The sequence below is a fragment of the Pseudophryne corroboree genome, chromosome 6 (assembly GCF_028390025.1).
Source record: "Pseudophryne corroboree isolate aPseCor3 chromosome 6, aPseCor3.hap2, whole genome shotgun sequence".
Lineage (NCBI taxonomy): Eukaryota > Metazoa > Chordata > Amphibia > Anura > Myobatrachidae > Pseudophryne > Pseudophryne corroboree.
In genome coordinates, this window is record NC_086449.1 from 176,023,728 (window position 1) to 176,167,906 (window position 144,179).

At 46.0% G+C, this 144,179-nt stretch overlaps 1 long non-coding RNA gene and 2 pseudogenes across 2 annotated transcripts; 2 read left to right on the forward strand and 1 right to left on the reverse strand.

Moving 5' to 3' along the window:
* Window positions 1–21,658: 21,658 nt before the first annotated feature.
* Window positions 21,659–82,420, reverse strand: LOC134935106 (uncharacterized). 2 transcript variants are annotated; one of them, XR_010179904.1, is made up of 3 exons: window positions 82,138–82,420; window positions 23,628–23,844; window positions 21,659–21,775 (listed from the first exon to the last, which is right to left on the reverse strand). It is a non-coding gene; the product is annotated as an uncharacterized LOC134935106 (long non-coding RNA). The 2 variants fall into 2 exon arrangements; XR_010179903.1 differs by lacking the exon at window positions 21,659–21,775 and having other exon boundaries at window positions 23,517–23,844.
* A 48,255-nt stretch (window positions 82,421–130,675) lies between these two features.
* Window positions 130,676–130,794, forward strand: LOC134937783 (5S ribosomal RNA; annotated as a pseudogene).
* A 108-nt stretch (window positions 130,795–130,902) lies between these two features.
* LOC134937775 (5S ribosomal RNA) lies at window positions 130,903–131,020 on the forward strand (annotated as a pseudogene).
* Window positions 131,021–144,179: the final 13,159 nt, after the last annotated feature.

Below are 144,179 nucleotides of genomic sequence, written 5' to 3' on the forward strand. Positions count from 1 at the left end.
CCACCGCGTGCCGAAGACTGGAGCGCCATCAAACACAACTTAATCTACCCTGCCATCACCTGAAGCAAGAGGTGGTAACGAGGTGAAATTCAACACTATATGCTTCAGAGGATGGAGGAGTAGTAAAAGGCCATTCAAACCTATACATCCACCTACAATATAGGCAAAGGAGGGGGAATGCACCTGACTCAGGCGCAATGGGGAATGATTTCCGTCTTGTGCAAGTTCTCCAACCCTTCGAACTTGCCACACGTGAAGTCAGTTCAGACACTGCCAGCTTGAGTCAGGTCATTCCCCTCATCAGGATTTTGCAGAAGCAGCTGGGGATTTTGAAGGAGGAGCTAAGATGGAGCGATTCCGCAAAGTATGTGGGACTTGTGGCTGGAGCCCTTCATTCGCTTTGCCAGGATTCAAGGGTGGTCAATCTGTTGAAATCAGAGCACTACTTTTTGGCAACCGTGTTCGATCCTAGGTTTAAAGCCTACGTTGTATCCCTCTTTCGGGCAGACACAAGTCTGCAGAGGTTCAAAGACCTGCTAGTGAGAAAATTGTCAACTCAAGTGGGAACGTGACCCGTCAACACCTCCTCCTTCATTTTCTCCCGCAACTGGGGCTGCGAGCAAAAGTATAAAATTTCCTAGCCCACCTGCTGGCGGTGATGCAGGGCAGTCAGAAGCGAGTGATGACATCTGGTCCAGACTGAAGGACCTGCCAACGATTACTGACATGTCTACTGTCACTGCATATGATTCTGTCACCATTGAAGGATTGATGGACTATTATATGAGTGACAGCATCCAAGTACGCATGTCAGACAGTCCGTATGTATCAGTCCAGTGGTGGTGTCTTGTGCTGACATAAGTCCATTGGTGGTGTCCTGTGCTGTATATTATTAACTCCAAAATAAATACATTACTTATATTATTATACAAATAATTTTTACAGGATTTGCCCTGTGTGGTGTAGGGGTGTGCTCGCCTGTGCTGCATGTTATTATAATAGCTCCAAATAAAGGGTTATTATTATCCAAATTAATTTTACAGGCTTTGCCGTGTGTGTGGTTTAGGGGTACACTCTCCTGTGCCACCAATATTGTGGATGTATTACATGTGGGCAAATTCCAGCATGTCCCATGTTGCTTATGCCGCACACTTGTGTCGCTTAGCTCAGTTATTGCACCTCTTTGTCTTCTTTGCATGGTGTGCTGTTTGGGGCCTAGTTTTTCTAAGTAACATCCTGTCTGCCACTGCAGTGCCACTCCTAGATGGGTCAAGTGCTTGTGCTGCACACCTGTGTCGCTTAGCTTAACCATCCAGCTACCTCATTGCACCTCTTTTTCTACTTTACATCATGTGCTGTTTGGAGCCTATTTTGTTAAATCTGCCATCCTGTCTGCCACTGCAGTGCCAATCGTAGATGGCCAGGTGTTTGTGCCGCACACTTGTGTTGCTTAGCTAAATTATACAGCCACTTTGGTGCAACCTTTTGGCCTAAAAACAATATTGTGAGGTGTGAGGTGTTCAGAATAGACTGGAAATGAGTGGAAATGAATGTTATTGAGGTTAGTAATACCGTAGGATCAAAATTACCCCCAAATTCTGTGATTTTAGCTGTTTTTATGTTTTTTTCAAAAATCATCCAGATCCAAAAACAAAACACGAAAGGGTGGTTTTAGCAAAACCAATCCAGATCCAAAATACGAGCATGGAATCATAACCAAAACCAAAACACAAAACACAAAAAGTGCCCGCCGCACATCTCTAGTTCAGAGATATCACAATTCCCCAAGTAGAGTCCAAGTGTGTCCGCAGTTGCAATGTCTAGGTCTCACCTTCCCAAGACTGTGCTTCCCCACTGCCGTTTAAGTCCAGGGGTGCTGTTGCCTGTTTGCTGTGCTGTGTAATTCTCCAAGGGTACTGCCTATGCTGTATAGGTCCAGGGATGCTGCAGTATAATTCCAGGGGTGCTGCTATACTTGAACCTAGGTTGTAAGTAAAGCCTAGAGCAGAATATGAAACAAGCTTCAACATCACAAACAAATTTGTGAAAACATAGCTGCAAAGGTGGAAATGGAAATTGCAATTTTTACGAAGTGTTTTCCAATGAGACCACATTTGTGGCCAAAGTCAGTCAGACTCAGAAAAGACAGAATCATAATCCAGTGCAAATGCCAGAGAGGTAAACAAGAGATTTTCTGCCAGAACATTAGAGAGAGGTTCTACTCAATTATTTCATGTTAAGGACTCACTCAAATGAATGGCTCCAATTAGTCAACTTTAATTTTGATTTATTATTAATGTTCCACAGTTTGGAATTCTTTATTTACAAGATGCGCATTTGTTGTGCAGGATTCTTTTTCTAAGGGATGTGTAAGGTTATCGCAAGACTTCACTGTTTTGGAAGAACAGAGTGTCAGTGATCTTGCATTGCATCAGCTTTCCATTACACTGCAGCACTAGATGGGTCAGGAGCTCCTGTGAGGCACAAACAGTTACTGAATAAGACCCAGTATGGAGTCTCATGGTGGCTTACAGCCAGGAAGATGTCTGGCTTGCCAGGCTGAGGCATGCTGTGGGCACAGAGGTTAGCATTGCTTCCTCCCACAGTCCTACTTATACTATGAAATTATTTTCAACAATAGAGTGGTAAACTCCACTAGGCAGGGGCTGAATAACAAAAAATTCACTGCACAGTCCAGCTTAGTACTGTACCAAACCCACCCGAACTCAATGCTGCTGTGGGGGCTCAGGAGGTGCTGCTAAAACATCTAAGGGGATGATTTATTTAAAAATAAAATATGAATAAAATAAAGAAGACACACAGGTATGCTCACATGCGTGTAACTTGGACACACAGGTATGCTCACATGCATGTAACTGGGAGCTGTGAAAATTGAAAATAAGGCATCTGCCACAAAATATGTAAATAAAAATGCAATAAAAAAATGGAAAAAAAACCCCACAAGATTTTCACAAAACAAGTCTCCAGACTCTGTGCTGGGGAAAAAGGGTGGTCATTCTGAGTTGTTCGCTCGTTGCCGTTTTTCGCAACGCAGCGATTAGATGGAAAATGCGCATGCGCATGGTACGCAGCACGCATGCGCTTAGTAATTTAACACAAAACTTTGGAGATTTACACAAGCTCGAGCGACGTTTTTTCAACGCTCGAGTGATCATAGTGTGGTTGACAGGAAGTGGGTGTTTCTGGGCAGCAACTTGGCGTTTTCAGGGAGTGTGCTAAAAAATGCAGGCGTGTCAGGAAAACATGCAGGAGTGGCTGGAGTAACGGGGGAGTGGCTGGATAAACGCAGGGCTTGTTTGTGACGTCAAACCAGGAACTAAAGAGACCGAGGTAATCGCAATCTAGTAGTAGGTCTATAGTTACTCAGAAATTGCAAGGAATTATTTAGTAGCAGTTCTGCTAACCTTTCGTTTGCTATTCTGCTAAGCTAAGATACACTCCCAGAGGGCGGTGGCCTAGCGTTTGCAATGCTGCTAAAAGCAGCAAGCGAGCGAACAACTCGGAATGAGGGCCAATATCCAATCTTGATCCTGTGGCATACACCAGTTTATTTGCATCCCAGCATTAAATCCGAGATTATCGTAATCTCTGAAAATGGAGAAGGTGGTACAAATTCTGAGGCTTTGGCCCCTAGTTTTTCAGTTTGTCCAGTTATGTGGTAAATATATATTTGTTTGGTTGAAGATCTTTCCGTTCCACACCAATATAGGAGTGGAGGTGAAAGCCTGTGTGTTGTTCCTAATTGCATGTGCCTATATAATTCTTAATCACTTTCTTGACACTGTCCTCATCTTTTTGCCTCTTCTCATAATGTGAAAAGTCATCAAAGAAGGAGATGGTATGTTTTTAGCTAGCTATGATTCGGAGAAGTTGGCAAGTTTCTTCCAGGGGGACCACCTGTTGCTGAAATGATGGGTTTATTAAACTGTGCATGTCCTGTTTAAACAACATAAGGGTGGGTTCCATGTTGCACCTCTTTTTTTTTCTTTGCATTATGTGCTCTTTGTGGTCTATTTTTTAAAACTAGTATCCTGTCTGACACTGCAGTGCCAGTCCTAGATGGGCCAGGTGTTTGTGACACCCACTTGTATCACTTAGCTTAGTCATACAGCTTCAGATGTGTCCACATACATCTTTGCTATATCCCCCCATGTATGGCACTGTTTTGCATACTTTAGACTCAGAGATTTTGCCATGCTTAGCCGTATTTTGCATGTTGTGTCAAATTGAGCAAAATAGCAAAAATGTAAGTGGACACATCTGTACCTCAGTACAGCTTTATGGCTTAAAAACAATATTGTGATGTGTTCAAAATAGACTGGAAATTACTGTTATTAAGGTTAATAATACCGTGGGATCAAAATTACCCCCAAATTCTGTGATTTTAGCTGTTGTTATATTTTTTATTTAAAAAAAACATCCAGATCCAAAACATGAACGGCGATCCAGATCCAAAACCAAGACACAAAACTTGAAAAGTGTCCACCACACATCTCTAATATATATATGTACTGTGTGTGTATATATATATATATATATATATATATATATATATATATATATATATGTGTGTGTATATATATATATATATATGTGTGTGTGTATACACACTGCTCAAAAAAATAAAGGGAACACTAAAATAACACATCCTAGATCTGAATGAATGAAATATTCTTATTAAATACTTTGTTCTTTACATAGTTGAATGTGCTGACAACAAAATCACACAAAAATGATCAATGGAAATCAAATTTATTAACCCATGGAGGTCTGGATTTGGAGTCACACTCAAAATTAAAGTGGAAAAACACACTACAGGCTGATACAACTTTGATGTAATGTCCTTAAAACAAGTCTAAATGAGGCTCAGTAGTGTGTGTGGCCTCCACGTGCCTGGATGACCTCCATGCCTGGGCATGCTCCTGATGAGGTGGCGGATGGTCTCCTCAGGGATCTCCTCCCAGACCTGGACTAAAGCATCCGCCAACTCCTGGACAGTCTGTGGTGCAAGTCTGTGGTTGGTGGATAGAGCGAGACATGATGACCCAGATATGCTCAATTGGATTCAGGTCTGGGGAACGGGCGGGCCAGTCCATAGCATCAATGCCATCGTCTTGCAGGAACTGCTGACACACTCCAGCCACATCAGGTCTAGCATTGTCTTGCATTAGGAGGAACCCAGGGCCAACCGCACCAGCACATGGTCTCACAAGGGTCTGAGGATCTCATCTCGGTACCTAATGACAGTCAGGCTACCTCTGGCAAGCACATGGAGGGCTGTGTGGCCCCCCAAAGAAATGCCACCCTACACCATTACTGACCCACTGCCAAACCAGTCATGCTGGACGATGTTGCAGGCAGCAGAACGTTCTCCTTGGCTTCTCCAGACTCTGTCATGTCTGTCACATGTGCTCAGTGAGAACCTGCTTTCATCTGTGAAGAGCACAGGGCGCCAGTGGCGAATTTGCCAATCTTGGTGTTCTCTGGCAAATGCCAAACGTCCTGCACGGTGTTGGGCTGTAATCTCATCCCCCACCTGTGGACGTCGAGCCCTCATACCACCCTCATGGAGTCTGTTTCTGATCGTTTGAGTAGACACATGCACATTTGTGGCTTGCTGGAGGTCATTTTGCAGGGCTCTAGCAGTGCTCCTCCTGTTCCTCCTTGCACAAAGGCGGAGGTAGCGGTCCTGCTGCTGGGTTGTTGCCCTCCTACGGCCTCCTCCACGTCTCCTGATGTACTGGCCTGTCTCCTGGTAGCGCCTCCATGCTCTGGACACTATGCTGACAGACACAGCAAGCCTACTTGCCACAGCTCGCATTGATGTGCCATCCTGGATGAGCTGCACTACCTAAGCCACTTGTGTGGGTTGTAGACTCCGTCTCATGCTACCACTAGAGTGAAAGCACCGCCTGCTTTCAAAAGTGACCAAAACATCAGCCAGAAAGCATAGGAGCTGAGAAGTGGTCTGTGGTCACCACCTGCAGAACAACTCCTTTATTGGGGATGTCTTGCTAATTGCCTATAATTTCCACCTGTTGTCTATTCCATTTGCACAACAGCATGTGAAATTGATTGTCAATTAGCGCTGCTTTCAAAGTGGACAGTTTGATTTCACAGAAGTGTGATTGACTTGGAGTTACATTGTGTTGTTTAAGTGTTTCCTTTATTTTTTTGAGCAGTGTATATATATATATATATATATATATATATATATCCATCTATCTATATAAAATTGCACAGAAGAAACACACATATACTTTTAAGGGTTTTCAAGGGTTCTGGTCATGTTGAATAAGTGTGGATTCTATCCCACATGTGCAATAAATGGAGTATTGGTGAAACTGAAAAGTTCAAATTCTTACTACTTATCCCAATACAATGACTCATATCTTTATGTTGTGGGGCTTTAAACTCCTGATAGGAATTTGGAAACAGCGGTTTAATAGTTTACAAGGGCATATTTATGTGTATTATGCCTTATTTGTACCTAAATCAAGAAAGGACTAATTCAGACCTGACCTGCCTAATTCAGACCTGCTCGCTGCAATGGCAGCAATTGCAGCCTGAAGACCGCACTTCGCGTGTGCACACAGTGATATGTGAAAGCATCTAACTGGTGCGTCCGCCTCTGCCTGATTGACATGCAGACGCAGTTGTAGGGCGGGAGGAAGGCATGCCGGCGGCATTCGAATGGTGTTGGGGGGAGGGGTGCAGTCCGGACAATGCAGGCATGTCTGGACTGTTGATTGGGCGGGTCGCGGTGGCTGCGTGACGTCACATGGAGCTGCTGCGACTAAAAACATGGCGGGTAGCTGTCTACCTCTGCAGCTAGGCTGCGGAGGCAGGGAGCTACTTGCCAGGTGCAAAAGGATCACGCTGTGAGATGCATTCGCATCTCTGCGGGGGGAGGGGGGAGAGCTCGACATGCGGGGCGTACTAGCCCTGTGCTGGGCGTCCCCCCGCATGTCAGAGATTGTGATCATATGTGTGCTATTTTTAGCACATCTACGATCAGCTCTGAATCACCCTCTTAGCTGGAAATATTACGTTTCAAGACTTGAAGCCTTTATAAAGCCCTAGTGTATACCAAGGTTTGTAAAAACAATGTTTGGATGTTCATTTCTTTTTTGGTGCTTAAAAAGTCATGTTTTGTTGGGCTTTTCATCAATGTTATAATTGTCCATCATGATTGTGCCTTCTCCAGTCCATTACCTTTAGCCCAGTTCCTTATCACTTATTATCACTTATTTTCTCAGGACTAAACAGCTTGGCTGGTGATGGACTTGTCTCTGATAACTACACCAGAGAAATGGTTCTGTGACAATGTTTGTGGTGTGGGTGCTTAGTACAATATATCACCCTGCCACTGGGTACCTCTGAAGCCCGCTGCTTCCTTTTCACCCCCACCCATGGGATAAATGGTTGCCACTGAGGGTGTGGCACGGAGGCGGGGAGGCCCTACCTGTCAGTCTCCAAGCACCAACAGCAGAGCAGTGCAGTGCCAGGTATTTAGGGGGCAGGGCCTAATGTCGTGAAGCCCGCCCCCATCAGAGACCTCTGCTGTAGCAGTTAAAGTATCTCCTGCTTGGCACTCCCTCTCTCTCTCTCTCCCCTCACTCTCTCCATGACACTGTCTCTCTCCTTGGCACTGTCTTTCTCCCTCCCTTTCTTCCTCCCTTGCACTATCTCTCACTCTCTACCCCAACAGTCTCTCTTCCTGATACTGTCTCTCTCTCTCTCTCTCTCTCTCTCTCTCTGACACTGTCTCTCTCCCTGACAATCTCTTTCTCTCCCTCTCTCTCTGCCACTGTCTCTCCCTCTCTCTCTCCCTGACACTGTCTCTCCCTCTCTCTGACACTGTCTATCTCTGTCCCTGACACTTTCTCTCTCCCTTTCTCTCTGGCACTGTCTCCCCCCCCCCTCTCTCATGCTCTGACACTGTCTCTCTCTCTGGAACTTTCTCACTCCCTCCCTCTCTTCCTCCCTGATATGGTCTCTCTCTCCCTCTCTCTAACACTATCTCTCTGGCATTTTATCTTTCTCTCTCCATCTCCCCCTGTCGCTGTCTATATACCCATCTCTCTCTCTTTCCTGAAACAGTCTCTCTGTCCATCCATGATACTGTCTCTCTCCCTGGAACTGTCTCTTTGTCCTTCCCTCTCTCTCCCTGATACTGTCTTTCTGCCTGGTAATGTCTCTCCCTCCCTCCCCCTCTCTCTCCCTCGCACTGTCTCACCCTCCCTGATGGTGTGTCTCTCTCTCCCTGACTCTCTTTCTCACTCGTTCTCTCTTTCCCTGACACTCTCATTTTCTCTTGCTCCCCTATCTTTTGCTCCCCCTTCCTCCCTGACACTCTCTCTGCCTCTGACACGCTCTATCTACCTCCCTGATGCCTTCTATCTCTCATCCCCTCTCATCCCCTTTTCTCTCTTTCTCCATGACACCCTCTCTCTTGCTCCTTTCTCTCCTTCTCTTATTCCCTCTATTTTCATGAAACACACTCTCTCTCTCTCCCTGACCTCTCTTTCTCTCTCTTTCTTGCTCCTCTCTCTCTCTTTCTATCTCTCTGTCCCTGACACACTAATTCTCTCTGTCCCACTCCCCTCACCAGAGCCGGCCCTAGGCATAGGCAAACTAGGCAATTGCCTAGGGCATCTGCTATGCCTAGGGGCACAAGCAGCTTCTGCTGATTAAAATGATATGTGGCATGCCTATATTCTGTGTAGCATTTCATATGAAGATACAGCCACAGTTGCACACAGTATATAGACATGCCGCATATAATTTTAATCAGCAGAAGCTTCTTGTGCATCCTAGCCACATAGCAATGCAAATAAGATGCATTTTCATAAAAAAATAGGCACCCGACGTTAGCAGAGCTGCCAGTTGACTCACGCCAGGAACTATATGTGTCATTATGTGTACAAGGACATTAATAATGTGTAACATATGTGTAAGGGGCACTATGTGTGTCATTATGTGTAAAAGAGCACTAATAATGTGCGGCATATGTGTTAAGGAAATTATGTGTATAAGGGCATTAATAAGGGTTGGCATAATGTGTAAGGTGCATTATGTTTATAAGGACATTAATAATGTGTGTCATATGTGTAAGGGGCATTACTGTGTGGTATTATGTGTCTAAATGCATTACCAATGTGTGGCATTATGTGTATAAGGTGCTCTACTGTGTGGCGTAACGTATAGAAAGGGCACTACTGGGTGGTCTAATGTGAATAAAGAGCAATATGGTGTGGTGTAATGTGAATAAGGAGCAATATGGTGTTGTGTAATGAGAATAAAGAGCAATATGGTATGGTGTAATGTGAATAAGGAGCAATTCAGTATTATGTTATGTGAATGAGGGACACTACTGTGAGGAGTAACGTATATAAGGTAAAGTGATACTATACTATGTTATGTGAATAAGGGACACTATCGCATGATAAATTGTGAATAAAGTTGCACTACTGTGAGGCATAATTTGAATTGGGGGTACTATTGTGTGGCCATGCCCCTTGCCAGCAAAAACACATACCTTTTTGGGCTGTGCTCCGAATGTGCACACTGTTCTTATTTAAATTACAGGGGGTAAGAAAAAAAAAAGGACTGCTATGGGTGGGGGGTGATGGTGCTGGAAAAGGGGTGCAGGGTCAGAGGCGGAACTAGCGGTGGTGCTAGGGGGCACCAGCCAAAATCTTGCCTAGGGCATCATATTGGTTAGGGCCAGCTCTGCCCCTCACTATCTTTCTCCTGCTCCCCTAAGGGGCCCTGTAGTGACAATGGCAGAAAGAATGGGGTGTTTGGCAGAGGGTACCCTTTCAAGATTTTGCTATGGGTACTTCAAAGTTCTAGTTACGCCCCTCATCGATGGGTGCTTAGCACAATGCATTATTTCAATTATCTTCCAACAGTGATCCATATGGCGTGATCCAGAATAATTGCCCACTCAATAACAGGTTCATTTTCCCAAGCAAATCTTGAGGGTCTCATACAGTTTTATACTATAATAAAAATAATGTAAAAACATTTATTTTCTGCCACATAAAATGCCTTTATTCTCATGTACTGTCTTTCTTTCACTAAAACAATAACTAATTTACAATATGCTGCAACCATGTTATAATATGTAATGTACCTGTAGGCTAACACTTTCTTTTGTACTGGAGGTACAGAACTGAACTGAAACCTACACAAACACTCTCACATGTCAGCGGTTTTCAAGACACACAAAACAAGGTGGCTTAGCAAACATAGCTGTATTATGTATAACACCCAGGGTAGTAATTCAGTATTCAGTAGTAATTCAATAATGCAGACCTGTGTCAATACAATCATCTTGAATTAGGAAATGAAATGGATTTTTTGGGGATGCAATGATATAACATAAAGATCAAAGGATAGGCTGTTTTTAGTTGTGTCAGTTATTACATACTGGAGCACATACAGCACACAGGCATAGGGGTTTGCGGTTTTTAATAATTGTTTCATAATTTTTTTTTGGCATTTCCCCACACTGACCTGTCATTCTACTCCACCTCACTATACTTTATAGCAGTGCTTTCCACAAGGGAGGCAGTCAATTGACCACTGGACGGGATCTCGGCGGTAAATATACTGACGCCGGAATTCCGACACCATCTACAATCAGGGCCGGTTCTTAGGTGCTGTGCGACCCGGGCGACAATAGGGGGCGTGGCTTCGTACAGGGGGCGTGGTCATATACGCCCCCTGTACAGACTGAAATGATGTGCGGTGCGCGATGACATCATCGCGCACCGCACAGTAAAGGACCTCTCCACGAAGGGAAACTAGACGCGTACGCGTCTAGCTTCCCTTCACAGCGGCAGCGGGGGGCAGCGGGCAGCGGGGGGCACAGCAGCAGCGGATCTTGCCCTGGTGCGGCGCCCTCCGGATGGCGCCCTGTGCCCTCCGGAAGGCGGCGCCCCGGGCAAAAGTCCTGCTTGCCCGTGGCAAGATCCGCTACTGTCTACAATACAAGCAGATGGAGTCCCGAATGCCGACTGGTTTTCCCACTTGGTTGGTGGTCCAAATGACCACCCGTGGAGGAATAGAACCCAGTGGTGAGCAAAGGTCGCCACCGGGTCTGCAGCGTGGCGAGCGCAGTGCGGTCAGAGCAGTGAGCCAACGAGGCGACACGCTGTGCCAGATGCATGGTGAGCGCAGCAAGCCCATAAGGGGACACGCTGCGCTCGCTGCCGGGATTCCAACGTCAGACTCCTGACCGCCGGGATCTTATACTGATCCCCTCCACAATAATTGTAGAAGGAGGAACTTGGGGCTTGTGTAAATGCAATTAGTGATTAGTGTGTTATTTCTCACATTGCATTTTTGTTCTACTTTACACATGCATAAAAATTTCTTACACATACAAGCTCCTGTGGCAGCTGCATTGTGCACTTACAACTTGTGCTTAGAGAGGTGGAATGGGGGTGGAGAGACTGGAAGCAAAAGTACAGTAAGGGGGGTGTTCATGCAAAATGTCTCCCATGCTGATCAAACGAGGGCACCTTTATTAATATTAATAGCTATTTATTTATTAATAGCATTGTCCACAGATACAGGGCCGGATTAACAATGGGGTGGTTGGAGCTGCAGCTCCAGGCCCTCCCATGAAAATAGGCCCACAGCCTCCCCTGCAGTGATGTCTAGCTAGTGTTGACAGGTGAAAACAAATCCTGTCACAAGAAGCTGAAGACAGACTCGTCACTAACAGCCCAGCTCACATCCCGGTCCGCTCCGTTCCCGCCTCCCCTCCTCACCACGCGATCAGCAACAGAAAGCCCATCCGCCCACAAAACATCCTGAAGCTCCGCCCCCAGCCACCCGAACCTTCACCCACAGCCGCCCTAAGCTCTGCCCCCAGCTGCCCGAAGCTCCGCCCGCAGCCGCTGAAGCTCGCCCTCAGCCACCCAAAGCTCCACCCCCTCCCTCGCTGCACCGAACTGCCACGAACAGCAGTGACTGCGGACACTGGCCCTCATTCCGAGTTGATTGCTCGCTAGCTGCTTTTAGCAGCAATGCAAACGCTAGGCCGCCGCCCTCATGGAGTGTATCTTAGCTTAGCAGAAGTGCGAACGAAAGATTATCAGAACTGCTCGAAAATCTTTTCCTGCAGTTTCTGAGTAGCTACTACTACTGAGTAACCCTACTCCTAGATTGCGATCACCTCAGTCCGTTTTGTTCCTGCTTTGACGTCACAAACACGCCCTGCGTTCGGCCAGCCACTCCCCTGTTTCCCCAGCCACTCCTGCGTTTTAGCCAGACACGCCTGCGTTTTTTAGCACACTCCCGGAAAATGGTCAGTTTCCGCCCAGAAACACCCACTTCCTGTCAATCACACACCGATCAGCAGAGCGACTGAAAAGCGTTGCACGCCCTTGTGTAAAATTGCTTAGTTTTGAGTGAATTTACTTGGCGCGTGAGCCCTGCAGCCCATACGCATGCGCAGAATTGCCGGTTTTAGCCTGATCGCTATGCTGTGAAAAACAGCAGCGAGCGATCAACTTGGAATGAGGGCCACTATACCACCCCCCTCTCCTCTGGCTATAACTCCCGCCTTCTGCACAGAGCTAGGACCGCAGAAGATGCGAGGGGAGAGGATCTGCAGGCTCAGTGGTCTCACAACCGCAGTGATGTGATGAGGCTGCCAGAAGACAGCAGCCCTGAAGTCAGTCACACCTTCGCTCTGCTGTGTTGGCTCCACCTTGTAAAAGGGACCTCTGCTTCCTCACCCACTGCGGATCCCACTCAGACTAGGTGAGTGTGCATATACAGTAGCTTACACTTTTTCTTTATCCCACCACTTACACCCCCCACTCCAGTTTGTGTGTTTTGTGCCCATTCCTCTATGTTCTACTTCATCCAGTGCTGCTCTCACCCCCTCCTCTCTATTCCCTATACCTCCCTCCTCTCTCTATTCCCTATCCCTCCCCCTATCTCTCTATTCCCTATACCTTCCCCCTCCTCTCACTCTCTCTAATCCCTATACCTCTCCCCCCTCTCTCTATTCCCTATCCCTCCCCCTATCTCTCTATTCCCTATACCTCCCCCTTCTCTCACTCTCTCTATTCCCTATAGCTGCCCCCTCCTCTCCCTCTCTCTATTCCCTATACCTCCCCCCTCCTCTCACTCTCTCTATTCCCTATACCTCCCCCCTCTCTCTATTCCCTATCCCTTCCCCTATCTCTCTTTTCCCTATCCCTCCCCCTATCTCTCTCGTCCCTATCCCTTCCCCTCTCTTGTCCCTATCCCTCCCCCCTTCTCTCGCTCTCCCTCTCTATGCCCTATTCCTCCCCCCTCCTCTTGCTCTCTCCAGTGCCGTAACTAGGTGTATGCAGAAGGGGCATTGCCCACAGCGTACACCTAGTTAGAGCGCATATTCCCCCTGCGCTCCCACTGTCCGTCCCTGTCTACTGCGCTCCCGAGGCCCACCCCCTCTCTTGGCCCCTGTGTACTGTGCTCATACAGCCCCTCCTCCATCAGCCCCCATGTACAGCGCTCCCGCGCCCGCCCCCTCTCTTGGCCCCTGTGTACTGTGCTCATACGGCCACTCCTCCATCAGCCCCCATGTACAGCACTCCCGCGGCCCGCCCACTCTCTTGGCCTGCAGTGCAGTGTACAGAGGGAGCGGTGGGTCAGGAGCCAGCAGCAGCACTGCCACAGGAAGGAGAAATCATGTAAGTGGCTGCCCACACACTACACTACATTACACTACACTACACTACATTACACTAAAGTACACTACACTACATTACACTAAACTAAAGTACACTCCATTACATTACACTACAGTACACTACACTACAGTACACTACACTAAAGTACACTACACTAAGGTACACTACATTACAGCCTAAGGGTAGGGGGCTGTAAGGTGCTCTGCCTGCCGTAATGAGTAAAAGGGGGCTCCACATGCCATAATGTGTAAAAAGGGGACACTGTCTGCCGTAATGTGTAAAAAGGGGACGCTGTCTGCCATAATGTGTAATAAGAGGACACTGTCTGCCGTAATGTGTAAAAAAGGGACGCTGTCTGCCGTAATGTGTAAAAAGGGGACGCTGTCTGCCGTAATGTGAAAAAAGGGGGACGCTGTCTGCCGTAATGTGTAATAAGGGGACGCTGTCTGCCGTAATGTGTAAAAAGGGGGACGCTGTCTGCCGTAATGTGTAAAAAGGGGGACGCTGTCTGCCGTAATGTGTAAAATGGGGGACGCTGTCTGCCGTAATGTGTAAAAAGGGGGACGCTGTCTGCCGTAATGTGTAAAAAGGGGGGACGCTGTCTGCAGTAATGTGTAAAAAGGGGGATGCTGTCTGCCGTAATGTGCAAAAAGGGGGACGCTGTCTGCCGTAATGTGTAAAAAGGGGACGCTGTCTGCAGTAATGTGTAAAAAGGGGCTCTACCTGGTGTAGTGGCGCTACTGTGCGGCGTAATTTGAATATGTACCGTAATATGAATTGGTATTATTTTGTGGCCACACCCATTCTCCATGAAGCCACGCCTCTATATTTTTCATGTGCGCCTGTGGCGCACACTGCCCCTGTTTTACATAAAAGGGGGCGCCGATGCCGTTTCTTGCACACAGCACCAAAATGTCTAGTTACGGCACTGGTTCTCTCTATTGCCCACCCCTCCTCTCTCTCTCTCTTTTCCCTATCCCTCCCCCTCCCCTCACTCTCTCTATTCCCTATACATCTCCCCTCTTTCTATTCCCTATCCCTCCCCCTCTTTCTCTATTCCCTTTTCCTCCCCCCTCCTCTTGCTCTATTGCCTATCCCCCACTCCTCTCTCTCTCTCTCTTTTCTCTATCCCTCCCCCTTCTCTCATTCTCTATCCCTCCCCCTCCTCTTGTGCTCTCTCTCTAGTCCCTATCCCTCCCCACTCCTCTCACTCACTCTCTCTATTCCCTATCCCTCCCCCCACCTGTCGCTCTCTCTCTATTCCCTATCCCTCCTCTTATGTATGTGTATGTGTAAATATTGAACTACTTGGTGTATTATGTGTTTAAAAAATAATAATACTATACTGTATACAATGGACACTATTGTGCAGTGTAATGTGAATTAGTGCTATTCTGTAGCCATGCCCTTCCCCACAAAGTCACAGCCCTTTATTTTTGGTGGGATATCCCTGTTCAAATACATCACTCTTGAGCGGTGCCATAAATTCCAATAACTACTGATTATAGATGGATACCATAGAAAAACTTACATGCTGCATGATTTTTTTTTAATTCCAGAAGCCATGGTGTGTGGCTGTGATGTCTTCTGTATTTTATGGTGGTAGTTGGAGTTGTCTATTTTATATTGGTTTACAATGTTCTTTGTATTGTGTGGTGGTCAATTGGATGCTTGGTATATAACATGACAGGCACTATGGTGTTCTCTGTTTTATCAACGGCCACTGATGTTCTCTGTATAATATAAATGTCACTGTAGTGCTCTCTGTATTATCTAGCAGTCACTGTAAAGCACTCTGTATTATATGGCATTCACTTCAGTGCTCTCTGTATTATATGGCTGCCAGTGCAATGCTATCTGTATTATATGGTGGTCACTGTAATGATCTCTGCATTAATAATTTAATTTACTGTAATGGCTAGGTATGCAGGATGAACACTAATAGAAATATGGAGAAACCGTGACACAGGCCATACCCCCCAATATAGACCACGCCCCCACATCACTAGTCATACCACCACAGCGCATATCATGCCTGCAGCGGCACACACTAGGCCTTCACTGATTTTCAGCTCCAGGCCCATGTGGACCTTAATCTGGCACTGCACAGATAGACAGGCTCTATTATGCATGAATTGTGTACTGTGATATTTTTCTACTATCAATGTGATGTTATATCTGCTGTCATATATTACTGTTCTCCCTTTGAGGTATATTTATTAAAGTGCAGGTTTATAGAAGTGGAGCTGTTGCCCATAGCAACCAATCAGATTCTAACAATTATCTTCTAGAAGATGCTAGATAAATGGTAAATATAATCTGACAGAGTAGGTGCACATGCTACTCTTGCTGAACTGCATGCATTATGCAATAGGACCAGAACTGTGAGCTGAGAAAATGTAGCCTTCTTCCCGGGCACATTTGGTGCTTGTTATTTCATCCGTCTTGACCTCTCCCTTATTATATACCAACCACACCCTACAGCAGAATTAACGGAGATTGTTGTGCTTTCAGCTCTATTTACAGACTATATACTCAGACTACTTAGAATTTTTAGGGGGTAACTGCGCACTGAGTATGGCATGTCACGTTGGACAGGCTGCTGCACTTTTAAGGTGATCAACAACTAGTGATATCAGGAGCGGTTTTAGGCGTGGGCAAGACGGGTGAGTGACCGGGGCGCTGCAGCCACAGTTACCCAGCAGGCGCCCGCCACCCACCCGCACCCTGCATCCCACCTGCAGCAGGTGCCGTGGGCTCCCGATGCAGCTTACACCTTCCCCTCAGCAGTGGCTGGAGCTCACTCCTGAGCTCCGGCTTCCGGCTCAGGCAATGTGCGGCTGTGGGGCGCTATGGGAGAGACGTCATGATGTCTCTCCCATAGATCCGAGGAGCAGCCGGCCAGACACAGGTCCAGAAGCAATCCAGAAGCAGGATCAAGGCTGGTGAGTAGTGTGTGTGTGTGTGTGTGTGTGTGTGTGTGTGTGTGTGTGTGTGTAAGCTGCACTACTATTGTGCATCTCCTCTGGGGGCATCTCTACAGGGGGTGTCTCTACTGGGGGCATAACTACAGGGGGCATATCTACTGGGGACATAACTACAAGGGGCATAACTACAGGGGGCATGTCTACTGGGAGGATAACAACTGGGGGCATTACTACTGGGGCAATACTACACAGGGGCATTCCCACTGGGGGCATTAGTACTGGGGGCACTACCAATGAGGGCATTGTATGCCGGGCACTTAATAAGTGCAATGTGTATAAGGGACTACCTGTCACAGTGTGTATAAGGGGCTACCTTTTGCAGTGTGTATTAGGGTCTACCTGGAGCAATGTGTATAATGGTCTACCTGTTGCAATGTGTGTAAGGGGCTACCTGGCATAACGTGTATAAGGGTGTCTGCTCTACTGTGGTGTAATGTGTGTAAGGGGCTCTAACATGGTATAAGGGGTTCTACTGTGTGGTGTAATGTGACTGACGGACACTACTGTGCAGTGTAATGTGAATTTGTATTATCCTGTGGCCCCTTCCTTATGAAGCCATGCCCCTATTTTTTGTTGCACACCTTTTGCGCGCACTAACCCTGTTTTGTCTGGCAATGGGGGGAAACTTTCACCCTGGGCGCCACAAGGTCTAGAACTGGCCCTGAGTGGTATGGTATGTACTCAGCACCTCTTTTGTCACAATCCTGACTGAATTACTTATGTTCTGTGACTTATCTCAGCATATTCTGCAAACATGCATCTGTTTCACATACCTGTACTAACTGCAGTCTTTATTACTTACTGATTAGCACCTGAGTAGGAATTCCTATGTGTGAGTAATTGCCAAGATACAGTGTTCAGCAACTGGGCTCTCTGTTCATCACACCCAGCTGGACATGCTGTTCCTGCATAGCTTTCTCAGCATAATGTCTATAAATTCTAAGTGTGTCTATTCATATTGTCTGCTTCCTAGTGTTCCTACAAGCCCTCACTCCACATCAGAGCCTAAGCCTGGAGTACTGCTGTGACAAGTCCTGATCACCAGACTGCAGCACAGCCAATCATGTGACTGTCTGAGCTTCCCTGCACCACCTGATTCCATTCTGCCTATCCCAGTTAACCCAGGGGTTTATCTTCCAGCCTCTGGCTCTCAGAAATTGTCAGTGCTATGGTTATCTAACCCAGTGTTGGATGTCTTTGCATTCTGTGGTTCTTTCTGCTTCCTTTCTCCAGGTATTCCAGCTCCTGTGACCTTACTCCACTTTAAGAGATTTGTACCATTTTCTATCCTGCGGTGCTACCTGACTCCAGCGGTGTCCCAACATTGTTTCCTGTTGTCATTGGTGTTCCAACATCGACTCCAGTTATCAGCTCTGTCCCAACATCATCTCCAATTGTCATTGGTGTTCCAACATTGACTCCAGTTACCATCGGTGTCCTAACATGGACCTCTGTTACCATTGGTGCCCGAACATCGACTCCAGTTACCATTGGTGTCCTAACATCGATCTCTGCTACCATCAGTGTGTTACCATTGAGCTTTCACCATCTGTGCCAGTTTCTCTCAGCATCCTCAGCAGTCCATCCAGCTCTCAGCCAACCTCGGTGCGCCACTGACTCCCACTTCCAGTGTCTCATCTCCTGGTCAGTATTGGTTCATCTCTTCAATACAGTGGTTAGCTGTTTTGCATCTGTGGACTATACCATCATTGTGTCTTCCAAGTCTGCAACTTATTGATGCCATACCACGCCTAACAGTTTACTTCATTACCACATATCTGAGGAACTTTACTGCATTAAGTACACTGTGATTATTACCTGCTGAGAACTGTGACATATATCATCTGCTGTTGTGATTACCTGAACTGTGTGTACAATAAAAGAGCTTAAACTTTTACTCCTCTGTCATTCTGGTCACGCCTTTGGGCGTCTGTGCTGAAGTACCTTGCGTGTCCAAGAGTCTCATACTACCTCCAAGGTTTATCTACACATCTGCTCCTATGCCTGAGGCTTCCCCAGGTCAGCCTCAACCTTCAGGCATGACACTCTTAATCTGAGGTTATGTCAGATGTTAATGTATAAGATATGCTTTGCAAATATAATAACAACTGCAGTGTGGTATAGTAGAGACAAGGGTGGTCATTCCGAGTTGTTCGCTCTGTAATTTTCTTCGCATCGCAGCGATTTTCCGCTAACTGCGCATGCGCAATGTTTGCACTGCGACTGCACCAAGTAAATTTGCTATGCAGTTAGGTATTTTACTCACGGCATTACGAGGTTTTTTCTTCGTTCTGGAGATCGGAGTGTGATTGACAGGAAGTGGGTGTTTCTGGGCGGAAACTGGCCGTTTTATGGGAGTGTGTGAAAAAACGCTACCGTTTCTGGGAAAAACGCGGGAGTGGCTGGAGAAACTGAGGAGTGTCTGGGCGAACGCTGGGTGTGTTTGTGACGTCAAACCAGGAACGCCAAGCACTGAACTGATCGCACTGGAAGAGTAAGTCTCGAGCTACTCAGAAACTGCAAAGAAATTTCTATTCGCAAATTTGAGAACCTTTCGTTCGTAATTTTGATAAGCTAAGATTCACTCCCAGTAGGCGGCGGCTTAGCTGCTAAAAGCAGCTTGCGAGCGAACAACTCGGAATGAGGGCCATTGGACAGTGGAGTGATTAATACAAAAAAAGATACCTTTACTGCAATGTAAAAGGTGCCAATAATAATATGGTACAATAGTGTATGTACTAGAGGAAATCAGTATGTATTACCGTCGATCAGGATGCTGGCTGTCAGTTTACAGGCAGCAGCATCCCAGCCATTAATATGCTGGCAGCAGGAAGAGTGCAGAGAGTCCCCTTGCAAGCTTGCTGCGCTCGCCATGCTGCGGGCTCGGTGGTTCGCTGCGCTTGCCACAGGTTCTATTCCCACTTTATGGGTGTCGTGGACACCCACAAGTGGGAATAGCCCCTGTTAGCTGGGATTCTGACTGGAGGCATTGTTAGCAGTTGGGATTCCGGCATCGGTATCATGGCTGCCAGGATCCTGACTGCTGGCAATATAACTGCATCCCTACTACAGCTATCACATCTGTACTGCTGGTACAATAATGATTGACAGTTTCTGACGCTTAAAGTCCATTAAATCAAAATGCAACGTATACAACTAAAATGTAATCCTTCCATGTGCTTACACGTATGCTAAGGATAGGAGAAAAGAAAAGTTTCAGACTGGGTGACCTGCTAGTCTGTGTGCGAGCTTCCGTGCACTGGGTTGCAGCTGATAACAAATTGTAATACCATCAGGGTGTTTCCCCGGGGGTAGAGGTGCGTATCAGGTTAGCGGTCAGTGGGTGGGGGTCTCCGGACAGATCGCTTGCCTTTTGGAGTAGGCAGGGCTGCCAAGAGAAATCCTGGGCCCCGGTACAACAACTTCCTCGGCCCCCTGCCCCTCCTGGAGGGGGTGTGACCACAGCATGCTGGGGGCATGGCCACACCCCTTTGGGGGCATGTCTAGCACATGAGAAGCACCCACTCACAGGAGTAGGGCATGCCTCCCAGCAGCTGGGACAAAAGTATTAACTACTAGGATGGCAGAACAGCCTCATAAAAGCTGCATTGTTATCTGAATGTATTTTGATGTTATAATGAAGCAGACAAAAATGAAAGTGCCGCAACTTTATTTGATACATTTCTTATGTAAATAACATAAAACTACCACCAGGGAGGGTTAGGGTTAGACTGCAGGAGGGTGGGGGGGGGGGTGTGGTTAGGGTCAGACTGCGGCTAGGGAGAGTTATGGTTGGGCGGTAAGGTTAAAATACAGGTGTCAGGATTCTGCATGTCATGATGCCGCTGTCATTATTCTGATCACTGCCATCCCAAGTGCCGGGATCCTGATATCATCCCATCTATATACAGTAGCTATACCTATATACACATATACCTATCTCTCTTTACCTATGTGTATGCATATATATTTATTTATATTGAAATATCTATAGAGATGTATACATATAGATATGTGTGTGTGTGTGTGTGTGTGTGTGTGTGTGTGTGTGTGTGTGTGTATAATATCTCTCTACTTTATATATAGAGAGATACTGTGGATAGAAATATTTCACACATAACATTGCCACCTGCAATACACACTGTCCCCATGTGTCCACACTTTCATGTCTGATACAAGCTATACACAGCTCCAACGTTCTTTCCTCTAGGAGAGGAAGTAAAATGTTTATTTGATGGAAGCTTGTGGATTGTCCACTATGGGAGGCTTAGGAGTGACACCAGTATATGCTGCTAATTTATTTAACGTTTTGCACATTTCTGGAATCTTACACATATATGGAGACCTTAGCAGTGGTGCATAGCTGGGAGTCACAGCCAGGTGACACAGATGTACACACTGTGGGCCCGACCCGCCACTTAGCTGCCCACCTGCGGAATTTTAATAAAGAAAAAAATGGCTGCTGGTGTACTCTGTCCAGGGGCCCCCTGGCATGCCCGGGCTCAGGTAATCTGTACCTCTTTCGGCGCCACTGGGAGTAGGTGCCCTGTGGTCATTCTTGAGACAGACGTTCCTTCTTGAACGCCAGCCTCCTTGGGGAGCAGATGCTGCCTGGGGAGGGGATGTTCACTGCAATGGATCTACGGACTCATACCCCCTCCAGACTCAGATTATTGTGTCACTGAAACTTTCCACCTCTGCTGATTGGCCTATTTCCATTCCATGAATTCGATTTGCATAAAACTGCTCTGCAGCTTACAGTATACTCATCTCTAGCACTGTACATTCCATAAGATACAGAAGAAAAATCTACATGAAATTAATAGAACATTTTGTGAGAAACAAAGAGAGGCTACTTGTTTAAGTGCACTCAAAGCCTCTGATTTTAAAATAATAACCTTTATTTACTGTATATGATTAATATGATGTTGATATCCGCAAATGACAGTAAAAAATAAAATATTCATGACTACTTATCAATTATGTTTAGGTTTCCTTCTATTTTCTTCTGTTTCATTTAATCCTGGCTTATTCTTATTCTAATTTTCCTTTGTCCATAATTCCCTTTTAAGGGAAAAAAAACAAAAAAAAGATGGTGAGAGAAAAAGAGTGTTCGAAAGTATGTATTATAAAAGCACGTGAAATAAGTGATTTAAAAGAAAGGCTAGATCATGCATGTCCAAACTGCGGCCCTCCAGCTGTTGTGAAACTACATATCCCAGCATGCCCTGACACAGTTTTGCTGTCAGAGAATGCTAAAGCTGTGTCATGGCATGCTGGGATGTGTAGTTTCTCAACAGCTGGAGGGCCGCAGTTTGGACATGCCTGGGCTAGATGTACCACTAATGTACTATTTCATTGTTTTGTTCAAATAAATATTCCTGTGTGTGTGATAATATCTTTGTTGGTTTTCTAATTAAAGCTACTTCACTACTTAGTTGACACATTCAATTGCTACATATATTGAAAAAACAAATTCCTTGCTGAGAATGTATTAGGATGTTACACCCTATTACAATGTCTGGATCAGATTTCTACTACAAGTTTTGCAAGTTTAGTAGGGTGTAACATTCTGGACATTAGTGCGCAAATAAACTATTCAAAGTATATTATAAATGGGTAGTATAGCATTAATTACAGCCAATATGCTCTATGAAGAATAACAGTTCAGAAAATGAAGATAGGCTTGAAGATGGTGATGTGTGATTGGATAGGAGCTGGATAATAGTTCATGGGGCTAGCTTCCATCCAATCATTTGCTGCCTTCTTTGGAAGAGAACACCCTTTCATTTCCATAATTTTCCAGGAGTCACAGGCAGGGACTGGCTGGGCAGGGGGGCAGAGTGTCAGCTGCCCCCCTGGGCCAGTGTAATTTAAGTGTTCCAGGGACACCTGACTGCAGATTCCCTGTGAAAAGCTGGGCCACTTGCTTGAGTCGGGAGGCACTCAATATCCCGGCTGTTGGGATCCCGGCGCTCTGCATTCCAGCGCGGGATCCAGGCTGCCAGGATACCGACAACTTTTCTCCCTCTTGGGGTGTCCACGACACCCCTGGAAGGAGACTAAACAGCGTGGCACGTATATCGCGCCACAGTGCCTGCATGTGTGGTGAGCAAAGTGAGCCCACAAGGGGCTCTTTTGCGCACTCCCGGCTGACAGCATTCCGGCGGTCGGAATCCTGGCATCAGTATGCTGGGCACCGGGATCCCGAGCGCGGGTATATCGTAGTACACCCGCTTGAGTCTGCCCCCGGGCTGAAAGTTGCCAGCCAACCCCTGGTCACAGGCAGCCCTTTAAATATAGAGCTCAGCTGTTTATCTGAGGGTGTAACATAACCCCCACTGACTCCTTTCCAAACTAAAGCTACAGGGAAGGAGGCCATCTCTACTCTTAGTGTGCTAGAATGCTTTCTCGGTCTCTTTCTTCCCTCTTATTAGCACAGCATGACACTGGCTTAGATATAGTGGACAAGGTTGTTAGTGACATTCGGTTAAACTAGAAGTTTTTTAAGTGGTTTCACCACCTTAAGATAAATATATTGCCTTGTACATGTCATCACGCAATTTATACTACATAAATAGCTTTTTCAACCAGGTATCACTCTGTGTTTTAGCCATGTTTTTTATATTCACTGAAAGTTGTTTATTTGGGTGGCCCTGGGATGTGATATACCTCCTATCTGAATTGTATACAATTACAGCACATCCAGAGAATAGCTTTATATCATAACCAAAGATGTAAGATATACAAAATATAACAGCTCTGTCTAGAGATATAAAACATGAGAGAAAATTACAGAAGGAGGTTAAAAAGAAAAACAATGTATTTAGCAAAAAGTGCAGGAGTATATGTGCAAGTTAATACATGAAAGTCATTTAATGATGGAAAATCACTTTAACTCATGAGGACAGGTCACCTTTATATACAGAGTGCACTCCCAATTCAAGCCTGTGGTGGAGTCGTCACTATACTGCAGGAAAAGCATCTATTTCTTGTTGACTAATTTCTTTGAACGGCTGTGATTTACTTTGTGTTCCTCGTATAATTAAATGATAAATCTTCCTGGGGAATGAAACTCAATCCCGAATATGTCAGGTCTGTGGAAAACTGTACAAAGCATAAGACACATTTCCCTGCGAGAAAAAGAAAAAAGGAAGAGTCTTGTGAGGAGTTTATTAGAGTGTCACAGACCCAGCATTTACCAACACAAAGCCAATCAATAAATAAGCAAATAAATGCTTCATAATACACAATCCATCAACACCTTTCTTCTATGTGGGCTTTCCTTCGAACATAAGCAGAAAAAAAAAACCATCCTCGAGGACAGGGTATTTTAAGTGACAGGCAAGAATGATGGCTTAGACTGAATCCTATGTTCACAGAGCACAGTTATCTCCCGTTTATCATGCTCTAGTCATCTAGTAAAATATATTTATCCAAACAGTTTATCATCCTGTTTATATAGGCAACTGACAATGAGCAGAGGAACTTGCAGACTGAGGTGAATCAATTAAATTTTTTGGTGAATAAGCAAAGAACTATAAGCAACATTGAAGTATACATGCTGTCTAATGCCCCTTTAGGCTAGGCAGTAGTGTGCCCATAACTGGTTTTGTAAGAGTGAACCCATAACTGATTTTATGAGGGACAGTGCAGTTTTCATGCAGGATTGGAAAATTAGTGTAAGTGGAATGACAGAACAAAGGTGATTGAAAGTATGAATTTGATATCGCCCTATAAGAAACATATGTAATAGACTATTAGATAGCCCATACAGTAGGTCAGTATCATATCTATAATGGGTGCAGGGGTGCAGTGCATATTGGTCACTGGGTCCAGGGGGAACCCACATCCTGAATCTGTTTCTTCATTAATCACCTCTCCAGAGTCCCAAGTTGGCAGATACAGCACTGTGTAAATCATGGCAGCCATTTTCCCGGCATTTGCACATGTGCAGTAGAAACCTGTTTCCGTGACATGACATTATCACTGTATACCTCGACAAGCTGGCAATGAATTCCAGCTGCTGTTGTGCCCTTGAGACACAGAAATCTGATCACACAACGGACCTAAATGTTTGAACATGTTTCCACCAGCCCCTGCCATCTTACACCTGATGTTGGGACAATATGACTGCTATGAAGCTGTGAGAGGAAGCAGTGGCTTACATGATCTGGCTTGGTGGGAAATTAGAACAAAATAGAGAACATTCCATACGTGAGAGGTCTTGTTTCCTTACTTATTGAACCACCCTCTGAAAAGGTAGTAATCATGGATTCAATCAATACATTTAAAAATGGATTAGATAAATTCCTAGCGGAAAAAAATATCCAGGGATACAGCATTTAATTAATATAAAAATTATAATACAGGTTGAACTCGATGTACATTTGTCTTTTTTCAACCTCAACGACTCTGACCTAAGGAAGCCATTATATGGACTCTGTAGAGCTAACAAAAGCCTAGTAAATAGTAAAAACAATTATTCCGTTGTTCACACAACGGCAAAGTTGTACTGGAAGGTTTAAATGGAGTCAATATACAACTATCAATTACGATAGGAAGTTATTGTGATGACCCCAGTCCCTGAAAGTTGATACTGTACATATGAGTTTGGGATCACTAAAAACAGGACTGAGGGCCTCTCATATATTGATCTGTAAAGAAAGAGGACAAGTTCTTATATGTGGCCAGGTGACAATGTGACTTTGCAGTCACTGGGACAAAAAAAACAACAACTGGATATAAACCCCTCAGAGCCCACCTGTGGCATGTGTGTCAGGGATAATAGGAAGCCTGTCGTGTACTTCCAAACCTTTGTTAGACTAATCTTATCCCATTGTTATATTATGGAGCCATCAACAGATGTTCTCATGCCTTAAACACACAGGGGAGCTCTTAGCCCTATTCAATGGTCACTCACTGACCCCTTCTTTAAAGGACCCAATCCTTACCAGGAGTTTTATACATTTACACCCAGGTGGCATCAACAAAGGGATACGTAATACAAAGAGGAGAATTGGGAGAGCTGGGAACTTAGAACTGCCCTGCCCTAAAACTGCAGCTGCCAGTGGATTGAGGATACATTGCTCAGTAACAGTAAAGTAATTGAATGTGGCATTAAAACTTGGAATGGCATTTCATCTATACTCACTGCTGCACCCTGTAATCACAGCCACTCCATTGGTAGTCATTCACAGTTGTCTGAGATGACCGTCACGTGAGCGTGTACCATGCAAAACCTTTGAGAGCCACAAGGTAAACTTGGAGCTCTGGTTCTCCTGCATTGGAGAAGCAAACTTTCTCTCCAAGCAATACCTTGCTCAGCAGTATCTCACCAGTAAACTTTTCCCTGCTATGGCGGGTAATCAAGAATATACACTGCTTCTGGGCAATAGGCGGGAGTCAGGACTGATATGGGGAGAATGGCACTTGTTCATGAATATGGTATTTACATTTAGTATATGGTTAAATGTTATATACAGATGGAGCCACGCACATCTAGGCTTCTCTGCTGCGCCTAGGTGCACCAAGGTTTATTAGCATAAGACTTGCATCTATTGTTCTCAGAGAGAACATTACAGCAGGGTATTAAGTAGTGATGAGCGGGTTCGGTTCGTCGTAATCCGAACCCCCCCGAACTTCACCCTTTTTACATGGTTCCGAGGCAGAGTCGAATGTTCCCGCCTTGCTCGGTTAACCCGACCGCGCCCGAACGTCATCATCCCGCTGTCGGATTCTTGCAAGATTCGGATTCTATATAAAGCCGCGCGTCGCCACCATTTTTCACTCGTGCATTGGAAATGATAGTGAGAGGACGTGGCTGGCGTCCTCTCACTTTGTTTCAGGGGGGCTGCAGTGGAAATATCTTTATTCTGGGGACCAGCAGTATTATAGGAGGAGTACAGTGCAGAGTTTTGCTGACCAGTGACCACCAGTATACGTTGTCTGCCTGAAAAACGCTCCATATCTGTGCTCAGTGTGCTGCATATATCTGTGCTCACACTGCTTTATTGTGGGGACTGGGGACCAGCAGTATTATATAGGAGGAGTAGAGTGCAGAGTTTTGCTGACCAGTGACCACCAGTATACGTTGTCTGCCTGAAAAACGCTCCATATCTGTGCTCAGTGTGCTGCATATATCTGTGCTCACACTGCTTTATTGTGGGGACTGGGGACCAGCAGTATTATATAGGAGGAGTACAGTGCAGAGTTTTGCTGACCAGTGACCACCAGTATACGTTGTCTGCCAGAAAAACGATCCATATCTGTTCTCAGTGTGCTGCATATATCTGTGCTCACACTGCTTTATTGTGGGGACTGGAGACCAGCAGTATTATATAGGAGGAGTACAGTGCAGAGTTTTGCTGACCAGTGACCACCAGTATTATACGTTGTCTGCCTGAAAAACGCTCCATATCTGTGCTCAGTGTGCTGCATATATCTGTGCTCACACTGCTTTATTGTGGGGACTGGGGACCAGCAGTATTATATAGGAGGAGTACAGTGCAGAGTTTTGCTGACCAGTGACCAGCTGTATTATACGTTGTCTGCCTGAAAAACGCTCCATATATGTGCTCAGTGTGCTGCATATATCTGTGCTCACACTGCTTTATTGTGGGGACTTGGGACCAGCAGTATTATATAGGAGGAGTACAGTGCAGAGTTTTGTTGACCAGTGACCACCAGTATTATACGTTGTCTGCCTGAAAAACGCTCCATATCTGTGCTCAGTGTGCTGCATATATCTGTGCTCACACTGCTTTATTGTGGGGACTGGGGACCAGCAATATTATATAGGAGGAGTACAGTGCAGAGTTTTGCTGACCAGTGACCACCAGTATTATACGTTGATCTATTACTGGCATATAATACCACACATTAAAAAATGGAGAACAAAAATGTGGAGGGTAAAATAGGGAAAGATCAAGATCCACTTCCACCTCGTGCTGAAGCTGCTGCCACTAGTCATGGCCGAGACGATGAAATGCCATCAACGTCGTCTGCCAAGGCCTATGCCCAATGTCATAGTAGAGAGCATGTAAAATAAAATAAAAATAAAGCTCAGTAAAATGACCCAAAAATCTAAATCAAAATCGTCTGAGGAGAAGCGTAAACTTTCCAATGTGCCATTTACGACACGGAGTGGCAAGGAACGGCTGAGGCCCTGGCCTATGTTCAAGGCTAGTGGTTCAGCTTCACCTGAGGATGGAAGCACTCATCTTCCTGCTAGAAAACTTAAAAGAGTTAAGATGGCAAAAGCACAGCAAAGAACTGCGTTCTTCTAAATCACAAATCCCCAAGGAGAGTCCAATTGTGTCGGTTGCGATGCCTGACCTTCCCAACACTGGACGGGAAGAGGTTGCGCCTTCCACCATTTTCACGCCCCATGCAAGTGCTGGAAGGAGCACCCGCAGTCCAGTTCCTGATAGTCAAATTGAAGATGTCACTGTTGAAGTACACCAGGATGAGGATATGGGTGTTGCTGGTGCAGGGGAGGAAATTGACAAGGAGGATTCTGATGGTGAGGTGGTTTGTTTAAGTCAGGCACCCGGGGAGACACCTGTTGTCCGTGGGACGAATATGGCCATTGGCATTTCAACAGAAATGCGGACAACTGGTGTCAAGCCGTGTGTTGCCTTTGTCAAGCTGTAATAAGTAGGGGTAAGGACGTTAACCACCTAGGAACATCCTCCCTTATACGTCACCTGGACCGCATTCATCAGAAGTCAGTGACAAGTTCAAAACTTTGGATGACAGCGGAAGCAGTCCACTGACCACTAAATCCCTTCCTCTTGTAACCAAGCTCCTGCAAACCACACCACCAACTTCCTCAGTGTCAATATCCTCCTTAGACAGGAAAGCCAATAGTCCTGCAGGCCATGTCACTGTCAAGTCTGACGAGTCCTCTCCTGCCTGGGATTCCTCCGATGCATCCTTGAGTGTAACGCCTACTGCTGCTGGCGCTGCTGTTGTTGCTGCTGGGAGTCAATCGTCATCTCAGAGGGGAAGTCGGAAGACCACTTGTACTACTTCCAGTAAGCAATTGACTGTCCAACAGTCCTTTGCGAGGAAGATGAAATATCACAGCAGTCATCCTGCTGCAAAGCGGATAACTCAGGCCTTGGCAGCCTGGGTGGTGAGAAACGTGTTTCCGGTATCCACCTTTAATTCACAGGCAACTAGAGACTTGATTGAGGTACTGTGTCCCCGGTACCAAATACCATCTAGGTTCCATTTCTCTAGGCAGGCGATACCGAAAATGTACACAGACGTCAGAAAAAGAGTCACCAGTGTCCTAAAAAAATGCAATTGTACCCAATGTCCACTTAACCATGGACATGTGGACAAGTGGAGCAGGGCAGACTCAGGATTATATGACTGAGACAGCCCACTGGGTAGATGTATTGCCTCCCGCAGCAAGAACAGCAGCGGCGGCACCAGTAGCAGCATCTCACAAACGGCAACTCATTCCTAGGCAGGCTACGCTTTGTATCACCGCTTTCCATAAGAGGCACACATCTGACAACCTCTTACGGAAACTGAGGAACATCATCGCAGAATGGCTTACCCCAATTGGACTCTCCTGGGGATTTGTGACATCGGACAACGCCACCAATATTGTGCGTGCATTACATCTGGGCAAATTCCAGCACGTCCCATGTTTTGCACATACATTGAATTTGGTGGTGCAGAATTATTTAAAAAACGACAGGGGCGTGCAAGAGATGCTGTCGGTGGCCCGAAGAATTGCGGGCTACTTTCGGCATTCAGCCACCGCATGCCGAAGACTGGAGCACCAGCAAACAGTCCTGAACCTGCCATGCCATCATCTGAAGCAAGAGGTGGTAACGAGGTGGAATTCAACCCTCTATATGCTTCAGAGTATGGAGGAGCAGCAAAAGGCCATTCAAGCCTATACATCTGCCTACGATATAGGCAAAGGAGGGGGAATGCACCTGACTCAAGCGCAGTGGAGAATGATTTCAACGTTGTGCAAGGTTCTGCAACCCTTTGAACTTGCCACACGTGAAGTCAGTTCAGACACTGCCAGCCTGAGTCAGGTCATTCCCGTCATCAGGCTTTTGCAGAAGAAGCTGGAGAGATTGAAGGAGAAGCTAAAACAGAGCGATTCCGCTAGGCGTGTGGGACTTGTGGATGAAGCCCTTAATTCGCTTAACCAGGATTCACGGGTGGTCCATCTGTTGAAATCAGAGCACTACATTTTGGCCACCGTGCTCGATCCTAGATTTAAAACCTACGTTGTATCTCTCTTTCCGGCAGACACAAGTCTGCAGAGTAAAAAATAGTTACCACCCTGATTCTCAGGTGCTTTCAAAGTCTCTAAATCTTTAGATATATTTCAACCTTTTAAGACACAAAGAGATACTAACATAGCATAGTACTGTTGTAACAATGAATTTGTTTAATATGGGGAGAGAGATCCAGACTCGTACCAGAAATGGTGGTCTACCGTGGTAGACAAATGCGCATTGGGTCAGAAGCGGATCACCATCCGTGCTTGCTGGAGTTCTCATATATATATCTCTCTTCCTTATTTCATCAACCGTAATGACATGTAAATGAAAAGCATTTGTTATATGAGAAAACAGCCAGGCGTCCCCAGGAGTTGTCATACACAGCAAAGTGAGAGCTCTACTTGTCCCCTGCTACCTCCACCAGGTACGAGTCTGGATCTCTCTCCCCATATTAAAGATTTAGAGACTTTGAAAGCGCCTGAGAATCAGGGTGGTAACTATTTTTTACATTGTTCATTTTAAAGTGGAGGTGACACTTTCTCTACCACCTATTTTCCTGGGCTGCTTTGTTGTGGCGCACAGTTTGTGATCTATTTCTTTTACTTCAGACAAGTCTGCAGAGGTTCAAAGACCTGCTGGTGAGAAAATTGTCAAGTCAAGCGGAACGTGACCCGTCAACAGCTCCACCTTCACATTCTCCCGCAACTGGGGGTGCGAGGAAAAGGCTAAGAATTCCGAGCCCACCCGCTGGCGGTGATGCAGGGCAGTCTGGAGTGAGTGCTGACATCTGGTCCGGACTGAAGGACCTGCCAACGATTACTGACATGTCGTCTACTGTCACTGCATATGATTCTGTCACCATTGAAAGAATGGTGGAGGATTATATGAGTGACCGCATCCAAGTAGGCACGTCAGACAGTCCGTATGTATACTGGTAGGAAAAAGAGCCAATTTGGAGGCACTTGCAGGAAAACTGGCTTTATTTTACCTAAGTTGCCTCCCCCTCCAGTGTGTACTCCGAAAGAGTGTTTAGTGCAGCCGCTCACCTTGTCAGCAATCGGCGTACGAGGTTACTTCCAGAAAATGTGGAGAAGATGATGTTCATCAAAATGAATTATAATCAATTCCTCCGTGGATACATTCACCAGCAGCAATTGCCTCCAGAAAGTACACAGGAACCTGAGATGGTGGATTCCAGTGGGGACGGATTAATAATCTGTGAGGAGGGGGATGTACACAGTGAAAGGGGTGAGGAATCGGACGATGAGGAGGAGGTGGACATCTTGCCTCTGTAGAGCCAGTTTGTGCAAGGAGAGATTGATTGCTTCTTTTTTGGTGGGGGCCCAAACCAACCAGTCATTTCAGTCACAGTCGTGTGGCAGACCCCGTCGCTGAAATTATGGGTTCGTTAAAGTGTGCATGTCCTGTTTATACAACATTAGGGTAGGTGGGAGGGTAGGTGGGAGGGCCCAAGGACAATTCCATCTTGCACCTCTTTTTTCTTTCATTTTTCTTTGCATCATGTGCTGTTTGGGGACAATTTTTTTGAAGTGCCATCCTGCCTGACACTGCAGTGCCACTCCTAGATGGGCCAGGTGTTTGTGTCGGCCACTTGGGTCGCTTAGCTTAGCCATCCAGCTACCTCATTGCGCCTCTTTTTTTCTTTGCATCATGTGCTGTTTGGGGACTATTTTTTTTAAATCTGCCATCCTGTCTGACACTGCAGTGCCACTCCTAGATGGGCCAGGTGTTTGTGTCGGCCACTTGGGTCGCTTAGGTTAGTCACACAGCTACCTCATTGCACCTCTTTTTTTCTTTGCATCATGTGCTGTTTGGGGACTATTTTTTTGAAGTGCCATCCTGCCTGACACTGCAGTGCCACTCCTAGATGGGCCAGGTGTTTGTGTCGGCCACTTGTGATGCTTAGCTTAGCCATCCAGCGACCTTGGTGCACCTCTTTTTTCTTTGCATCATGTGCTGTTTGGGGACTATTTTTTGAAGTGCCATCCTGCCTGACACTGCAGTGCCACTCCTAGATGGGCCAGGTGTTTGTGTCGGCCACTTGGGTCGCTTAGCTTAGTCATCCAGCGACCTCGGTGCAAATTTTAGGACTAAAAATAATATTGTGAGGTGTGAGGTGTTCAGAATAGACTGAAATTGAGTGGAAATTATGGTTATTGAGGTTAATAATACTATGGGATCAAAATGACCCCCAAATTCTATGATTTAAGCTGTTTTTGAGGGTTTTTTGTAAAAACACCCGAATCCAAAACACACCCGAATCCAAAACACACCCGAATCCGACAAAAAAATTTCAGGGAGGTTTTGCCAAAACGCGTCCGAATCCAAAACACGGCCGCGGAACCGAATACAAAACCAAAACACAAAACCCGAAAAATTTCCGGTGCACATCACTAGTATTAAGTCCGACTGCCCTGGCTCAGTTAATCCTATTAAAGGCAAAGATGAGGAGGGCTCCTTCTGTGTGTTACAAAGTTACTGTTGGCACTGTTATGATTATACAGTAACTTACTAAATATATCATTGGACCTTAGCTATTGCCTAATTCCTTGTTCCCTTAAAGAAATCAGGGCACAGTACCATGCTGAGCTATATCTTGCTACCTTTCTCAAGGTGGTAACTCGAACACTGAGAGAATAATTTACATATAAGCCCAGTATCCATACAGCAATGAGTCGGGGTAAAGGACCGACAAACCCCAGGGTAGTTGGCTAATAAAGGTGGACTAGGTTAGATTGAGTTCATGACAGGCAGACTACAGTAGAGCCAGATCCAATTTAAGCAGAGGTCAGAAAAACCACAAAGCAGGGTAGTTCTGAAACAAATCATTCACAGGAGCTCAGAACACTGGACACAGTATATTTTATAAAACAGTTAATGATATAGGTGATAAATATAGAATCAAATGATCACCTAGAGATGTGTCCCCTACAGCTGCGACCCACTTGCAGAACATACATGTGCCTACCGGCTGGAAACATTCCTGGACAGCGAGTGGAAGATGGGAGCACAATATGCGTATGTCACATATTACAATCAGATAGCCGATCGAAGGTGTGTAGTTAAAGTTAGAGATGAGCGCCTGAAATTTTTCGGGTTTTGTGTTTTGGTTTTGGGTTCGGTTCCGCGGCCGTGTTTTGGGTTCGAACGCGTTTTGGCAAAACCTCACCGAATTTTTTTTGTCGGATTCGGGTGTGTTTTGGATTCGGGTGTTTTTTTCAAAAAACACTAAAAAACAGCTTAAATCATAGAATTTGGGGGTCATTTTGATCCCAAAGTATTATTAACCTCAAAAACCATAATTTACACTCATTTTCAGTCTATTCTGAATACCTCACACCTCACAATATTATTTTTAGTCCTAAAATTTGCACCGAGGTCGCTGTGTGAGTAAGATAAGCGACCCTAGTGGCCGACACAAACACCGGGCCCATCTAGGAGTGGCACTGCAGTGTCACGCAGGATGTCCCTTCCAAAAAACCCTCCCCAAACAGCACATGACGCAAAGAAAAAAAGAGGCGCAATGAGGTAGCTGTGTGAGTAAGATTAGCGACCCTAGTGGCCGACACAAACACCGGGCCCATCTAGGAGTGGCACTGCAGTGTCACGCAGGATGGCCCTTCCAAAAAACCCTCCCCAAACAGCACATGACGCAAAGAAAAAAAGAGGCGCAATGAGGTAGCTGTGTGAGTAAGATTAGCGACCCAAGTGGCCGACACAAACACCGGGCCCATCTAGGAGTGGCACTGCAGTGTCACGCAGGATGTCCCTTCCAAAAAACCCTCCCCAAACAGCACATGACGCAAAGAAAAAAAGAGGCGCAATGAGGTAGCTGTGTGAGTAAGATTAGCGACCCTAGTGGCCGACACAAACACCGGGCCCATCTAGGAGTGGCACTGCAGTGTCACGCAGGATGTCCCTTCCAAAAAACCCTCCCCAAACAGCACATGACGCAAAGAAAAAAAGAGGCGCAATGAGGTAGCTGACTGTGTGAGTAAGATTAGCGACCCTAGTGGCCGACACAAACACCGGGCCCATTTAGGAGTGGCACTGCAGTGTCACGCAGGATGTCCCTTCCAAAAAACCCTCCCCAATCAGCACATGATGCAAAGAAAAAGAAAAGAAAAAAGAGGTGCAAGATGGAATTGTCCTTGGGCCCTCCCACCCACCCTTATGTTGTATAAACAAAACAGGACATGCACACTTTAACCAACCCATCATTTCAGTGACAGGGTCTGCCACACGACTGTGACTGATATGACGGGTTGGTTTGGACCCCCCCAAAAAAGAAGCAATTAATCTCTCCTTGCACAAACTGGCTCTACAGAGGCAAGATGTCCACCTCATCATCACCCTCCGATATATCACCGTGTACATCCCCCTCCTCACAGATTATCAATTCGTCCCCACTGGAATCCACCATCTCAGCTCCCTGTGTACTTTGTGGAGGCAATTGCTGCTGGTCAATGTCTCCGCGGAGGAATTGATTATAATTCATTTTAATGAACATCATCTTCTCCACATTTTCTGGATGTAACCTCGTACGCCGATTGCTGACAAGGTGAGCGGCGGCACTAAACACTCTTTCGGAGTACACACTTGTGGGAGGGCAACTTAGGTAGAATAAAGCCAGTTTGTGCAAGGGCCTCCAAATTGCCTCTTTTTCCTGCCAGTATAAGTACGGACTGTGTGACGTGCCTACTTGGATGCGGTCACTCATATAATCCTCCACCATTCTATCAATGTTGAGAGAATCATATGCAGTGACAGTAGACGACATGTCCGTAATCGTTGTCAGGTCTTTCAGTCCGGACCAGATGTCAGCATCAGCAGTCGCTCCAGACTGCCCTGCATCACCGCCAGCGGGTGGGCTCGGAATTCTGAGCCTTTTCCTCGCACCCCCAGTTGCGGGAGAATGTGAAGGAGGAGATGTTGACAGGTCGCGTTCCGCTTGACTTGACAATTTTGTCACCAGCAGGTCTTTCAACCCCAGCAGACTTGTGTCTGCCGGAAAGAGAGATCCAAGGTAGGCTTTAAATCTAGGATCGAGCACGGTGGCCAAAATGTAGTGCTCTGATTTCAACAGATTGACCACCCGTGAATCCTTGTTAAGCGAATTAAGGGCTCCATCCACAAGTCCCACATGCCTAGCGGAATCGCTCCGTGTTAGCTCCTCCTTCAATGTCTCCAGCTTCTTCTGCAAAAGCCTGATGAGGGGAATGACCTGACTCAGGCTGGCAGTGTCTGAACTGACTTCACGTGTGGCAAGTTCAAAGGGCATCAGAACCTTGCACAACGTTGAAATCATTCTCCACTGCGCTTGAGACAGGTGCATTCCACCTACTATATCGTGCTCAATTGTATAGGCTTGAATGGCCTTTTGCTGCTCCTCCAACCTCTGAAGCATATAGAGGGTTGAATTCCACCTCGTTACCACTTCTTGCTTCAGATGATGGCAGGGCAGGTTCAGTAGTTTTTGGTGGTGCTCCAGTCTTCTGTACGTGGTGCCTGTACGCCGAAAGTGTCCCGCAATTCTTCTGGCCACCGACAGCATCTCTTGCACGCCCCTGTCGTTTTTTTTAAAATTCTGCACCACCAAATTCAAGGTATGTGCAAAACATGGGACGTGCTGGAATTTGCCCATATTTAATGCACACACAATATTGCTGGCGTTGTCCGATGCCACAAATCCACAGGAGAGTCCAATTGGGGTAAGCCATTCCGCGATGATCTTCCTCAGTTGCCGTAAGAGGTTTTCAGCTGTGTGCGTATTCTGGAAAGCGGTGATACAAAGCGTAGCCTGCCTAGGAAAGAGTTGGCGTTTGCGAGATGCTGCTACTGGTGCCGCCGCTGCTGTTCTTGCGGCGGGAGTCCATACATCTACCCAGTGGGCTGTCACAGTCATATACTGTAGTCCTGACCCTGCCCTGCTCCACTTGTCCACATGTCCGTGGTTAAGTGGACATTGGGTACAACTGCATTTTTTAGGACACTGGTGAGTCTTTTTCTGACGTCCGTGTACATTCTCGGTATCGCCTGCCTAGAGAAGTGGAACCTAGATGGTATTTGGTAACGGGGGCACACTGCCTCAATAAATTGTCTAGTTCCCTGTGAACTAACGGCGGATACCGGACGCACGTCTAACACCAACATAGTTGTCAAGGCCTCAGTTATCCGCTTTGCAGTAGGATGACAGCTGTGATATTTCATCTTCCTCGCAAAGGACTGTTGAACAGTCAATTGCTTACTGGAAGTAGTACAAGTGGGCTTACGACTTCCCCTCTGGGATGACCATCGACTCCCAGCGGCAACAACAGCAGCGCCAGCAGCAGTAGGCGTTACACGCAAGGATGCATCGGAGGAATCCCAGGCAGGAGAGGACTCGTCAGAATTGCCAGTGACATGGCCTGCAGGACTATTGGCATTCCTGGGGAAGGAGGAAATTGACACTGAGGGAGTTGGTGGGGTGGTTTGCGTGAGCTTGGTTACAAGAGGAAGGGATTTACTGGTCAGTGGACTGCTTCCGCTGTCACCCAAAGTTTTTGAACTTGTCACTGACTTATTATGAATGCGCTGCAGGTGACGTATAAGGGAGGATGTTCCGAGGTGGTTAACGTCCTTACCCCTACTTATTACAGCTTGACAAAGGGAACACACGGCTTGACACCTGTTGTCCGCATTTCTGGTGAAATACCTCCACACCGAAGAGCTGATTTTTTTGGTATTTTCACCTGGCATGTCAACGGCCATATTCCTCCCACGGACAACAGGTGTCTCCCCGGGTGCCTGACTTAAACAAACCACCTCACCATCAGAATCCTCCTGGTCAATTTCCTCCCCAGCGCCAGCAACACCCATATCCTCCTCATCCTGGTGTACTTCAACACTGACATCTTCAATCTGACTATCAGGAACTGGACTGCGGGTGCTCCTTCCAGCACTTGCAGGGGGCGTGCAAATGGTGGAAGGCGCATGCTCTTCACGTCCAGTGTTGGGAAGGTCAGGCATCGCAACCGACACAATTGGACTCTCCTTGTGGATTTGGGATTTCGAAGAATGCACAGTTCTTTGCTGTGCTGCTTTTGCCAGCTTGAGTCTTTTCATTTTTCTAGCGAGAGGCTGAGTGCTTCCATCCTCATGTGAAGCTGAACCACTAGCCATGAACATAGGCCAGGGCCTCAGCCGTTCCTTGCCACTCCGTGTCGTAAATGGCATATTGGCAAGTTTACGCTTCTCCTCCGACAATTTTATTTTAGGTTTTGGAGTCCTTTTTTTTCTGATATTTGGTGTTTTGGATTTGACATGCTCTGTACTATGACATTGGGCATCGGCCTTGGCAGACGACGTTGCTGGCATTTCATCGTCTCGGCCATGACTAGTGGCAGCAGCTTCAGCACGAGGTGGAAGTGGATCTTGATCTTTCCCTAATTTTGGAACCTCAACATTTTTGTTCTCCATATTTTAATAGGCACAACTAAAAGGCACCTCAGGTAAACAATGGAGATGGATACTAGTATACAATTATGGACTGCCTGCCGAGTGCAGACACAGAGGTAGCCACAGCCGTGAACTACCGTACTGTACTGTGTCTGCTGCTAATATAGACTGGCTGATAAAGAGATAGTATACTCGTAACTAGTATGTATGTATAAAGAAAGAAAGAAAAACCACGGTTAGGTGGTATATACAATTATGGACGGGCTGCCGAGTGCCGACACAGAGGTAGCCACAGCCGTGAACTACCGCACTGTACTGTGTCTGCTGCTAATATATAGACTGGTTGATAAAGAGATAGTATACTCGTAACTAGTATGTATGTATAAAGAAAGAAAGAAAAACCACGGTTAGGTGGTATATACAATTATGGACGGGTGCCGAGTGCCGACACAGAGGTAGCCACAGCCGTGAACTACCGCACTGTACTGTGTCTGCTGCTAATATAGACTGGTTGATAAAGAGATAGTATACTCGTAACTAGTATGTATGTATAAAGAAAGAAAAAAAAACCACGGTTAGGTGGTATATACAATTATGGACGGGCTGCCGAGTGCCGACACAGAGGTAGCCACAGCCGTGAACTACCGCACTGTACTGTGTCTGCTGCTAATATAGACTGGTTGATAAAGAGATAGTATACTCGTAACTAGTATGACTATAAAGAAAGAAAAAAAAACCACGGTTAGGTGGTATATACAATTATGGACGGGCTGCCGAGTGCCGACACAGAGGTAGCCACAGCCGTGAACTACCGCACTGTACTGTGTCTGCTGCTAATATATAGACTGGTTGATAAAGAGATAGTATACTCGTAACTAGTATGTATGTATAAAGAAAGAAAAAAAAACCACGGTTAGGTGGTATATACAATTATGGACGGGCTACCGAGTGCCGACACAGAGGTAGCCACAGCCGTGAACTACCGCACTGTACTGTGTCTGCTGCTAATATTGACTGGTTGATAAAGAGATAGTATACTCGTAACTAGTATGTATGTATAAAGAAAGAAAAAAAAACCACGGTTAGGTGGTATATACAATTATGGACGGGCTGCCGAGTGCCGACACAGAGGTAGCCACAGCCGTGAACTACCGCACTGTACTGTGTCTGCTGCTAATATATAGACTGGTTGATAAAGAGATAGTATACTCGTAACTAGTATGTATGTATAAAGAAAAAAAAAAAACCACGGTTAGGTGGTATATACAATTATGGACGGGCTGCCGAGTGCCGACACAGAGGTAGCCACAGCCGTGAACTACCGCACTGTACTGTGTCTGCTGCTAATATATAGACTGGTTGATAAAGAGATAGTATACTCGTAACTAGTATGTATGTATAAAGAAAGAAAGAAAAACCACGGTTAGGTGGTATATACAATTATGGACGGGCTGCCGAGTGCCGACACAGAGGTAGCCACAGCCGTGAACTACCGCACTGTACTGTGTCTGCTGCTAATATAGACTGGTTGATAAAGAGATAGTATACTCGTAACTAGTATGTATGTATAAAGAAAGAAAAAAAAACCACGGTTAGGTGGTATATACAATTATGGACGGGCTGCCGAGTGCCGACACAGAGGTAGCCACAGCCGTGAACTACCGCACTGTACTGTGTCTGCTGCTAATATAGACTGGTTGATAAAGAGATAGTATACTCGTAACTAGTATGTATGTATAAAGAAAGAAAAAAAAACCACGGTTAGGTGGTATATACAATTATGGACGGGCTGCCGAGTGCCGACACAGAGGTAGCCACAGCCGTGAACTACCGCACTGTACTGTGTCTGCTGCTAATATAGACTGGTTGATAAAGAGATAGTATACTCGTAACTAGTATGACTATAAAGAAAGAAAAAAAAACCACGGTTAGGTGGTATATACAATTATGGACGGGCTGCCGAGTGCCGACACAGAGGTAGCCACAGCCGTGAACTACCGCACTGTACTGTGTCTGCTGCTAATATAGACTGGTTGATAAAGAGATAGTATACTACTAATATTATATATACTGGTGGTCAGGTCACTGGTCACTAGTCACACTGGCAGTGGCACTCCTGCAGCAAAAGTGTGCACTGTTTAATTTTAATATAATATTATGTACTCCTGGCTCCTGCTATAACCTATAACTGGCACTGCAGTGCTCCCCAGTCTCCCCCACAATTATAAGCTGTGTGAGCTGAGCACAGTCAGATATATATATACATTGATGCAGCACACTGGGCTGAGCAGTGCACACAGATATGGTATGTGACTGAGTCACTGTGTGTATCGTTTTTTTCAGGCAGAGAACGGATATATTAAATAAAACAAACAACTGCACTGTCTGGTGGTCACTGTGGTCGTCAGTCACTAAACTCTGCACTCTCTTCTACAGTATCACAGCCTCAGGTCAATCTCTCTCTCTCTCTCTCAACCCTAATCTAAATGGAGAGGACGCCAGCCACGTCCTCTCCCTATCAATCTCAATGCACGTGTGAAAATGGCGGCGACGCGCGGCTCCTTATATAGAATCCGAGTCTCGCGAGAATCCGACAGCGTCATGATGACGTTCGGGCGCGCTCGGGTTAACCGAGCAAGGCGGGAGGATCCGAGTCTGCTCGGACCCGTGAAAAAAACATGAAGTTCGTGCGGGTTCGGATTCAGAGAAACCGAACCCGCTCATCTCTAGTTAAAGTTCCAATGAAGATTCATGTTTGGATAAGAAAATCTGTATACAAAATTCTTCTGCCTTAGTGAGAGCTGAAAGGTGCCATACAGTGAATAAGGTTAATGCCAGGATGCATAAAAATGTGCTATAAAGTATACGATAAAGAGCACACCACCACATACTGTATAAGGTTGAATCATCTGCTTCTCAAGAAGTGTCCAAGCTCTGCAACAGAAGCATTTGTGCAAAGTTTGCATCAGATATACAAATAAACCAAAGTGCATGTTTCTGAGTCACATGCAACTTTCTAAATGCATTTATGAATGTGGGCATGATTCAGAGCCATACAGCTGTGGCCAAAACTATAGTGGGTGGAAGATGTGCCTCTGCTATGGGCCCAAAGGCTTAGGGCAGCCTGGACCCAGCTCATACCAAGTTCTTGAAATTGCCTGCTAAGAAACTGAGTCCGACCAATTGTCTGGGCATGAAAAGGTGACACGTCAATGGTAATCTCTGTCACTCCCGTTCAGAAAATCCTCACACTGAAATGATCCCACAATCCTGTTTCATGCTCACAGACACAGCTGAGCTAATCAGTAAGCCCAGCACTGTTGGATAGTAAGCATCTCCTTGTTTACAGTCTGGTGAAGCTGGGGGGATTGAGCTCCAATTTTAGGAGTGTCCCAGAAAGGGACAGGGTTTCTGAATTAAGAAGATCTCCACTCACAATGGAATGTCCTGCATTAGGAAGTATCCCCCTTAAGTAGGAACTGATTGATCCAGCTCCCTGCCTGGCATATTGTATTCCGAAACATATCGTGGGTGTGTAGCCAGAGTGCTCAGTATTCTAATACCCCTTTCAGACTGTCAGAGCCGGGTCACACCCGGGAATGTGTTCCGGGACGCATCCCGGGATTGACCCCTTTCAGACTGCATTTAGACCTGGGATCGATCCGGGACAGCCCCATTCACACTGGTCCCAGGAAATCCCTGCAAATAAATATGTATGTCATTAGAAATTGAAATTTTTCTGGTCAGACCCATACTTTTTACGGTTGTTGTTATGCACCTTCAAGAACTGCTTCTTTAGAGTCTTCATTTTATTTACAGCTTGCTGTTGTGTACGTATAATGCCTCTTGCTTCAAGCAGCTTTGCAATATTTTTTATAAATGACTGCATCCTTCACTGTGCCTGTGATCTGTTTATTAATCTCCTCCTCACCCCTTATGCTGAGCAGCTCTTTCACCTCCTGATCTGTCCAGGTCGCCATGACTGTCTCCTCCGCTTCCTGGACGCTTCCCCGGGCTCTGGATGATGACATCATCTTTTCTGAGCCCAGGGAAGCTCCAATGAGAGACCTTTTAACAGTCCCGGGGACTGAATACCGGGTAGGGCCGTTCACACTACACTGTGATTCAACCGTAGTCGAGACCTGGGATGAAATCCCAGGACGCTCATCCCGGGATATTGTTCCTGTACCCTTTCACACTGAGCAATTTCCCGGGTTGATGTGCGTTCATGTGCCAGTCTGAAAGGGGTATAAGTCATGCTTAGGCATTCTGGATACCAAGTTCAGACAGATCTTCTGCACCTAGCATGGGGTTAGTGTAATTACTGATGATAATGGCGACTGCTGCTTTCATGTACAGAAGAGTAGAGGTGCGGTATAGATGCATATCCATTAGACATGCATATAGTCTCATTAGCATCCTGTTTGCAATCCATTTGTGTCAGGAGGCTAGAGATTCTTTTCATATTACAAACAGCTCAGAACTAGGCCCAGTAAATATAAATGCATTCAGGCTTCCAGGATAAAATTTGGCAGGTAAAAATGTATTCAGAAAAGTCTTGCCAAAGAGTTCATTGCGGCACATACCAGATCCAAAACTGCCTATCCTAAAAACTTCTAAATTACTTAAGCTGTATGTAGAGTATAACAATAGAAACTTCAAACCATTGAGTAGGAACACAGGGCCTGTGACTTGTTTGTGTCCCTGCCACAGTAGGTGATAATGAACAGCAGTTTTATTTTTGAAAAAGTCTGGTGCATATAATTATATGTTTTTAAACGTACATATGTGGAAGGTCCCAAAAGGGCTTACCTTCTCCCAGTGCCTGTTCCATAAGTATTATCTCTTCTGTTCATCCATTGAACACCAAAGAATCAATATTGTGCAAAAAGTGACTGGCCATGGCAAACCAATCATAGCTGGCATGGCCAAAGTAAGTATCCTTGTTCTGTGCTGCATTCAGTCTTGGTCCGGCCCTTCCATCTTTGCAAGTCTTTCTTTTAAAAGACATCTATAGTTCCCTGGTCCCAGGCAAGAGTAGCCAAGGTAAATGTGTTAAGGTGTGTCTTCAGCGCAGCATCCATGCTACACACTCCATATACAGTACACCCAACTAGTGTAAACTTGGTATTCACCTGCCATAGTAGTGAAGATAAGTTTGAAAGGCATCAGAGGTATCTCATACTGGAGCAGCACCATGGGCAAATAGGACCCTTTTCAATGCACAAGACTTTTTTCTGTCTTCACACCAAATCAAAACAGGGGGGTAAATTTACTAAGGTGGGAGATTTTTAGAACTGGTGAGGTTGCCCATAGCAACCAATCAGATTGTATATATTATCTTCTAGAAGCAGCTAGACAAATGTTAAGTATAATCTGATTGGTTGCTATGGGCAACATCACCAGTTCTAAAAAACTCCCACCTTAGTAAATTTACCCCAGGGTTGGCAAAAGCATACTAATTAGTAGGTAGGTTTACTGGTACACTCATATGAATCTTTAATAACCCAGTCTCCAGCTATACACCTAACTAATATACCATCACCCACAAAGAGAAGGGACTACACCAGTGGTTTCCAAACGTTTTTGAATCACGGCGCCCTAGAATATCAGAATTTTTTTCATGGCACCCCTAGGCCAAAAATTTCTTATTGAGAAATTTAGAAAGAAATATTACATTAAGTAGATCGCATTTATATATGTCATCCTTAGGGTCAGTTGTGTGGTGAGGGACAGGATTTGCTTCTGTTTGACCACATATTTTATGACTGGCAGCCACCGGCACTGGTTTTGCCTATTATATTGACCATGAATAATTTGAATTGGTCCTGGACCACCAACCCAGGGCACCCCTGCAAGTGTCCCCAGGCACCCCAGGGAGCCACAGCACACAGTTTGGGAACCTCTGGACTACACAGTGAATTTGTTATACATTGTAGTATTGTCTGTTTGTGATATGGGACTAATATTAGGGATACCATAATTTGAAGTTAAAATTATAGAGATTTGGATCTTGTTTGCATTAAAAGATCTATTGTAAACTAATCTTATAAATAGCTGAAATAGAAAAAATAAACAGCTGAAATATAATCTACTATAAGACTCACATATACAGTATGTCATGTATTAGTAGTCGTACTGCCAATAGGCCAGACATTTCAGAGTCTAATTTAAATCATATCGTTCACATTGATTAAAATGCATACTTAAAAGGAGGAATAGAGAGCTTCCTAATATTCCATTAATGTTCTATCATCTGTTTTATTTAGAAGCCTGTGTCTCTTGCATGCTATTTACATAATCAGCAGATTAAGGAGGACATATAGTAATCACCAACTAAATGTAATTTAAAAAAATATTTATACTATTTCAAAAGGGGACGAGATGATCAGTAAATCTTCCTACCTCCTCGCTGCATACAACTAGAAGTATTTAACATATGGTCTTCATACTGGATGCTTTTTGTTAGTGTCTTCCATGAAATGCATTTTCTGTCATCATGACCATCACAAATTAAATGAAAAAAAAAAAAACCTGGAAAAGCAACTGGAGAGCAGCCAATCCCAGAGTCAGTTAAATGTCATTAGTTGATGTGATTATGTGACTAGTTCCCAGCCTGATTTTTGCTATCAGGAGCAGAAATAGCAGAAATGAGTAAACCAACAATCCCTGTTAGGATTAATACTAGTAATGTGACCAGATATAATACCATAAAGCTGTATTGACTGGTCTTTGGGTAGTACAGTATATACTCTGTATGTGACTGTAATCGCTGGCCATGGGCTTTTTTTTCTAAGATGTGTACCTGTATTCACTAGGCTGTATTTACGTGCATGGTTCTGTATTGACTGTACATTGGGTATATTCAGTTGACATGTGGCTTTGTTTACTTAACATACAGTAGCACTGTGTTCACTGGGCCTCTGGCTTTAGTCACTGCACATGGATCTCTGTTCTCTGCACATGGGATCCTGTCCTCCGGTGTAGGAGATTTATTCACTTGCACTGCTCTCTGGACTGTATTCTTTGATCCTAAGGCTATATTGACTGAGCATGTACCTGTATTCACTGGTCGTAGGGCTGTATTCTTTGTTTACTGATCATAGAGCTGTAGTCATTAGTCACTGGTGGTGGGGCTGTATTCTTTGTTTACTGATCATAGAGCTGTAGTCATTAGTCACTGGTGGTGGGGCTGAATTCACTGTTCCTAGGGATATGTTCATTGGTCACTGCTTCTATGGCTTAATTCATTGGTTACTGGTCATAAAGATGTAGTCATTAGTTACTGGAACTGCTGGGATGTATTCACTGGTCCTATGGCTGTCTTCATTGGGCATTGCACATAGGGGGTAATTCTGAGTTGATCGCAGCAGGAATTTTGTTAGCAGTTGGGCAAATCCATGTGCACTGCAGGGGAGGCAGATATAACATGTGCAGAAAAAGTTAGATTTGGGTGGGTTATTTTGTTTCTGTGCAGGGTAAATACTGTCTGCTTTATTTTTGCACTGCAATTTAGATTTCAGTTTGAACACACCCCACCCAAATCTAACTCTCTCTGCACATGTTACATCAGCCACACCTGCAGTGCAAATGGTTTTGCCCAACTGCTAACAAATTTGATGCTGCGATCAACTTGGAATTACCCCCCAAATTCCTGCTGCGATCAACTTGGAATTACCCCCATGGTTAGCAACTGTGTGAACATGAAGCCATGTTCAGTGGTCATAGTGTTGTATCCAGTGGACATGGAATAATGAGCATGATTCAGAAGTTGCAATGTTTTGCTACTGTGCATGTGCCAAAGCTGTAACACCACATGCACAGCGATGGATTAGCAATGACATATGCACATAGGATTTATTCGCAAAGTGAGTTACAGGTAGTCTGCTTTTGAGGGAGGTCATGTTTTGGGCTAGAAGTATGCAGGCGTTTTGGGACTGTGTTTTGGCTGTCCATTGTCAGCCACTGTAAATTTGAATGCACTGGAGAGGCACCAACATCTTAGCTGAGATACTTATTCTGAGACAACAGAGGGTTGGTTAGTGGTTCAATGGTCCAACTGATGTGTGCCTGATATCCCTGATGTTCCCGCTTTTCTTTGTAAGTCGTTGTTGTGAGACGCCTGCAGTGGGCATCTCTATGCACAAGAGGGTGTCTGACTCATTAGCATATTTTCGCGTATGACATTGCAGCTGCGCATGCAACTGTGTGCACCTTATTTTTGATAATCATTAGCCTAGGGTAACATAAGCTATAACAAAGCTCTGGCATAGAGAACACATTGGAGAAGGCAATTTAAATTGCATACAGTAACCTAAAGTACAGTAGGTCCCTAACATAGTATTCTGTTCCTGATGCTATAAGCCAGGCATGTCCAAACTGCGTCCCTCCAGATGTTGTGAAACTACATATCCCAGCATGCCCTGACACAGTTTTGCTGTCAGAGAATGCTAAAGCTGTGTCAGGGCATGCTGGGATGTATAGTTTCTCAACAGCTGGAGGGCCGCAGTTTGGACATGCCTGCTGTAAGCAATACAGTCCCATTTTCGCTGGGAAAGTCACTTTTTTACTCTACTTGTCCTGTGAGTTTGCTATTTTGTTCCATTCTCCAACATGTACACAATTTCTTGAAGTGGCTTATATACAACATTAAGTTATTGTAGTTGTTAAATAAAACATGCATTACCTCTCTGTAATGAGATAAGACTTTATTTCATTGTTATTATTATTAAACCAATCAGGATTGAGGGCTAGATGCATCATCTATTGGAGAGTGATAAAATAGAAAGTGATAAACTACCAGCCAACCAGCTCCTGTCATTTTTCAAACAGGGTCTGTGACATGGCAATTAGGAGCTAATTGGCTGGTGTCTTTTTCCTCTCCCCATTTTATCACTCTCCAATCGATGATGCATCTAGCCCTGAAAATGAATATTCAAAGCGAATAACACATTTATAAAGGGTGAGTATGAGCTTGAAAGATTTATTTGCTTTGATTCACCATATGCACCAGTAAACATTACATATGTGCCCTAGGGGGCTAATTCTGAGTTGATCGCAGCAGGAACTTTGTTAGCAGTTGGGAAAAACCATGGCCCTCATTCCGAGTCGTTCGCTCGGTAATTTTCATCGCATCGCAGTGAAATTCCGCTTAGTACGCATGCGCAATAATCGCACTGCGACTGCGCCAAGTAATTTTACAATGAAGATAGTATTTTTACTCACGGCTTTTTCTTCGCTCCGGCGATCGTAGTGTGATTGACAGGAAATGGGTGTTACTGGGCGGAAACACGGCGTTTTCGGGGCGTGTGGATAAAAACGCTACCGTTTCCGGAAAAAACGCAGGAGTGGCCGGAGAAACGGGGGAGTGTCTGGGCGAACGCTGGGTGTGTTTATGACGTCAAACCAGGAACGACAAGCACTGAACTGAACGCAGATGCCGAGTAAGTCTGAAGCTACTCTGAAACTGCTAAGTAGTTTGTAATCGCAATATTGCGAATACATCGGTCGCAATTTTAAGAAGCTAAGATTCACTCCCAGTAGGCGTAGGCTTAGCGTGTGTAACTCTGCTAAATTTGCCTTGCGAGCGATCAACTCGGAATAAGGGCCCATGTGCACTGCAGGGGAGGCAGATATAACATGTGCAGAGAGAGTTAGATTTGGGTGTGGTGTGTTCAATCTGCAATCTAATACCCCTTTTCCACTTAAGAGCACGGGTCGCAGCCGGGAGCCTGACACGGGAGCTGCCCCCTGCTGCGACCCGTGTTCGGCCCCTTTCCCATCAGCAGTCACAACCCGGCATATGCCGCGTTGGTGACGCTTCTAGTGACGCGGCAAGGGCGGCGCAGGGAGATCACATGATCTCCCAGCGCCGCTCTTCCATACAGTGTAAATGGGAGCCGTGTTGCATCGACACGGCTCCCGTTTACACTACAACCCTACCCGGATCAGTCCCGTGTCCTACCCAGGTAAATAGCCGGGTAGGATTCACGGGTCACTTTATCCGGGTTTACCCTTTTCCACTTGCAAAAAATAAGAATTTACTTACCGATAATTCTATTTCTCGCAGTCCGTAGTGGATGCTGGGGACTCCGTAAGGACCATGGGGAATAGCGGCTCCGCAGGAGACTGGGCACAAAAGTAAAGCTTTAGAACTACCTGGTGTGCACTGGCTCCTCCCCCTATGACCCTCCTCCAAGCCTCAGTTAGGATACTGTGCCCGGACGAGCGTACACAATAAGGAAGGATTTTGAATCCCGGGTAAGACTCATACCAGCCACACCAATCACACCGTATAACTCGTGATCTAAACCCAGTTAACAGCATGATAACAGAGGAGCCTCTAGAAAAGATGGCTCACTACAGCAATAACCCGATTTTTTGGTAACAATAACTATGTACCAGTATTGCAGACAATCCGCACTTGGGATGGGCGCCCAGCATCCACTACAGACTACGAGAAATAGAATTATCGGTAAGTAAATTCTTATTTTCTCTAACGTCCTAAGTGGATGCTGGGGACTCCGTAAGGACCATGGGGATTATACCAAAGCTCCCAAACGGGCGGGAGAGTGCGGATGACTCTGCAGCACCAAATGAGAGAACTCCTGGTCCTCCTCAGCCAGGGTATCAATTTTGTAGAATTTTACAAACGTATTTGCTCCTGACCAAGTAGCTGCTCGGCAAAGTTGTAAAGCCGAGACCCCTCGGGCAGCCGCCCAAGATGAGCCCACCTTCCTTGTGGAGTGGGCATTTACAGATTTTTGGCTGTGGCAGGCCTGCCACAGAATGTGCAAGCTGAATTGTACTACAAATCCAACGAGCAATAGTCTGCTTAGAAGCAGGAGCACCCAGCTTGTTGGGTGCATACAGGATAAACAGCGAGTCAGATTTTCTGACTCCAGCCGTCCTGGAAACATATATTTTCAGGGCCCTGACAACGTCTAGCAACTTGGAGTCCTCCAAGTCCCTAGTAGCCGCAGGCACCACAATAGGTTGGTTCAGGTGAAACGCTGAAACCACCTTAGGGAGAAACTGAGGACGAGTCCTCAATTCCGCCCTGTCCGAATGGAAAATCAGATAAGGGCTTTTACAGGATAAAGCCGCCAATTCTGACACGCGCCTGGCCCAGGCCAGGGCCAACAGCATGATCACTTTCCATGTGAGATATTTTAACTCCACAGATTTAAGTGGTTCAAACCAATGTGACTTTTGGAACCCAAAAACTACATTGAGATCCCAAAGTGCCACGGGAGGCACAAAATGAGGCTGTATATGCAGTACCCCTTTTACAAACGTCTGAACTTCAGGGACTGAAGCTAGTTCTTTTTGGAAGAAAATTGACAGGGCCGAAATTTGAACCTTAATGGACCCCAATTTCAGGCCCACACTCCTGTTTGCAGGAAATGTAGGAATCGACCCAGTTGAATTTCCTCCGTCGGGCCTTACTGGCCTCGCACCACGCAACATATTTTCGCCAAATGCGGTGATAATGTTTTGCGGTTACATCCTTCCTGGCTTTGATCAGGATAGGGATGACTTCATCCGGAATGCCTTTTTTCCTTCAGGATCCGGCGTTCAACAGCCATGCCGTCAAACGCTGCCGCGGTAAGTCTTGGAACAGACAGGGTCCTTGCTGGAGCAGGTCCCTTCTTAGAGGTAGAGGCCACGGATCCTCCGTGAGCATCTCTTGAAGTTCCGGTTACCAAGTCCTTCTTGGCCAATCCGGAGCCACGAATATAGTGCTTACTCCTCTCCATCTTATCAATCTCAGTACCTTGGGTATGAGAGGCAGAGGAGGGAACACATACACTGACTGGTACACCCACGGTGTTACCAGAGCGTCTACAGCTATTGCCTGAGGGTCCCTTGACCTGGCGCAATACCTGTCGAGTTTTTCCCAACGGTTTATAATCATGTGGAAAACTTCTGGGTGAAGTCTCCACTCTCCCGGGTGGAGGTCGTGTCTGCTGAGGAAGTCTGCTTCCCAGTTGTCCACTCCCGGAATGAATACTGCTGACAGTGCTATCACATGATTTTCCGCCCAGCGAAGAATCCTTGCAGCTTCTGCCATTGCCCTCCTGCTTCTTGTGCCACCCTGTCTGTTTACGTGGGTGACTGCCGTGATGTTGTCCGACTGGATCAACACCGGCTGACCTTGAAGCAGAGGTCTTGCTAAGCTTAGAGCATTGTAAATGGCCCTTAGCTTCAGGATATTTATGTGAAGTGATGTCTCCAGGCTTGACCATAAGCCCTGGAAATTCCTTCCCTGTGTGACTGCTCCCCAGCCTCGCAGGCTGGCATCCGTGGTCACCAGGACCCAGTCCTGAATGCCGAATCTGCGGCCCTCTAGAAGATGAGCACTCTGCAACCACCACAGGAGGGACACCCTTGTCCTTGGTGACAGGGTTATCCGCTGATGCATCTGAAGATGCGACCCGGACCATTTGTCCAGCAGGTCCCACTGGAAAGTTCTTGCGTGGAATCTGCCGAATGGGATTGCTTCGTAGGAAGCCACCATTTTACCCAGAACCCTTGTGCATTGATGCACTGAGAGTTGGCTCGGTTTTAGGTGTCACAACTGAGGGCCTGAGCTGACGGGAGGCAGCCTCAGTTGTAGGGGCTGAGATGTACCGGAACCTGGGAGGTTGTATCAGACCCCTGGACATGTAAGTAACATGAATAATAACTGCCCGAAGGCGTGACCACGACAACTTGGATAAAAGTCAATGATGTTTATTATGACAACTCCGCAACACAGCAGCAGTAAAAGAAAACGTAAAAGTCAGCAAAGAATAAATACAGTTCCTGGGTACTACAGGATGGCAGGAGCCACAGGGCACTGGTAGTGTGAGATAGTTCTTATGATCTTCTAGATGGAAAGTCCTTACCAGGCCCGACTGTAGCAATGGAGATAACACAGGATTGTGCCAGCTGGTGTTCCAGGAAAAGCTGGGTTGCTGAAGATAAAACAGCTGCTGTGGATACTGGCTGGAACCAGACAGTTGTTAGCACGGAGTGGATACTGGCTGGAACCAGTTAAATAATAAATGAACTTGGGAGCGATGAAATATGAACTGAAATGTAGAACTTGAGAGCGGAGAAATAATAATACCGGTGGAGAGTGGTAAAGTGTAGAAAGGACACCGGCCCTTTAAGGGAAGCTGTACTCTGCTGGAAGCTGAGCTGGAAGCAGGTAATGTTGTAGCTGGAAACAGATGAATCCACAATGGATTGGAGAGTCAGGCTACACCGCAGGTGGAATGCTGGTGCGGGTCTCTATGGTGGAAATCTTGAGACAGGAGCTGGAACCTGGAAGACAATCACAGGAGAGAGACAAACAGGAACTAGGTTTGACAACCAAAGCACTGACGCCTTCCTTGCTCAGGCACAGTGTATTTATACCAAGGAAGGGATTGGCTAGGCAATTATGCAGATTAACAATACTGACAACAGATTGGAGGAAATGATCAGCTGACAGAATCCAAGATGGCTGCGCCCATGCAGACACTTGGAGGGAAGTTTGGTTTGTAATCCATGTGGTAATGAAAACAGTAATGGCGGCGCCGGCCACCGGAGACAGGAGGCGCCAGGCTGACAGATGCACATCCAACCACGCGGACACAGCGGAGGCCGCGGCTGACGTAATCGCCACTCAGACACTCTGCATGCAGAAGTTCAGGGACGGCGGCGGAGGCCGCGGGAGACGCCATGCCAGGTGTAATATGGCGTTTACTGTGACAGCGTCCCAGAGTGACAGGAGAGGATACAGGAATGTACACATCAGGATAACAGATGGGATCCGGTCCTGGAGCGCTGAGCCAACCTTAGGAGGCATCTGATGGGTAAGAAATGGCGTCCAGATACCCGGATCGTGACAGCACCCCCCCCTTTAGGAGTGGCCCCAGGACACTTCTTTGGCTTTTGAGGAAACTTGGAATGGAATCTCCGGACCAAGGCAGGAGCATGGACATCAGAAGCATTGGTCCATGAACGTTCCTCAGGACCATAACCCTTCCAGTCAATAAGATATTGTAGTTGACCGTAACGGTGACGTGAGTCCAGGATCTTGGCCACTTCATACTCAACGCCTCGTTGAGTTTGGACTTTCGGAGTTGGAGGAAGTGAGGAATGAAACCGATTCAAGATCAGCGGTTTCAACAGGGAAACATGGAATGTCCTGGGTATTTTTAAGAAGGGAGGCAACTGGAGTCTGTAAGCAACAGGATTGATGACTTGTTCAATCTTGAAAGGACCGATATAGCGAGGTGCAAACTTCATACTGGGAACTCTTAACCTCAAATTCTTCGTGGATAACCATACCCGATCACCCACCTTGAGAGCAGGAACTGCTCGACGCTTCTTATCCGCAAACTTCTTGTACCTGAACGATGCCTTGAGCAGAGCTGATCGTACGCTCTTCCAGATATTGGCAAACTGATGCAAGGTGATATCCACTGCGGGAACAGAAGTTGCTGGAAGCGGTTGGAACTCAGGGACTTTAGGGTGGAATCCAAAGTTAGTGAAGAATGGTGTTGAAGCAGATGAAGAATGATACTGGTTGTTATGACAGAACTCGGCCCAGGGAAGTAATTGAACCCAGTCATCTTGAGAGGAGGACACATAGATGCGGAGGAAGGCCTCCAAGTCCTGATTCACCCTCTCGGTTTGACCATTGGTCTGAGGATGGTAAGCCGTGGAAAACTTTAGCTTGACTTGGAGGACTTGACATAAACTTCGCCAGAATTTGGCTGTGAATTGAACTCCTCGATCTGAGATAATTTCTTCAGGAAGACCGTGGAGTCGGAAGATCTCTTGTATGAATACTTGAGCCAACTTGGAAGCTGACGGAAGACCGGTGAGAGGAATGAAGTGTGCCATCTTGGTGAACCGGTCAACTACCACCCAGATGGTATTGAACTTGTTGCACATGGGTAAGTCTGTAATGAAATCCATCGACAAGTGGGTCCATGGTCGACGGGGAACGGATAGTGGAACCAGTTGCCCCGCAGGCGACTGGCGGGATACTTTATGTTGGGCACACTTTGGGCAAGATGCAATAAACTCCAAGACGTCCTTTTTCAGAGTTGGCCACCAATAGGACCTAGAGATAAACTCCAGGGTTTTTTGGATACCTGTATGTCCGGCAAAACGGGAAGCATGGGCCCAATGCATGAGCTTCTTCATTAGCATCGGCTTCACAAAACTTTTCCCTGATGGGGGCGTAGAGTCCATCCCTACCGTGGAGAATGCCAACGGATTTATAATAGGATGCTTGTCTGAAGACTCTGACTCATTTTCTTGCTCCCATGAGCGGGAAAGGGCATCGGCCTTGCGATTCTGAGAGCCCGGACAGAACTGGAGTTTAAAGTCGAACCTGGAAAAGAAAAGTGCCCATCTGGCCTGACGAGGGTTGAGACATTGTGCGCCCTTCAGGTATAAAAGGTTCTTGTGGTCTGTAAGTATGGTGATTGAATGAGAAGCTCCCTCCAACAGATACCTCCACTCTTCTAGAGCGAGCTTGATGGCTAGCAACTCCTGGTCGCCAATGGCATAGTTGCGCTCAGCTGGGGAGAACTTCCGGGAGAAGAAACTGCAAGGGTGTAAATGGCCATCTTTAGCCCTCTGAGATAACACCGCTCCTACTCCAACGGAGGAGGCATCCACCTCTAAGATGAAAGGAGAGTCGATGTCAGGCTGTTTCAGAACAGGCGCAGAGATGAACCTTTGTTTTAAAAGATGAAATGCTTGCATGGCTTCTTCAGACCACTTGGACGGGTTAGCACCCTTCTTAGTGAAAGCAGTAATAGGCGCCACAATGGTGGAAAAGTCTCGTATAAACTTTCGGTAATAGTTGGCGAACCCTAAGAACCTCTGGACCCCTTTGAGGGTTAAGGGTACCGGCCAATTTTGGATTGCTTGTAGTTTCTCAGGATCCATCTCTAGTCCGGAACCGGACACAATGTACCCTAGAAACGGAATGGACTTGACTTCAAAGACGCATTTTTCTAATTTGCAATAGAGATGATTGACACGGAGACGGGACAGAACCTCTTTAACCCAAAAACGATGTTCCTCTAAATCGTTGGCAAAAATGAGGATATCGTCTAGATAGACCACGACATGACGGTATAGAATGTCTCTGAAGATCTCATTGACAAAATGCTGGAAGACAGCTGGAGCATTGCTCAATCCGAAGGGCATGACGAGGTACTCATAATGTCCGTCACGGGTGTTAAAGGCGGTCTTCCACTCGTCACCCTCACGGATCCGGATGAGATTGTATGCACCTCGCAAGTCCAGCTTTGTAAAGATGGTAGCTCCGCTAACTCTGTCAAAGAGCTCAGTAATCAGGGGTAAAGGATAACGGTTCTTGATGGTAATGTCGTTCAAACCTCTGTAGTCGATGCACGGCCGCAGACCACCATCTTTCTTTTTTACAAAAAAGAAGCCTGCGCCGGCTGGAGAAGAAGAAGGTCGAATGAACCCCTTTGCTAGGTTCTCTTTAATATATTCCTCCATAGAATGCGTCTCAGGCAGAGACAACGGATAAGTTCGGCCTCGAGGTGGAACCTTCCCTGGAACGAGATCAATCGGACAGTCCCATTCTCTATGAGGAGGAAGGATATCAGCAGAAGCTTTACTGAACACATCCGTGAAATCTTGATATGGAGGAGGTGGAACATCAGACGACCTGGGGGAGGAAGAACAGACAGGCAATACTTTAAACAAACATGTCTCAGCACAGGAGGAACCCCATGCCAGGATTTTCGTAGTCGTCCAATCAATTGTAGGATTGTGAAGACGGAGCCATGGAAGGCCCAGGACCACAGGATGTGTGGCTCTTGGAATCACTAAAAAAGAAATAAGTTCGGAATGAAGAACTCCCACTCTCAGACGAACTGGTAGAGTCCTTAAAGAAATAACTGCATCAAAAATTTTGCTGCCATCCACGGCAGTTAAAGAAATGGACGAAGGAAGTCTCTCGGTGGGTAGGGACCACCGTTTAACATAGGCTTCGGTAATAAAGTTCCCAGCTGCTCCGGAATCAAGGAGGGCAATGACGTTCCGATAACGTTGAGCAACTTGAAGCGAGACTGGGAGATTACAATCTTGAGGAGATGGAGAGGAGATCATTACTCCTAGCCGGCCCTCTCCTTGGCGAGCTAGGATTTGGAGTTTCCCGGACGTTTGGGACAGGCATTAATGGTGTGAGACGGAGCTGCACAATAGAGACAGAGAAACTCGGAGAGACGTCTTCGGCGCTCAGCAGGAGTTAAACGGGAACGGCCAAGTTGCATGGGCTCATCTTTAGATGGTGACAGTTGACGAGGAGGAGGAGCAGAAGATTTTGGAGCAGATGATCTTCCACGCTCAGTTGCTCTCTCTCTGAAACGTAAATCAACTTTCGTGCAGAGTGAGATTAGCTCATCTAACTTAGAAGGTAAGTCTCTGGTAGCTAACTCATCTTTAATACGCTCAGATAAGCCATGCCAGAATGCAGCATACAGGGCCTCGTCGTTCCATGCCAGTTCGGATGCCAGGATCTGGAACTGTATCAGATATTGTCCTACAGTACGTGACCCCTGGCGTAAACGGAGAATCTCGGATGAAGCTGAGGTTACCCGGCCTGGCTCGTCGAAGATGCTCCTGAATGTTGACACGAAGGCAGTGTAGGAAGATAGCAGGGTGTCGGACCTCTCCCATAACGGTGATGCCCAATCAAGGGCTGAGCCACTGAGAAGAGAAATAATGTAGGCAATTTTTGTACGGTCACTGGGAAAATTGCCAGGTTGTAGCTCAAACTGAATCTCACACTGGTTGAGAAATCCCCTGCAGAATCTTGGAGATCCGTAAAATTTTGCTGGCGTTGGAAGATGAAGACGTGGAGCAGAAATGGGTAAGGTGGGTGGGGTTATAGCTGGAGTCACTGTGGTTGACGCACCAGACGCGCCTGATCCACGGAGAGTTGTCTGAATCCCATCCAGCCGAGTAGAGAGATCCTGGAGACAGCGGATGATGTGGCCCTGTGCAGCCTCCTGATGTTCTAGTCGGGCTGCCAGTTCTTGCATCGGCCTGGCCGCTTGATCCTGGTCTCCGGCTGGATTCATTAGGTCAGTGCTTACTGTCACAACTGAGGGCCTGAGCTGACGGGAGGCAGCCTCAGTTGTAGGGGCTGAGATGTACCGGAACCTGGGAGGTTGTATCAGACCCCTGGACATGTAAGTAACATGAATAATAACTGCCCGAAGGCGTGACCACGACAACTTGGATAAAAGTCAATGATGTTTATTATGACAACTCCGCAACACAGCAGCAGTAAAAGAAAACGTAAAAGTCAGCAAAGAATAAATACAGTTCCTGGGTACTACAGGATGGCAGGAGCCACAGGGCACTGGTAGTGTGAGATAGTTCTTATGATCTTCTAGATGGAAAGTCCTTACCAGGCCCGACTGTAGCAATGGAGATAACACAGGATTGTGCCAGCTGGTGTTCCAGGAAAAGCTGGGTTGCTGAAGATAAAACAGCTGCTGTGGATACTGGCTGGAACCAGACTGTTGTTAGCACGGAGTGGATACTGGCTGGAACCAGTTAAATAATAAATGAACTTGGGAGCGATGAAATATGAACTGAAATGTAGAACTTGAGAGCGGAGAAATAATAATACCGGTGGAGAGTAGTAAAGTGTAGAAAGGACACCGGCCCTTTAAGGGAAGCTGTACTCTGCTGGAAGCTGAGCTGGAAGCAGGTAATGTTGTAGCTGGAAACAGATGAATCCACAATGGATTGGAGAGTCAGGCTACACCGCAGGTGGAATGCTGGTGCGGGTCTCTATGGTGGAAATCTTGAGACAGGAGCTGGAACCTGGAAGACAATCACAGGAGAGAGACAAACAGGAACTAGGTTTGACAACCAAAGCACTGACGCCTTCCTTGCTCAGGCACAGTGTATTTATACCTGCAGCAAGGAAGGGATTGGCTAGGCAATTATGCAGATTAACAATACTGACAACAGATTGGAGGAAATGATCAGCTGACAGAATCCAAGATGGCTGCGCCCATGCAGACACTTGGAGGGAAGTTTGGTTTGTAATCCATGTGGTAATGAAAACAGTAATGGCGGCGCCGGCCACCGGAGACAGGAGGCGCCAGGCTGACAGATGCACATCCAACCACGCGGACACAGCGGAGGCCGCGGCTGACGTAATCGCCACTCAGACACTCTGCATGCAGAAGTTCAGGGACGGCGGCGGAGGCCGCGGGAGACGCCATGCCAGGTGTAATATGGCGTTTACTGTGACAGCGTCCCAGAGTGACAGGAGAGGATACAGGAATGTACACATCAGGATAACAGATGGGATCCGGTCCTGGAGCGCTGAGCCAACCTTAGGAGGCATCTGATGGGTAAGAAATGGCGTCCAGATACCCGGATCGTGACATTAGGAGGTTCCTGACTAGCTCGGATAACTCCCTGGCTTTCTCCTCCGGGAGAAACACCTTTTTCTGGACTGTGTCCAGGATCATCCCTAGGAACAGAAGACGAGTCGTCGGAACCAGCTGCGATTTTGGAATATTGAGAATCCAATCGTGCTGCCGCAACACTACCTGAGATAGTGCTACACCGACCTCCAACTGTTCCCTGGATCTTACCCTTATCAGGGAATCGTCCAAGTAAGGGATAACTAAAATTCCCTTCCTTCGAAGGAATATCATCATTTCGGCCATTATCTTGGTAAAGACCCGGGGTGCCGTGGACCATCCATACGGCAGCGTCTGAACTGATAGTGACAGTTCTGTACCATAAACCTGAGGTACCCTTGGTGAGAAGGGTAAATTGGGACATGAAGGTAAGCATCCTTGATGTCCCGAGACATCATGTAGTCCCCTTCTTCCAGGTTCGCAATCACTGCTCTGAGTGACTCAATCTTGAATTTGAACCTCTGTATGTAAGTGTTCAAAGATTTTAGATTTAGAATCGGTCTCACCGAGCCGTCCGGCTTCGGTACCACAACAGTGTGGAATAATACCCCGTTCCCTGTTGCAGGAGGGGTACCTTGATTATCACCTGCTGGGAATACAGCTTGTGAATGGCTTCCAAAACTGTCTCCCTGTCAGAAGGAGACATCGGTAAAGCCGACTTTAGGAAACGGCGAGGGGGAGACGTCTCGAATTCCAATTTGTACCCCTGAGATATCACCTGAAGGATCCAGGGGTCTACTTGCGAGTGAGCCCACTGCACGCTGAAATTCATTGAGACGGGCCCCCCACCGTGCCTGATTCTGCTTGTAAAGCCCCAGCGTCATACTGAGGGCTTGGCAGAGGCGGGAGAGGGTTTCTGTTCCTGGGAACTGGCTGATTTCTGCAGCCTTTTTCCTCTCCCTCTGTCACGGGGCAGAAATGAGGAACCTTTTGCCCGCTTGTCCACGAAAAGACTGCGCCTGATAATACGGCGTCTTCTCATGTTGAGAGGCGACCTGGGGTACAAACGTGGATTTCCCAGCTGTTGCCGTGGCCACCAGGTCTGAAAGACCGACCCCAAATAACTCCTCCCCTTAATAAGGCAATACTTCCAAATGCCGTTTGGAATCCGCATCACCTGACCACTGTCGTGTCCATAACCCTCTACTGGTAGAAATGGACAACGCACTTAGACTTGATGCCAGTCGGCAAATATTCCGCTGTGCATCACGCATATATAGAAATGCATCTTTCAAATGCTCTATAGGCAATAATATACTGTCCCTATCTAGGGTATCAATATTTTCAGTCAGGGAATCCGACCACGCCAACCCAGCACTGCACATCCAGGCTGAGGCGATTGCTGGTCGCAGTATAACACCAGTATGTGTGTAAATACATTTTAGGATACCCTCCTGCTTTCTATCAGCAGGATCCTTAAGGGCGGCCATCTCAGGAGAGGGTAGAGCCCTTGTTCTTACAAGCGTGTGAGCGCTTTATCCACCCTAGGGGGTGTTTCCCAACGCACCCTAACCTCTGGCGGGAAAGGATATAATGCCAATAACATTTTAGAAATTATCAGTTGTTATCGGGGGAAACCCACGCATCATCACACACCTCATTTAATTTCTCAGATTCAGGAAAACTACAGGTAGTTTTTCCTCACCGAACATAATACCCCTTTTTGGTGGTACTCGTATTATCAGAAATGTGTAAAACATTTTTCATTGCCTCAATCATGTAACGTGTGGCCCTACTGGAAGTCACATTTGTCTCTTCACCGTCGACACTGGAGTCAGTATCCGTGTCGGCGTCTATATCTGCCATCTGAGGTAACGGGCGCTTTAGAGCCCCTGACGGCCTATGAGACGTCTGGACAGGCACAAGCTGAGTAGCCGGCTGTCTCATGTCAACCACTGTCTTTTATACAGAGCTGACACTGTCACGTAATTCCTTCCAACAGTTCATCCACTCAGGTGTCGACCCCCTAGGGGGTGACATCACTATTACAGGCAATCTGCTCCGTCTCCACATAATTTTTCTCCTCATACATGTCGACACAAATGTACCGACACACAGCACACACACAGGGAATGATCTGATAGAGGACAGGACCCCACTAGCCCTTTGGGGAGACAGAGGGAGAGTTTGCCAGCACACACCAGAGCGCTATATATATACAGGGATAACCTTATATAAGTGTTTTTCCCCTTATAGCTGCTGTATTGTTAATACTGCGCCTAATTAGTGCCCCCCTCTCTTTTTTAACCCTTTCTGTAGTGTAGTGACTGCAGGGGAGAGCCAGGGGAGCTTCCCTCCAACTGAGCTGTGAGGGAAAATGGCGCCAGTGTGCTGAGGAGATAGGCTCCGCCCCTTTTTCGCGGACTTTTCTCCTGCTTTTTTATGGATTCTGGCAGGGGTTAAAATTCATCCATATAGCCCTGGGGGCTATATGTGATGTATTTTCGTCAGCCAAGGTGTTTTTATTGCTGCTCAGGGCGCCCCCCCCTAGCGCCCTGCACCCTCAGTGACCGAAGTGTGAAGGGTGCTGAGGAGCAATGGCGCACAGCTGCAGTGCTGTGCGCTACCTTGGTGAAGACAGGACGTCTTCTGCCGCCGATTTTCCGGACCTCTTCTGTCTTCTGGCTCTGTAAGGGGGCCGGCGGCGCGGCTCTGGGACCCATCCATGGCTGGGCCTGTGATCGTCCCTCTGGAGCTAATGTCCAGTAGCCTAAGAAGCCCAATCCACTCTGCACGCAGGTGAGTTCGCTTCTTCTCCCCTTAGTCCCTCGATGCAGTGAGCCTGTTGCCAGCAGGTCTCACTGAAAATAAAAAACCTAAAACTAAACTTTTCACTAAGCAGCTCAGGAGAGCCCCTTAGCCTGCACCCGTCTCGTTCGGGCACAAAAATCTAACTGAGGCTTGGAGGAGGGTCATAGGGGGAGGAGCCAGTGCACACCAGGTAGTTCTAAAGCTTTACTTTTGTGCCCAGTCTCCTGCGGAGCCGCTATTCCCCATGGTCCTTACGGAGTCCCCAGCATCCACTTAGGACGTTAGAGAAAACACGGGTAAATGCGCGCCCCCGTGCATTTACCCGTGTTTTTTGAGCTAGTGGAAAAGGGGTATAAATTGCAGTGTAAATATAAAGCAGACAGTATTTACCCTGCACAGAAATAAAATAACCCACCCAAATCTAACTCTCTCTGCACATGTTATATCTGCCTCCCCTTCTGTGCACATGGGGGGTGATTCCGAGTTGTTTGCTCGCTAGCTGCTTTTAGCAGCATTGCACACGCTAAGCCGCCGCCTACCTGGAGTGTATCTTAGCATAGCAGAATTGCTAACGAAAGCTTCGCTAATTTTTTCGTAACGATTACCCCGCAGTTTCTGATTAGCTCCAGACTTACTCAGCCATTGCGACCAGCTCAGTCCTTTTCGTTCCTGGTTTGACGTCACAAACACACCCAGCGTTAGCCCAGCCACTCCCCCGTTTCTCCAGCCACTCCTGCATTTTGCAACTCGAACGCCTGCATTTTTCCGCACACTCCCATAAAACGGACAGTTTCCACCCAGAAACACCCACTTCCTGTCAATCACACTACGATCAGTACAGTGATGAAAAAGCTTTGTTATGCCGTGAGTAAAATACCTAACTTTGTGTAAAATAACTAAGCGCATGCGCTCTGCGAACCTTGCGCATGCACAGTATAGCGAAAATCGGCAACGAGCGAACAACTCGGAATGACCCCCATGGTTTTTCCCAACTGCTAACAAAGTTCCTGCTGCGATCAACTCAGAATTACCCCCCTTGTACACTATTGTTGTAGTTGCACCAAATATCTCCTATCAGCGTGCTAGGTTCTGTGTGAATCAGCTTTCACTGAGCATCTTTTCCACATTGCTTTTGCTCAAATGTGGACAACGCAATGCAATAAAACCACTTTACAAGACTGCACTGTTTTATTTGATATGAGACACTTGTAAATATGTGTTTGAATGAGTGAATCTGTATATGAAGCAGAGACGGAACTAGCGCCAGTGCAGGCAGTGCCTTGCACTGGGGCCCGCCTCTGTCAAGGGGCCCAAAGCCAGAGCGGCATGTTATGAGTCAAACTGACTCATTACATGCCGCCTGGCTGCCGCTGTGTGCCGCCGCCGAGGAGAGGATGCGCATCGGCTACGGAGGGTGAGGAGGAGGAGGGGGGGTGGAGGAGGGAGCCGCAGCAGCGCTATGTCATTGGTAGAAGCGCTTTGCATCCCAGCATTCACAGCGGCGGAGGGCAGCCTATGGTAAAGGAGAGGGACAGCAGCATCAGCGCTTCTACCAATGACACAGCGCTGCTGCGGCTCCCTCCTCCACCACCCCCCCTCCTCCTTCTCCCCTGCCAGAAGCTGCAAGAGGAGCCTGGGTTGCGTACGTCCAGGTCCTTTGCACGAAGGCAACATAGACACAACCGAGGAGCCTGAGCCAGCGGAAACGGTAAGTATACCTATTCTGTCTGTCTGTCTATCTAGTTTGCCATAAAGTGTAAAAAATGGGACGTTGTCTGCTGTAATGTGCAAAAAATGGGACGCTGTCTGCCGTAATGTGCAAAAAATGGGACGCTGTCTGCCGTAATGTGTAAAAAATGGGACGCTGTCTGCCGTAATGTGCAAAAATTGGGACGCTGTCTGCCGTAATGTGTAAAAAGGGGAAGCTGTCTGCTGTAATGTGTAAAAAAGGGACGCTGTCTGTCGTAATGTGTAAAAAGGGCGCGCTGTCTGCCGTAATGTGTAAAAAGGGGACACTGTCTGCCGTAATGTGTAAAAAGGGGGACGCTGTCTGCCGTAATGTGTAAAAAAGGGGAAGCTGTCCGCCATAATGTGTAAAAGGGTCTCTACCTGGTGTAGTGGTAGTACCGTGCGGCGTAATTTGAATAATGGAGACTACTGTGCACCGTTATATGAATTGGTATTATTTTGTGACCACACCCCTTCCCAACGAAGCCATGCCCCTATTTTTTACAGCGCCTGCGGCGCACACTGCACCTCTTTTACATAGAGGAGCCGGGCTCCGATGCCGTTTCTTGCACACAGCACTAAAATGACTAATTACGGCACTGTTGCTAGGTATCCATTTCCCTGGCCCTGAGCAGGTCCCCCTCACCAGATCCTCTCCAGGGGTGAGGTGGTGGACTTAGATGGGGGGGGTGGGCAAAGCATTTTGTCGCACATGGGCCCACCGCTCGCTAGTTCCGCCACTGATATGAAGTGCTATGATGCAAGGTCTATGGCTCTTATTCACTTCAAGTTCCTTTTTGCTTGGTATACAGATTCAGACTTAGGGGGCTATTAAGACTTGGACGCAGATCTTGCTTCCAGATTGGAGCTGCTACTACTGCTGCGTTATTGGGTTTTTAAGCATCTGAGATCAAAACTCTCAGTTGCTGGAAGTAAGATGCGTATAAATGCCATGTGCAATAGTATTCAGTGTAAATTAGGTGGAGGTGTATACTATTTATCACATTTCGATTGGCTATTTTTCTTTAATGTCAAATTGTTCTTAACTTGGAAGCATATGATTATTGTCATCATTAGGAGTGGAGGTCTTGAAATATTTTGCCCTGTTTTTCCACTGAACCTTGGAGACTTGTTTGGCTGTTGTACACTTGGTAGTTTTTTTTCAGGTTTTTACTGTACTGTGGGGTAAGTCCCACCAATTCGTTTTTTTTTACTGCTTACCCCTTATATTCTATATTCTAAAACTTTTCCTGACAGTTTTTTGTATTTGGTTTAATTTAACTTCAATTTGCTCTGTTTTTCTTGTTGCCAGATTTATTGATAAGGTGATTGTCTTGGCTTGTTTACAAAATGCAGCTGTGTTCTTTGGTCCTCCTGTGCTTGTAGTGATTCCATTGAGAGGTAATAATCTGGGTACCAGATCATCCCTTGATTGCTATGGTTTGTGACCTGAAGACTGTGATGGTTTGTGGTCATAGTGTTACTATTATCCCTAGGCAGATGGGGAGGGTGATTTTCCCAAGGTGATTGTGGAAAAATCTAGGAGAAAACAGAACGCTTAGAGTTCTAAGTGGGTTTCAGTTTTGGTGGCTTAGTGGTTGACCAACTGTTGATACATTTTAGGGGGGTTCTCTTGTTTTCGCAGGATGGTGTTCACCAGACTAATGAAGGTATTTTCTTGTTGTTAGAGGGAGTTTTTAGGATTTCGGATAGTGTGGTTTTGGTATAGTGGTGGTCTCAGCTCCTTTATGAGAATAGATATGTGCGGCAAGAAAGAATGGCAGTCCAGTGGCTATTTTGCTGCCCAACATAGTAGAGATGTGCGGCGGGCACTTTTCGTGTTTTGTGTTTTGGTTCTAATTCCCCGCTCGTGTTTTGGTTTAAGATTGGATTTGCCAAAACCACCCTTTTGTGTTTTGGTTTTGGATCTGGATGATTTTTGAAAAAACATAAAAATGGCTAAAATCACAGAATTTGAGGGTAATTTTGATCCTACGATATTATTAACCTCAATAGCATTAATTTCCACTCATTTCCAGTCTATTCTGAACACCTCACACCTCACAATATTGTTTTTAGGCCAAAAGGTTGCACCAAAGTGGCTGTATGACTAAGCTAAGTGACACAAGTGTGCGGCACAAACACCTGGCTCATCTAGGAGTGGCACTGCAGTGGCATACAGGATGGCAGATTTAAAAAATAGGCCCCATACAGCACATGATGCAAAGAAGAAAAAGAATTCCAATGAGGTTGCTGTATGACTAGCTAAGCGACACACGTGTGCGGCACAAACACCTGGCCCACCTAGGAGTGGCACTGCAGTGACAGACAGGATGGCAGATAAAAAAGGTCCCAAACAGCACATCATGTAAAGATGTAAAAGAGGTGCAATGAGGTAGCTGTATGATTAAGCTGAGCGACACAAACAATTGACCCATCTAAGAGTGGCATTGCAGTGTCAGATAGGATGGCACTTTGAAAAACTAGTCCCCAAACAGCACATGATGCAAAGAAGAAAAAGAAGTGCACCGAGGTTGCTGTATGACTAAGCTAAGCGACACAACCACCTGGCCCATCTAGTAGTGGCATGCAGTCACTGAATGTCGAAAGTGGCCCGCAATTTTTCAGTCCACTGACAGCATCTCCGGCACGCCCCTGTCATTTTTCAAAAATTCTGCAATTGGTGGACTTATACGACAGTACCCCAAGACTAATACAGCAGTACCCCTGGATTTATATGGCAGTGTCAGACAGGATGCACTTTAAAAAACCATGCCCCAAACAGCACATGATGCAAAGATGAAAAAGAGGTGCACAAAGGTTGCTGTATGACTAAGCTAAGCGACAGAAGTGTGCGGCAGAAACAGCTTGCCCACCTAGGAGTGGCACTGCAGTGGCAGACAGGATGGCACTGAAAAAAACTAGGCCCCAAACAGCACATCATGCAAAGAAGAAAAAGAGGTGCAATGAGGTAGTTGTATGACTAAGCTAAACGACACAAACAATTGGCCCATCTAGGAGTGGCACTGCAGTTTCAGACAGGAGGGCAGATATAAAAAAAGCCCCAAACAGCACATCATGCAAAGATGAAAAAGAGGTGCCATGAGGTAGCTGTATGACTAAGCTAAGCAACTCAAACAATTGGCCCATCTAGGAGTGGCATTGCAGTGTCAGACAGGATGGCACTTAAAAAAAATAGTACCCAAATAGTACATCATGCCAAGAAGTAAAAGAGGGCAATGAGGTAGCTGTATAACTAAGCTAAGCGACACAAGTGTGCGGCACAAATACTTGGCCCATCTAGGGTTGACACTGCAGTCCCACTGCACTAATGGTGGATACCAGACGCATGTCTAACACCAGTAATCTGCTTTGCAACAGGGTATATATATATATACGGCAGTATCACTGGAATTATATGGCAGTACCACTGGAGAAATACTGCAGGATCACTGGACTGGATTTATATGCCAGTACCACTGGAATTATATGGCAGGATCACTGGAATTATATGGCAGGCTCACTGGATTTATACGGCAGTACCGCTGGACATATACGCCAGTATCAATGGACATATACGGCAGTATCACTGGACATATACGGCAGTATCATTGGACTGGATTTATACGTCAGTACCATTGGAATTATACAGCAGGATCACTGGAATTATATGGCAGGATCACTGGAATTATACGCCAGTACCACTGGAATTATACGGCAGGATCACTGGAATTATATGGCAGGATCACTGGATTTATACGGCAGTACCACTGGACATATATGGCAGTATCAATGGACATATACTGCAGTATCACTGGACATATACAGCAGTATCACTGGACTGAATTTATACGCCAGTACCACTGGAATTATAGGGCAGTATCACTGGAATTACACGGAAGGATCACTGGAATTATACGCCAGTACCACTGGAATTATACGGCAGGATCACTGGAATTATACGCCAGTACCACTGGAATTTTACAGCAGTATCACTGGAATTATACGGCAAGAGTACTGGATTTATATGGCAGTACCGCTTGACATATACGGCAGTATCAATGGACATATACGGCAGTAAAACTGGACTGGATTTATATGCCAGTACCACTGGAATTATACGGCAGGATCACTGGAATTATACGGCAGGATCACTGGAATTATTCGTCAGGAACACAGGATTTATGCGCCATTACCACTGGAATTATACGGCAGTACTGCTGGACATATACGGCAGTACCACTGGACATATACGGCAGTATCAATGGACATATACGACAGTATCACTGGACATATACGGCAGTATCACTGGACATATACGGCAATATCACTGGACTGGACTTATACGCCAGTACCACTGTAATTATATGGCAGGATCACTGGACTTATACGTCAGTACCACTGGATTTATGCTGCAGGATCACTGAAATTATACGGCAGGATCACTAGATTTATACGGCAGTACCGCTGGACATATACAGCAGTATCAATGGACTTAAATGGCAGGATCACTGGACATATACGGCAGCACAGGTACACCACCACTGGACAATGTGTTGACATTATGGGGGGAATTATAATGTTTGAAAAGTCGGTTGGGTGTCTGTTTTTTTCCTGTCTATTAGATAGGAAAAAAACAGACACCCAACTGACTTTTCAAACAATTGAATTCTCCCCATATGAATGTTAATATTAGCATTGTCAGCCTTTTTACTTCATCCCCTTCATTTAACTACATACTTGTAACCTCAGTCAGGTTTTCTGATGTGGGTTTTGGTCTGCCCTGTAGCATTTATTTATTCTAAGGCATAGCTGAAAAACTGTAGAGCAGCAACAATCTGACAGCAATCAACCTCCTTTAAACAAGAGCATCTTACATATTATTCCTCCATATACGGTAATGTAAATATATTGTAGGATTTATGCTATTTTGGTAAATTATTATCATTGATTTCCCTGCAAAAAGATTTTTCTTTTTTCTGTTTGTCAGATTGAGGATGTATATATCATCTATTCTAAAATAAATACAGAAACCCTTCAATTGAGGCTTTGCTGACCCTATCACAAAAAAATAAATCAATAACATTAAAAAGTAAATGCTGTATAACTGAGTACAAACAAATACAATAAATTCCTAATTAGATAAACAAGTGGAAAGCGATAATTAGCGATTCATACTGAACATAATTAGATACAAATAGATGATAAAAAACATGGCATAGGTCTCCAATTATTTCAGAATAAATTACGTCAATTGGAGAACTGTGACCTACTCATTTTATTCTATTTGTTTCTGATTATTTTAGTTTCAATCTCTAATTACCACTAGACACTGATTTTTTTTTTATATATGCTTGCTGCTCCAAGGTTAAAGTTTATTAAACTTTTTCCTATGTACAGAAATAATGTATTTCTCTGGTATATATTCATAGATGTCATTAAAAATGATCAAAATTGCAAAGCAAAGTTTGGGTAAATTGAAAATCATGGCAGATCAGGTCATGAATTGCAATCTTCAAGATCTGCATTTAATATACCATTACATTCTGTACTACGGGGGTCATTCCGAACCTGTTCGCACACAGCGGTTCATCGCTGCGGTGGGAATGGGTTGGAAGTGCGCATGCACGGTGGCCACAATGCACATGCGAGTCGTTGCCCAGTGACAGTCGTCGCCGGGCTATGACCAGAAGAAAGAAGTAAGTGATCGCTAGCGCGATCGCAAGAAGACTGACAGCGGGGAGTCATTCAGGGGCGGATACGCACCGTTTTCCGGGCGTGGAGATCCGAACACAGGCGTGTCCAGGCGTTTGGAGGGCGGTTGTCTGACGTCAATTCAGAGACCTTCATTGCTGGATCCATCACAAGTAACTGCAGGGCTAGTCTTGTTCTGCATAAAACTTTTTTAGCATAGCAGGTCTGCACAAGCGATCGCAGCCCTGCTATGCTAAAATACACTCCCCCATAGGCGGCGTCTAGTTGATCGCACAAGCAGCAAAAAGTTGCTGCGTGCGATCAACTTGGAATGACCCCCAATATTTGTACATTTGCATTTGGCAGAATTTCTACTCTATGACTGGATCTGGCACATCGGTGGTTAGTTTATTTTGTTGAGTGGTGACGCTAAGGCACAAATTCAAGAACAATATTATTTTCAACATAACATTTTTATTTAAAAATTGTGTTTATTATTAGAATATTTTTTCAAATATTACATATTTAGATAACAAGCAGAAAAGATAGAAAACAAACAGGTTCAGAGTGAATCATATACAGTTAGGAGTAAACTAGCTTAGTAAACAAAATAATTAAAAATGTAGGTGACCTCTTGTTAGTCAAGTACGCGATGGCTACCGGTACCAGCGGGGGTTGGAGCAAAAATAAAAAAATGAGGGGAGAATAATGGTCTACTCTAACCACACCATAAGAGGTCAGATGTGAGCATGATATATTTACTGCTATGTACAATTTGCCCACATCCTATAGCATCGACATCCAGTGACATTTAAGTAACAAATGAAGGCCCAAAGATGTCATCCAAACCTCCATGGTACATTCCTGGCTATCAGTAAGTATTAATGTCAGAGAAGCTGGTGTAAGTGTGATAAATAAAGGCTTTATTTAGCGTACTACTAACACTGTGGAATGACCACATAAGTATCTCGATGCAATGACTAGAAATTTTTCTCCCCCAAGCCAAAAAATTATCTGTCGCCCCCCCTTCCCCATAATTGGCACTAGTAAAGCAATGACGCGCCACAAAAAAGGGGCGTGGTATTGCTGGAATGGGTGTGGCTTTACATAATGGGGTGTGGTTTTGCAGGAAAAGACTACCTTATACCCCAGTTTTGCAACCTGCACACCCAGACGTTGGCCACCACAAGAAAAAAAAAAATCCTGATTCATGCCCCTTACATTATTTGTCATTTTTCCTCCGTATAGTAATGCCCAGTATACATTATGCCACATACTGCAATGGCCCTTAGACATTATGCCACACACAATAATGCCCATAACACAATATGCCACACACCATAATGCCCCCGACACATTATGCCACACACCATAATGCCTGTGACACATTATGACAGGCATCGCAATGCCCGTTATTAATTATGCTACACACTGCAGTGCCCCTGATACATTATAGCACATACAATGCCTGTGACACATTATGCCACACACTGCAATGATCCTGAGATATTATACCACATACCAAAATGCCCATGATATAGTATACCACACACACCGTAATGCCTGTGACACATACCGCAATGCCCGTTATACCCTATGCCACACACCGCAATGCCCGTTAAACATTATGCCACACACTGCAATACCCCTGAGACATTATACCACATACCACAATGCCCGTGATATAGTATACCACACACACCGTAATGCCTGAGACACATACCGCAATGGCCATTATACCCTATGCCACACACCGTAATGCCCGTTATACATTATGCCACACACCGCAATGCCCCTGTGATCATATAGCACATACCACAATGCCCGTGATAATAAGATTTTACTTACCGATAAATCTATTTCTCGTAGTCCGTAGTGGATGCTGGGGACTCCGTAAGGACCATGGGGATATAGCGGCTCCGCAGGAGACAGGGCACAATAATAAAAGCTTTAGGATCAGGTGGTGTGCACTGGCTCCTCCCCCTATGACCCTCCTCCAAGCCTCAGTTAGGATACTGTGCCCGGACGAGCGTGCATAATAAGGAAGGATATTGAATCCCGGGTAAGACTCATACCAGCCACACCAATTACACCGTACAACCTGTGATCTGAACCCAGTTAACAGTATGATAACAACGAAGGAGCCTCTGACAAGATGGCTCACAACAAGAATAACCCGATTTTTGTAACAATAACTATGTACAAGTATTGCAGACAATCCGCACTTGGGATGGGCGCCCAGCATCCACTACGGACTACGAGAAATAGATTTATCGGTAAGTAAAATCTTATTTTCTCTGACGTCCTAGTGGATGCTGGGGACTCCGTAAGGACCATGGGGATTATACCAAAGCTCCCAAACGGGCGGGAGAGTGCGGATGACCCTGCAGCACCGAATGAGAGACTCCATGTCCTCCTCAGCCAGGGTATCAAATTTGTAGAATTTAGCAAACGTGTTTGCCCCTGACCAAGTAACTGCTCGGCAAAGTTGTAAAGCCGAGACCCCTCGGGCAGTCGCCCAAGATGAGCCCCCTTCCTTTTGGAATGGGCTTTTACAGATTTTGGCTGTGGCAGGCCTGCCACAGAATGTGTAAACTGAATTGTATTACAAATCCAGCGAGCAATCGTCTGCTTAGAAGCAGGAGCACCCATCTTGTTGGGTGCATACAGGCTAAACAGCGAGTCAGATTTTCTGACTCCAGCCGTCCTGGAAACATATTTTTCAGGGCCCTGACAACGTCAAGTAACTTGGAGTCCTCCAAGTCCCTAGTACCCGCAGGTACCACAATAGGTTGGTTCATGTGAAAAACAGAAAACACCTTAAGGAGAAATTGAGGACGAGTCCTCAATTCTGCCCTGTCAGAATGAAAAATTAAGTAAGGGCTTTATATATGATAAAGCCGCCAATTCTGACACACGCCTGGCTGAAGCCAGGGCTAATAGCATCGTCACCTTCCATGTGAGATATTTTAAGTCCACAGTGGTGAGTGGTTCAAGCCAATGTGACTTTAGGAAACTCAAAACAACATTGAGATCCCAAGGTGCCACTGGGGCACAAAATGAGGCTGTATATGCAGTACCCCTTTTACAAACATCTGAACGTCAGGCACTAAAGCCAGTTCTTTCTGGAAGAAATTCGACAGGGCCGAAATTTGAACCTTAATGGACCCTAATTTTAGGCCCATAGACAGTCCTGTTTTCAGGAAATGTAGGAAGCGACCCAGTTGGAATTCCTCTGTAGGGGCCTTCTTGGCCTCACACCACGCAACATATCTTCACCAAATGCGGTGAAAATGTTTTGCGGTTACATCCTTCCTGTCTTCGACCAGGGTAGGGATGACTTCATCTGGAATGCCCTTTCAGGATCCGGCGTTCAACCGCCATGCCGTCAAACGCGGCCGCGGTAAGTCTTGGAACAGACAAGGCCCCTGCTGGAGCAGGTCCTTTCTTAAAGGTAGAGGCCACGGGTCTTCCGTGAACATCTCTTGAAGTTTCGGGTACCAAGTCCTTCTTGGCCAATCCGGAACCACGAGTATCGTTCTTACTCATCTCCCTCTTATGATTCTCAGTACTTTTGGTATGAGAGGCATAGGAGGGAACACATACTCTGACTGGTACACCCACAGTGTTACCAGAGCGTCCACCGCTATTGCCTGAGGGTCCCTTGACCTGGCGCAATATCTGTCTAGTTTTTTGTTCAGGCGGGACGCCATCATGTCCACCTTTGGTTTTTCCCAACGGTTTACAATCATGTGGAAGACTTCCCGATGAAGTCCCCACTCTCCCGGGTAGAGGTCATGCCTGCTGAGGAAGTCTGCTTCCCAGTTTTCCACTCCCGGAATGAACACTGCTGAGAGTGTTATCACATGATTTTTCGCCCAGCGAAGAATCCTTGTAGTTTCTGCCATTTCCCTCCTGCTTCTTGTGCCGCCCTGTTTACGTGGGCGACTGCCGTGATGTTGTCCCACTGGATCAATACCGGCTGACCTTGAAGCAGAGGTCTTGCTAAGCTTAGAGCATTGTAAATTGCCCTTAGCTCCAGTATATTTATGTGGAGAGAAGTCTCCAGACTTGATCACACTCTCTGGAAATTTTTTCCTTGTGTGACTGCTCACCAGCCACTCAGGCTGGCATCCGTGGTCACCAGGACCCAGTCCTGAATGCCGAATCTGCGGCCCTTTCATAGATGAGCACTCTGCAGCCACCGCAGAAGAAACACCCTTGTCCTTGGAGACAGGGTTATCCGCTGATGCATCTGAAGATGCGATCCGGACCATTTTTCCAGCAGATCCCACGGAAAGGTTCTTGCGTGAAATCTACCGAATGGGATCGCTTTGTAAGAAACCACCATTTTTCACAGGATCCTTGTGCAATGATGCACTGATACTTTTCCTGGTTTTAGGAGGTTCCTGACTAGCTCGGATAACTCCCTGGCTTTCTTCTCCGGGAGAAAACATCCTTTTCTGGACTGTGTCCAGAATCATCCCTAGGAACAGTAGACGTGTCGTCGGAAAAAACTGCGATTTTGGAATATTTAGAATCCACTCGTGCTGTCGTAGAACTACTTAAGATAGTGCTACTCCGACCTCCAACTGTTCTCTGGACCTTGCCTTTATCAGGAAAGCGTCCATATTTCTTTTAAGAAGAATCATCATTTCGGCCATTACCTTGGTAAAGACCCGGGGTGCCGTGGACAATCCAAACGGCAGCGTCTGAACTGATAGTGACAGTTCTGTACCACGAACCTGAGGTACCCTTGGTGAGAAGGCAAATTTGGACATGTAGGTAAGCGTCCCTGATATCCAGTGACACCATATCGTCCCCTTCTTCCTGGTTCGCTATCACTACTCTGAGTGACTCCATCTTGATTTGAACGCTTGTATGTAAGTGTTCAAATATTTCAGATCTCACCGAGCCGTCTGGCTTCAGTACCACAATATAGTGTGGAATAATACCCCTTCCCTTGTTGTAGAAGGGGTACTTTGATTATCACCTGCTGGGAATACAGCCTGTGAATTGTTCCCAATACTGCCTCCCTGTCGGAGGGAGACGTTGGTAAAGCAGACTTCAGGAACTTGTGAGGGGGAGACGTCTCGAATTTCCAATGTACACCTGGGATACTACGTGTAGGATCCAGGAGTCCACTTGTGAGTGAGCCCCCTGCGTGCTGAAACTCTTGAGATGACCCCCTACCGCACCTGAGTCCGCTTGTACTGCCCCAGCGTCATGCTGCGGACTTGGCAGAAGCTGTGGAGGGCTTCTGTTCCTGGGAATGGGCTGCCTGCTGCAGTCTTCTTCCCTTTCCTCTACCCCTGGGCAGATATGACTGGCCCTTTTGCCCGCCTGCCCTTATGGGGACGAAAGGACTGAGACTGAAAAGACTGTGTCCTTTTCTGCTGAGATGTGACTTGGGGTAACAAAAGGTGGATTTTTCAGCTGTTGCCATGGCCACCAGGTCCGATGGACCGCCCCTTTATACGGCAATACTTCCATGTGCCGTCTGGAATCTGCATCACCTGACCACTGTCGTGTCTTCGTCTGGCAGATATGGACATCACATTTACTCTTGATGCCAGAATGCAAATATCCCTCTGCGCATCTCGCATATATAGAAATGCATCTATAGTCAATAAAATCTTGTCCCTGTCAAGGGTATCAATATTTTCAGTCAGGAAATCCGACCAAGCCCCCTCAGCGCTGCACATCCAGGCTGAGGCGATTGCTGGTCGTAGTATAACACCAGTATGTGTGTATATACTTTTAGGATATTTTTCAGCTTCCTATCAGCTGGCTCCTTGAGGGCTGCCGTATCTGGAGACGGTAACGCCCCTTGTTTTTATAAGCGTGTGAGCGCCTTATCCACCCTAAGGTGTGTTTCCCAACTCGCCCTAACTTCTGGCGGGAAAGGGTATACCGCCAATAATTTTCTTTCGGAGGAAACCCACGTATCATCACACACTTCATTTAATTTATCCGATTCAGGAAAAACTACAAGTAGTTTATTCACACCCTACATAATACCCTTATTTGTGGTACTTGTAGTATCAGAAATATGTAACACCTCCTTCATTGCCCTTAACATGAAACGTGTGGCCCTAAAGGAAAATACGTTTGTTTATTCACCGTCGACACTGGAGTCAGTGTCCGTGTCTGTGTCAACCGACTGAGGTAAATGGGCGTTTTTACAAGCCCCTGACGGTGTCTGAGACGCCTGGACAGGTACTAATTTGTTTGCCGGCCGTCTCATGTCGTCAACCGACCTTGCAGCGTGTTGACATTATCACGTAATTCCTAAATAAGCCATCCATTCCAGTGTCGACTCCCTAGAGAGTGACATCACCAATACAGGCAATTTGCTCCGCCTCCTCACCAACATCGTCCTCCTACATGTCGACACACACGTACCGACACACAGCACACACACAGGGAATGCTCTGATAGAGGACAGGACCCCACTAGCCCTTTGGGGAGACAGAGGGAGAGTTTGCCAGCACACACCAAAAACGCTATAATTATACAGGGACAACCCCTTATACAAGTGTTTTCCCTTATAGCATTTTTATATATGTAATCATATCGCCAAATAAGTGCCCCCCCTCTCTGTTTTAACCCTGTTTCTGTAGTGCAGTGCAGGGGAGAGCCTGGGAGCCTTCCTCACAGCAGAGCTGAGCAGGAAAATGGCGCCGTGTGCTGAGGAGAATAGGCCCCGCCCCCTTTTCGGCGGGCTCTTCTCCCGGAGTTTGTGAGATCTGGCAGGGGTTAAATACATCCATATAGCCTCAAGGGCTATATGTGATGTATTTTAGCCATAAAAAGGTATTATACATTGCTGCCCAGGGCGCCCCCCCCCCAGCGCCCTGCACCCTCAGTGACAGTTGGTGACTGTTGGTGAAGTGTGCTGACAACAATGGCGCACAGCTGCAGTGCTGTGCGCTACCTTATGAAGACTGAAAGTCTTCTGCCGCCTGTTTCTGGACCTCTTCAACTTCGGCATCTGCAAGGGGGGTCGGCGGCACGGCTCCGGGACGAACCCCAGGGTGAGACCTGTGTTCTGACTCCCTCTGGAGCTAATGGTGTCCAGTAGCCTAAGAAGCAAATCCATCCTGCACGCAGGTGAGTTTACTTCTCTCCCCTAAGTCCCTCGTAGCAGTGAGCCTGTTGCCAGCAGGTCTCACTGAAAGAAAAAAACCTAACTTAAACTTTTATTCTAAGCAGCTCAGGAGAGCCACCTAGATTGCACCCTTCTCGGCCGGGCACAAAAATCTAACTGAGGCTTGGAGGAGGGTCATAGGGGGAGGAGCCAGTGCACACCACCTGATCCTAAAGCTTTTATTATTGTGCCCTGTCTCCTGCGGAGCCGCTATATCCCCATGGTCCTTACGGAGTCCCCAGCATCCACTAGGACGTCAGAGAAATAGTATGCCACACACCGTAATGCCTGTGACACATACTGCAATGCCTGTTATACCCTATGCCACACACCGCAATGCCCGTTATACATTATGCCACACACTGAAATTCCCCTGAGACATTATACCACATACCACAATGCCCGTGATATAGTATGCCACACACCGTAATGCCTGTGACACATACCGCAATGCCCGTTATACCCTATGCCACACACCGCAATGTCCGTGATACATTATGCCACACACCGCAATGCCCATTACACATTAAGTCCTACAGTAAGGCTTCTAATTGCTTTTAAATTACCTGCTCGTTGCCAGAGGTTTCATGCTCTTGGTTCCATGCACGGTGTCAGGGGTTTTCATGCTCAGGGTGTCATGCTCGTTGCCAGGGGTTTCATGCGGTAGGTGTTATGCTTGTTGCCAGAGGTATCATTTGCTGGGTTTCAAGCTTGTTGCCAGGTGGTAATATTCGTTGCCACGGGTTTCATGCACTTGGTGTCATGCTCGTTGCTAGGGGTTAATGCTTGTTGCCAGGGATTTCATGAGCTGGGTGTTGTGCTTGTAACAGGGGGTAATGCTTATTGCTAGGGCTATGCTCCCAATGCCACATATGCCCCCAGTGCCAGATATTCCCCCACAGTGCCAAGTACACATATGCTCCCAGTGCCAAATATGCCCCCCCAGTGCCAAATATGCTCCCCCAGGGCCAAATATGCTCCCTAAGTGCCAAATATGCCCCCCCAAGTGCCAAATATGTTCCCCTAGTGCCAGATATGCCCACCCCCCAGTGCCAAATGTGCTCCCCCAGTGCCAAACATGCCCCCCAGTGCCAAATATGCTCCCCCAGTGCCAAACATGCCCCCCAGTGCCAAATATGCTCCCCCAGTGCCAAACATGCCCCCCCAGTGCCAATTATGTTACCCAAGTGCCAAAGATGCCCCCCAGTGCCAAATATGCTCCCCCAGTGCCAGGTACACCCTCCCCTGCTGCTGTGCTGTTTTGGGAAGGTGGGACATGGAGGGCACAGCGCGCGCCTCTCCCGTGTGTCCTTCCTGTGCCTCTGGCAGCAGCAGCATGTCTAACAAATAAAGTGACGGTTCGTGAGCCAATCAGAGCTCACGAACCGGCAATTCATTAAACAGACACGCCGCTGCTGCCGGAGACCCAGGAGGGACACACAGGAGAGGCGCGCGCTGTGCCTCCATGTCCCTCCTTCCCAAAACAGAATCAGTGGTGGCTAGGGCGCCCCGCAGCCCTGCGCACCTGAAATCGCTCGCAGTGGCTGCGGACCCCTAGTTACGCCACTGTCTCTATGGGTGAATCAGTTAAACTCCAGCAGAGCAAAACAATAACAATGCATCCATATTAATAAGGGGACTTCCCTACATGCAATGAGTCAAAGACCACCCAATTGCCCAATGTCCAGACACTGGGGCATATGTATTAACCTGGAGAAGGCATAAGGAAGTGATAAACCAGTGATATGTGCAAGGTGATAAGGGCCCCAGCCAATCAGCTCCAATATGTAAATTAACAGTTAGGATCTGATTGGCTGGTGCCTTTATCACCTTGCACATATCACTGGTTTTACCCTCCCTTACTCTGAGGGTAACTAAAGTGCCTCCACCCAAGCTATATATATATTTGTATACAGGCTTGCTTGGGAAAGCCTAGCGTTAATGTGTGATTGGTATGAATGTGTAAATATATTACTATTGTTTAAATCAAGCATATAATTATACATTTACTCTTCTTCTAGGATCTTCAGATCGAGCTGGAACATGTACGAAACGTCTTACAGGTAAGTACCAGAATGTTTAATAAAATTGGCTAATGTAGCAATATTCAGACATTTCATTACAATTCAATCCCGATTGATAAAATAGCTAAATTGAACACTAAATATATTAAGAAGATAATTATACAGATATCCTTGCATGCAATACAAAAAAATGAGTATGAATAAAACCCTGCTTGTCAAAAAAAAAAAACCTCAACATCCAAAGTATCTAATTACCCGGTTAATAAAGTTTAGGTAAACTGCAGTTACATATGCATATGCCATTGGGGCCCATATTGAAGTGCCCTGGAATTGTACATAACTGGTAGTCTCTTCATTAGAGTATTCAAAAGCTACTTGCTGTGGAAATCCTAAACCTCCTTTGTTGAACTATATAGTTGTATATTATATCTAGAAACACAGTTTCAATTTTCAGCTGTCTTCCTGAGCAACACTGTATCCTTATATCACATAGCCCAGAGACAGTCAGTTACACACCAGCTTAGCTCCTGTCTTATCAGTCACTGCTCTGCTGCTTCTCTCAACTTTATATAGGACTTCACCCGTGTTTTACCAATAAATGATACTTTTCTGTAGGTATACAGCTTACTATCCTCCTCTTAGTGACATGGAATAGCTCACCCCTAACTTACATCAATAGGGGAGTAAAGTGGCTCAGCCTCTAGCACAGTCGCACAGTCTCTGGGTATGGATACTATACGATGCGACGGCTGACACGATGTCAAGATAGTAAGCCAGCAGTCTGTCTCCTCTGAAGGCTGCTTTCTTTAAGGTAACACTGACACCTTCATATGCTCAATGACCTTTTTTTATAGTAATTATCGGCTGGTTCAGGGTGCTTTTACTGCTTGCTTTTATCCTTCTACTGCCTGTCATCCAGTACTCACTTTGGCAATATATATGTGTATATAGATATACAGGGGTGGATCCAGAAAAAAATTACAGGGGGGGCACCATAAGGGGCGTGGATTTGTTGGAATGGGCGTGGCTTCGTTTGAATGGGCGTGGTATTGCAGGAAAAGACTACCTTATACCCCAGTTTTGCAACCTGCACGCCCAGACGTTGGCCACCACAGGAAAGAAAAATAATCCTGATTCATGCCCCTTACATTATTTGTCATTTTTCCTCCTTATAGTAATGCCCAGTATACATTATTCCACATACTGCAATGGCCCTTAGACATTATTCCACACACAATAATGCACATGACACAATATGCACACACTGTAATGCCCCAGACACATTATGCCACACACCGTAATGCCCCAGACACATTATGACAGGAATCGCAATGTCCGTTATACATTATGCTACACACTGCACTGCCCCTGATACATTATAGCACATACAATGGGGTAAATTTACTAAGATTCATATTTTCCCGTTTCAGGTCAAAGTTCAATCACGAATGACATCGAAAGTGTAAAACTGCAACTTTTTGAATTGATTACGACTAATTTACTAAGCTGTCGTATTCGGGTTTTTCTTTTGTTCCGATGTCGATGTCATTCGTGGTTTTTTTTCTATTTTTACGGCAGTGATTAGCAAAACACTGCCGACTTTTTTTACAATCAATCTCGGCCGGATCTGTGTGATCCGTGCTGGGGTTTATTTTTTTTTTTTTAATTAAACACTGTAAAATAATTAAAAAAAAATGCGTGGGGTCCCCCCTCCTAAGCATAACCAGCCTCGGGCTCTTTGAGCCGATCCTGGTTGCAAAAATATGGGGAAAAAAATGACAGGGGTTCCCCCATATTTAAGCAACCAGCATCGGGCTCTGCGCCTGGTCCTGGTCCCAAAAATACGGGGGACAAAAAGAGTAGGGGTCCCCCGTATTTTTAAAACCAGCACCGGGCTCCACTAGCTGGACAGATAATGCCACAGCCGGGGGTCACTTTTATATAGTGCCCTGCGGCCGTGGCATCAAAAATCCAACTAGTCACCCCTGGCCGGGGTACCCTGGGGGAGTGGGGACCCCTTCAATCAAGGGGTCCCCCCCCCAGCCACCCAAGGGCCAGGGGTGAAGCCCGAGGCTGTCCCCCCCCATCCAATGGGCTGCGGATGGGGGGGCTGATAGCCTTTGTTGTAAAAGAAAAGATATTGTTTTTAGTAGCAGTACTACAAGTCCCAGCAAGCCTCCCCCGCATGCTGGTACTTGGAGAACCACAAGTACCAGCATGCGACGGAAAAACGGGCCCGCTGGTACCTGTAGTACTACTACTAAAAAAATACCCAAAAAAAGACAAGACACACACTGTGAAAGTATAATTTTATTACATACATACACACATACATACATACTTACCTTAAGTTCCCACGCAGGTCGGTCCTCTTCTCCAGTAGAATCCAAGGGGTACCTGTTGAAGAAATTATACTCACGAGATCCAGGGGTCCAGGCTCCTCGGGAAATCCAGGGGTAATCCACGTACTTGAAAAAAAAAAAAAAACGGTGTCCCGACCACGAACTGAAAGGGGACCCATGTTTGCACATGGGTCACCTTTCCACGAATGCCAGAAACCCACTCTGACTTCTGTCTAAGTGGGTTTCTTCAGCCAATCAGGGAGCGCCACGTTGTAGCACTCTCCTGATCAGCTGTGTGGTCCTGTCCTCACTGACAGGCAGCACACGGCAGTGTTACAATGTAGCGCCTATGCGCTACATTGTAACCAATGATGGGAACTTTCTGCTCAGCGGTGACGTCACTTTAGGTCAACCGCAGGGCAGAAAGTTCCCATCATTGGTTACAATGTAGCGCATAGGCGCTACATTGTAACACTGCCGTGTGCTGCCTGTCAGTGAGGACAGGACCACACAGCTGATCAGGAGAGTGCTACAACGTGGCGCTCCCTGATTGGCTGAAGAAACCCACTTAGACAGAAGTCAGAGTGGGTTTCTGGCATTCGTGGAAAGGTGACCCATGTGCAAACATGGGTCCCCTTTCAGTTCGTGGTCGGGACACCGTTTTTTTTTTTTTTCAAGTACGTGGATTACCCCTGGATTTCCCGAGGAGCCTGGACCCCTGGATCTCGTGAGTATAATTTCTTCAACAGGTACCCCTTGGATTCTACTGGAGAAGAGGACCGACCTGCGTGGGAACTTAAGGTAAGTATGTATGTATGTGTGTATGTATGTAATAAAATTATACTTTCACGGTGTGTGTGTCTTGTCTTTTTTTGGGTATTTTTTTAGTAGTAGTACTACAGGTACCAGCGGGCCCATTTTTCCGTCGCATGCTGGTACTTGTGGTTCTCCAAGTACCAGCATGCGGGGGAGGCTTGCTGGGACTTGTAGTACTGCTACTAAAAACAATATCTTTTCTTTTACAACAAAGGCTATCAGCCTCCCCATCCGCAGCCCATTGGATGGGGGGGGACAGCCTCGGGCTTCACCCCTGGCCCTTGGGTGGCTGGGGGGGGGGACCCCTTGATTGTAGGGGTCCCCACTCCCCCAGGGTACCCCGGCCAGGAGTGACTAGTTGGATTTTTGATGCCACGGCCGCAGGGCACTATATAAAAGTGACCCCCGGCTGTGGCATTATCTGTCCAGCTAGTGGAGCCCGGTGCTGGTTTTAAAAATACGGGGGACCCCTACTCTTTTTGTCCCCCGTATTTTTGGGACCAGGACCAGGCGCAGAGCCCGATGCTGGTTGCTTAAATATGGGGGAACCCCTGTCATTTTTTCCCCCATATTTCTGCAACCAGGATCGGCTCAAAGAGCCCGAGGCTGGTTATGCTTAGGAGGGGGGACCCCACGCAATTTTTTTTTAAAAAATAAGCACTTTCCCACCCCTTCCCACTGATATACATGCACGGATCTCATGGATCCGTGCATGCCTATCCAATCACGAATAAAAAAAAAAGGTCTGTTTTTTTTTAGCACTTTTTTACGAGTTGTAATTTTTCACGGCAGTGTTCGTTTTTTTTTTGCTTTGCACTTCTTAGTAAATGACCGAGATTCATACTTAAACAGCCGCGTTTTGACCGATGGTGTATTCATTCGTAATTTTTTACTTGGACTTGCAAAAAATTACGAATGCCCTCATCTCTGCCGTGATTAGTGTTTAGTAAATTACCGAGATGACACTTTGATGAAAAAACGGCATCTCGGTCAAAATCGGGAGCTTAGTAAATTTCCCCCAATGTCTGTGACACAGTATGACTCACACCGCAATGACCTTGAGACATTATACCACAATGCCCGTGATATAGTATACCATACACCGTAATGCCTGTGACACATACCGCAATGCCCGTTATACCCTATGCCACACACCGCAATGCCCGTTATATATTATGCCACACTGCAATGACCCTGAGACATTATACCACATACCACAATGCCCGTGATATAGTATACCACACACCGTAATGCCTGACACATTATGCCACACACCGCAATGTCCGTGATACATTATGCCACACACTGCAATGACCCTGAGACATTATACCACATATCACAATGCCAGCGATATAGTATACCATACACCGTAATGCCTGTGACACATTATGACACACACCGCAATGTCCGTGATACATTATGCCACACACCGTAATGCCCATTACACATTAAGTCCTACAGTAAGGCTTCTAATTACTTTTCAAATACCTGCTCGTTGTCAGGGGTTTCATGCACTGGGTGTCATGCTCGTTGCCAGGGGTTTCATGCTCTTGGTTCCATGCACGGTGCCAGGGGTTTTCATGCTCAGGGTGTCATGCTCGTTGCCAGGGGTTTCATGCACTGGGTGTCATGCTCGTTGCCAGGGGTTTCATGCACTGGGTGTCATGCTCGTTGCCAGGGGTTTCATGCACTGGGTGTCATGCTCGTTGCTAGGAGGTAGTCCTTGTTGCTAGGGCTGTGCTCCCAGTGCCACATATGTCCCCAGTGCCAGATATTTCCCCATGGTGCCAGGTACTCACATGCCCCCAGTGCCAAATATAGCCCCCCCCATGTGTGCCAGGTACACATATACCCCCAGTGCCAGATATTCCCCGACAGTGCCACATATGCCCCCAGTGCCAGATATCGCCCCCCCCCAGTGCTATATATGCCCCCAGTGCCACATATGCCCCAGTGCCAGATATTCCCCCCCCAGTGCCACATATGCCCCCCAGTGCCAGATATCCCCCCCCCCAGTGCCACATATGCCCCCAGTGCCAGATATTCCCCCCCAGTGCCATATATGCCCCCAGGGCCAGATATTCCCCCCAGTGCCATATATGTCCCCAGTGCCACATATTCTCCCCCCCCTCCCTGCCAAATATGCCCACAGTGCCAGATATTCCCTCCCCAGTGCCATATATGCCCCCAGTGCCAGATATTCCCCCCAGTGCCATATATGTCCCCAGTGCCAGATATTCTCCCCCCCCCTCCCTGCCAAATATGCCCCATGTGCCAGATATTCCCCCCCAGTGCATCCCCCCCCCCCTTCCTCCGCCGCCGCCGCTGCTCCCCCCGCTCCCCTGCTGTTAGGAGGGACACGGAGGGCACAGTGCACGCCTCTCCTGTGTCCCTCCTGTGTCTCCGGCGGCCGCGGGTCACTGTAATAAAGGAAGTGCTCACGAACGGCACTTCCTTCATGAGACCAGCGGCCGCCGGAGACCCAGGAGGGACACAGGAGAGGCGCGCACTGTGCCCTCCGTGTCCCTCCTAACAGCAGGGGAGGAAACGAGACCGCAGACTGACATGCGGACGCCCGTCCGCATGTCAGTCTGCACTAAAAATGACAGGGGGGGCACGTGCCCCCCCCCTAAATCCGCCACTGTAGATATAGCTCTACTATCGATGTCTATGGGGTACTCTGTGCTCTCTAGTGTTCATTTAATTGTCTGTCCCACAGCACTCACTTTACTGATGGGTATCCATCAGGCCAGTAGGATGAATTCCTCCTCTTGTGTCATCCGCCTAAGCTCCACCTCGGAGCGGGAGCCCGCCTCTCTCCTAGATCGTCATTCACTAGGTCGCTCCGGGTTCCACATCTCAACACCACATAAGCACCTAAGCACCCTGGGCGTCTGGAAGCGCTGACCACAGCTGGCGTAGTATCTCTGTGTCTCTTAGTTGCTGCTTTATCACTGTCAGTCCTGCTGTCGTACCTCCCGTGCCTCTGCCGGTAAATTAACTGCCTATAACTGCCTCTTTTCCCCACAGCTGCTTCTTGTATCCTCTCCATCAGCCGGCTCATGCACCTTTTTCAACCTTTCTCCTGTCTCAGGCCCTGGGCCCTTAACATCTGCACGTGGGTTTCTAGAGCCTTCTTCCTCTACTTCCCCACCAGGGCAGGCTTATACTACATACAACAACCTGTCATATTATAATAATCTATACAATCAATACAATATATGTATATCAATTATCTACTATGCACATATATATGTCAAATATTTTCATAGCATATGTACAAAGTAATGTAATTATTATACCTATACACATTTACACACTATTAATTATCTACTTTCATTTCCCTATACCGTGAATATATAATGGTGTCACTTTCCAGAATATTTATATATGTAGACATGTGTATAGTGGCTACACTGGTTTATCACTTCCTTATTCCTTCTCCAGGTTTATACATATGCCCCACTGTACTATGGAAACCTTACAAACAGGCTAAATAAATACCCTGACAGAGAAACAAGAAATACATACTGTCTTGAAGTTCCTGATTTGTTAACCTATCATTATTTGTTCACAGAGGCACAGATCAGCCAGTGGGCTTACCCCTTAATACCAAACCGTGGGATTAATTTGGAGAGAGTGTTTTTAACGCAGTTTCCTTTATCAGAGCTGATATTGGGGGTCATTTCGAGTTGAACGCTCGCTAGCAGTTTTTAGCAGCCATGCAAACGCATTGTCGCCGCCCACCGCGGAGTGTATTTTCACTTTGCAGAAGTGCAAATGCTTGTGCAGCAGAGCGCCTGCAAATTCATTTTGTGCAAAACAAAACCAGCCCTGTAGTTGCTCTTCGTGTGCGTTGATTCTAACGACGGAGGGACGGCTTTTGACGTCACACACCCGCCCAGCGTTCGCCCAGCCACACCTGCATTTTTCCAGGCATGCCTGAGTTTTTCTAAGCACTCCCAGAAAACGGTCAGTTGTCACCCAGAAACGCCCACTTCATGTCAATCTTCCTGCATTCGGCCGTGCAGCTGGAATATTCGTTAGACTCTGTGTAAACCCACGATGCTCATTGTACCTGTACGATGCGCCTGCGCGTTACGGTGCACACGCATGCACAGAAATGCCGAACAATGGCAGCTAGCGATCAACTCGGAATGGCGCCCATAGACTCATAAGCAGCTATGTCTGTTATTGCCTAATACTCTTAGAGCTTTCTCCAATTCACTTAAAGCATGGGCTGTTTTATTACTGTCGTTTCTTCTACAGGTGAAGTTCTTCCTACCCAAAACATTACATTGTACTGCATTATTATGGATCTGAATAGTTCTGCTTGGTGTAATTATGGTATTACTATAATACAATAGCTGAGGTTATGTGTAACAATTCTGTTTCCCTTTACTAATCTTCAGGCGCAATATAATTAGAGATGTGCTGCAGGCACTTTTCGTGTTTTGGTTTTGGTTCTGGTTCCATGCTCGTATTTTGTATCTGGATAGGTTTTGCCAAAACCACTCTTTCGGGTTTTGGTTGTGGATCTGGATGATTTAAAAAAACAAAACATAAAAATAGCTAAAATCACAGAAATTGGGGGTAATTTTTATCCTATGGTATCATTAACCTCAATAACATTCATTTCCACTATTTTCCAGTCTATTCTGAACACCTCAAACCTCACAATATAGTTTTTAGGCCTAAAAGTTGCACCGAGGTAGCTGTATGACTAAGCTAAGTGACACAAGTGCGCGGCACAAACACCTGGCCCATCTAGGAGTAGCACTGCAGTGGCATACAGGATGGCACTTAAAAAGACTAGTCCCCAAAGACCACATCATGTAAAGAAGTAAAAGAGGTGCAATGAGGTAGCTGTATGACTAAGCTAAGCGACACAAGTGTGCAGCACAAACACCTGGCCCATCTAGGAGTAGCACTGCAGTGTCAGACAGGATGGCAATTTAAAAAAACTAGGCCTCAAACAGCACATCATGCAAAGAAGTAAAAGAGGTGCTGTCACGCAACGTGGGCTTACCTCTGCGGGTCCCCCGGTCCGTCCGTTGCCGGTGAGCTGCCTGCGGTGTTCTGTGATTGCACGGAGACGCAGCTGGGTCGGCGGCATAAGGAACGGCTTCCTGGAGGCTAGAGGCAGGACCTAGTGACCAGCAGCTCCATCCCTTGTCTGCAGTGCTGGGTGTGGCCATGTTGAAGACCAAGGGCAGCACCAATTAGTGCGAAGGGTGAGTGCCAGCCAATCCTATTTTTCTGCTGCCTATAAATAAGCTAGGATTATTGCATTCTGTGCCAGTGCTTTGTTGTGGTTATTCTGTGCCTTAGCTCTGTGCTCCCGCAGCTTGTTCTGTGCGTCTCTTGTAATTGGTCCCGTCAGGATCTCTGAGTTCTCAGCCGACCCTCGCTGCACAAAACCCGCCAGCTCTCCAGTGTGCAATCACAGTCGTCCGCTCTCTCACCAGTGCCTTCGGATTACGCAGGATTCTCGTGGCGGTTCGCTAGCTTCAGCTGTGCTCTTCATCCACGTCTCCATATCATCCAGCAGCCAGTCTTCACAGTTCTTCATATATGTCTCCGTATCATCCAGTAGCCAGTCTTCACAGTTCTGCATCCACGTCTCCGTATCATCCAGCAGCCAGTCTTCACAGTTCTTCATCCACGTCTCCGTATAATCATCCAGCAAACCAGTCTTCACAGTTCTTCATCCACATCTTGTATCATTCAGTGACTTCATTCCTGCAGGTTCCCAATCCTGAACTTATGCCTCAGCTTTCCTACAGTCTCATTCAAATCTGTTGTCTTAAATAAATATATGAGAAGGAATTATCTTCGTCCTCCTTGTTTCCAGCACTCAGGGGCATCTGCTCCTTTGGTTGGACTGAATCCAACGAATCCACAAACACAGCCTGTCCTGACAGGTGCAATGAGGTAGCTGTATAACTAAAGCTAAGTGACACAAGTGTGCATCACAAATACCTGGCCCATCTAGGAGTGGCACTGCAGTGGCAGACAGGATGGCACTTAAAAAAACTAGTCCCCATACAGCACATGATGCAAAGAAGTAAAAGAGGTATAATGAGGAAGCTGTATGACTAAGCTAAGAGACACAAGTGTGCGGCACAAACACCTGGTCCAGCTAGCAGTGGCACAGCAGTGGCAGACAGGATGGCACTTAAAAAAATCTAGGACTAAAACAGCACATCATGCAAAAAAGTAAAAGAGGTGCAATGAGGTAGCTGTATGACTAAGCTAAGCGACACAATTGTGCGGCACAAACATCTGACCCATCTAGGAGTAGCACTGCAATGGCAGACAGGACGGCACTTAAAAAAAACTAGGCCCCAAACAGCACATCATGCAAAGAAGTAAAAGAGGTGCAAAGAGGTAGCTGTATGACTAAGCTAAGCAACACAAGTGTGCGGAACAAACATCTGGCCCATCTAGGAGTGGCACTGCAGTGGCAGACAAGATAGCACTTTAAAAAAACTAGGCCCCAAACAGCACATCATGCAAAGAAGTAAAAGAGGTGCAAAGAGGTAGCTGAATGACTAAGCTAAGCGACACAAGTGTGCGGCACAAACACCTTGCCCATCTAGAAGTGGCACTGCAGTGGCAGACAGGATGGCACTTTAAAACAACTAGGCCTCAAACAGCACATCATGCAAAGAAGTAAAAGAGGTGCAATGAGGTAGCTGTATAACTAAGCTAAGTGACACAAGTGTGCGGCACAAACACCTGGCCCATCTAGTAGTTTCACTGCAGTCCCACTGCACTAATGGTGGATACCGAATGCACGTCTATCAACAACATAGCTGTCAAGGCATCAGTTATCTTCTTTGTAACAGGATGACTGCTGTCATATTTCATCTTCCTCGCAAAGGACTGTTGGACAGTCATTTGCTTAGTTGAAGTAGTACAAGTGGTCTTCCAACTTCCCCTCTGGAATTACTATCGACTTCCAGCAGTAACAACAGCAGCAGCAGCAGCAGAAGGAAGTGGTTCTTGATTTTTCCCTATTTTATCCTCCAAATATTTGTTCTCCATTAAAATGCAGCACAGGAGAGCGTATCTTTACACCACACAGGGAAAACCCTGCAAAAATTATTTGGATTAAATATTTATAACACCTTAATTTGGAGTAAATAATATACAGCACACGACAGCACCACTGAATTTATATGGCGGCACCACTGGACTGGACTTATACGGCAGTACCACTGTACTGGATTTATACGGCAGTACTGGATTTACACGGCAGTACCACTGGACTGGATTTATAGGGCAGTACCACTGGATTTATACGGCAGTACCACTGGACTGGATTTATACGGCAGTATCACTGGACTTATACAGCAGTACCACTAGACATATACGGCAGTATCACTGGACGTATACGGCAGTATCACTGGACTTATATGGCAGTACCACTGGACATATACGGCAGTATCAATGGACTTATTTGGCAGTATCACTGGACTGGATTTATACGGCAGTATTACTGGACTTATACAGCAGTACCACTGGACATATACGGCAGTATCACTGGACTTATATGGCAGTATCACTAGACTTATACAGCAGTACAACTGGACATATATGGCAGTATTACTGGACCTATACGGCAGTACCACTGGACTGGATTTATACGGCAGTATCATTGGATTTTTACAGAAGTATCACTGGACTTATACAGCAGTACCACAGCACATATACGGCAGTATCACTGGACCTATACGGCAGTACCACTGGACTGAATTTATACGGCAGTATCATTGGATTTTTACAGAAGTATCACTAGACTTATACAGCAGTACCACAGCACATATACGGCTGTATCACTGGACTTATATGGCAGTATCACTGGATTTATATGGCAGTACCACTGGACTGGATATATATGACAGTACCACTGAATTTATCGGGCAGTACCACTGGACTGGATTTTTACTAGAAATGTGCACTTGAAATTTTTCGGGTTTTGTGTTTTGGTTTTGGGTTCGGTTCCGCGGCCGTGTTTTGGGTTCGACCGCGTTTTGGCAAAACCTCACCGATTTTTTTTTGTCGGATTCGGGTGTGTTTTGGATTCGGGTGTTTTTTTCAAAAAACACTAAAAAACAGCTTAAATCATAGAATTTGGGGGTCATTTTGATCCCAAAGTATTATTAACCTCAAAAACCATAATTTACACTCATTTTCAGTCTATTCTGAATACCTCACACCTCACAATATTATTTTTAGTCCTAAAATTTGCACCGAGGTCGCTGGATGACTAAGCTAAGCGACCCTAGTGGCCGACACAAACACCTGGCCCATCTAGGAGTGGCACTGCAGTGTCACGCAGGATGTCCCTTCCAAAAAACCCTCCCCAAACAGCACATGACGCAAAGAAAAAAAGAGGCGCAATGAGGTAGCTGTGTGAGTAAGATAAGCGACCCTAGTGGCCGACACAAACACCGGGCCCATCTAGGAGTGGCACTGCAGTGGCACACAGGATGGCCCTTCCAAAAAACCCTCCCCAAACAGCACATGACGCAAAGAAAAAAAGAGGCGCAATGAGGTAGCTGTGTGAGTAAGATAAGCGACCCTAGTGGCCGACACAAACACCGGGCCCATCTAGGAGTGGCACTGCAGTGTCACGCAGGATGTCCCTTCCAAAAAACCCTCCCCAAACAGCACATGACGCAAAGAAAAAAAGAGGCGCAATGAGGTAGCTGTGTGAGTAAGCTAAGCGACCCTAGTGGCCGACACAAACACCGGGCCCATCTAGGAGTGGCACTGCAGTGTCACGCAGGATGTCCCTTCCAAAAAACCCTCCCCAAACAGCACATGACGCAAAGAAAAAAAGAGGCGCAATGAGGTAGCTGTGTGAGTAAGCTAAGCGACCCTAGTGGCCGACACAAACACCTGGCACATCTAGGAGTGGCACTGCAGTGTCACGCAGGATGTCCCTTCCAAAAAACCCTCCCCAAACAGCACATGACGCAAAGAAAAAAAGAGGCGCAATGAGGTAGCTGTGTGAGTAAGCTAAGCGACCATAGTGGCCGACACAAACACCGGACCCATCTAGGAGTGGCACTGCAGTGTCACGCAGGATGGCCCTTCCAAAAAACCCTCCCCAAACAGCACATGACGCAAAGAAAAAAAGAGGCGCAATGAGGTAGATGTGTGAGTAAGATAAGCGACCCTAGTGGCCGAGACAAACACCGGGCCCATCTAGGAGTGGCACTGCAGTGTCACGCAGGATGTCCCTTCCAAAAAACCCTCCCCAAACAGCACATGACGCAAAGAAAAAAAGAGGCGCAATGAGGTAGCTGTGTGAGTAAGCTAAGCGACCCTAGTGGCCGACACAAACACCGGGCCCATCTAGGAGTGGCACTGCAGTGTCACGCAGGATGTCCCTTCCAAAAAACCCTCCCCAAACAGCACATGACGCAAAGAAAAAAAGAGGCGCAATGAGGTAGCTGTGTGAGTAAGCTAAGCGACCCTAGTGGCCGACACAAACACCTGGCACATCTAGGAGTGGCACTGCAGTGTCACGCAGGATGTCCCTTCCAAAAAACCCTCCCCAAACAGCACATGACGCAAAGAAAAAAAGAGGCGCAATGAGGTAGCTGTGTGAGTAAGCTAAGCGACCCTAGTGGCCGACACAAACACCGGGCCCATCTAGGAGTGGCACTGCAGTGTCACGCAGGATGTCCCTTCCAAAAAACCCTCCCCAAACAGCACATGACGCAAAGAAAAAAAGAGGCGCAATGAGGTAGCTGTGTGAGTAAGCTAAGCGACCCTAGTGGCCGACACAAACACCTGGCCCATCTAGGAGTGGCACTGCAGTGTCACGCAGGATGTCCCTTCCAAAAAACCCTCCCCAAACAGCACATGACGCAAAGAAAAAAAGAGGCGCAATGAGGTAGCTGTGTGAGTAAGCTAAGCGACCCTAGTGGCCGACACAAACACCGGGCCCATCTAGGAGTGGCACTGCAGTGTCACGCAGGATGTCCCTTCCAAAAAACCCTCCCCAAACAGCACATGACGCAAAGAAAAAAAGAGGCGCAATGAGGTAGCTGTGTGAGTAAGCTAAGCGACCCTAGTGGCCGACACAAACACCTGGCCCATCTAGGAGTGGCACTGCAGTGTCACGCAGGATGTCCCTTCCAAAAAACCCTCCCCAAACAGCACATGACGCAAAGAAAAAAAGAGGCGCAATGAGGTAGCTGTGTGAGTAAGCTAAGCGACCCTAGTGGCCGACACAAACACCGGGCCCATCTAGGAGTGGCACTGCAGTGTCACGCAGGATGTCCCTTCCAAAAAACCCTCCCCAAACAGCACATGACGCAAAGAAAAAAAGAGGCGCAATGAGGTAGCTGTGTGAGTAAGCTAAGCGACCCTAGTGGCCGACACAAACACCTGGCCCATCTAGGAGTGGCACTGCAGTGTCACGCAGGATGTCCCTTCCAAAAAACCCTCCCCAAACAGCACATGACGCAAAGAAAAAAAGAGGCGCAATGAGGTAGCTGTGTGAGTAAGATAAGCGACCCTAGTAGCCGACACAAACACCGGGCCCATCTAGGAGTGGCACTGCAGTGGCACGCAGGATGGCCCTTCCAAAAAACCCTCCCCAAACAGCACATGACGCAAAAAAATAAATTAAGAAAAATTAATTAATTAATTAAATTAAGAAAAATTAAAGAAAAAAGAGGTGCAAGATGGAATTGTCCTTGGGCCCTCCCACCCACCCTTATGTTGTATAAACAGGACATGCACACTTTAACCAACCCATCATTTCAGTGACAGGGTCTGCCACATGACTGTGACTGAAATGACGGGTTGGTTTGGACCCCCACCAAAAAAGAAGCAATTAATCGCTCCTTGCACAAACTGGCTCTACAGAGGCACGATCTCCACCTCATCATCATCCTCCGATATATCACTGTGTACATCCCCCTCCTCACAGATTATCAATTCGTCCCCACTGGAATCCACCATCTCAGCTCCCTGTGTACTTTGTGGAGGCAATTGCTGCTGGTGAATGTCTCCACGGAGGAATTGATTATAATTCATTTTAATGAACATCATCTTCTCCACATTTTCTGGATGTAACCTCGTACGCCGATTGCTGACAAGGTGAGCGGCGGCACTAAACACTCTTTCGGAGTACACACTTGTGGGAGGGCAACTTAGGTAGAATAAAGCCAGTTTGTGCAAGGGCCTCCAAATTGCCTCTTTTTCCTGCCAGTATAAGTACGGACTGTGTGACGTGCCTACTTGGATGCGGTCACTCATATAATCCTCCACCATTCTTTCAATGGTGAGAGAATCATATGCAGTGACAGTAGACGACATGTCCGTAATCGTTGTCAGGTCCTTCAGTCCGGACCAGATGTCAGCATCAGCAGTCGTTCCAGACTGCCCTGCATCACCGCCAGCGGGTGGGCTCGGAATTCTGAGCCTTTTCCTCGCACCCCCAGTTGCGGGAGAATGTGAAGGAGGAGATGTTGACAGGTCGCGTTCCGCTTGACTTGACAATTTTCTCACCAGCAGGTCTTTGAACCCCAGCAGACTTGTGTCTGCCGGAAAGAGAGATCCAAGGTAGGCTTTAAATCTAGGATCGAGCACGGTGGCCAAAATGTAGTGCTCTGATTTCAACAGATTGACCACCCGTGAATCCTTGTTAAGCGAATTAAGGGCTCCATCCACAAGTCCCACATACCTAGCGGAATCGCTCCGTGTTAGCTCCTCCTTCAATGTCTCCAGCTTCTTCTGCAAAAGCCTGATGAGGGGAATGACCTGACTCAGGCTGGCAGTGTCTGAACTGACTTCACGTGTGGCAAGTTCAAAGGGCATCAGAACCTTGCACAATGTTGAAATCATTCTCCACTGCGCTTGAGACAGGTGCATTCCACCTCCTATATCGTGCTCAATTGTATAGGCTTGAATGGCCTTTTGCTGCTCCTCCAACCTCTGAAGCATATAGAGGGTTGAATTCCACCTCGTTACCACTTCTTGCTTCAGATGATGGCAGGGCAGGTTCAGTTGTTTTTGGTGGTGCTCCAGTCTTCTGTACGTGGTGCCTGTACGCCGAAAGTGTCCCGCAATTCTTCTGGCCACCGACAGCATCTCTTGCACGCCCCTGTCGTTTTTTAATAAATTCTGCACCACCAAATTCAAGGTATGTGCAAAACATGGGACGTGCTGGAATTTGCCCATATTTAATGCACACACAATATTGCTGGCGTTGTCCGATGCCACAAATCCACAGGAGAGTCCAATTGGGGTAAGCCATTCCGCGATGATCTTCCTCAGTTGCCGTAAGAGGTTTTCAGCTGTGTGCGTATTCTGGAAAGCGGTGATACAAAGCGTAGCCTGCCTAGGAAAGAGTTGGCGTTTGCGAGATGCTGCTACTGGTGCCGCCGCTGCTGTTCTTGCGGCGGGAGTCCATACATATACCCAGTGGGCTGTCACAGTCATATAGTCCTGACCCTGCCCTGCTCCACTTGTCCACATGTCCGTGGTTAAGTGGACATTGGGTACAACTGCATTTTTTAGGACACTGGTGAGTCTTTTTCTGACGTCCGTGTACATTCTCGGTATCGCCTGCCTAGAGAAGTGGAACCTAGATGGTATTTGGTAACGGGGGCACACTGCCTCAATAAATTGTCTAGTTCCCTGTGAACTAACGGCGGATACCGGATGCACGTCTAACACCAACATAGTTGTCAAGGCCTCAGTTATCCGCTTTGCAGCAGGATGACTGCTGTGATATTTCATCTTCCTCGCAAAGGACTGTTGGACAGTCAATTGCTTACTGGAAGTAGTACAAGTGGGCTTACGACTTCCCCTCTGGGATGACGATCGACTCCCAGCAGCAACAACAGCAGCGCCAGCAGCAGTAGGCATTACACTCAAGGATGCATCGGAGGAATCCCAGGCAGTAGAGGACTCGTCAGAATTGCCAGTGACATGGCCTGCAGGACTATTGGCATTCCTGGGTAAGGAGGAAATTGACACTGAGGGAGTTGGTGGGGTGGTTTGCGTGAGCTTGGTTACAAGAGGAAGGGATTTACTGGTCAGTGGACTGCTTCCGCTGTCACCCAAAGTTTTTGAACTTGTCACTGACTTATTATGAATGCGCTGCAGGTGACGTATAAGGGAGGATGTTCCGAGGTGGTTAACGTCCTTACCCCTACTTATTACAGCTTGACAAAGGCAACACACGGCTTGACAAATGTTGTCCGCATTTCTGGTGAAATACTTCCACACCGAAGAGCTGATTTTTTTTGTATTTTGACCAGGCATGTCAATGGCCCTATTCCTCCCATGGACAACAGGTGTCTCCCCGGGTGCCTGACTTAAACAAACCACCTCACCATCAGAATCCTCCTGGTCAATTTCCTCCCCAGCGCCAGCAACACCCATATCCTCCTCATCCTGGTGTACTTCAACACTGACATCTTCAATCTGACTATCAGGAACTGGACTGCGGGTGCTCCTTCCAGCACTTGCAGGGGGCGTGCAAATGGTGGAAGGCGCATGCTCTTCACGTCCAGTGTTGGGAAGGTCAGGCATCGCAACCGACACAATTGGACTCTCCTTGTGGATTTGGGATTTCGAAGAACGCACAGTTCTTTGCGGTGCTTTTGCCAGCTTGAATCTTTTCAGTTTTCTAGCGAGAGGCTGAGTGCTTCCATCCTCATGTGAAGCTGAACCACTAGCCATGAACATAGGCCAGGGCCTCAGCCGTTCCTTGCCACTCCGTGTGGTAAATGGCATATTGGCAAGTTTACGCTTCTCCTCCGACAATTTTATTTTAGGTTTTGGAGTCCTTTTTTTACTGATATTTGGTGTTTTGGATTTTACATGCTCTGTACTATGACATTGGGCATCGGCCTTGGCAGACGACGTTGCTGGCATTTCATCGTCTCGGCCATGACTAGTGGCAGCAGCTTCAGCACGAGGTGGAAGTGGATCTTGATCTTTCCCTAATTTTGGAACCTCAACATTTTTGTTCTCCATATTTTAATAGGCACAACTAAAAGGCACCTCAGGTAAACAATGGAGATGGATGGATACTAGTATACTTATGGATGGACTGCCGAGTGCCGACACAGAGGTAGCTACAGCCGTGGACTACCGTACTGTGTCTGCTGCTAATATAGACTGGATGATAATGAGATGAAATCAATATATATGTATATATAATATCACTAGTACTGCAGCCGGACAGGTATATATATTATATATTTATTATGTAATGACTGATGACGGACCTGCTGGACACTGTCAGCTCAGCAGCACCGCAGACTGCTACAGTAAGCTACTATAGTAGTATGTATAAAGAAGAAAGAAAAAAAAAACCACGGGGAGGTGGTATACAATTATGGATGGACTGCCGAGTGCCGACACAGAGGTAGCTACAGCCGTGGACTAACGTACTGTGTCTGCTGCTAATATAGACTGGATGATAATGAGATGAAATCAATATAATATCACTAGTACTGCAGCCGGACAGGTATGTATATTTATTATGTAATGACTGATGACGGACCTGCTGGACACTGTCAGCTCAGCAGCACCGCAGACTGCTACAGTAAGCTACTATACTATAGTAGTATGTACAAAGAAGAAAGAAAAAAAAAAACCACGGGGAGGTGGTATACAATTATGGATGGACTGCCGAGTGCCGACACAGAGATAGCTACAGCCGTGGACTAACGTACTGTGTCTGCTGCTAATATAGACTGGATGATAATGAGATGAAATCAATATAATATCACTAGTACTGCAGCCGGACAGGTATGTATATTTATTATGTAATGACTGATGACGGACCTGCTGGACACTGTCAGCTCAGCAGCACCGCAGACTGCTACAGTAAGCTACTATACTATAGTAGTATGTACAAAGAAGAAAGAAAAAAAAAACCACGGGGAGGTGGTATACAATTATGGATGGACTGCCGAGTGCCGACACAGAGGTAGCTACAGCCGTGGACTAACGTACTGTGTCTGCTGCTAATATAGACTGGATGATAATGAGATGAAATCAATATAATATCACTAGTACTGCAGCCGGACAGGTATGTATATTTATTATGTAATGACTGATGACGGACCTGCTGGACACTGTCAGCTCAGCAGCACCGCAGACTGCTACAGTAAGCTACTATACTATAGTAGTATGTACAAAGAAGAAAGAAAAAAAAAAACCACGGGGAGGTGGTATACAATTATGGATGGACTGCCGAGTGCCGACACAGAGGTAGCTACAGCCGTGGACTACCGTACTGTGTCTGCTGCTAATATAGACTGGATGATAATGAGATGAAATCAATATAATATCACTAGTACTGCAGCCGGACAGGTATGTATATTTATTATGTAATGACTGATGACGGACCTGCTGGACACTGTCAGCTCAGCAGCACCGCAGACTGCTACAGTAAGCTACTATACTATAGTAGTATGTACAAAGAAGAAAGGAAAAAAAAAAACACGGGGAGGTGGTATACAATTATGGATGGACTGCCGAGTGCCGAGACAGAGGTAGCTACAGCCGTGGACTAACGTACTGTGTCTGCTGCTAATATAGACTGGATGATAATGAGATGAAATCAATATATAATATCACTAGTACTGCAGCCGGACAGGTATATATATTTATTATGTAATGACTGATGACGGACCTGCTGGACACTGTCAGCTCAGCAGCACCGCAGACTGCTACAGTAAGCTACTATACTATAGTAGTATGTACAAAGAAGAAAGAAAGAAAAAAAAAAACCACGGGGAGGTGGTATACAATTATGGATGGACTGCCGAGTGCCGACACAGAGGTAGCTACAGCCGTGGACTAACGTACTGTGTCTGCTGCTAATATAGACTGGATGATAATGAGATGAAATCAATATAATATCACTAGTACTGCAGCCGGACAGGTATGTATATTTATTATGTAATGACTGATGACGGACCTGCTGGACACTGTCAGCTCAGCAGCACCGCAGACTGCTACAGTAAGCTACTATACTATAGTAGTATGTACAAAGAAGAAAGAAAAAAAAAAACCACGGGGAGGTGGTATACAATTATGGATGGACTGCCGAGTGCCGACACAGAGGTAGCTACAGCCGTGGACTAACGTACTGTGTCTGCTGCTAATATAGACTGGATGATAATGAGATGAAATCAATATAATATCACTAGTACTGCAGCCGGACAGGTATGTATATTTATTATGTAATGACTGATGACGGACCTGCTGGACACTGTCAGCTCAGCAGCACCGCAGACTGCTACAGTAAGCTACTATACTATAGTAGTATGTACAAAGAAGAAAGAAAAAAAAAACCACGGGGAGGTGGTATACAATTATGGATGGACTGCCGAGTGCCGACACAGAGGTAGCTACAGCCGTGGACTAACGTACTGTGTCTGCTGCTAATATAGACTGGATGATAATGAGATGAAATCAATATAATATCACTAGTACTGCAGCCGGACAGGTATATATATTTATTATGTAATGACTGATGACGGACCTGCTGGACACTGTCAGCTCAGCAGCACCGCAGACTGCTACAGTAAGCTACTATACTATAGTAGTATGTACAAAGAAGAAAGAAAAAAAAAAACCACGGGGAGGTGGTATACAATTATGGATGGACTGCCGAGTGCCGACACAGAGGTAGCTACAGCCGTGGACTAACGTACTGTGTCTGCTGCTAATATAGACTGGATGATAATGAGATGAAATCAATATATAATATCACTAGTACTGCAGCCGGACAGGTATATATATTTATTATGTAATGACTGATGACGGACCTGCTGGACACTGTCAGCTCAGCAGTACCGCAGACTGCTACAGTAAGCTACTATAGTAGTATGTATAAAGAAGAATGAAAAAAAAAAAAACCATGGGTAGGTGGTATACAATATTATATATATATATATATATTATATACAATTATATATATATATATATATATATTAAACTGGTGGTGATTGATTATTAAACTGGTGGTCAGGTCACTGGTCACACTATCAGCAACTTGCAAGTAGTACTCCTAAGCAGACAATCACAAAATATATTATACTGGTCTGGTGGTCAGTGTGGTCACAATGGCAGTGTGGCACTGACTCTGGCAGCAAAAGTGTGCACTGTACGTTATATGTACTCCTGAGTCCTGCTCTCAGACTCTAACTGCTCCCCACTGTCAGTGTCTCCCCCACAAGTCAGATAATTAATACAGTCACACTATCTAATCTATATCACTTCAGCAAGTAGTAGTAGTATAGTAGTACTCCTCCTAATAATGCTCCCCAAAATTACTACTACTGTGTCTCTCTCTACTGTCTCACTCTCTTCTCTAAACGGAGAGGACGCCAGCCACGTCCTCTCCCTATGAATCTCAATGCACGTGTGAAAATGGCGGCGACGCGCGGCTCCTTATATAGAATCCGAGTCTTGCGATAGAATCCGAGCCTCGCGAGAATCCGACAGCGGGATGATGACGTTCGGGCGCGCTCGGGTTAACCGAGCAAGGCGGGAAGATCCGAGTCGCTCGGACCCGTGTAAAAAAACATGAAGTTCGGGCAGGTTCGGTTTCCGAGGAACCGAACCCGCTCATCTCTAATTTTTACAGCAGTACAACTGGACATATACGGCAGTATCACTGGACTTATACGCCAGTATCACTGGACTTATATAGCAGTAAAACTGGACTGGATTTATACAGCAGTATCACTGGTCATATACAGCAGTACCACTGGACATATTCTGCAGTATCACGGACTTATACGGCAGTATCACTGGACTTATACAGAAGTATCACAGGATTTATATGGCAGTGCCACTGGACTGGATTTATATGACAGTACCACTGGATTTATCGGGCAGTACCACTGGACTGGATTTATATGGCAGCACCACTGGACATATAAGGCCGTATCACTGGACTTATACAGCAGTATCACTGGACTGGATTTTTGCGGCAGTATCACTGGACTTATAAAGCAGTATCACTGGACTTAAATGGCAGTACCACTGGACATATACGGCAGTACCACTGGACATATACGGCAGTATCACTGGATTTATAAGGCAGTATCACTGGACTTTTACGGCAGTACCACTGGACATATACGGCAGTACCACTGGAATTATACAGCAGTACCACTGGACTGGATTTATACGCCAGTATCACTGGACTTATACGGCAGTATCACTGGACATATATGGCAGTACCACTGGTCTTATATGGCAGTAACACTGAATTTATACAGCAGTGCCACTGGATTTATATGGCAGTACCACTTGACTGGACTTAAATGTCAGTATCACTGGACTTATATGGCAGTACCACTGGACATATACAGCAGTATCACTGGACTTATACGTAAGTATCACTGGACTTATATGGCAGTATCACTGGATTTATACTGCAGTACCACTGGATTTATACGGCAGTACCACTGGACTTATATGGCAATATCACTGGACCTATACGGCAGTACCACTAGACTGGATTTATATGGCAGTATCACTGGACTTTACGGCAGTACCACAGGACATATTCGGCAGTATCACGGGACTTATATGGCAGTATCTCTGGACTGGATTTATATGGCAGTATCACTGCACTTTTACGGCAGTATCACTGGTCTTATACAGCAGAAGCACAGGACATATACGGCAGTATCACTGGATTTATACGGCAGTACCACTGGACTGGATTTATACGGCAGTATCACTGGACTTATACGGCAGTACAGCTGCACATATACGGCCGCATCACTGGACTTATACGGCAGTATCACTGGACTTATACGGCAGTACTACTTTACTTATACAGCAGCACAGGGACACCACCACTGGACTGATGCAGGACAACACAGCACCACTGCAATGGACTGGACTTATACAGCAGCACTGGACATATGGCAGCAGAGGACACCACCACTGTGACTGGACTGATGCAGCACATGACACCACCACTGGACTGATGCAGCACAACACAGCACCACTGGACTAGACTTATACAGCTGCACTGGACATATGGCAGCAGTGGACATTGCCACTGTGACTGGACAGATGCAGCACAAGACACCACCAGTGGACTGATGCAACACAACACAGCACTGGAATGACACACATAAGACAGAGCAGGTCGCCACACCACTTTCCCACACATACAAACACTGAGGAGAGAGACACGTCCTCTCACTACACTCTCCAGGACTGTAGTGAAAATAGCGGTGATGCTCGGATCCTTATATGGAATCCAAAACCGGCGAGAATCTAACAGTGGGATGATGACGTTTTGCTTCGTTCTGGTTTCCGAGTCTGGCAGGAAGTCCCGAGATGGACTCAGATCCAGGTTTGGGACGTGAAGTTCAGTAGGGTTCAATTCTTAGAGAACCGAACCCGCTCATCTCTAAATATAATCTGCATTCTGGAGAAATACTTACTTATATGCGTATTAGCTAGAGATGAGTGGGTTCGGTTCTCAGAGAACCGAACCATACCAAACCTCCCTACCTGAGTCCGGATCAGAGTCAGGCTCGGGTTTTCCCACCTGACTCGGAAACCAGAATGAGGCAAAAATTCATCATCCTGCTGTTGGATTCTTGCTGGATTTGGATTCCATATAAGGAGCCGCGTGTCGCCACCATTTTCACTCCGGCATTGGAGAGTGTATATAGAGGACGTGTCTCCATTCTCTCAGTGTCCTCAGTGTCCCTGTCTTGTGCTGAATCTGTCCAGTCACAGTGCTTGTGTCCTCAGCTGCCATATGTCCAGTGCTGCTGTATAGGGTGCTGTGTTGTGCTGCATCAGTTCAGGGTTTTGTAATTTGTGCTGCATCAGTCCAGTCACAGTGGTGGTGTCCTCTGCTGCCATATGCCCAGCGCTGCTGTATAATTAGCTGTCTTGTCCTGCATCAGATAGTGGTAGTGTCCTGTGCCTAAGTCAGTCCAGTGACCATTCACAGTGGTGGTGTCCTCTGCTTCCATACGCCCAGTGCTGCTGTATAATTAGCTGTGTTGTCCTGCATCAGACCAGTGGTAGTGTCCTGTGCATCAGTCAGTCCAGTGACCATTCACAGTGGTGGTGTCCTCTGCTGCCATATGCCAAGTGCTGCTGTATAATTAGCTGTGTTGTCCTGCATCAGACCAGTGGTAGTGTCCTGTGCATCAGTCAGTCCAGTGACCATTCACAGTGGTGGTGTCCTCTGCTGCCATATGCCTAGTGCTGCTGCATAATTATCTGTGTGGTCCTGCATCAGTCCAGTGGTAGTGTCCTGTGCATCAGTTAGTCCAGTGACCATTCACAGTGGTGGTGTCCTCTGCTGCCATATGCCCAGTGCTGCTGTATAATTATCTGTGTTGTCCTGCATCAGACCAGTGGTAGTGTCCTGTGCATCAGTCAGTCCAGTGACCATTCACAGTGGTGGTGTCCTCTGCTGCCATATGCCCAGTGCTGCTGTATAAATCCAGTCCATTGCAGTGGTGCTGTGTTGTCCTGCATCAGTCCAGTGATGCTGCCATATATGTTCAGTGGTGCTGTCCTGTGCTGTATATTGTTTACTCCAAATAAAGGAGTTATTAATATTTAATCCAAATAATTTTTACAGGATTTGCTCTGTGTGGTGTAGGGGTACACTCTCCTGAGCCGCATATTGTGTTATATAACTGCAGAAAAATAATGGAAAACAAAAATTTGGAGGATAAAATAGGGAAAGATCAAGAACCACTTCCTCCTAGTGCTGAAGCTGCTGCCACTAGTCATGGCATAGATGATGAAATGCCGTCAACGTCGTCTGCCAAGGCCGATGCCCAATGTGATAGTAGAGGGCATGTAAAATCCAAAAATCCAAAGTTCAGTAAAAAGACCCCAAAAAAAGAAATTTAAATGGTCTGAGGAGAAACGTAAACTTGCCAATATGCCATTTATGGCATGAGTGGCAAGGAACGGCTAAGGCCCTGGCCTATGTTCATGACTAGTGGTTCAGCTTCACATGACGATGAAAGCCCTCATCCTCCTGCTAGAAAAATGAGAAGAGTTAAGCTGGAAATAACACAGCAAAGAACTGTGCATTCTAGGATGGTATCACACATCCCCAAGGAGAGTCCAAGTGTATCAGCGGTTGCGATGCCTGACCTTCCCAACACTGGACGGGAAGAGGTGGCTCCTTCCACCATTTGCACGCCCCCTGCAAGTGCTGGAAGGAGCACCCACAGTCCAGTTCCTGATATTAAAATTGAAGATGTCACTGTTGAAGTACACCAGGATGAGGATATGGGTGTTGCTGGCACTGAGGAAAAAGTTGACGATGAGGATTCTGATGGTGATGTAGTTTGTTTAAGTCAGGCACCGAGGGAGACACCTGTTGTCTGTGGGATGAAGAAGCCCATTGTGATGCCTGGGCAAACTATCAAAAAAGCCACCTCTTCGGTGTGGACTTATTTCTCCACAAATCTGGACAACAGGTGTCAAGCCGTGTGTTGCCTCTGTCAATCTGTAATAAGTAGGGGTAAGGATGTTAACCACCTAGGAATATACTCCATTATACATCACCTGCTGCGCATTCATCAGAAGTCAGTGTCAAGTTGTGAAACTTTGGGTAAGTGCGTAAGCAGTCCACTGACACCTAAATCCCTTCTTCCTCTTGTACCCAAGCTGCTGCAAGCCACACCACGAACTCCCTCAATGTCAACTTCCTCCTCAGTCAGGAACGACAGTCCTGCAGGCCATGTCACTGTCAAGACTGAGGAGTCCTCTCCTAACCGGGATTCCTCTAGAGGATGCTTGAGTGGTACGCCAGCTCTTGCTGCCGCTGCTGTTGTTGATGCTGGGAGTCAATAGTCATCCCAGAGGGGAAGTCGGAAGACCACTTGTACTACTTCCAGTAAGCAATTGACTGTCCAACAGTCCTTTGTGAGGAAGATGAAATATGACAGCAGTCATCCGCTTTGCAAAAGGATGACTGCTGTCATATTTCATCTTCCTCACAAAGGACTGTTGGACAGTCAATTGCTTACTGGAAGTAGTACAAGTGGTCTTCCGACTTCCCCTCTGGGATGACTATTGACTCCCAGCAGCAACAACAGCAGCGGCACCAGTAGCCTTGACAGCTATGTTGGTGTAAGACATGCGTCCGGTATCCACCATTAGTTCAGTGGGACTTAGAGAATTGTTTGAGGTACTGTGTCCCTGGTATCAAATCCCATCTAGGTTCCACTTCTCTAAGTAGGCGATACCGAGAATGTAGAGATGTCAGAAAAAGTGTCCTTAGTATCCTACAAAATGCAGTTGTACCCACTGTCCACTTAACCATGGACATGTGGACAAGTGGAACAGGGCAGAATAAAGACTATATGACTGTGACAGCCCACTGGGTAGATGTATGTCCTCCTGCATCAAACAACAGCAGCGGCACCAGTAGCAGCATCTCGCAAACGCCAACTTGTTCCTAGGCAGGCTACGCTACGTATCACCGCTTAACGTAAGAGTCACACAGCTGACAACCTCTTACGGAAAGTGGGGAACATCATTGCACAATGGCTTACCCCAATTAGACTCTCCTGGGGATCTGTGATATCGGACAACGCCACCAATACTGGTGGCGTTGTCAGATAGCACAGATCCCCAGGAGAGTTGAAGGAGGAGCTAAGACGGAGCGATTCTGCAAAGTATTTGGGACTTGTGGATGGAGCCCTTCATTCGCTTTGCCAGGATTCAAGGGTGGTCAATCTATTGAAATCAGAGCACTACATTTTGGCCACCGTGCTCGATCCTATGTTTAAAGCCTACATTGTATCTCTCTTTCCGGCAGACACAAGTCTGCAGAGGTTCAAAGACCTGCTGTTGAGAAAATTGTCAACTCAAGTGGAACGTGACCCGTCAACAGCTCCTCCTTCACAATCTCCCGCAACTGGGGCTGCGAGGAAAAGGATAAGATTTCTGAGCCCACCAGCTGGCGGTGATGCAGGGCAGTCAGGAGCGAGTGCTAACATCTGGTCCGGACTGAAGGAGCTGCCAACGATTACTGACATGTCTAAAGTCACTGCATATGATTCTGTCACCATTGAAAGAATGGTGGAGGATTATATGAGTGACAGCATCCAAGTAGGCATGTCAGACAGTCCGTATGTATACTGGTAGGAAGAGGCAATTTGGATGCCCTTGCACAAATTGGCTTTATTTTACCTAAGATGCCCCCCCTCCAGTGTGTACTCCAAAAGAGTGTTTAGTGCAGCATGTAACATTGTCAGCGATTGGCATAAGAGGATACTTCCACAAAATGTGGAGAAGATGATGTTCATCAAAATGAATTATAAATTCCTCCAGGAAGACTCTTACCAGCAATTGCCTACAGAAAGTACACAGGGACCTGTGATGGTGGATTCCAGTGGGGATGAATTAATACTCTGTGAGAAGGAGGATGTACTCGGTGAAAGGGGTGAGGAATCGGAGGATGAGGATGAGGTCGACATCTTGCCTCTGTAGAGCCAGTTTGTGCAAGGAGAGATCGCTTCTTTTTTGGTGGGGTCCCAAACAAACCAGTCATTTCAGCCACAGTCGTGTGGCAGACCCTGTCACTGAAATTATTGGTTTGTTAAAGTGTGCATGTCCTGTTTATACAACATAAGGGTGGGTGGGAGGGCCCAAAGTCAATTCCATCTTGCACCTCTTTTTGTTCTTTGCATTATGTGTTGTTTGGGGACTAGTTTTTTTTAAGAGCCATCCTGTCTGTAACTGCAATGCCACTCCTAGATGGGCTAGGTGTTTGTGCCGCACACTTGTGTCGTCGCTTAGCTTAGTCATCCAGCTACCTCATTGCACCTCTTTTTCTTCTTTGCATCATGTGCTATTTGGGGCCTAGTTTTTAAATCTGCCATCATGTCTGCCACTGCAATGCCACTCCTAGATGGGCCAGGTGTTTGTGTCGCACACTTGTGTCGCTTAGCTTAGTCATACCGCCACCTCGGTGCATCCTTTTGGCCTAAAAACAATTTTGTGTGGTGTGAGGTGTTCAGAATAGACTGGAAATGAGTGGAAATGAATGTTATTGAGGTTAATAAAAACATAGGATCAAAATTACCCCCAAAGTGTGTGATTTTAGCTGTTTTTATGTCAATTTCAAAAATGATCCAGATCCAAAACCAAAACACGAAAGGGTGGTTTTGGCAAAACCAAGCCAAAACCAAAACTCGAAAGTGGAATTAGAACCAAAGCCAAAGCCAAAACACAAAACACGAAAAGTGCCAGCCACACATCTCTAGTATTAGCCATTGGATTTCTTCTTTATTTAAACACTATGGTTTATTGAGTCTTCTCCCGCCTGCCATTTTAACTAAAATGCCATCCGGTAATTCTAAAGGTGATATATGCTTGTGGCATTCTCTCTCTAGAGAAGATGAGAACGTACAGTAACTACAGTAGGTCTCAATCGCGAATGCAATGGGAAACTGATTTCCAAGTTACAGTCTATACTCAGCAATGGGAATCGATGCTCATCATTTTTCTAAATGCTATAATCATTTGGAGATGCAATATAAATTACTACACAGATTATATTTCATGCTGATTAAGATGCATAAGAAATGGCCCTCCCAGTCCAAGTACAGTTGGTGTAATTATTAGCTGATACTAGCTGATATTTTTCATGTTTTTTGGAGTTGCCTAATCACATAAAACCTATGATGAGACGTACTGTATTTGCCTTAGCTGGCAAGGCTTATAAGGTACACATCAGGGATTTGTCTTCCTTAGCTCTTTTACATGTCTACCCCCTTCCCCAGATTTGCCTAAATCCGATTACTACCTTCTTGGACATACTTTGACTGCCACTAAAGCTCCGAGACGCACAGAATTTGAAGAGTCCCTCAGCCCCGGTTCTACATAAAATAATATGTCAAATCCAATATGCTTTTCAAATGGAGACCTTTGGAGTCCCGTATTCTATGAAGTCTTTCTTCCCATAAGTTAAGTGGTTTAGATGGCACAAATATGTTACTGAGGGTTAAGGCTTAACGTTGCTATTGGTCTTTCGTATTATGCCCATTTTTTCTCTTTTTATTAATTATGTTGTTCTATGTTACCGACCTGACTGGTTTATGTTCTTGTTATGTTATTCTGCTATGTATTTCATGTATTTAATTGGTATGTATTGTATTCACAAATTGTTGTTGATGCTATTGAAACTGTAATCTGATCTGATTCCATGTAACCCCTCCCTCTGCTTTTTTCTGTATCTCACCCCTTTCATGCTTATTGAGGCAAAACATCAATAAAATACTTTGATGATAAAAGAAAGTGCACAGAAGGGACATTTCTCTGTTTACCGAGATATTTGGGGTTGTCCTATTCAGGTGCGTTGTATATGAGAAGGCACATTCACTCTTCTAATGAACTAATGAAAAAGATTCATAGTGACACGTAATGAAGTCCCAATGTTCCGCTACATCATGGTTGATTTAAAACATAAATGAGCCTATGCGGAGCAGTATTTTAAAACAAACTAATTCATGGTTTGTAAAATAGTGCAGACTTTAAAACGATGCTTTTTTGCTTTCTGCCACAAGCATGTTGTTCTGGATCCATTGCCAATTTGCCTACAGTACTTACAGTATATGCACTAGACAGATAAATAGATACATCTGAACATAAAAAATGCAGTATACATCCCCAAATATTGGGATTAGGAAATTACTTCTGAAATGCAAAATGTGGTTTGCAGCATCTGATCTTATCTGAGAATATTGATACATTGGTCATTAAGCTTGAGGCAAGTCTTGTTCAATATAGTGTAATAGTTATGATTTATTGGACATAAATACTTTATACGTAATTGAATTGTCTTGTGGTCATGTCATCTTGCTGTGGTGCAATCCCATAACTCCATCCAGAGTCCATTCAGCATGGCAGGTAGAACATTATGTTTGACATAGAAATCATTAACAGAGCTAGTCATACTGTAAGGTGCACTGCTCCCCCCTCCTATATTACAATGCCCCACTCTCACATATACTGTATGACTCATTTACATGACTGACAAGAACCAAAGGCTGTCAAACATATTCTTTCATCTGTAGTAGACAAGTCCAGCAACAACTGCATCCTCTAGAATGGATGGATTGGCAATGTTTTCTCCAAGCTGTTAGCATTGTTAGTGTCATTGGAGGAGTCATGTAAATCTCACCTGATGACACAAAGTCAATTCCTGCTACCAAGATCCAGGCCTGGGAAGATAGCTTATTCCTTCCAGGCTACTGGTCCAAGACACTATGACTGAGGGTTAGCAGACTAGACCCTACAATCAGCTCTAATGAAAATGTTGAGTTATTCTCTCTTTCTACTGGACCAAGGGGGTTATTCAGTATGTACTGCAGATTATGCTAAAAAGCAGAATCTGCAATCCGTTCTTTCACATGCAGAATGGCCTGCCCAGCGGCTGTGACCGCAATTTAATTGTTGTCGCAGCAACCATGAACAACCCCCTGTAGTTGCAGCTCCAATATTTTAGATCGGAGCAGCTGCATGTGACGCCCCCTGAAAATGCCACTGACCCACCCTGCTTTTCCCGCACTGCTCCAGCAACGCTCCGTCGCCACCTGTCAGAGGGCCCCCCGGCCAGAGCACACTGACATCATTAGCTTTCCCTTTTTATGCAGCAGCAGAAACAGCCAGCCAGAATGTGAGCAGGAGATAATGCAGTGCAGGCAGAGACACAGGAGTATAATATTTCATGAACTATTGATGGAGCTTCCCAACCAGGGGAGAGATAGGAGGGGTAGAGAGAGTTGCAAGTGACACAGGGTGGGATCCACGTGTCACTAACAGCTCTCTTCACACCTGGGTGTCTGAGTCCTGTGTAACTTGTTATCTAATGATGGTCTAGAGACACACAAACACATACACACCCACAGTCCTCCTGAGTCCTGTCCCAATGTGTAAGTAGTACAGAGGCTGCTGCTATTTTTGCATGTGACAAGATAAAATATAGATTTTATTTTTCTATGTGTATTTTAAGGTTGTTTTAGTTGTCTTTTTTCCACTACAAGAATATTTTATAAAATAGTTGTCTTTCAATTAGGTGGAGCTATAAACAGTACCAAGGCATTATTAAACTAATAGTAAAAATCAAATATACACCATTGGGCTAAATTTAATATACATAATCCATACATCCCAACATGACCCACTCCAGGAGGGACAAAATGCTCTCTACATGGACTTCCTTCTTACGTTATGATTGCAATCACCTGTGTTGAAACACCTTTCTTATCAATTAAATAGTTCAAAATATGTGACTACAATCGTATATTAAGAGGGAAGTCCATCTAAACAGCATTTTGTCCCTTATGGAATAGGTCATGTGGGAGGTATGTACAATCTTATATACAGCCCCCCACTTCCATCGGGCCCCCCCTGTATAAAGTACCCTGGGCACCCCCAGGCTTAATCCAGCCCTGACCATACAGGAGCTGGATCACAGGAGAAAAGGGCATAATACCATTTGCAGAACTTTACTTTCACTGCACTATATTGGTGGTGTAAATGATTCATTTACTTATATACTCTAAACGATTGTGATTTACTTGTCCGTGTTGCTGCCTGACATCAGTAATTACTATTAATAGTCAAAGATAATAATATATGTCACTAAGGTGCCATTCACATTGTGTTTAAACAACACATAGTTTCTCTACTTCAATCTTCTTTCGTCGACCTTATCTCAGCCAAACATAACACTAATCATAAAATACATAGCACAATCACAGCATCTATCTATCTATCTATCTATCTATTTATCTATCTATCTATCTATCTATCTATCTATCTATCTATCTATCTATCTATCGGAAATATATATATAAATAATATACTGTAGAGCCCATCTGATGTGACAAGCCAACTCAAATACACTCCATTTACATCACCAATACACTATTGAGTGGACAGAACTATTATAGGACAATGTGGCACATTGTTCCCTTATCATATTATATCATATATGTGCCACATTACCTCATTTATAAATAAATATTCCTCCTCTGTATATAAGTAACTTTCACCCAAATTGTCTGCAGGGAGAAAATGTGCATATCCGCCTGTATGCAGATATACTATATGCATCTTCCTATCCCAAAACCCTTACAGTATGGGGTAGATTCAATTGCCTAGTTTTCTACTAATAATAATTATCAGTGTACACTTGCACAGACAGTATCATCTATTAAGAGTAAAAAATATGCCTGGAAACAGGCATACTGTATTTGTACCTACTGTGCTTTCAACTCTGCATAGCCTTGCGCCAATATATTACTGAACTTTGACTACATCACAACTCCCATTACAAACTAATTCCACCTCTTCGGACATGAGTGTGACTATGTTGCAACTCTCATTACAAACCAGTTCTGCTCTTTGGATGTATGTGTAGATATCACTGAAATATGTCATTATTATTATTTGTATAATTTATATATATGACGCCACAGAAACAGTATGAACAAAACAAGAAAAACGTGACTTACAGCATAGAACATTGCAAGGTTTGTAAGCTTTGCAGCATCAGCAGCAGTTGTAGGCAGTGGGGAGATGATGATGGTATAATTTAGTAAAGGAAAAACACACGAAGAGAGATGATCCTGCTTGTGAGAGCTTGCAATCTAAAGGGGAGTGTCAGTACAGACAGGGTTGACACAAAGGGAAGAGGCGGTGAGCAAGTAGCATGGTGCAGTGGGTTAGTATGAGAGCTGGAAATAAGTCTTGAGAGCCTGTGTGAAGTTTTATAGTGAGTCTGACAGGGAAAGAGTTCCAGTGGTAGGGAGCAGCAAGGGCTAAATCTTGGAGGTGGGAATGTTTGGAAGTAACTAGTTTGGAGGAGAGGCTGCAATAATTTGTGAAGTGCAGTGGGCGGGCAGAGTATGATGGGAGAAGAGGTCAGATATGTACTGTAAATAGGAGAGGATTGGGTGAAGGTTTTGTAAGTGTAAGACGTTTAAATTGGGTTCTATAGGGGAAGGGGAGATAGTATAAGGCTAGTAAGAGAGGGGAGACAGTTAAATTATGTTTGGAGAGGAAGACAATGCACCTCATATATTTGTCCAGATCTGTGACTCTATGACTCATTTGCTAACGCTGGGCGTGGCGCTGGGCATGGCTAGGAGCTCTGAGTCATAGAGTCACAGATCTGGATAGGAGAGACCAGGCCTGCAAATGTCTAGCCGCCTGTATGCCGTACCCATGGGCCGCCACTCACACACACCATAGCTGCCGTTAGCAGCTATTACAGTAAAAGCCGCCAATGTGCTTTTCCTCCCCTTCGCAGCCCCTGCTGTGTCAGGGAAGGAGAGGAGATCGCGGTCCCGTCCCTCAGTGCTGCTCACTCAGACTTTGGTCTCCAGCCGCGGTGTGTATCTTCTCAACTGAGCACAGGTTCATTAGCCAATGCTGCTCGCGGACCAGCAGTCAATTAGGAGCCGCGGCTGCCGGTCCACGAGCTCTGATTGCCTAATGAACCGGTGCTCAGTTGAGAAGATACAAGCTATGGCCGGAGACCACCAGAGGCTGACTGAACAGCACTGAGGGATTGGCCCGCACTCCGCTCTTCTCTCCGCCACCCAACCCTGACACAGCAGTAGCGGGTGAGCAGCAGGAGGGAGGTGAAAGGTGTGGGGTGGGGTGGGTGGGGCATATGTATAACTGGCATTGTGGGGCATATGTATATTTGGCATTGTGGGGCATATGTATAACTGGCACTGTGGGGCATATGTATAACTGCCAATGTGGGTATATGTATATCTGGCATTGTGGGAATATCTGGCATTGTGGGGCATATGTTTATCTGGCATTGTGGGGCATATATATATATATATATATATATATGGCATTATGGGGCATATCTGGCACTGTGGGGCATATGTATAACTGGCACTGTGGGACATATCTGGTACTGTGGGGCATATGTGTATCTGGCATGATAGATAGTGGAGGGTGCGCGTCACAGTGGCATCACACCAGTGCTGTGGGGAGATTACAACTCCCGGCATGCCTTGCACGGCCAGGAAGGAACATAGTGGTTGCTGTTTCTGGTGCAGAGTGAGAGTCTGTAGTGTGCAGTGTGCGGGGACAATGAAGCTGGTGAGAGGCTAATACCATATACTGTTATTAGGGATAAATCCTCAGCGCACACACTGTGTAGTTGATGTTATATAGGGGAAGGGGCTGTATAGTGATATATATATATATATATATATATATATATATATGAGAAATAATCTCCCAACACACACTGTGTATGGGGTATTTACAAAACATTGTCTCTTTATACCTACATTATGTACACATAACATATTATTAACACACTAGGTCATTCATTGTCCAAAGACCTATGTCCCCATGACCATCGCACACCCTTTGGCCATAAAATATTTAACCACTAACAACATTATGCTTGAAGATAATACTCCATATAATACAAATATTGCCCCCCAAAAGGACGTGCAGGGGTTAAGGGGGCATAGCCCCTTGCGATGGCGTGAAGAGCACCCATAGGGTGCGATGAATCACCTAGTTGTCAGTATTTGCTTGTACCCATGGTCACTGCGGTTCTGGTATGAATGGTCAAACAAGTTAAGATCGACTTTTATTAGGTCGACCACTATTGGTCGACATAGACATGGTCGACATGGACTAATAGTCAACACATGAAAAGGGTCGCCACGGGACAGGTCAACACATGAAAAGGTCAAGGTTGATTTTTTTAACGTTTTTTGGTGTATTTTTTCCGTAACATGACCAGGAACCCCAATTAGTGTACCGTGTCCCATTGCATGGCTCGCTTCGCTCACCATGCTGCGGGGAAGGTGCCTCGCTCCACTACTACTGTGATCGGCACAGGTTACTGTTCCCAATTGTAGTCCACGTGGATGGTAATGTATGAAAAAGTAAAATATCTAAAACAATTTAAAAAAAGCTATGTTAACCTTTTCATGTGTTGACCTACCCTGTGGCGACCATTTTCATGTGTCGACCATATGTCCATGTCAACCATGTCAATGTCGACCAATAGTGGTCGACCTAAGGACTGTCGACCTTAACATGGTCGACCATCCAAACGGATACCGGTCACCGCATCCATATTGTGAAATATATATAAATATGCTCTGACAACAGATGAACATTCAACTCAGTATCAGAATCAGAGGCGTCACCGGGTGTGGTGACACCCGGTGCGCGCCCCTGATCTCCTGACGCGATCGCGGCAAAGGGGGCGTGTCCTTGTACTTGGGGGCGTGGCTTCGTGGGGATCCCGGAATCGTCACTCTGGGGGCGTGCCCAGCATCTCCGGAGATGCTGGGCTTCCCCCAGAGCCAGTCTCCGTCCGCTGTCGGCTCCTCTTCTGTGACAGGAGCCGGGTGCTGTAGGAGACTTTCTCACTGCAGCACCTGGTTCCTGTCAGTGCGGAGGAGCTAACATTTGGTGTCACCCTCCTCCAGGCGTCACACCCGCTTTGTGACGCCACTGATCAGAATGTTTAATAAATGTTTAGTTCTGTAGACATTCTTTAGTTCACTGTGTTAGTTAATAAAATACATTTTATGTTAAAAACAATAACAACATAAATGTAAACAGTAAAGTGTTGTCAGATAAATATACTGAGAGCATATAAGAATAATCTAACATTGTATTTTCTTCATTAATAATGATTATCTGATCAACGCATGGAAAATGCTTAAGATTTGTTCATAGGTCAGACAGGGGGCTTTAAATATTGAATTTGGAAGCTAGTGTCATCTTTTGTCATTTGAACAGTGTACTTCTTCCAAATATTTCATTAATTTATTCATGCTTAAACATTTAGGCCTCCTTTCTCTTTCCTTCCTCAGCATTTATTGTGAAAAATGAAAGTATTCCCTACGGCTGCCGTAACATTGTTGATATGTAAAGATATTCGGAGTCTGACAAGGCTGACTGAGATTTCTGGGCTCAGCTGTGAACACTTCAAAGCCATTTCTCCAGCTTGTGTGTGTGTTTAACCATGTCAACATGCTGTCATTATCAAATTTTAATTGAATATTTGCAGCTAGGTAATGAAAGTTCGCTGAGGCTCCCACTGACAGTGAAGGGAAATAATAAATGACATGTAGTTCTAAAGAACCTGTTGTTGGCGTGCAGTCTTCATAGTATCAGAAAATGCTGGGTGTAGTAGTTCATTTGTAGCTAATGAGATACAGAATCTATTTGCCTGTACAATATAATAAGATGGGGCATTTTAAGATGGCCTGTGTGTAGAAGTCTGTGGGCCCCTTCTGGAACATAAGCAGAAACTTACAAAGACTCTGGAATTGTTCCAGAATCATCTGCGTATGCGCTATACTTCCATCATTATCTTCAGAACTGTGGGGGTCATTCCGAGTTGATCGCTCGCTAGCTGTTTTTAGCAGCCATGCAAATGCTATGCCGCCTTCCACTGGGAGTGTATTTTAGCTTAGCAGAAGTGCGAACGAAAGGATCGCACAGCTGCTACAAAATAATTTTGTGCAGTTTCAGAGTAGCTTCAGACCTACTCAGCGCTTGCGATGACTTCAGACTGTTCAGTTCCTGTTTTGACGTCACAAACACGCCCTGCGTTCGCCCAGCCACGCCTGCATTTTTCCTGGCACGCCTGTGTTTTTCCGAACACTCCCTGAAAACGGTCAGTTGCCACCCAGAAACGCGCACTTCATGTCAATCACTCTGCGGCCAGCAGTGCGACTGAAAAGCTTTGCTAGACCTTGTGTGAAACTACATCGGCCGTTGTGAAAGTACGTCGCGCGTGTGCATTGAGCTGCATACTCATGCGCAGAAGTACTGTTTTTTTGTATCATCGCTGCACAGCGAACATTTTCTTCTAGCGATCAACTCGGAATGACCCCCTATGGCACCAGAGGCATATTTCCACTGATTACTATAGTACTCATTTCTTATTTGCATTGAAGCTTTTTAAGGAGTGTCCTTATACACTGAGCATCAGGGCCTGCTTGTATCTGGGACTGCGAACCAGGCACCAGGGTCCATGACCATCTGACATTCTGCTGCTGATGTCTGCTCGACGGGGGTCACTATTTGCACAACGTAGTAGATGAGAGTCCTGGCTGGTATGTGTCTAAGTAGACAGCCCAATGGCTGCGGAAATGGCATAGATTTGCAGTATTGGCGTCCACCTCTGGATCAGGTCCTCAGTTGCACACAGATGTACAAATGTTGCAACCCCCAGTGGTCTGGTTATGCTAGCAATACAGTTTTGTTACTTTACTGTTATTTTATTTATGAGAATAAAATACATACTTTGAGTGAAACAGATGTTTGTTGTGGTTGAGTGCCAAGAGGGGCTATTCTGTGCTACTGCATGCAACAGTATAAAAGGTCACATCTGTGTTTTGCAAGCAAAATAAATAGTCTAAGACATGGGTGTAAGAGACAAGAGTATGTGATGTGTGCCTGGTGTAAACCTGACTGAAGAATAAAAAGGATATTGGGGGTAATTCCAAATTGATCGCAGCAGGATTTTTGATAGCAACTGGGCAAAACCATGTGCACTGCAGGGGAGGCAGATATAACATGTGCAGAGAGAGTTAGATTTGGGTGGGTTATTTTGTTTCTGTGCAGGGTAAATACTGGCTGCTTTATTTTTACACTGCAAATTAGATTGCAGATTGAACACACCACACCCAAATCTAACTCTCTCTGCACATGTTATATCTGCCTCCCCTGCAGTGCACATGGTTTTGCCCAGTTGCTATCAAAAATCCTGCTGCGATCAACTTGGAATTACCCCCATTGACAGATGTCTCACCATTCATTCCTCAAAGTAAATTGTAAATGATCTGGACAGACAGCACTTACATTTTCCTGTAGCAGACCAGGGTTCCACATACTGCCTATCTTGTTCTAACCAGGAGATACTGTACTGTACTAGGGTATCCAGTCTTTCAGTCGACAACACTTAGGTCGACATTCATTAGGTTGACCACTATTGGTCGACATGCATTAGGTTGACATGGTCATTAGGTCATCATGGTCACTTAGTCGACATGGCAATGGTCAACACATGAAAAGTTAAACATGAGTTTTTCACATTTTTTATTTTTTTAACTTTTTCATATGTTACGATCCATGTGGACTATGATTGGCGAGGGAAGTGAGCCATGCAAGGGGACACGGTGCACTAATTGGGGTTCCTGGTCATTTTATGAAGAAAACAACACCAACATTTTTTTTAAACTCATGTCGACCTTTTTCCATGTTGACATTATCCATGTCGACCTAATGACCATGTCGACCTGTTTCGTGTGTCGACCTAGTCACTATCGACCAATAATGGTCGACCTCATTACTGTCGTCCTAACGATCCACAACCTGTACTAGTGGGTGATGTCAAGGTGAGATGAGCAGGGGAGTAGCATATGGTTCTACCTTTGCTGTACAATGTGGTATTGTTCAGTAGGGGGGGAGGTTCTACAAAGTTGCTTTATTAAGTTGGGCATGTGCACAGGATTTAGGAGGTTGTGTACTCTCCTGGGATTCCAAGAGAGCTGACCACTAATTCTGGAGTTCAGGAAAGTAGGCAAGCATGGGGTAATATAAGGTGTGGCACTCGTTATACCGCCTGTCGGGATCCCGGCGCTCAGCATACCGGCACAAGGATCCCGAGCGCCAGTATACCGACATCTATTCTCCCTCTTGGGGTGTCCACGATACCCATGGTAGGAGAATAAATAGCGTGACCACCATCCCCGCAGCATGGTGAGCACAGCAAGCCCGCACGGGCTCTTTTGCACTCACCTCACTGCCGGCATTCCGGCTGTCAGGATCCCGTCACCGCTATGCTGGGCACCGGGATCCCGACAGCTGGCAATTCATAGTACACCCAATATAAGGCAATAGTTTGATAAATGTGAGGGGCATACCGTATCTTTTCTGTACCTATTGCTATAGCCAGCTGAATGCTGTACATGTTTCTTGACTCTTATTCAGTTTCTATCCAGTTAAGAATGAAAGAGACAAAGTGACATGTCCATTATCCAGGGAAATTGATTCATTTCCAGAGCAAGAATCCTTCTCTTTAATAACGTCCCTATGAGCTGCACTGCTGAAAGAGATTAACATCGCTCTCTAAATTACAGATAGCATCAGAAAAAAATGTCTTTATTGATAAGACTAAAACGTACCAGTGTTTAGCCATCTTTGCGTTATCATGTACATAAGAACCGGATTTGTTTTTAATTAAAATGATTAGAAATGGTCTAAGACCTAAAGCGCCTGTGTATTCACTGTAGCAATGTAGAAAAGAATTAGGTAGTTTATCACAGGCAGGGGTTCTGGTCCACCAGCTATTTTAAAACTGTATGGGAAATTATATATGTTAAAGGGAATTTCCAGTTTCAGATGGTTTTCATTAGTGATGAGCGGGTTTGGTTTGTCGGAATCCGAACCCCCCCTGAACTTCACCCATTTTACACGGTTCCGAGGCAGACTCGGATCCTCCCGCCTTGCTCGGTTAACCCGAGTGCGCCCGAACGTCATCATCCCGCTGTCGGATTCTCGCAAGATTCGTATTCTATATAAGGAGATGTGCGTCGCCGCCATTTTCACTCATGCATTGGAGATGATAGGGAGAGGACGTGCAGCGTTCTCTCAGTTTCTGTGTTCAGTGTGCTGCAAATATCTGTGCTCAGTGTGCTGCAAATATCTGTGCTCAGTGTGCTTGCAAATATCTGTGCTCAGTGTGCTGAAAATATCTTCGTTCTCTGCCTGAAAAACGCTCCATATATGTGCTGCATTGTAGTATAGGAGGAGAGTGCAGAATTTTGCTGACCAGTGACCACCAGTATTATATATCAGTACGGTACAGTAGTCCACTGCTCTAACTACCTCTGTGTCATCAAGTATACTATCCATCCATACCTGTGGTGCATCTTAGTTGTGCGGAGTATTATATAGTAGGAGGACAGTGCAGAATTTTTGCTGACCACCAGTATATAATATATAGCAGTAGGGTACAGTAAGCCACTGCTCTACCTACCTCTGTGTCGTCAAGTATACTATCCATCCATACCTGTGGTGCATTTTAGTTGTGCGCAGTATCATATAGTAGGAGGACAGTGCAGAATTTTGCTGACCACAGTATATAATATATAGCAGTACAGTAGGCCACTGCTCTACCTACCTCTGTGTTGTCAAGTATACTATCCATCCATACCTGTGGTGCATTTTAGTTGTGCGCAGTATATATAGTAGGAGGACAGTGCAGAATTTTTCTGACCACCAGTATATAATATATAGCAGTACGGTACAGTAGGCCACTGCTCTACCTACCTCTGTGTCGTCAAGTATACTATCCATCCATACCTGTGGTGCATTTTAGTTGTGCATAGTATATATAGTAGGAGGACAGTGCAGAATTTTGCTGACCACCAGTATAGAATATATAGCAGTACGGTACAGTAGGCCACTGCTCTACCTACCTCTGTGTCGTCAAGTATACTATCCATCCATACCTGTGGTGCATTTTAGTTGTGCGCAGTATCATATAGTAGGAGGACAGTGCAGAATTTTGCTGACCACAGTATATAATATATAGCAGTACAGTACAGTAGGCCACTGCTCTACATACCTGTGTGTAGTCAAGTATACTATCCATCCATACCTGTGGTGCATTTTAGTTGTGCGCAGTATATATTGTAGGAGGACAGTGCAGAATTTTGCTGACCACCAGTATATAACATATAGCAGTACGGTACAGTAGGCCACTGCTCTACCTACCTCTGTGTCGTCAAGTATACTATCCATCCATACCTGTGGTGCATTTTAGTTGTGCGCAGTATCATATAGTAGGAGGACAGTGCATAATTTTGCTGACCACCAGTATATAATATATAGCAGTACGTTACAGTAGGCCACTGCTCTACCTACCTCTGTGTCGTCAAGTATACTATCCATCCATACATGTGGTGCATTTTAGTTGTGCGCAGTATTATATAGTGGGAGGACAGTGCAGAATTTTGCTGACCACCAGTATATACTATATAGCAGTACGGTACAGTAGGCCACTGCTCTACCTACCTCTGTGTCGTCAAGTATACTATCCATCCATACCTGTGGAGCATTTTAGTTGTGCACAGTATATATAGTAGGAGGACAGTGCAGAATTTTGCTGACCACCAGTATATAATATATAGCAGTACGGTACAGTAGGCCACTACTCTACCTACCTCTGTGTCGTCAAGTATACTATCCATCCATACCTGTGGTGCATTTTAGTTGTGTGCAGTATATATAGTAGGAGGACAGTGCAGAATTTTGCTGAACACCAGTATATAATATATAGCAGTATGGTACAGTAGGCCACTGCTCTACCTACCTCTGTGTCGTCATGTATACTATCCATCCATACCTGTGGTGCATTTTAGTTGTGCGCAGTATTATATAGTAGGAGGACAGTGCAGAATTTTGCTGACCACCAGTATATACTATATAGCAGTACGGTACAGTAGGCCACTGCTCTACCTACCTCTGTGTCGTCAAGTATACTATCATCCATACCTGTGGTGCATTTTAGTTGTGCGCAGTATATAGTAGGAGGACAGTGCAGAATTTTGCTGACCACCAGTATATAATATATAGCAGTACAGTAAGCCACTGCTCTACCTACCTCTGTGTCGTCAAGTATACTATCCATCCATACCTGTGGTGCATTTTAGTTGAGCGCGGTATTATATAGTAGGAGGACAGTGCAGAATTTTGCTGACCACCAGTATATAATATATAGCAGTACGGTACAGTAGTCCACTGCTCTACCTACCTCTGTGTCGTCAAGTATACTATCCTTCCATACCTGTGGTGCATTTTAGTTGTGCGCAGTATATATAGATGGAGGACAGTGCAGAATTTTGCTGACCACCAGTATATAATATATAGCAGTACGGTACAGTAGGCCACTGCTCTACCTACCTCTGTGTCATCAAGTATACTATCCATCCATACCTGTGGTGCATTTTAGTTGTGCGCAGTATATATAGTAGGAGGACAGTGCAGAATTTTGCTGACCACCAGTATATAATATGACAAAGCATATATGTTTATCCTATTTAAAACACTTTAAAAGGTTAAGAGACACAGTACGCAATTGGCGCAAAAGGTACCGCAAGGGTACGCCCTTAGTGTAGCGGACGCTGTGCACAGGGTGTGAGCACAGGCGTCGCAGACACTTACAGAATTAAACTTTTATAACTATACCATAAACAATGTACTTATACTGTAAACCCTTGTGCAGTGATAAGGTGTAAATGCAACACAGTGTAACCTTGTTAGTTTAAAAGCTGTATGAGCGTATGTGACGCTCTGAGAACCCCTTAGCAATATAATAAACACTCAAATACCGGTCTAAGTGTCTATCGCCTTTTAAGGAAATGAATGAACGTTCAATTGCAAAAGAATAACACAATACAAGTTATACACTACCAAGATAACATAAAATACCTAACCGAATCACTACACATAAAATACAATAAAGATACAAATACATTTAAGGGGGAAGGAGAGAGAGAATGGCTTATAACATTAAAATAAGAGACAATATGGTTGCAGAGAAACTTACACATGTGGGAGCGATCGCTGCGCAGTTAGTCAATGTTGAGAACCTTTGTGTTGAGAAACTTGTGCTCACCCTGGCTGGCTGTCCCTATATACACAACACACACAGCAACAACACAATGGTCCCTACAATACCGCATGGGACAGAAGCTAGACTCCATTTTGGGAAAAACTCCCATGATTCCAAAGTCTGTAACATATGATTTAAAAGGGAATGCTAGCAGCCATTTTAGATTTGCAAGTCCAAACACATGGCATTCTTTAATTGACAAAGCCTATACCATAATCACATAGCAGAAGACATAAGACTCCACTATATTCCAAAATGTCTAAGCTTCAATATAATGCATATGTTCTGATTTTACAATTCCAAACCATCTAAATCACCTTTCACAATTTCAAGCCAACACAGTATCTCAATAACCAGGTACCCTCAAGTATCAGCCTGCTATTGCTACAAGCACATGACTACAGTAACAAAAGGAAGTATGTTTTGACGTCTAACCTTCAGCATGATGTATCATGTAAAACTACTATAATCTGTTATAAATCACCATCCATAAATGTATACCAGAGATGCTATGCTACAGATTGTCTACTGTTCCAATTCATTACAGATTTCATAGAGTATCATCCCAAACACCCAACAATCACACAACTGCACAAGCATCATTAACCTTAAGCCATTTGTATCTCCAAACTAACTATTCTATGCCAATCATCTCACAACTACTTTACCACAAACACATATTTAAACTATTCTATGCCATTAAGCCATGTGAATTCAATACTTAGCCTTCGTAAGGAGGTCAGTCCTGGTGATGAGCCAGCCATGCTTCTGGGTGCTATGTAGCTGTGTGAGTGAGTGTGCCCTGTGATTTCCAGTGGATATATCATACCTGCATTACAGCTGTGGGGGTGTGTCAACCACAGGAAGTGTGTGTCTTTCACAGCATGTGGGCTAGCTGTATCAGTGAGCTGAGCATGTGATCTTGGTTATGCAAAAACGTTGGGTGATGACTAACAAATTCCTGTCTTGTGGGAAGCTATTGTTTGGCGAATACTGTCTCACTGTCCACTTTCAGTTGAGACAATGACATCTCAGCAATCATTCTTCTGGAGACAAACCCAGCCCCATTCGTAAACACAGGTGTTGGCCCTCCTCATTGAGTCTCAAAGCTTAGTGTAATTAAAGGCTATTGTACTCCGTCTGCGGGAAAGAAACTGATTCGGAATACAATTAATCTTCAATTACTATTCCTGTGCTTAACTATGCATAAGAACATGTGAAGCCCTCCCAACATGAAAGCTATTGTTTGGGGAATCTCTAAGGTCAAAGAGCCATCTTGAGACCCACTGATACCTGTTGAACTCAGGGGAATATTAACTTATAAAATACATTATTTTGATTAAATATGCAGCATGCACACGCATGAAGAGCATATATGGCAACGTGCAGCGTGATATTTTTCTGACTTTGACAAATATATAGCAGTACGGTACAGTAGGCCACTGCTCTACCTACCTCTGTGTCGTCAAGTATACTATTCATCCATACCTGTGGTGCATTCTAGTTGTACACAGTATTATATAGTAGGAGGACAGTGCAGAATTTTGCTGACCACCAGTATATAATATATAGCAGTACGGTGCAGTAGGCCATTGCTATTGATCTATTACAGGCATAAAATTCCACACATTAAAAAATGGAGAACAAAAATGTGGAGCGTAAAATAGGGAAAGATCAAGATCCACTTCCACCTCATGCTGAAGCTGCTGCCACTAGTCATGGCCGAGACGATGAAATGCCATCATCGTCGTCTGCCAAGGCCGATGCCTAATGTCATAGTAGAGAGCATGTAAAATCTAAAAAACTAAAGTTCAGTAAAATGACCCAAAAATCAAAAAAAGCGTCTAAGGAGAAGCGTAAACTTGCCAATATGCCATTTACGACACGGAGTGGCAAGGAACGGCTGAGGCCCGGGCCTGTGTTCATGGCTAGTGGTTCAGCTTCACATGAGGATGGAAGCACTCATCCTCCCGCTAGAAAAATGAAAAGACTTATGCTGGCAAAAGCACAGCAAAGAACTGTGCGTTCTTCTAAATCACAAATCCCCAAGGAGAGTCCAATTGTGTCGGTTGCGATGCCTGACCTTCCCAACACTGGACGGGAAGAGGTGGCGCCTTCTACAATTTGCACGCCCCCTGCAAGTGCTGGAAGGAGCACCCGCAGTCCAGTTCCTGATAGTCAAATTTTAGATGTCACTGTTGAAGTACACCAGGATGAGGATATGGGTGTTGCTAGCGCTGAGGAATAATTGACAAGGAGGATTCTGATGGCGAGGTGGTTTGTTTAAGTCAGGCACCCGGGGAGACACCTGTTGTCTGTGGGACGAATATGGCCATTGACATGCCAGGTCAAATCACAAAAAAAAAAAGTCACCTCGTCGGTGTGGAATTATTTTAACAGAAATGCGGACAAAATTTGTCAAGCCGTGTGTTGCCTTTGTCAAGCTGTAATAAGTAGGAGTAAGGACGTTAACCACCTAGGAACATCCTCCCTTATACGTCACATGGAGCGCATTTATCAGAAGTCATTGACAAGTTCAAAAACTTTGGGTGACAGCGGAAGCAGTCCACTGACAACTAAATCCCTTCCTCTTGTAACCAAGCTCCTGCAAACCACACCACCAACTCCCTCAGTGTCAATTTCCTCCTTAGACAGGAAAGCCAATAGTCCTGCAGGCCATGTCACTGGCAAGTCTGACGAGTCCTCTCCTGCCTGGGATTCCACCGATGCATCCTTGAGTGTAACGCCTACTGCTGCTGGCGCTGCTGTGAGTCGATCCCAGAGGGGAAGTCGGAAGACCACTTGTACTACTTCCAGTAAGCAATTGACTGTCCAACAGTCCTTTGCGAGGAAGATGAAATATCACAGCAGTCATCCTGCTGCAAAGCAGACAACTCAGGCCTTGGCAGCCTGGGTGGTGTTAAATGTGTGTCCGGTATCCACCGTTAATTCACAGGGAATTAGAAAATTTATTGAGTTAGTGTGTCCCCGGTACCAAATACCATATAGGTTCCACTTCTCTAGGCAGGCAATACCTAGAATGTACACAGACCTCAGAAAAAGGGTCACCAGTGTCCTAAAAAATGCAGTTGTACCCAATGTCCACTTAACCACGGACATGTGGACAAGTGGAGCAGGGCAGACTCAGGACTATATGACTGTGACAGCCCAGTGGGTAGATGTATTGCCTCCCGAAGCAAGAACAGCAGCAGTGGCACCTGTAGCAGCATCTCGCAAATGCCAACTCGTTCCTAGGCAGGCTACGCTTTGTATCACCGCTTTCCAGAAGAGGCACACAGCTGACAACCTCTTACGGAAACTGAGGAACATCATCGCAGAATGGTTTACCCCAATTGGACTCTCCTGGGGATTTGTGACATCGGACAATGCCACCAATATTGTGCGTGCATTACATGTGGGAAAATTCCAGCACGTACCATGTTTTGCACATACATAGAATTTGGTGGTGCAGAATTATTTAAAAAACGACAGGGGCGTGCAAGAGATGCTGTCGGTGGCCCGAAGAATTGCGGGCCACTTTCGGCATTCAGCCACCGCGTGCCGAAGACTGGAGCACCAGCAAACACTCATGAACCTGCCCCGCCATCATCTGAAGCAAGAGGTGGTAACGAGGTGGAATTCAACCCTCTAAATGCTTCAGAGGATGGAGGAGTAGCAAAAGGCCATTCAAGCCTATACAGCTAACTACGATATAGGCAAAGGAGGGGGAATGCACTTGACTCAAGCGCAGTGGAGAATGATTTCAACGTTGTGCAAGGTTCTGCAACCCTTTGAACTTGCCAGACGTGAAGTCAGTTCAGACACTGCCAGCCTGAGTCAGGTCATTCCCCTCATCAGGCTTTTGCAGAAGAAGCTGGAGACATTGAAGGAGGAGCTAAAACAGAGCGATTCCGCTAGGCATGTGGGACTTGTGGATGGAGCCCTTAATTCGCTTAACCAGGATTCACGGGTGGTCAATCTGTTGAAATCAGAGCACTACATTTTGGCCACCGTGCTCGATCCTAGGTTTAAAGCCTACTTTTTCTCTCTCTTTCCGGCAGACATAAGTCTGCGGAGGCGAAAAGACCTGCTGGTGAGACACTTGTCAAGTCAAGCGGAATGTGACCCGTCAACAGCTCCTCCTTCAGATTCTTCCGCAACTGGGGCTGCGAGGAAAAGGCTAAGAATTTCGAGCCCACCCGCTGGCGGTGATGCAGGGCAGTCTGGAGCGAGTGCTGACATCTGGTCCGGACTGAAGGACCTGCCAACGATTACTGACATGTCGTCTACTGTCACTGCATATGATTCTGTCACCATTGAAAGAATGGTGGAGGATTATATGAGTGACCGCATCCAAGTAGGCACGTCAGACAGTCCGTACGTATACTGGCAGGAAAAAGAGGGTATTTGGAGGCCCTTGCACAAACTGGCTTTATTTTACCTAAGTTGCCCCCCTCCAGTGTGTACTCCAAAAGAGTGTAGAGTGCAGCCACTCACCTTGTCAGCAATCGGCGTATGAGGTTACTTCCAGAAAATGTGGAGAAGATGATGTTCATCAAAATGAATTATAGTCAATTCATCCGTCGAGACATTCACCAGCAATTGCCTCCAGAAAGTACACAGGGACCTGAGATGGTGGATTCCAGTGGGGACGAATTAATAATCTGTGAGGAGGGGGATGTACACAGTGGAAAGGGGTGAGGAATCGGAGGATGAGGAGGAGGTGGACATCTTGCCTCTGTAGAGCCAGTTTGTGCAAGGAGAGATTGATTGCTTCTTTTTTGGTGGGGGCCCAAACCAACCAGTCATTTCAGTCACAGTCGTGTGGCAGACCCTGTCGCTGAAATGATGGGTTTGTTAAAGTGTGCATGTCTGTTTATACAATATAAGGGTGGGTGGGAGGGCCCAAGGACAATTCCATCTTGCACCTCTTTTTTCTTTCATTTATCTTTGCATCATGTGCTGTTTGAGGAAATAAAATTTAAGTGCCATCCTGTCTGACACTGCAGTGCCACTCCTAGATGGGCCAGGTGTTTGTGTCGGCCACTTGGGTCGCTTAACTTAGCCATCCAGCGACCTTGGTGCACCTCTTTTTTTCTTTGCATCTGTTATGATTCCAGTACTCCTGACCGGAGGAGATCTAATGACAATGGCCAGAGTACTGGAAGGGGAATGCAGGTTACGGGAGCTAGAAAGACTAGTTGCCCCTGGCGCCCTAACTCTATTGTCTCACCCGTGCTATCGAAGATCCCTTGAGACTATGGTTTCTTGAGCCCCTGGCAGCCACGTTTGAAAGGCGGATTATGTCTGCCCAACTCCGGTGCCCCCCGGTCTTAGTGAGAGACAAAGGGAAATCCGAGGCAGGATGATGACAAGAGGACCTCTGACTGACAACAGGCCAGGGGCAACAAGCTAACTAACCAAACCAGAAGTATGCGCGGAAAAACCGCCAGATAAAAGGACAACCAAAATCCACTAGTCCGTTACTCCTACCCAGCACCGCTGGATACCAGAGTGGATCTGTGGGAGCGGAATCCTCCGCAAAAGCTCCGAAACACAAATAATAAATAAGTAATAAAGCGGCCAAGCCGCAACACACGGCTACGCCGTGACTCACGAACACCACTGGATGTTAGAAGGTGCTCAGTCGGGACTCCAGGAACAGATGACGACTTCCGAGTACAGGACAACTGAGGACCGGAACGACCGGGTACAGCAGGACTGGAAACACTCTCAGCAAACAGATACAGCATGCAGGAAGCTATTACCGGCGTCTGTGAGAAGCCCTGGAAGTGTACTTAACAGGGAGTCCTCCAATCAGCTGTTCAGAGGCTGATTGGATTAAATGCCGTGCAGCTGCCTTGCTGCACGGCCAGGAAACAGGTGCCCTATTAATTTAAATGGACCCAGCAACGGGGAACGCGGTCCGCCAGTGGCGTCCCGTTGCTAGGGTCCGTGCGGCTCCGTGCGCCCGGCGTCTAGCGTTGCCAGGGAGCCGGCGGCTGTATGCGCACGGCGTCCCTTGTTGCTAGGCGCCGGGCCGCACCGACAAGCGGACCCCGGCGCCTAACAGCATCATGTGCTGTTTGGGGACTATTTTTTGAAGTGCCATCCTGTCTGACACTGCAGTGCCACTCATAGATGGGCCAGGTGTTTGTGTCGACCACTTGGGTCGCTTGGCTTAGCCATCCAGCGACCTTGGTGCACCTCTTTTTTTCTTTGCATCATGTGCTGTTTGGGGACTATTTTTTAAATCGGCCATCCTGTCTGACACTGCAGTGCCACTCCTAGATGGGCCAGGTGTTTGTGTCGGCTACTTGGGTCACTTAGCTTAGTCATCCAGCGACCTCGGTGCAAATTTTAGGACTAAAAATAATATTGTGAGGTGTGGGGTGTTCAGAATAGACAGGAAATTAGTGGAAATTATGGTTATCGAGGTTAATAATATTATGGGATCAAAATGACCCCCAAATTCTATGATTTAAGCTGTTTTTGAGGGATTTTTGTAAAAAAAAAAAAAATGAATCCAAAACACACCCGAATCCGACAAAAAATTTTCAGGGAGGTTTTGCCAAAACGCGTCTGAATCCAAAACACTGCTGCGGAACCGTATCCGAAACCAAAACACAAAACCCGAAAAATTTCCGGTGCACATCACTAGTTTTCATTCTTTGACTTGCACAGTATATTTTCTTCCGTAAAGTTATTACATTACTTTTCATGTTTGTATTTATCAGGGAGATTTGTGTAGTTTTGGGGATTTGAGATACTCGACAAAGGTACTCCATCATATGATATGATATCAAAGCTGTATGTTCACACAAGGCAACAAACATAACTACCATTGCCTGAAGATATAAATATATTGCCAAAACACCCAAAATCCAGAAATATAAAGCAATGCACATAATAGAGAAAGGCATGTACAAGTCTGTAAAAGAAAGTCCTCTGAAGGTGAGTGTATGCATGATGATGTACCAGATGCCGACCCTAGAACATTATGTGATTGTTCATTGTTAATTACAGGAAGGAAGAGTACGATGCCAACCCCTCACCCCCTTGAGCCTATTCAGTACTTTGTTTCCACTGAGTGTGATGCTGGATCGTTACAGAAGGATCCATTCAATTTGCCAGCTGTCGGGCTCCCGGCGGTCAGAATATCGAAGCCGGAATCCCAGCAGCTGGCAATGCCGCCAGCCAGAAATCTGGCAAAACAGGACTATTCCCACTCATGGGTGTCCACGACACCCATAGAGTGGGAATAGATTCTGTGGCGAGCACAATGAGCCACCGAGCCCACAGCATGGCGAGCAAGGTGAGCCCGCAAGGGGACTCTTTGTGCTCACCCCACTGCCGACATTCTGGTGGGCAGGATGCCGCTGTCAAGATATCCTGCCCACTGGTATATCGTATATATTCCGTTACAGTTATTAGTATCCTGTTGTTCTATGTGGAATACATTAAATATAGGTGAGCAGTTCAATATTGCTCTTGGCTGAGTTGACAAGAGTTGGATAAAGGATAGACATGTTCAAGAATGTCATATATAATGAACCTCACACCACCACCACATCAGTGCTATTTTGCAGAAAGCAGTCTACTTTTCACATCATTAAAAGGAATATGACCTATTAAATTGGGGCCATGGTGACAACCCCTTAAGAGTGTGTTATAGATCTGGGATATGTCAAGTCATTAAAACGCGCTTGACTAGAACATCTTTTTAATCATTCAGAATTTCCTGTTTGTCCATTAATACCCAGCTTTGAAATAGGTGGGAAAGAACAACCTGCAACCAGTCAGATCACTGGAATGTTCACAGAAGTTCAGAGAATTTCAGAAGAAGAGTGTTGAACCTGTGAGAAGCTATAACCTGTCCATGTAAGTGCACTAGTCTACTGTATTTGACCAGATAAGAAAATATTCCACCTGTTCCCATCAATGGGAAGTTGCATAACAGTCCTACAGCTCTACATGGTATCACCCTTCACCAGTTATTATTTGTATTGAAGAAATAAATGTACAGTAGTCAACTGGTAATAATGAAAAGTGTACTCTTTTATGCTTCCAATACACATGTCCCTAATAAAAGTAGAAATATATATAAAATAAGGACATTAAAAAAAAAAAAGAGAGAATAATGCTGCTAACCCTGCAATGTCACCCTAAGCTACTGTATTTTGCCCACAAAGACCTGGAGCTTCCTGAAAACATCATTTGTTGGGGTACTTGAGCAGCAGAGTTTACAGTCCTTACTGTGTACCATGGGTGGCCGGACTTTTCTGACCTGGGATCTACTGTAATTTGTTCACTTACTTAGCTGAGATCTACTAGCATAACTGTATTAAAAATGTGTCCCGGTGCTGGGACAGTGTGTCTGCTTCCAGCGCTCGAAGAGCTTCAGCAAGCAGAAGATCTGTTCCCCAGCAGGACACAGAGGAAGGCAGCGTTGGGCTCAAGGGTCAGATCCCAGCACTGGGAGTACGGCTGCAGTGGGTGTCCGGTGCTAGGAATATCTAATGGCTCCAGCGCAGAACTTGAAATGTCATTGGACTTGGCACCATTTCAGCAACCATTAAGAGACAGTGGTGGTGGGCTTTCAAATAGGAGGTGGCTGTGGCAAGCCAATCACAGTTTGCCATGTCACAGCTAGGCCCACCCCTCAGCATCTGACATCAGACAGAAGAGGAGCTAGTTTAGCGGAGGGAAAAGCAGGATAATGGCTAGAGAAGAGCTCTGGTGCCGCGGAAGAGGCAGGAAGATGTCAGGATCAAGAAAGAAGATGCCCAGTGGAGAAGAAGAGGCGGCACCACTGGCCAGGATGAGCCAGCAAAAGAAAGAGGCTGAGGACCAGAGAAGCATACTGCGGTGCAAAGTAAACAAGTGTAGTGAAGCTCCCCCTGTAGCCTCTACTACCATACAGGTAGGCCCTCTGTGACGCCCATCTGAATACTACCCCCCAGACCATCAATGATCAGGCATAAGGCCTGTGGGCATAGCTAGGCAGTAAACCTGTGGCACAGTAGGTGGGTCCCATCAGCCTTGGCAGCAGTAGGTGGGCACTAGACATATTGGCTTGCATCAGGCCTTAGGTCTTTTGGCTGTAAGGATGGTAATAGACCCTACTGTTTAAAAGTTTCCCCTGGGTAAATAAGGTGATTCTGGGTACTAGGCTGAGGTAGCTTAAAAGCCCCAAAGTAAGCAGGCCACTTGCCTGAGCCCATTAAACAGTAGGCCCAGGCAACTCTTTGGTGTCTAAACTGTCACTATCTATCCATTTTCCTTTTGAGTGGACAGTGGACCTTGAACTCCGGTGCAAGGTTGAATCTTCACATTATTCAGCACGGGTATGAGATGCATTGCATTTGCATTCTCCCAACCCATGCTGTAGTGCTCATGTGCATCGGCGGCAATGCGGTTGCTCTCATATGACGACAGCGCTGGGCATTGTGTAGGCGGCATCGTGGAGTTGGGGGGGCGTTCCATAAAAAAAGGAGGCATCCCTGTAGCTATCGGGGCAACTGCATCACATCCAGCCTCTCCGATTAAACAAATGGTGGAGGTGCACCTGCCTTCGTAGCTAGGCTGCAGAGGAAGGAGTGCATCCACAATTCAATGAAAAATCTAGGTTCAGTTTGGTGAATCAGTCTGCTCTCAGGAAGGATAATTCTCAAATCATTTCCTTCCTTCTAGATCCTTGTGTCCAATACCAGGGCCGTCTATTACTCAAATGGACTGAAGGTAAGAGGGTGCAACGCAAGGTAGTTAGCAAGACTACATCTACACGGCAGCAGGCACTGCACCGCACCTCTCCAACATTAGCAAGCTCTGAACAATCAGGACAGTAGGTACTGATTCCTAACTGCAAGCAGGTATCAAGGTTGTCAAAAATACTGTAGCCTTAATAATAATGCCCATATCAAATAATAGTGCAAATAATAATGCACACAACAAAAACTGCATCAAAAATAATGTCCACATCAAACAATAGTTATTTTCCTGGACAGTAATGTTCTGTGAGCCAGGCTCCACAAAATGGAATCAATCACAGTTTCTGAGTCAGGGATAGGTGCTGTACTGATGTTTGCACAGTTGAGCTACAGTATATTTTTTCCCACATCGAATGCTCAAAAAATCCTGAAAACCCGTACTGCGTACAAGTGAACCTAACTGTATGATGGTGGTCCATGATGCATATGGGATTGCTGGCATTAGAGACAGTGATTGCATACCATGGGTTATACTTTTACAAGGGTGGAGAACACTCATTTTTGTATTCAGAGCGATCCATGCAGCTGTGAATATGGACACAAGTTGTGACTGATTGCAAACTCACAATGCATCTTGGAAAAAAACATTTTGCTTTCTGTACAGATCTGGTCACATCTCATGTTTACGGCCAGATCTGTATAATGTTTTTATAGCTCCTTTTATGAATATGTATGATGATCTCCCTCCTGTAAAAAGATGTCTATACGAATACTGTCCCTACCTTGCCATCACAGTCCATAAACCGAGCTACTCTACTTGTATCTGGAGGTATTCTTCAGCACTAACATCTCAGCCTCTGGAAGGTAAAGTCAGGTGTCCGGTAGTGTGCTCCCCAATGACAATGACAATGAGATGGAAGCCGGTAGACTGGACATAACAGGTACATGAGTCTGCCCCTGCCAGTATGGCTGTTCCTCCGCTCCATGATATTTCACAGACAAGGGACCCTATTCAGCTTCAGTTGCAGTTTTGCAAAATTAGCAAAACTGTAAGTGCTTCTGATCGCATGCTGGTGGCCGCCCAGAACATGGCAAGGATGCCTTGTATGGAAATGTCTGACAGCAATACGATTGCAATTCAATTGCGATCTCATCACTGGTACCGCAAAACAAGGGTAAACCCCATGTTCCTGCGCAGCCTAGCTGCAAAGGCAGGCGTACCGCTGCCATGTTTTGCCTCGCAGCGGCAGCAGTGACATCAAGCGGGTGTGCCGAAAATGCCCTGGACCCACTCACATTTCCGATGCACCGCCTCCGCACAACCACGTTGCTGCCCCTGACCACCCCACAAACACCTTTGCCAGTTAATAAGGCAGAGGCGGTCGCATCATTGAGATGCGATTGTATATTCTGGACTGCGTGGGAAGATGCGATGCGGCCATATGCTACCAAATAAGTGACTATGTGACTATCCCTTGATGAATTTCTTCACAGGATGCCACTAGATTCCTACTCCTGGCAGAGCACTCTCCAGATGTAAAATGCGCTGAGAGATTTAGATTTGGAAAAGGTGTGCCCAACTGAAATCTGAATTGTACTATCAAATTTATGCTGTGCAGCATTTGTGAGCTAGAGTACATGTAAAAGCAGAAGAGAGGTTGATTGAGTCTGCACAGGATCACTCTATCTATGCAATTGATATTTGAATTGATATCATTATAGCTATAGCTCTAACATAAACCAACATATGGCCATATATCAAGCAACCAGTGAACAAGCTCTCCCGAGCGAAACGCGCGTCACTTCCAGTTCCGGTGTTCCGAACTTCCGGTCAGTCGGACCGCGGACACCGGCGCCTCATCGCTGGGCTCACCCTCCGTTACGGACACTCACGAGCCTATTAGTAGGTTGTATGGTAATTTTCGGCTTTTTGTCGGACCCGTTCTACCTGACACTCTGTTTGGCTCTACCTCTCCAAGCAATTTATCCTGTGACTTTTTGATTTATGAAGTGTATGGAAATGTATTCTCTCACTGCCAAACAGGTATTTATGGTAATATGTTATGTTTACCAAAAGCCGCATCAGTGTCCAGCATACATCATTAATCATTTATATCAATGATCCACTTATGGTTCTAAATAGGTTCAGTCCTTATTAGGTTTTATATCTGTATACGCATAAGATATTTTGTTATATTCTTATCCAACTACCTCTCCCACAAATACAAGTGCTACTTTACATTACAAGTGCTACTTTGTTTTGATAGTGATAACAAACACACTGCTAACTCAAAGGGTTTCATTGCTTTTCTGACTGTATATAGCAGTTGCAGAGCACTATGTGATTTAACACAAATAATCAGTAAACCAGTATCTCAGTATATAAACAGAAAATCTCTATAAACATTCCCATTTACATGGGATTTCTGCCAATCCCTCTCATCCTGTTTAAACAACCTTGGTGGCTCTGCAATGCAATATGTTAACAGAGAACCATTTTGTTACAAAACAGGACAGTAGAAGTGTTCCTCTATCTTTCTTCCGTTTCAGTGTCGTCTCTCACCACCCTCTCATTTATTCATTCGATGCTCAGGCAGATTATCAAAAAGCAGAAGTGGTGTGAAACCCAGACCTGATTCTCTTTTACAAATCCTTCTTTGCAGCAATGTCACACTATCATCAAAATCAATTTTTGCTTTCACTTTTTTCATAAGCACTCAGTACTCCTCACAAACTTTGGGAGTTCCCACAGAGTTGTCAGATCAGACTATATATGGTTCCCAGTATCTATGGTTCCTATATACGGTTCCTAGTAGCATCAGGTGCGATTTACCTACCTGCGGTCAAACCACACTGAGTATGCCCAACCTCATCTGATCTTGGAAGCCAAGCACTGTGGGCCAGATCAGTACCTGGTTGGGAAGACCACCAGAGAATACCAGGTACCGCAGGTAATTTGATTTAAGAGCAACCCAGCAATTTCATATGAAAGTTGGGAGTTCTCACAGACCTTTTAGATCTGACAATATATGGTTCCCAGTGTCATTAGGTGTGATATATTTACCTGCGGTCAATCCACACCGAGTATGCCCAACCTCATCTGATCTTGGAAGCCAAGCACTGTGGGCCAGGTCAGTACCTGGGTGGGAGATCACCAGAGAATACCAGGTACTGCAGGTATTTTTATCCAAACAAAGGTGTTACAATTAATCTGCCTCTAATGTTTGGCAGGTGAATTACAAGGAGAGGATTACTACTGGAGGTGCAGGCAGATGCAGAGTGACATAGAAATGGTTAACCAGACTTGACTGGGGAATACTGTAATAACTTGAACATGTTGTAGCAGAATTAAAGTTTAGCAGACTATGGACTCTCCCTTTAATACTGGAATGTGCAGCTCCACACTTTACACTGATTATGGACAGCAGGTGAGTAATATAACACAGCTAAGAGCCTGGACTTGAATACAGGACTAAAATGTATCACAATCACTGTTGCAGGTAATGAATGTCCACAGAAGTGCAGGAATACTAAGTACTTTATTATAGCAGTGGTATAATAAGGTATGGCAGAGGAATCACAGTAACCATCCAGGGTACAATATGAGCAGAGAGTAAATGGTTTTTCAGACTGAGACTTGCAGCAGAGTAATGAGGTAGTTGAACAAGGAACCAGAGTAATATAATCCACGGAACTCAGATTGCAGGACTTGTACAATAAAGCAGAACAGCATGCAGGCATAGAGGAAGTTCATAGTAACATGTAACACAAGTAATGAATACTAGAGAATCCACAGGGCACCGTGAAAGTCCATAATACTTAGCTAGGTAGTCCTGGAACAAGAACAGGAGTTGCTGGATAACATGAACTGACAGACCGGGCTTCTCGGCATGAACTAGAGCTAGGACTAAGACACCAGGCAAAGCGGATAGTTCAGGCAGGAAAGTAGTATAATATCACCGGCGTCAGAGAACTCAGCTAGCTGGCCTTTAACAGCCACACTAACCAATGAACAAGGCCAGGCTGGGAGTGTTAACTCTAATTACAAACCCTGTGCACCTGCTGAGCTGCATGTACACAGAGCCAGAGGAACAGAACACACAGATGGATCAGCTGACACCAGATACAAACTGAACAGAATCCTAACAGTATCCCCCCCTTCAGGGTGGACTCCGGACACCCAAACAGGACTAAGGGAAACAAAAAGTCTTAGAGATAAATCATAAATTCAAGATCTCCGACGATGCTTCTTCTTACGGCACCGTTTTGGTTTTACCACTGGAAGCATAAAGACATTGTCATAGTTTACAGGCGACTCCAGTAACAGAGCTTCTTCAGCTACAGAGTCATAATCTGAATTGGAGTCAACGTCACAAGGCAAAACCACAGCCTTCTTAGCAGAAGATAAAAACTTGACGGGTTCCAATGACAGGAATTTTCAGAAGACCAATTGTATGGAGAGGAGATGGACATACAGCCAGAAGTTATGTACTTGGTTTGTTGCTTTGGAGAAGATTTAGGAAGGCTGCAGTTTTTGTGAGATGAAGATTCATTCGTGCGCTGGTTCCCCAAACGTGATCCGACTTCAGTAATAGAAGGTTCTTTCGTGGACAAGGCAGGACTCACAGAACATTCAGAAAAATCTATTTCAGGACCACTAAATCTTTTAGTAAACAGCATTACTGAAGGCTTTCAAGTCTTGAAGAACAGGATTGTTGGAAGAGATGAGTGATTTAAGCCATTCCAGAGCCTCCCTCTTGAAGGCCATGCCCAAGAATAGAATTATCTCAGCATCAGAGGAAAGGCATGGACCCAATTCCTGAACTTGAAGTAACAGATCTCGATATTGCTCCAACCTCCCATTAAAGATAATAGGGTCTGGGTCTTTAGCTGGACCAACAGACTGGACTTTCTTTTTAGGCTTGACAGAAGGAAGAACTTTCTCATGACCAACAGGACATGAAGCCCCTACTTGAGACTTACGAAACTTAAGGTTCTTCCCAGGAACCGGTAGGGCAGGAAATTTCTCTTTAGGATCAGCAAGACATGGAGACTCATTAACAGGAACAGTTAAATTAACTTTATGGACCGGAACAGGCAGACTTTGACTGGAAATAGAAACAACAGAATTTGAGTCTATAGCTAACTTTGGACAGTCTGATTTTGGGGTGAATATTTGTTGTACCGCTTTAATGAAGGCTGGAAGATCAGTGAGCAATAGATTTTTGGACTTGATGAAGGGCTTGGCCCAGTCCAAAGCTTCCTCTCTGAAGGATCTGAGGAAATAATTAACTGCATTGGCAGGAGTGATGCTGATTGACGAGTCTGATTCAATGTATATGAGATACTGACGAGCCAGGGCACGGAATTGAGCAAGATCTCCCTCAAAGACAATATTCCCTGAAGTATTACAATGGAGATCTTTCTTGGAGCTAAAGCTAACAGATGCGACATGATAGTGTTTGGAGGCATTTTGGATACAGTCTGAGAAAGCTGTGTTCACACTGGAAATCAACTCTGAGGCACAATGTTTAACACTAGAACTTGAATCAGACTACCCTTTCTGGAATCTGGACAGGCAGAGCCCCCTCCTGGGGCTGGACAGGCAGAGCCCCCTCCTGGGGCAGGGCAGGCAGAGCCCCCTCCTGGGGCAGGGCAGGCACCTCACGGACCTCTGGCAGGGCAGACACCTCACGGACCTCTGGCAAGGCAGACACCTCACGGACCTCTGGCAAGGCAGACACCTCACGGACCTCTGGCAAGGCAGACACCTCACGGACCTCTGGCAAGGCAGACACCTCACGGACCTCTGGCAAGGCAGACTTGGATGACTGAGTGACCCTGAAAGACAAGACAACATTTGGACTGACCGTTGACATGGCAGTCCTCACTTGCTCGATGGAAGGGAAAACAGGGTCCTCATGCCGTGAGGCAAGGGAAAACAGGGTCCTCATGCCGTGAGGCAAGGGCAGACGGGTCCTCATGCCGTGAGGCAAGGGCAGACGGGTCCTTATGCCGTGAGGCAAGGGCAGACGGGTCCTCATGCCATGAGGCAAGGGCAGACGGGTCCTCATGCTGTGAGGCAAGGGCAGTGGGGACCCCTCCTGGGGCTTTGGCATGCGAGTCCCCTCCTGGGGCACAGCCACTCGAGTCCCCTCCTGGGGCACAGCCACTTGAGTCCCCTCCTGGGACACAGCCACTCAAGACCCCTCCTGGGGCACAGCCACTCAAGACCCCTCCTGGGGCACAGGCGGTGAACACCTAACTGCTGAAAAGAGACTTAATAGTCTCCTGCTGGTTCCCAAATTTAAGTTCTGAGCCCCTCGTCACAGGACTCCAATTGTAAATAAGAGTTTTCTTTTGGGCAACCATTTTGGGAGTAATAGGGTCTGGGAGAACATTGAGTGATTTATCAGCTTGAACCCTGGAAGGCTGAAGTTTATCACAATTTCTGGACTTGCATAATGAACAGTCTTTAATCAGGTGTTCAGCACTCCCACAATAGAGACAGAGACCATTCTCCATACGCCGCTGGCGTTCGGCTTCTGAGAGCCTGGGTCGCAGGTAACACCGAAATCTCCCTTCACTCCAGCCTGATGAGGAAATTTCAGTAGTGGGGGAGCAAGAGTCTGTAGTCACATTGGTCTCAGAAGCCTGAGAGTAAGCTTTGAAAATGTCCAGAAAACTCCCAAAAATTTCTGGTATCAATTGAGTTATACCAGTAAAAAATGTTTGTAACTGCTCAATTTTCACGAACAAAATACTTAGTCGCTCAGGATTCACTCCACCGTGGGACTGATAGGACCTGGAACAGTTGCAAGAAAATGTACCAACAAAATTGTCCTCACCAGGCTGATTATGGCAAGGATTAACTGCCTCCAGGACACTTTGAGAGGTTGGAATACTCTGCTGCTGCAGCAGATCCACACGAGAAGACATTCCTAAAAAGGCTGGTAAAAGCAGTGTCTGTATGCTCTCAAAGTTCTGCAGCTTGCTCAGAAGACCCGGAACTGGATCTGCAACATGAATCTGACCGGCTGAGATCTGGACTGAACTTGACACGACAGGGTCCATTCTGAGCATACTACTCCATTCTGAGCATACTACTCCAGTAGTGTGTATTTTGGGGCCGGTGATCATGTTACAATTCACCTGCCTCTAATGTTTGGCAGGTGAATTACAAGGAGAGGATTACTACTGGAGGTGCAGGCAGATGCAGAGTGACATAGAAATGGTTAACCAGACTTGACTGGGGAATACTGTAATAACTTGAGCACGTTGTAGCAGAATTAAAGTTTAGTAGACTATGGACTTTCCCTTTAATACTGGAATGTGCAGCACCACACTTTACAATGATTATGGACAGCAGGTGAGTAATATAACACAGCTAAGAGCCAGGACTTGAATACAGGACTAGAATATATCACAATCACTGTTGCAGGTAACGAATGTCCACAGAAGTGCAGGAATACTAAGTACTTTATTATAGCAGTGGTATAATAAGGTATGGCAGAGGAATCACAGTAACCATCCAGGGTACAATATGAGCAGAGAGTAAATGGTTTTTCAGACTGAGACTTGCAGCAGAGTAATGAGTAGTGATGAGCGGGTTCGGTTCCTCGGAAACCGAACCCCCCCGAACTTCACCCATTTTACACGGGTCCGAGGCATACTCGGATTCTCCCATATGGCTCGGTTAACCCGAACGTCATCATCCCGCTGTCGGATTCTCGCGAGATTCGGATTCTATATAAGCAGCTGCGCGTCGCCGCCATTTTCACTCGTGCATTGGAAATGTTAGGGAGAGGACGTGGCTGGCGTCCTCTCCGTTTATTAATGTTGATGCAAATCATACTTGCCTACCTGACCCTCTCAATGAGGGAGAAAATGCTCTGTTCCTGGACTTTCCTGGTAGTGTATGATTGCCATCACCTGTGGTGAGCTAGTTAATTGATAAGAAAGGTGTTTCACCACAGGTGATGACAATCATACATTACAAGGCAAGTCCAGGAACAGAGTATTTTCTCCCTCATGGAGAGGGTCAGGTAGGCAAGTATGATGCAAATATTTGTGCTTATTGCTTATTTGTGGGGACTGGGGAACAGCTGTATTATATAGGAGGAGTCTAGTGCAGAGTTTTGCTGACAGTGACCACCAGTATACGTTGTCTGCCTGAAAAACACTCCATATCTGTGCTCAGTGTGCTGCATATATCTGTGCTCACACTGCTTTATTGTGGGGACTGGGGAGCAGCTGTATTATATAGGAGGAGTACAGTGCAGAGTTTTGCTGACAGTGACCACCAGTATACGTTGTCTGCCTGAAAAACACTCCATATCTGTGCTCAGTGTGCTGCATAAATCTGTGCTCACACTGCTTTATTGTGGGGACTGGGGACCACCAGCAGTATTATATAGGAGGAGTACAGTGCAGAGTTTTGCTGACAGTGACCATCAGTATACGTTGTCTGCCTGAAAAACACTCCATATCTGTGCTCAGTATGCTGCATATATCTGTGCTCACACTGCTTTATTGTGGGGACTGGGGCGCAGCTGTATATAGGAGGAGTACAGTGCAGAGTTTTGCTGACAGTGACCACCAGTATACGTTGTCTGCCTGAAAAACACTCCATATCTGTGCTCAGTGTGCTGCATATATCTGTGCTCACACTGCTTTATTGTGGGGACTGGGGAGCAGCTGTATATAGGAGGAGTACAGTGCAGAGTTTTGCTGACAGTGACCACCAGTATACGTTGTCTGCCTGAAAAACACTCCATATCTGTGCTCAGTGTGCTGCATATATCTGTGCTCACACTGCTTTATTGTGGGGACTGGGGAGCAGCTGTATATAGGAGGAGTACAGTGCAGAGTTTTGCTAACAGTGACCACCAGTATACGTTGTCTGCCTGAAAAACACTCCATATCTGTGCTCAGTGTGCTGCATATATCTGTGCTCACACTGCTTTATTGTGGGGACTGGGGACCACCAGTATATTATATAGGAGGAGTACAGTGCAGAGTTTTGCTGACAGTGACCACCAGTATGCGTTGTCTGCCTGAAAAACACTCCATATCTGTGCTCAGTGTGCTGCATATATCTGTGCTCACACTGCTTTATTGTGGGGACTGGGGACCAGCAGTATTATATAGGAGGAGTACAGAGCAGAGTTTTGCTGACAGTGACCACCAGTATACGTTGTCTGCCTGAAAAACACTCCATATCTGTGCTCAGTGTGCTGCATATATCTGTGCTCACACTGCTTTATTGTGGGGACTGGGGACCAGCAGTATTATATAGGAGGAGTACAGTACAGAGTTTTGCTGACCAGTGACCACCAGTATACGTTGTCTGCCTGAAAAACACTCCATATCTGTGCTCAGTGTGCTGCATATATCTGTGCTCACACTGCTTTATTGTGGGGACTGGGGACCAGCAGTATTATATAGGAGGAGTACAGTGCACAGTTTTGCTGACAGTGACCACCAGTTTATATAGCAGTACGGTACGGAAGGCCACTGCTCTACCTACCTCTGTGTCATCAAGTATACTATCCATCTAGATTCTATACCTGTGGTGCATTTTAGTTTTGCAGTTTGCTGACAGTGACCACCAGTATATATAGCAGTACGGTACGGAAGGCCACTGCTCTACCTACCTCTGTGTCGTCAAGTATACTATCCATCCATACCTGTGGTGCATTTCAGTTGTGCGCAGTATATATAGTAGTAGGCCATTGCTATTGATACTGGCATATAATTCCACACATTAAAAAATGGAGAACAAAAATGTGGAGGTTAAAATAGGGAAAGATCAAGATCCACTTCCACCTCGTGCTGAAGCTGCTGCCACTAGTCATGGCCGAGACGATGAAATGCCATCAACGTCGTCTGCCAAGGCCGATGCCCAATGTCATAGTAGAGAGCATGTAAAATCCAAAAAACAAAAGTTCAGTAAAATGACCCAAAAATCTAAATTGAAAGCGTCTGATGAGAAGCGTAAACTTGCCAATATGCCATTTACGACACGGAGTGGCAAGGAACGGCTGAGGCCCTGGCCTATGTTCATGGCTAGTGGTTCAGCTTCACATGAGGATGGAAGCACTCATCCTCTCGCTAGAAAACTGCAGTGCCACTCCTAGATGGGCCAGGTGTTTGTGTCGGCCACTTGGGTCGCTTAGCTTAATCACACAGCTACCTCATTGCGCCTCTTTTTTTCTTTGCATCATGTGCTGTTTGGGGACTATTTTTTTGAAGTGCCATCCTGCCTGACACTGCAGTGTCACTCCTAGATGGGCCAGGTGTTTGTGTCGGCCACTTGTGTTGCTTAGCTTAGCCATCCATCGACCTCAGTGCAAATTTTTGGACTAAAAATAATATTGTGAGGTGTGAGGTGTTCAGAATAGACTGAAAATGAGTGGAAATTATGGTTATTGAGGTTAATAATACTATGGGATCAAAATGACCCCTAAATTCTATGATTTAAGCTGTTTTTGAGGGTTTTTTTGTAAAAAAAAACACCCAAATCCAAAACACACCCGAATCCGACAAAAAAATTTCAGGGAGGTTTTGGCAAAATGCATCTGAATCCAAAACACGGCCGCGGAACCGAATCCAAAACCAAAACACAAAACACAAAAAATTTCCGGTGCACATCTCTAGTAATGAAGTAGTTGAACAAGGAACCAGAGTAATATAATCCACGGAACTCAGATTGCAGGACTTGTACAATAAAGCAGAACAGCATGCAGGCATAAAGGAAGTTCATAGTAACATGTAACACAAGTAATGAATACTAGAGAATCCACAGGACACAGTGAAAGTCCATAATACTTAGCTAGGTAGTCCTGGAACAAGAACAGGAGTTGCTGGATAACATGAACTGACAGACCGGGCTTCTCGGCATGAACTGGAGCTAGGACTAAGACACCAGGCAAAGCGGATAGTTCAGGCAGGAAAGTAGTATAATATCACCGGCGTTGGAGAACTCAGCTAGCTGGCCTTTAACAGCCACACTAACCAATGAACAAGGCCAGGCTGGGAGTGTTAACTCTAATTAGAGATGAGCGCCTGAAATTTTTCGGGTTTTGTGTTTTGGTTTTGGGTTCGGTTCCGCGGCCGTGTTTTGGGTTCGAACGCGTTTTGGCAAAACCTCACCGAATTATTTTTGTCGGATTCGGGTGTGTTTTGGATTCGGGTGTTTTTTTTCAAAAACACTAAAAAACAGCTTAAATCATAGAATTTGGGGGTCATTTTGATCCCAAAGTATTATTAACCTCAAAAACCATAATTTACACTCATTTTCAGTCTATTCTGAATACCTCACACCTCACAATATTATTTTTAGTCCTAAAATTTGCACCGAGGTCGCTGTGTGAGTAAGATAAGCGACCCTAGTTGCCGACACAAACACCGGGCCCATCTAGGAGTGGCACTGCAGTGTCACGCAGGATGTCCCTTCCAAAAAACCCTCCCCAAACAGCACATGACGCAAAGAAAAAAAGAGGCGCAATGAGGTAGCTGTGTGAGTAAGATTAGCGACCCTAGTGGCCGACACAAACACCGGGCCCATCTAGGAGTGGCACTGCAGTGTCACGCAGGATGGCCCTTCCAAAAAACCCTCCCCAAACAGCACATGACGCAAAGAAAAAAAGAGGCGCAATGAGGTAGCTGACTGTGTGAGTAAGATTAGCGACCCTAGTGGCCGACACAAACACCGGGCACATCTAGGAGTGGCACTGCAGTGTCACGCAGGATGTCCCTTCCAAAAAACCCTCCCCAAACAGCACATGACGCAAAGAAAAAAAGAGGCGCAATGAGGTAGCTGTGTGAGTAAGATTAGCGACCCTAGTGGCCGACACAAACACCGGGCCCATCTAGGAGTGGCACTGCAGTGTCACGCAGGATGTCCCTTCCAAAAAACCCTCCCCAATCAGCACATGATGCAAAGAAAAAGAAAAGAAAAAAGAGGTGCAAGATGGAATTATCCTTGGGCCCTCCCACCCACCCTTATGTTGTATAAACAAAACAGGACATGCACACTTTAACCAACCCATCATTTCAGTGACAGGGTCTGCCACACGACTGTGACTGATATGACGGGTTGGTTTGGACCCCCCCCAAAAAAGAAGCAATTAATCTCTCCTTGCACAAACTGGCTCTACAGAGGCAAGATGTCCACCTCATCTTCACCCTCCGATATATCACCGTGTACATCCCCCTCCTCACAGATTATCAATTCGTCCCCACTGGAATCCACCATCTCAGCTCCCTGTGTACTTTGTGGAGGCAATTGCTGCTGGTCAATGTCTCCGCGGAGGAATTGATTATAATTCATTTTAATGAACATCATCTTCTCCACATTTTCTGGATGTAACCTCGTACGCCGATTGCTGACAAGGTGAGCGGCGGCACTAAACACTCTTTCGGAGTACACACTTGTGGGAGGGCAACTTAGGTAGAATAAAGCCAGTTTGTGCAAGGGCCTCCAAATTGCCTCTTTTTCCTGCCAGTATAAGTACGGACTGTGTGACGTGCCTACTTGGATGCGGTCACTCATATAATCCTCCACCATTCTTTCAATGTTGAGAGAATCATATGCAGTGACAGTAGACGACATGTCCGTAATCGTTGTCAGGTCCTTCAGTCCGGACCAGATGTCAGCATCAGCAGTCGCTCCAGACTGCCCTGCATCACCGCCAGCGGGTGGGCTCGGAATTCTGAGCCTTTTCCTCGCACCCCCAGTTGCGGGAGAATGTGAAGGAGGAGATGTTGACAGGTCGCGTTCCGCTTGACTTGACAATTTTGTCACCAGCAGGTCTTTCAACCCCAGCAGACCTGTGTCTGCCGGAAAGAGAGATCCAAGGTAGGCTTTAAATCTAGGATCGAGCACGGTGGCCAAAATGTAGTGCTCTGATTTCAACAGATTGACCACCCGTGAATCCTTGTTAAGCGAATTAAGGGCTGCATCCACAAGTCCCACATGCCTAGCGGAATCGCTCCGTGTTAGCTCCTTCTTCAATGCCTCCAGCTTCTTCTGCAAAAGCCTGATGAGGGGAATGACCTGACTCAGGCTGGCAGTGTCTGAACTGACTTCACGTGTGGCAAGTTCAAAGGGCATCAGAACCTTGCACAACGTTGAAATCATTCTCCACTGCACTTGAGACAGGTGCATTCCATCTCCTATATCGTGCTCAATTGTATAGGCTTGAATGGCCTTTTGCTGCTCCTCCAACCTCTGAAGCATATAGAGGGTTGAATTCCACCTCGTTACCACTTCTTGCTTCAGATGATGGCAGGGCAGGTTCAGTAGTTTTTGGTGGTGCTCCAGTCTTCTGTACGTGGTGCCTGTACGCCGAAAGTGTCCCGCAATTTTTCTAGCCACCGACAGCATCTCTTGCACGCCCCTGTCGTTTTTTAAAAAATTCTGCACCACCAAATTCAAGGTATGTGCAAAACATGGGACGTGCTGGAATTTGCCCATATTTAATGCACACACAATATTGCTGGCGTTGTCCGATGCCACAAATCCACAGGAGAGTCCAATTGGGGTAAGCCATTCCGCGATGATCTTCCTCAGTTGCCGTAAGAGGTTTTCAGCTGTGTGCGTATTCTGGAAAGCGGTGATACAAAGCGTAGCCTGCCTAGGAAAGAGTTGGCGTTTGCGAGATGCTGCTACTGGTGCCGCCGCTGCTGTTCTTGCGGCGGGAGTCCATACATCTACCCAGTGGGCTGTCACAGTCATATAGTCCTGACCCTGCCCTGCTCCACTTGTCCACATGTCCGTGGTTAAGTGGACATTGGGTACAACTGCATTTTTTAGGACACTGGTGAGTCTTTTTCTGACGTCCGTGTACATTCTCGGTATCGCCTGCCTAGAGAAGTGGAACCTAGATGGTATTTGGTAACGGGGGCACACTGCCTCAATAAATTGTCTAGTTCCCTGTGAACTAACGGCGGATACCGGACGCACGTCTAACACCAACATAGTTGTCAAGGACTCAGTTATCCGCTTTGCAGTAGGATGACTGCTGTGATATTTCATCTTCCTCGCAAAGGACTGTTGAACAGTCAATTGCTTACTGGAAGTAGTACAAGTGGGCTTACGACTTCCCCTCTGGGATGACCATCGACTCCCAGCGGCAACAACAGCAGCGCCAGCAGCAGTAGGCGTTACACGCAAGGATGCATCGGAGGAATCCCAGGCAGGAGAGGACTCGTCAGACTTGCCAGTGACATGGCCTGCAGGACTATTGGCATTCCTGGGGAAGGAGGAAATTGACACTGAGGGAGTTGGTGGGGTGGTTTGCGTGAGCTTGGTTACAAGAGGAAGGGATTTACTGGTCAGTGGACTGCTTCCGCTGTCACCCAAAGTTTTTGAACTTGTCACTGACTTATTATGAATGCGCTGCAGGTGACGTATAAGGGAGGATGTTCCGAGGTGGTTAACGTCCTTACCCCTACTTATTACAGCTTGACAAAGGGAACACACGGCTTGACACCTGTTGTCCGCATTTCTGGTGAAATACCTCCACACTGAAGAGCTGATTTTTTTGGTATTTTCACCTGGCATGTCAACGGCCATATTCCTCCCACGGACAACAGGTGTCTCCCCGGGTGCCTGACTTAAACAAACCACCTCACCATCAGAATCCTTCTGGTCAATTTCCTCCCCAGCGCCAGCAACACCCATATCCTCCTCATCCTGGTGTACTTCAACACTGACATCTTCAATCTGACTATCAGGAACTGGACTGCGGGTGCTCCTTCCAGCACTTGCAGGGGGCATGCAAATAGTGGAAGGCGCATGCTCTTCACGTCCAGTGTTGGGAAGGTCAGGCATCGCAAATGACACAATTGGACTCTCCTTGTGGATTTGGGATTTCAAAGAACGCACAGTTCTTTGCGGTGCTTTTGCCAGCTTGAGTCTTTTCAGTTTTCTAGCGAGAGGCTGAGTGCTTCCATCCTCATGTGAAGCTGAACCACTAGCCATGAACATAGGCCAGGGCCTCAGCCGTTCCTTGCCACTCCGTGTGGTAAATGGCATATTGGCAAGTTTACGCTTCTCCTCCGACAATTTTATTTTAGGTTTTGGAGTCCTTTTTTTTCTGATATTTGGTGTTTTGGATTTGACATGCTCTGTACTATGACATTGGGCATCGGCCTTGGCAGACGACGTTGCTGGCATTTCATCGTCTCGGCCATGACTAGTGGCAGCAGCTTCAGCACGAGGTGGAAGTGGATCTTGATCTTTCCCTAATTTTGGAACCTCAACTTTTTTGTTCTCCATATTTTATAGGCAGAACTAAAAGGCACCTCAGGTAAACAATGGAGATGGATGGATTGGATACTAGTATACAATTATGGACGGACTGCCACGGTTAGGTGGTATAAAAAAACCACGGTTAGGTGGTATATAATACAATTATGGATGGACGGACTGCCTGCCGACTGCCGACACAGAGGTAGCCACAGCCGTGAACTACCGCACTGTACACTGGTTGATAAAGAGATAGTAGTATACTCGTAACAACTAGTATGACACTATGACGGTATAAAGAATGAAAAAAAAACCACGGTTAGGTGGTATATATTATAATAATACAATTATGGATGGACGGACTGCCTGCCGAGTTCCGACACAGAGGTAGCCACAGCCGTGAACTACCGCACTGTACACTGGTTGATAAAGAGATAGTAGTATACTCGTAACAACTAGTATGACTGACTATGACGGTATAAAGAATGAAAAAAAAACCACGGTTAGGTGGTATATATTGTAATACAATTATGGATGGACGGACTGCCTGCCGACTGCCGACACAGAGGTAGCCACAGCCGTGAACTACCGCACTGTACACTGGTTGATAAAGAGATAGTAGTATACTCGTAACAACTAGTATGACTGACTATGACGGTATAAAGAATGAAAAAAAAACCACGGTTAGGTGGTATATATTATAATACAATTATGGATGGACGGACTGCCTGCCGACTGCCGACACAGAGGTAGCCACAGCCGTGAACTACCGCACTGTACACTGGTTGATAAAGAGATAGTAGTATACTCGTAACAACTAGTATGACACTATGACGGTATAAAGAATGAAAAAAAAACCACGGTTAGGTGGTATATATTATAATACAATTATGGATGGACGGACTGCCTGCCGAGTGCCGACACAGAGGTAGCCACAGCCGTGAACTACCGCACTGTACACTGGTTGATAAAGAGATAGTAGTATACTCGTAACAACTAGTATGACTGACTATGACGGTATAAAGAATGAAAAAAAAACCACGGTTAGGTGGTATATATTATAATACAATTATGGATGGACGG